The sequence below is a fragment of the Cydia strobilella genome, chromosome 4 (assembly GCF_947568885.1).
Source record: "Cydia strobilella chromosome 4, ilCydStro3.1, whole genome shotgun sequence".
NCBI classification, from domain to species: Eukaryota; Metazoa; Arthropoda; class Insecta; order Lepidoptera; family Tortricidae; genus Cydia; species Cydia strobilella.
In genome coordinates, this window is record NC_086044.1 from 2,234,336 (window position 1) to 2,378,514 (window position 144,179).

The 144,179-nt window shown below is 41.5% G+C and overlaps 4 protein-coding genes across 10 annotated transcripts in view; 1 reads left to right on the top strand and 3 right to left on the bottom strand.

Annotated features, from left to right (window-relative positions):
* Positions 1–380: 380 nt before the first annotated feature.
* On the bottom strand, positions 381–91,747 carry LOC134740475 (uncharacterized). 3 transcript variants are annotated; one of them, XM_063672950.1, is made up of 11 exons: positions 91,272–91,747; positions 30,051–30,369; positions 20,195–20,365; positions 16,606–16,935; positions 15,967–16,066; positions 14,598–14,780; positions 7,509–7,680; positions 6,122–6,309; positions 4,792–4,963; positions 1,313–2,821; positions 381–893 (listed from the first exon to the last, which is right to left on the bottom strand). In XM_063672950.1, the coding sequence occupies exons 1-11, from the start codon at positions 91,342–91,344 to the stop codon at positions 889–891; spliced, it is 3,222 nt and encodes a 1,073-aa protein (XP_063529020.1). In that variant the 5' UTR covers positions 91,345–91,747; the 3' UTR covers positions 381–888. The 3 variants fall into 3 exon arrangements, with proteins under 3 accessions (XP_063529020.1, XP_063529021.1, XP_063529022.1); XM_063672951.1 differs by lacking the exon at positions 91,272–91,747 and adding an exon at positions 59,799–60,003; XM_063672952.1 differs by lacking the exon at positions 20,195–20,365 and having other exon boundaries at positions 91,272–91,744.
* A 1,272-nt stretch (positions 91,748–93,019) lies between these two features.
* Positions 93,020–101,077, top strand: LOC134740447 (chromobox protein homolog 5-like). Of its 2 annotated transcripts, none has more exons than XM_063672882.1 (5): positions 93,020–93,220; positions 95,858–95,983; positions 97,156–97,345; positions 97,979–98,085; positions 98,474–101,077. In XM_063672882.1, the coding sequence occupies exons 1-5, from the start codon at positions 93,125–93,127 to the stop codon at positions 98,528–98,530; spliced, it is 576 nt and encodes a 191-aa protein (XP_063528952.1). In that variant the 5' UTR covers positions 93,020–93,124; the 3' UTR covers positions 98,531–101,077. The 2 variants fall into 2 exon arrangements, with proteins under 2 accessions (XP_063528952.1, XP_063528953.1); XM_063672883.1 differs by having other exon boundaries at positions 95,858–95,975; positions 97,154–97,345.
* Positions 101,078–103,704: 2,627 nt separating this feature from the next.
* On the bottom strand, positions 103,705–126,808 carry LOC134740448 (prolactin regulatory element-binding protein). 4 transcript variants are annotated; one of them, XM_063672888.1, is made up of 8 exons: positions 126,476–126,808; positions 125,959–126,311; positions 122,835–122,910; positions 121,945–122,007; positions 121,013–121,170; positions 118,920–119,163; positions 116,404–116,563; positions 103,705–103,944 (listed from the first exon to the last, which is right to left on the bottom strand). In XM_063672888.1, exons 1-8 carry the CDS (start codon positions 126,608–126,610, stop codon positions 103,859–103,861), a joined length of 1,275 nt encoding a protein of 424 aa, XP_063528958.1. In that variant the 5' UTR covers positions 126,611–126,808; the 3' UTR covers positions 103,705–103,858. The 4 variants fall into 4 exon arrangements, with proteins under 4 accessions (XP_063528958.1, XP_063528957.1, XP_063528956.1 ...); XM_063672887.1 differs by lacking the exon at positions 121,945–122,007 and adding an exon at positions 122,098–122,160; XM_063672886.1 differs by lacking the exon at positions 121,945–122,007 and adding an exon at positions 122,251–122,313.
* Positions 126,809–131,753: 4,945 nt separating this feature from the next.
* The window catches only part of LOC134740449 (uncharacterized), a 22,686-nt gene continuing 10,260 nt past the window's right edge, over positions 131,754–144,179 (bottom strand). The window contains exons 6-9 of the mRNA XM_063672889.1: positions 134,986–135,082; positions 133,740–133,939; positions 133,284–133,478; positions 131,754–132,978 (exon numbers count right to left, since the gene is read on the bottom strand). Coding sequence (XP_063528959.1) covers positions 132,817–132,978; positions 133,284–133,478; positions 133,740–133,939; positions 134,986–135,082 — 654 coding nt within the window. The 3' untranslated portion in view covers positions 131,754–132,816. The remainder of the gene's footprint in view (positions 132,979–133,283; positions 133,479–133,739; positions 133,940–134,985; positions 135,083–144,179) is intronic.

Here is a 144,179-nt window from a genome sequence, read left to right on the forward strand (position 1 = left end):
ATAAAAATCTAAAATAATTTCTTAGCTTAATATTAGACGTGTGTAAAAATGGTCAAGATTAAACTAAAATCATTTCAATTTACCAAATCAAATCGTCAATTTAAATATATTAGGATAGTTTAAAAACGCTGAAATAACATACAGTACAATACTTAATATTAAATTAACACGCGAATTACTTTCCGAGAACTCAAATAGTCGATTAGTTATTCTTTTATAATTGTAACTTTAAGTTAACGAATCCAGGTCAGTATTTTCATGTAGGTATTGTAACTTCCAACTATATTTTAATAAAAAAGCACTCCAGAATCGAAAATACTGTCCTATAACCTGTAATATCTACATTTAATAGGGCTTCATCTTTAATAACATTTCAAAGCTGCGTAAATCAATTTAATCAATCACCGATTAAATTCTCCACCTAACTTAACCATCGAACAACAAGCTTAGCAACATGATTATGTATATTCCTACACGCAATGACACTTATAAAACTAATTAATTTAATAACAACATCGATACAAAGCTATCACTATTTACATAAAATTCGAAATCATAAATTGCCTCCATCCACTCCCACCGATACTCCAAGGATTCATTTGCAATTATGTATATGTATTTTGTTGGCCCTGTAATACTGACTCACATGAAAACATAATTGACTCGTCCGCTGTTTACAAACATCCAGAAACACTCCACACACGAATATAATATTGAGAATCATTAACACTTCCAGCCATCGCAAGGAGATAGTGTCCACGTCGCTTATCCTGGCATCCATTCATCCGGTCCATTAAAAAATCACGTATAAACTGCTTTGAGCCTTTGACACGTCACTAGTATGAAATGCATAGCACTGTCTGTTCCCGACCGTCCCGGCGCCGCAGTTTAAACTGCAACAAAAACATTAGGTTAATTTTGTCAACGTAATTTTGGCACAAGTTCAAACGTACTTCCTTAAATTTAAATCGAACGGCAGCTAAAAATAGCCGCATTTTTAACCGACTTCAATTTCATAGAAGGAGGGGGTTCTGTATTCGGTTGTAGCAATTTTTTTTTTTATGTATGTTCACCGATTATTCCGAGACCGGTCCGATTTGAGTAATTCTTTTTTTGTTCGAAAGGCGCTACTTCCAAGTTGGTTCCATATTAATCTGGTTCTGATCTGATGATGGGATCCCTGAGGAATTGAGGGAACTCCTTAATTTTTAAAGGCACATACATGTATGGTGATTTTTGTCGTATAAATTCTATCGTAAGGCAGTTCGTACAGAATGATTAACAAAGTAGACCAATCAGAAGAAGAACTCACCCTGGTCGAAGGTGCTCGGGTTGATGTAGGAGAGCAGGTCGCTGTCGCTCATGTCCGTCAGCCCCTGCACGGGCGCCGTCATCTCCTGCGACACGGCCTGCGACACGGCTTGCGACACGGCCTGCGACACGGCCTGCGTGACGGCCTGCGACACGGCCTGCGACATGGCCGACAGCGGCGGGTCGGCCGCCGGCTCGCTCGGGCTCGGCTGCTCCGGCATCTGCATCGCGGCGCCGCCCGCGCTCTCCGTCGTCAGAATGTTGGCGGTGTTGATCGCCGACGTCACGAGCGCGTTCATGGTCGAGTCTGACGTCAGGATCTCCGCGGCGGCGTTCAGGATCATGGACTTGACGGCGGCGGGCGGCGTCTTCACCGACGACGTCAGCTCCGTCATCATCATGAGCTCCTCCTGCGACGGCGGCGGCGCCTGCATCACCATGCGCTGCCCGCCGTCGCACAGCATGCTCGGGGACACTTGGGGGTTTAAGATCACGTCCGGAGACATCGCCGATGGCGGGAGAGGGGCCATCAGGGTGTCGTGAGGCGACACGGAGCCGACCGCCGCCGTCGGGCTGAGCAGCACGTCGGACGCGTGCGACGTCGTCGAGGACGACGTGGACGCGCCGGAGAGGTGGTCTTCCACGCGGGAGTTGACCAGCTCGTCGAGTTTGGCCGCGTCGGCCGGCAGCATCACCGCCGTCGCTTTCATCGCGTCCTCCACCAGGGCCTCCATGTGTGCGGTCTGTTGCGCGATGCGCTGCTCTATCTGGTCGGTCTCCATCTCCATCTTGGTGATAGTGAAAGGGTTGAACGGCTCGGCCGGCCGCCGCTGCGGCTGCGACATGTGGCCGAAGGTCAGCAGGCCGGGTTCGGCGGCGGCCTGCATGCTCGCGTCGGTGATCATCAGCTCGCGGTTCAGCGCCTTCATGTCCTGCTGCATCGGCATCGCGTTGTTCTTGGCGGAGATGAGCCGCCGCATCGGGTCCATGGCCATCGGCATCGGCATCGACGCGGGGTACATCTGGCCGCCCGGGTCGTCCGAGTTGAAGATGGCGGCGGTGACGGACTCGACCATCTTGTCGGTCTGCACCTGGTTCTGGATGGCCTGCAGCTGCTGGGTGAAGGAGGCGAGGGGGGAGGGGGGCTCGCTCTGCGGGGCGGCGGGAGGGGACAGTTTGATGGCGTCGTAGGCGGCGCCGAAGGAGGAGCCGTCGCGGCTCGCCTCGGCCTTGAGGCGGAGGTCGACCACCTTCAGGTCGTCGGAGAGGCGCTCGGGCCCCTCGGGGCCGCAGGAGTCGGCGTGGTCGTGGAGGCTGTGCTGGCTGGAGTCGTCCTGCAGCTCGGCCTTGAGCCCTAGCGGCTCGTGCGGGTCGGGCAGGATGAGCGAGGGCCGGCGCGCGGGCAGCGCGGGCGGCGGCATCATGGCGCCGCCCGCGCCGCCCCACACGAGCACGGGCCGGGCGCCGGCGTCGTCCGCACCTGCACCTGCACCTGCACCTGCACCTGCACCTGGGGCGACACGGAACACGGGGTCATTACAACGGCAGGGCGGGCGGGGCCAGCCTAACTAGGTGCCTCGGGGCTGGCGGGCACTGGGCAGCTAGCTACGTGTGGGTGGAGTCTGTACCTACAGTCAGTCTGAAGTGTTCGTGAGCAGTGAGTTCGTCTCGTATACTGAGAGTGCGTGCAATACTAGTTTCGCCCACAGTCAATTAATAAATTCGAATGAAAATCATAGACTTCATTATGTGTGAATATGTTGCGTATTATATGAATAAGTGTTATTTTTAATTGTGTCGTGTGTGGAAGTCCTTTCCTAGCTGAACTAAGATTATTAAATATTTAGAGAGCTTAAACTTCTAAACGAACGACATAAAAGACTCTTGTACCTATAGCTGACCTATAACTGTAATATTTTTCACATAGCTTGGGTACGGTGACACTTTGTCATCTAAATACATATATTCAATGTTTTGCGTTTTAAGGTTATAAATTGTATGGAGATGTCTGGATTTGTCAGGTATCATTTTGTTATGAATTAAATATGTATGTGTTTGTTATAACTTATATAAGAGAAATGTTGGTAAGATACAAATATAAAAATGAAATGAACCAAATAGTAAGTGCAATTCGAATTCTGTTTATTTATATTTTTTAATAAAATTCAGAGCTAGTGAAGTAGTTAGTACCTAACGTGTTAAATATAAGGTATAAATATAACAATGCAAATTAGATACTTATATCAGGGAATTAAGATTATTCATAGTTGTAATTATGAACTTAATATCGTTTTATTGTGTCGTCGTAGGTACATACTTTTAATATTTTGACAACGCAATTAATAAAGAAAATCCCGATGGACAAAAACGGACTTCAATATTTCGTGTGCGTCTCGTGTAGTCACATAAATGTTGTTTCGTATGTTTGTCATGTTGTGTGTGGTTGTGTGTGTCAGTACCGTGCTGGAGTCGCGCGGCGGCCGGCGGCGCCCCTCTACCTAGACAGACCTAGCTTGAACAGAAGGGAAAAAAAGAAAGGAATACGCCAGTTACGCATCAGTCATTTCTTCCAAAAAGTTCATATGTTGTACTGCGAACATAATGTAGCATGCAACACTCATGGCAGCTAATGTTTGCGACATTACGGAAGCAATATCATACGGTATCACCGCCTGAGCCTCTGTCAATAATTAAAAAAAAGTTAAACCATAAACAAAAGTAGCATTGTTTTTACACTGACAGAGACTTGGGCGCAACGTGGCTACAACAATCAACATCAAAGGAAAATTCAAACAATTCAACTAAGTAATATTATCATGAAATTATTAATCATGGCCTGCTTAAGCCACAGGACAGATTAAATCAATTACTTTGTTCTTCAAACAATTAAAATAATGTATTTATTTTGAACTTAAGAATAATCTGGGAAAACCTTTACAAAGGTATTCCCATAATGTTCATTTTTTAGCCATTAGGTACATATTGATCCTGTTTCAACTTAAATACAAGTACACATATAAAAAATTATTAATTAGTACATTAGTGTACACAAAGCTACTTATAAAGCTGGTGTAATATCTAGCTTTATACAAGACGAATATATTCTATAGTTAAGTACGAACCACATTGACAGCAATTTGATAAATAAACACCAAGTTAATTTAGGAAAGCGATGTTATGCTACGTAGTTAATTTATTGTAAATTTGTAGGCGGTTTGCATTATTCGAACAAGATATTTCGTTAATGTGTTAGTTTCAATGACGCCATCTTGTTTAATTTCGACTTCACATAGTCTTTTTGTTACCTTTTAAATAAAATACTACGATATGTATTTAGTGTTGCCACTTTCATTTATCGAATCAACTAACAAACCACAAACAAGAATCCAACTTTTTTTTAAATCCGACATATATGTGTCGTTTCAAAATGGCGGCATAACCTAAAAGCGCAAGCCCAAGCTCCCTTGCGGCTGGTTTTACCTTGCGCGTGGTGTCTGGTGCAGTGCTGCGGGCCCGTGTCCAGGGCCGGGGGGGTGTACGTGAAGTTGTGGGGCTCCGACGCCTTGCCGCCCGACCGGACGAAAAGTTGTACGGGAACGGGCTCGGTGATGTCCGAGCGGATGTACGGCGGCACGCAACACACTAGGTGTGTCTACAAGGACAATTTAACTATTGCAACATAATTGATATATGTAATTCAAAACCCTTAAGTGTACAGGATGGTGTTCAGTATGGATTAAACGAGGGCCAATGATAGACCTCACAGCTTTCGACAGCTTTCGGTTTGACCCCCATGTATATGTATGTTCAATTTCGCCGAAACAATTTACAAACATTTTCTCGCCAATAACCGATCAGTTAACGTATCTTCCCAAATATAAGAACTAATCACAACTTCGATGATTCATCCGCTATTGATTATCTGTCTACATATTGTAGTTCGATTTGGTGTGGTTATTAATGTGTTTTAAAGCGTCGGTTAATATTTACGGTAGAGGCAATTTAAATTTGAGATTACGAATGATAAGCTGTTCTGAACTATTTTGTTTGACGCACTCAATTCAGGATTTAGGTATACATATGTGTCGTTTTCAAGCAAAAGGTACCACATTGTCGCTTGTCATAAGGACGCTCTGACCAATTTCGTATAAAGATACAAGCAATTTATAAATATAATGCACTAAGGCAGCTTTCGATACGTCGCCACGACGTGTTGGAATAATCTGCCACCACCTTTAAGAAACTGTACTTCGACAGCAACTTTTAAAAGCAAGATTAAAAAGTATTTAATTGATCTTCAAACTTTCAACACATGAGCTGAGGTACGGTGCTAGATGTTATTATTATAATTTTATAGTTATTAAGTTTGTTCCAAGTTTTAAGTTTACAAACAAGTACCAGTAGTTCACCTACTCTCTAATTGTTCAAAGCACAAACCCACTTTCTCCCACATGTTAGCTTAGTTTTGTTTTATTTAATTTAATTGTGTTTTCCCTGGATGCCCTGAAAACCAGCGCCATGGCTAAATATCTTAGTCATCGGCATATGCTGAGTGACATCCATTTTGGTGCTAGAATATATTAGAATAAGATGTAATAGGTTACGTTTTATGTTTTTCACCAAATAAAGTATTTCTATTTCTATTTTCGTCCATAAGGACGAAATAAAACGACAATGTGGTACCTTTTGTTTGAAAACGTCATATATATGGTAAAACATTTAAAATTTGAGTGGTTTCTGAATAGGATGGAGTTCAAACCTCCCAGCAGGACCACTAGAGAGTTGTCAGACTTGAGCACAGTAAAGTTACCTGTTGAAGGAACTCCTTGTCGGGAACGACTTCATCCTCCCATACGCTTCGTCCGTCCTGACGATGGCAGAACACGACTCTTGTCTCCTTGAGAAAATTCTTTCCTAATAGGTACAGTTCCAGCCCTCCCGTCGCCGGACTGGACACTAGAGACTTTCGACACACTTCCGGTACGCCGGGGGGTTGCGCTGCAAAAATAATTGATACCTATTAGCAACATCGATTTAAAAAGGATTTAGTTTAGAAGTAGGTAATTAATTCTGCGTCAGAATGTACATATTTTGATGGAAATGATGTGATACGATTAGCGTTAGTACTTGCTTTCAGAGTCCTGACATTTAATTACAACACTGATCACAAGTCGTGTCTTTTGGATCTTTGTCAATCTTGTTAGGCTTTTCAGTCGCACCATGGCGGTAAATGTCTGTACGGTAATATAACGCTACTCCAGTGCGATTCACTGAGACAATGCATTTTTGATTCTCAAGTGTAGGTAGAACGTAGCGGGTTCGTACTCACTGCATATGATCTGCGTGGAGCACACTTGTAGCATTTCGGTCTGTCCGTCCGTGTTGACCATTTCCGTCCGGAACACCATGCGACAGTGGACTTGTTACAGTATGGAAACTTAGGTGACACTCACTGCATATGATCTGCGTGGAGCACACTTGCAGGGTCTCGGTCTGTCCGTCCGCGTTGACGATCTCTGTCCGGAACACCATGCGACAGTGGACGTGTTACAGTATGGAACCTTAGGTGACACTCACTGCATATGATCTGCGTGGAGCACACTTGCAGGGTCTCTGTCTGTCCGTCCGCGTTGACGATCTCCGTCCGGAACACCATGCGACAGTGGACTTGTTGCAGTATGGAACCTTAGGTGACACTCACTGAATATGATCTGCGTGGAGCACACTTGCAGGGTCTCGGTCTGTCCGTCCGCGTTGACGATCTCCGTCCGGAACACCATGCGACAGTGGACATGTTACAGTATGGAACCTTAGGTGACACTCACTGCATATGATCTGCGTGGAGCACACTTGCAGGGTCTCTGTCTGTCCGTCCGCGTTGACGATCTCAGTCCGGAACACCATGCGACAGTGGACTTGTTACAGTATGGAACCTTAGGTGACACTCACTGCATATGATCTGCGTGGAGCACACTTGCAGGGTCTCGGTCTGTCGATCCGCGTTGACGATCTCTGTCCAGAACACCATGCGACAGTGGACGTGTTACAGTATGGAACCTTAGGTGACACTCACTGCATATGATCTGCGTGGAGCACACTTGCAGGGTCTCGGTCTGTCCGTCCGCGTTGACGATCTCGGTCCGGAACACCATGCGACAGTGGACTTGTTACAGTATGGAACCTTAGGTGACACTCACTGCATATGATCTGCGTGGAGCACACTTGCAGGGTCTCGGTCTGTCCGTCCGCGTTGACGATCTCGGTCCGGAACACCATCCGGCAGCGGGTGGACTTCTTCTTGCCGCGCGACACGTGCGCCGCCGGCCCGCCCAGCTCGCCGAACCGGTGCTCCACGTCCACGTTACGCTCCTGCGAGACAAACGTAGGCCACATTATTGTTACCGATTAATTAGTTATCGCTATAGGTCTAGACCACTAGGGTCTACATAGACCTCATGGTAAAGCGTCGGATACACTCTAACTGGCGCGCAACTGCGCAATCAATTTAATTGTTTAAACGATGAATAAGATAAGATAAGATAAGATAAGATACATTTATTGATAAAATTGTACAAATTTTACACGTCAATTCAGCCATACTATAATATACAATGTCAACCATATAATTATAATAAATTTATACTACGTTACAATATCTGGTTATATCATGTTGTCTGGAAGAGATCGCTCTTTAGCGATAAGGTTGCCTTTTGTTTACCTCTGTCTATGTATAGTATATGTGTTTCCTTGTAATTTGTGCAATAAAGAGGGTTTGTATTGTGCTCGTATTGTATAATATAACATACCAATCAACATTCTATTGGTTTTTCCTATGTTAAAAAATAATTATATTACTTGTTACTAGATAGTTGTATTAAATATGCTTTACCACTATCATAGTCACAGGTAAAAAAATCTTATGAAAAGTAGGTAAGGAACGATTTATGGAATGTTAAAAATCCAAAGAGTTTACAAAATTTTGTTTTAACTGTTCTTTTTGCCATCTGTATTTCCACTTCTAGAGGTATCATCACATTGTTAATAAATAAGTATTCTTTAGTTTATCAAGGTTTATTTAGAAATAATAAGTATCAAAGCAGCTTTTAATATTCTCTCCAAAACCTGTACGACGTACAATACATATAATATGATTTGCACCTGATGAACATAGCAACGTAACAATTTGTCATTGTCAACATCAGCAATAGCATACACAACAAAATTACTTTACTTAATTACTTAACACAATATTATATAAGGTATAATTTTAACGAAGAGATTAGCGACAGTTGATCATGTGTTGCGAGGGAAGCGTGTAATTGGGCGATAACGTATCACCGGCCTTCACCTCAATCTCGAAGCTTCTTAGCTCAGGTCAATGAGTATAATAATATATGTATAGTAAGCTCAGGTCACCAGTGCGAACCAAAGCTAAATTTATCCGTTAGCGGAAATATTGGCAGAAAATGCTTAGGCATAACTAACCTAAGCACTTTGCTGTAACTGCGTTATGAAAGCCTCTAAGCCACATTAACCATTTTATTCCAACCCCAGGGGGGCAAACTGAAAATTGGTCGAAACTGAAATAATGTATGGAAACTGACTTTTCGTTGCATCTGTCATCCTGCCATCCTGCCCGCCCCCCAGGTAGGCATACCTCTGGACTTATGAACAAGGAAATAATAAACGAACCTCGAAATATAACTAATTGCTTCCAAAATGACTATGATCTTACCACCACGGACCATTGTCGTAAGTATTTGCTTTGGCTATTAAGTAGGCTGTCAAGAAATCAGGCTTCGTAGATCTGTTATCCTCAACATTTATCTTCTTGCATCAAACGACGTCGCTATAAAGATTACCCCTTAAAACGTTAACATACAGGTAAAAAAGGTAATCGTCGACGTTTCACCATCTAGTAACCAACCATCACGTGTTCGAAGATAACCCAGACTCCACGATCAGCAGTGATATGGTCGGGCTGTTGCCAACCGAGCCAGCCTCGCGCCGGACTGGCCTATCTCCTGTTTATAAAACAAACACACCCCACTCACGTGAACCTTTGACGCAGATTCGTGGGTATTGTGTAATGTTTTGACGATAATGGACAGGTCAGTGGTCAGCATGGGTCGTAAATCTTATCGAAAATCTCGCTTTTGTACTAGTTCTTTAGATAGGTTGGATTAATAGTAAAAAAATTCAATGTCAAGTTCAACGAGTTATGAAACAAGTAAATTCAGTAGAATTTAGGTTACCGGTCTTTTGCGGTTTTTCAGTCCCTACTACAAATTCTGCGCATTGTAGTAAGTATAAGTGCTAACTTATACCCTTCTAACTAGATTTTGTTACTTATAAAATTCAACATGTGTCATCCCTATTCAATAAGGCCGGGTGTGAGAATGATACTTCCACAAATACTCCCAAAGAACTAATTATAACACGGACCGGTCTGGCCTAGTAGGTAGTGACCCAGTGACCCTGCCTGTGAAGCCGATGGTCCTGGGTTCGAATCTCGGTAAGGGCATTTATTTATGTGATATTTGTTTCATCGTCGCCTAGCACCCATAGTACAAGCTTTGTTTAGTTTGGGACTAGGTTGATCTGTGTAAGATGTCCTCTAATATTTATTTATTTATTTCATAGTAGTAAATATACCATAGAAGACGCAAATGCATCTACCTCGCGTGTCCTAACCCTGACCAAGCGTCGAGGTTGACCGTCGCTCTTTACAGTCCACGCGCGTCAGTTGTTGCAGCCGGACGTCCGTGAAAACTTAAATGCTTCGTTGCATGATAATTAACTGCAACAGCCCAAAAATTGCGAGCACCGAAAGGCAAAAACATATTTCCTATCACAGATAAGTAATTTTAAAATGATATTATGCGTAAATTTTGTATGAAAAAATCGGCACGCTTGGTTTCAATACAAATCGTGGTATTTGCGCCATCTAGCGTATATAGGTATATTAAATCTGTGATTTATTTACATGTACGATGAAAACTCGTTAAAACAGTCCGTGCGCGTTCACCTCGCGATAGTGTCGCTATACATCAAGACGATATTAATTGATTCCCTTTGTTGCATCTGCCAATCACACAGCGAACGACCCCGATAGCTTTAAACTATCATATTTGAATAACTTGATTTATTGTTTAGTGGAAATTTCGCAGCGATACTGATTTTAGTACCTACAAGCAAGCATACACGGAGAAAGTGGATAGGTGTCAAATTGTCGACAGGAGAGATAACGTGAATGCTTAAATACACACAGATACATAGAGTAGGTGATAATTTCAAAAAGGCCGTGAGTGAATGTGATTTAAGGCGGTTCCCTGAGCCCGAAGGCGAAAAATCTCCTTATATGATCCTGTTTTTCTAAGAGACGTTGATATTCGTAGACGTGGAAAAAATATATGTAGTTCTTGACTATATTATTTTTAATATCATTTTAATAATCTGGCAAAGCTCTCGACTGGAACACGACCGAGATAAATACAAGGAGGCAAAGAAAGATGCCAAAAGATGTGTGGCACAAACCAGGGCCGAATCACGAGAGGGATTTTACAGAGATCTTGAGAACGCCAAAACGGACGCAGATATCTTTAGGGTAGCTAAAAATAGAAACAGAGCTACATTAGACGTCAAATCCAATAAGTTTATTAAAAGTAAGAACAATACACTACTTACTTCCCATGAAGATATAAATGGCAGATGGTTCGAGTATTATAACGAACTACTCAATGAGGAGTTCCCGAGTCAGGAGTTTAATCCCTTACCACCAGTTCAAGGCCCAATTCACGAGATTACTGTACACGAAGTTAAGCAAGCCGTCAATAAAATGAAAAATCGAAAAGCGCTAGGCCCTGATGAAATTCCGGCCGACCTTTGGAAGGCTGTGGGACCATCAGCAATAGAGTGGCTCACTAAACTTTTTAACATAATACTGGAAAACAAATCTATTCCTGAGGCCTGGCGGCAAAGCTACCTTATTCCATTTTACAAGAACAAAGGGGACATAACTCACTGCTGCAACTACAGGGGGATAAAACTAACCTCACATACTCTTAAACTGTGGGAGCGCATACTAAACAAACGCCTTATGGACATCTGCGTAATTACACCGAATCAATTTGGCTTCACCCCATCAAAATCGACCACAGACGCAATACAGACCATGAGAATACTGACCGAAAAACATCGCGTAAATAAGGAAGACTTGCACTTTATATTCATAGACCTAGAAAAGGCGTTTGATCGGGTACCAAGAAGACTTGTGTGGCAATAAATGAGGGAACATCTAATACCCGAGGATTACATACGCTTGGTTCAGGACACATATTCCAACATCCGCACGAAAGTCAAAAGCCCTACCGGATTAAGCAAAGATTTCGCGGTCGAAGTGGGAGTCCACCAGGGATCAGCGCTAAGCCCCCAATTATTTAATATAGTTATGGATTATATCACAAAACCCATTCAGCAGGAACTGCCTTGGAACCCCCTATATGCCGACGACATTGCGCTTGTTTCTAAATGTGCCGAAGACCTGCAAATAACCCTAACCAAATGGATCACTACTTTAGAAAACGCGGGACTCCGAGTAAGTAGATCGAAAACCGAACACCTTGAATGCAACTATAGCAATGTGGCAAACAGATGCAATCTCTACTACCCGGATGGAACACAAGTACCAAAAGTTAGCCAATTTAAATATCTGGGTTCGGTTATAACAAATGACGCGAAGGTAGAAGTAGACGTTTCCCATAGAATCAATGTCGCATGGCAAAAATGGCGGACACTCACCGGAGTTCTTTGTGATCCACGAATGCCCATACGTACAAAGGGTAAGGTGTACAAAACAGCGGTGAGACCAGCAATGCTGTATGGTGCTGAGTGCTGGCCGGTTAAGGAAACTCACGTCAAAAAGCTACATGTGGCCGAAATGAAAATGCTTAGATGGTCAGGTGGAGTTACAAGAATAGATAAGATACGAAACGAACTTATCAGAGGCAGCTTCAAAGTCAATCCCATCTCCGAAAAACTTACGGAAACGCGACTAAGGTGGTACGGCCATGTTATGCGGAGAGACGACGGCCATGTCGTGCAAAAAGCTCTTGCTCTGCCAGAAGGCAAAACAGGTAGAGGAAGGCCCCCTCTGACGTGGTGGACGAGTATGGCCAAACTATTGGAAAAAGCCCAACTACCCAACCCGACAACTCAAGACAGATCGTCTTGGCGCCGAAGGATAAGGAGAGCCGACCCCACCTAATGTGGGATAAGGCAAAGGAAAAGAAGAAGATCATAGCGTCCGATACACGAATTATGACACTTCGCTCGATACAATTAATTCCCAAAGTAACCTCTAACTCGGACTTTTAATCAAACGTTACTCGGTTATTTATTATTGTTAACAAAAAAAGAAGAAAAAATAATCTTAACTTAAATAGTAATTTCATAGCTTTCGAATTTCGATATTGTAGGGTAACGTTTTTAAAATAAATAAAAATCGACAAAATTCGATCAAAATTGACACTTGGCGCGCATGATCTTTTCCGTTCTTTCTTGCGAAATGTGACAGAGACAGCGGCAAACCGATGGAACGTGCACGATATTTAAGCTAAACTTCTCAAAGAAGATGTTGATGAAGAAGGCGTGAAGTGAACTTCACTTCCCTTCACTTTCTGGGGTATTTTATGACCGTCTTATCTTTTCCCTATTTTAACTAATCCCGGTTGTATCCTAAAGGAGCTCTGGTTTTGGCAAGTTAATCCCAAGATTTGGTGCAGCCCGATTTTATGAAGGTGCAGACCTGACCTGATCTGACCGTATAAAACCCAGAGGAAAAAATTATTAAAGTTCCTAACTCTTATATCTTAAGAGCGTTTTCACATTGTCCGATTCGATATCGGATACGACTACAAAATAGTAAAAACCGGCCAAGTGCGAGTCGGACTCACCCACCTAGGGTTCCGTACTTTTTAGTATTTGTTGTTATAGCGGCAACATATATGCATTATCTGTGAAAATTTCAACTGTCACGGACACGTAAACGGTTCATGAGATACAGCCTGGTGACAGACAGACGGACAGTGGAGTCTTAGTAATAGGATCCCGTTTTTACCCTTTGGGTACGGAACCCTAAAAACTAAAAAGTGCCTTTTTGTATTTTTTTATACATTTAATTATTGTTTGTTGTTCAAATGAAAGCGTTAATGAAAAAAGAAAAGGAATTGATACCATAGGGCGCTTTCTAGCAGCTGCTTTTCTCCAAAGGACATCCGATATCCGATATAGGATCGGACAATGTGAAAACGCTCTAAGCCAGTCTTCACATTGTGTGATAACCGCGTAGCTCCACGGTCCCGTCCTCCTTCCTCTCTTTACTACTTTAGCTAGTTTCTTCTATTCCAAGCCCACCTTGAGAATCTCGACGCAGTCGCAGGTCACCTGCCAGTTCTGCGCCGGTTCCAGGTCGATCTCGATGACCACGGTCCCGTCTTCCTTCCTCTCTTTACAGCTAGTTTCTTCTATCCTAAGCCCACCTTGAGAATCTCGATGCAGTCGCAGGTCACCTGCCAGTTCTGCGCCGGCTCCAGGTCGATCTCGATGACCACGGTCCCGTCCTCCTTTCTCTCTTTACAGCTAGTTTCTTCTATCCTAAGCCCACCTTGAGAATCCCGACGCAGTCGCAGGTCACCTGCCAGTTCTGCGCCGGCTCCAGGTCGATCTCGATGACCACGGTCCCGTCCTCCTTCCTCTCTTTACAGCTAGTTTCTTCTATCCTAAGCCCACCTTGAGAATCTCGACGCAGTCGCAGGTCACCTGCCAGTTCTGCGCCGGTTCCAGGTCGATCTCGATGACCACGGTCCCGTCCTCCTTCCTCTCTTTAAAGCTAGTTTCTTCTATCCTAAGCCCACCTTGAGAATCTCGACGCAGTCGCAGGTCACCTGCCAGTTCTGCGCCGGCTCCAGGTCGATCTCGATGACCACGGTCCCGTCCTCCTTTCTCTCTTTACAGCTAGTTTCTTCTATCCTAAGCCCACCTTGAGAATCCCGACGCAGTCGCAGATCACCTGCCAGTTCTGCGCCGGCTCCAGGTCGATCTCGATGACCACGGTCCCGTCCTCCTTCCTCTCTTTACAGCTAGTTTCTTCTATCCTAAGCCCACCTTGAGAATCTCGACGCAGTCGCACGTCACCTGCCAGTTCTGCGCCGGCTCCAGGTTGATCTCGATGACCACGGTCCCGTCCTTCCTATCTTTACAGCTAGTTTCTTCTATCCTAAGCCCACCTTGAGAATCCCGACGCAGTCGCAGGTAACCTGCCAGTTTCGCGCCGGCTCCAGGTCGATCTCGATGACCACGGTCCCGTCTTCTTTCCTCTCTTTACAGCTAGTGGAGTTTTTGCCTGACACGCGGCATGCTTGGTAGAACATGTGGGGCGCCACCCGCCCTGTATCCGTGCCGATGAATACCTTGAAAAGAATACTCAAATGTTACTCTAGAATGTGGCCGGGTGGTCTAGTGGTCAGGACGTTAGCCGCGTTAGCTGAAGACTTCGATTCCACCGGTGGACTTGGTCACTTTTTCTTTAGTGTATGATCTCTATTTCAGTTTATAATGTTACTCTAGAATGTATGATTAAATTAAAAATAAAAATAAAACCCAATGCAATGACAACCCTTTACAAATTCGGACGATGGCTTCCTTGTAATCTATAGGAGTTGGATGTGAAATTTTAGTCTTATAGCGAGCGTGCACTGCTTGCATGAACTATAGGGGGCAGCACAGAAGCCGTCAGATTTTTGGCGCGACGCGTAAATGTGTAGTTTATGCTTCCGATGTAGCCCACGTACTATGCATTAGAAAACGAACGAGAACGGTTAGATTAGATGGTAGTACTTGCTTTGGTAATCACAGATCCTGCGCCGCGCACGGTCCATGTACTAGGGAAGTACAAGGGCATTTGTATTGTGTTTCAGTAGTAATTTCTTTGTATATAACAGTTTTGCTTCATTCACGGTTAGTTTCACTAGACTTATCACAGCAGGAGCTCAAAAACAATACAAAAGGTAATCACGGTCTATATCCCGGTCAATATAAGTCTAGTGAATTTCTTTGTATATCAGTAAACGGGAAAAATGTAATAAATGAGTAATTTTGTCATTGTTTATCAAATGGTATCTAATTATACACGAACAGCACACAACAAACTATACTACCTAAGTATATATGGGTTAATAACGGTCGGTTAAGTGTACTTGTGAGATTCGTTGCCCAAAATAGTCTGAACTAGTAAACTAGTAAACATGTTTGTGTTACAAGTTACAACCCAGGTAGCATTTATACGTCATTATGACGTCAGCGACGTCATTATGACGTAATAATGCCGTCATTATGACGTCGTTGACGTGACTTTGCTACCTGGGAAGGGCAGTCGTTTCATAGGTCTAGGGGATTTCTTATTAAAGGTAACTTTATAGGGACTGTTTTTTCAAGTATTTAATTATTTCTTAAGATAGGTAATTCAAATCAGTTGCACACAGCTTGCCTGTGGATCCTACAACCGATTCATAAGTAAACAATAACTTTTACCCGCCTCATTTAAACGATAAACCACCTATTGTATTCTTATAAATTGTAATATAAAGTAATAGTCACCTGCAGCACCGCAGGCTTGTCGTACCCCACCAACTTGACTATTGGGAACCCGTTCCCGGAGTTATCCTTCACCGCTCCTCTACTGCCCTCCGTTTGATATCTGCCAAAAGAACATTACGTAAGTAAATTAAATCTCGACCCGCTGCACAAGTACATGAGTTATTTATATTTTTATTTCTTTTTTCACCTTAAAATATCAAAATATTACAATATTAATCTTCCATAACTATTCATTTAATTTTCACTCACATAAAGTGTATTATGTTTTTGTTTTTTATATATTTATATTTTACTAATATGTAGGTATTTATATGTTACTCCCTAAGGCCTTGGCAGAATAAGCAGCGTTGGAATTTGCCTCGTTTGCGAATTGCAACAATATGCTGAGACAGGGCCTCTTCCCTACTACACACATTGCTGCACCCAAGTGTGTAATTATTTGTTTTTTAATGTGTATCACGTGTATATAATTTCATCTTGTTTTGTTGTTCTTATCATATTCTCTTTCTTATTTCCTTCATCTTATTGTCCTGTGTATGTGTGCTTTATGGAATAAATGTCTTTCTTCTTCTTCTTCATTTTCCCATACAGTCGATGTAACGTTCTATGTAGAGCGTCAGGAAATTTAACTCCACTCACCTGGCTCTGTGCTGCGTCTCCGGCTGGCACAGTATCTGCAGCTCCACCGTGCCGTCCCTCGACCGGCCTGTCAGCGGCGCGGCCAGCCCCGGCGCGCCCTGCGTCATCGCCACCAGCGCTCTTCTCCTCGCCAAGGCCTGCGCCAGTTTTCCCCCAAACTTCCCTCCCAACTTGCCCCCGAGTTTCCCCCCTAGTTTTCCCCCGGCGAGTTTCCCCCCGCCCGCGTATTTGCCCCCGCTGCCGAGCTTGCCGCACGACCGGTAGTCGGGGTAGTTTAGTCTTGTCTCTGTTTCGGTGCTGGGACTAGATATGCTGCAACTTGCTCGTATTCTGGAAGAGAGGAATCGTATTAGGTAATTCGTCAATCTTTTAAATTAAAAAACCTTATGCATCGCGAGCGGCGCCTGCGTCAAGAATGAGACAAAAAGCAATCGTTGGGCGCATAGAGCCATAGAATGTCGATTCATCGTTACGATATTCATGATTTCACGGGGCTTTGCTGCGATTTTCGATTAAGTAAATCGTTAAAGATATTACACTATCAATCGGTCGTTTTGATCAGTCTGTAAGTTCTGTAACGACGGATTGTACAGATGAATTGTACCATGACACCCTTAACATATCGGTAGTTTTTTGTAGCAAAGAATGTCAGATGGTAATTTATCATGATGATACTCGTACGTAAACAAGCAGTCATGATAGCTGCAAGCTATCGTTTGGATAATCGCAGGCGCTACATACGTGTAGATAATACTACAACAAGACGCTAGTTGCAACGTCTGTAAGTCTAAGTATAGCCGCGGAGACATAAACATACGATATATGAGTAGTTTGATAACTATGTAGCTTACATAATTTAGGCTAGTGCACTGAGTTCTCGTGTCTACGCAAGAAACGTGTACGCACATGGATTAAATAAAAAAGCTTGAACCTACTTCGCCAGGGTCACTAGGAAGATGCTAATCTAAGCCTTAGATTCTAAGGGAAATGTGTACCTAAAATTTGTGACACCTTCAAATAAAAGACTGAGTGACGAGATTTAGAAGAGATTTAAGGTTTAAGGTTTTATCGAATCATCATGACATTATGTTAATATTGTTAGCCCTTTGAGCGTCAACAACCTTAAATACGTCTTAAGTTGTCATAAACGCGTACAGGTACAGGAAAAGCAGTTATTATTTATAAATGACATAACACTTTCAAATTCTACATAAGTAATTTTAAGGTAAATCTAAGCTTTCATGGAACAGACTTTGACGGAACAAAATGTGAACGTCTTGTTTTATAAAAATAATGAGATTTATGAAGACATTCCCACACTTCGTCATTGTAAATGCCATGCAGAGTTCGCTTGGTCCGACTCTATGAAGATTTGAATGTGATTTGAATCAACGGAAATAAAAATGTGGCATTCGTTGTTCTTCGATGAGTGCATAGTGAACTAGCTACACATATGCGTTGTGAAGACAATCACATGCAGTAAACATGCATTTTTACACACATTGATAACGTTAATAATCAACTAGTTGTTATTGCACGCGGAAACGAGGCTTGATTGCGCTGTTAGCAACGATATACTGTGTTACTATCTTATGTTGTATTATACATATTATAATAATTAATAACATACAAGTCGTACAACTAAAGATGGTTCAATATGTACCAAAAGGTGTAAAGAATAAAGATGATTTTGCTTTGGTAAACCAAAAAATTATAACAAAATAAGTGTGATAAGTACACTGTTTTTTATTATTGTTTATCAAGGGACGAGGGTTAAACAAAGTTTGCCGAAATCATCATTTATAAAAGTCAATTATACCAGCCAACATGAGGATACAAAATATTGTCTTCGGTTACCGCGATAGTTACTCATGAAATAAAACTATGAAAACGGATTATATCGCGTATATTGAATTTATAATACATCCCGACGTTTCGAACTCTTTACAGCGTTCGTGGTCAACGGGTGACTACGGGGGATGTATTATAAATTCAACATACGCGATATAATCCGTTTTCATAGTTTTATTTCATGAGGATACAACTCAAAATTTTACTTTTCCATTCTTGCGGATAAAATGTATCTTTGTTTTTTTAAGTCCCCGGCAAGCTAATAGGTTCTCCATACAAACGTAGTTACGCTCTCATTTTAAAACGACTAGCTAGATTGCTTTGAAACTTTGTACTTACAATAGGATAAGGTATATCTAGGTTTGTAATTGGTTTATGTAGGTTCAGATACAATAGCTAAAAATATACAGCGAACTTAAGTTTTTCATACAAAACTTGTTTTTGCTCTATTTCGTTTGTTTTATAAACTGGAGCTGTGCAAAGTTCATTACAATCCCACACGTAGTTTTAGAATGAGAACGAAACTCCGTTTGTATGGGAAGGTGAAATTCGGCCGAGCTTGCCGGGAAAGAGAGCCTTTATATACATATAATAAATGTTTTATCGACAAACATGGCTAACAAGGCAGAATATGAATATTGGAGATATACCTAGATTTTCAATAGTCGAAATTTGTCAGAATACGGTCTCTCTTATCCTACCCTTGCATATACATGTTTATAAACACACGAATTTCCTTTCAATATAACATTCATATTTGGGTAAAAATACGATTGTTTTAGAATGATTGGTATCGTATTCATGGTCTTTTAGTCTGAAATTCGGGATTGATTGAGACACAAGACGCGCCAAGAGCGCAGATAGAAGAAACTACATTGTAGTTGACGAAATATAATTTGCATCAATTGGTCATAAAACATTATCTTTACGAATAAGTACTTACAAAAAGACAAAAGAGGTGTTTAGTGCTTTGCCGCACGTCTCCATATAGTAATAACTAGTTATGATACTTTGTGTTTCTGGGATAATATCGACACGTTATACCTAAGGTAAACGAAACTTTTTTTTTTCCGACACAAATCGTGTTTACTGTGAAATTAATCTTTCTTGACATATTATTTTTATATATAAATAGTATTTGGCTGTGGAATGAGCTCCCTGCCGAGGTTTTCCCGAGGGGCTACACTATGGGGATGGGGTTCTTCAAAAAAGGACATACGTTTTTAAAGGGTGGCAACGCGCATGTAATATCACAGTACAGGTTTTTAAAGAGTCGGCAACGCGCATGTAATATCTCTGGTGTTGCAGGCGTCCATAGGCTACGGTGACTGCTTAACATCAGGTGGGCCGTATGCTTGTTCGCCACCGTGGTATATAAAAAATCTAAGAATTAAAAAGATTGAGTACTTATTAGGAAAACTTAGAATTAAATGTAGAAAAGTTCATTGTTTCATTCAAAGTTCATCAACATTGTTTAGCTCAAGTATACCTTAAGCAAAACCGGCAGCTATGGTTGGTCAAACCAAATTGTCAGTAAATAAAAACAAAAAAAAAACTATACTCATCCTTTTCTTTTGGGTGCTAGTACTAGTGTAAAAGAGCCATTAGCGATAACATTCATCGGTGCAAATAATATTTCTTCGACTATAACTGAAATGTTTAACAAGTCCCACTTGAGAAATTCTGTACCAGTGGGCTGTTACAGAATTTCCCAAGGTATACTTAGCGTGGAACCTACACAGGGGGCATCACGGTAGCGTCGGTCGTAGCGGGCGCAGCGGGCGCGGGCGACGGCGCGTGCGCGTGCGCGGGCGCGGCCTGCATCGGTGCCGAGAACGCATACGCGTCGTTAGCGTCGTCGCACTCAATCTTAACCGCCGCCGCGCACCGCTCCCACTCCTCGGGTTCTCTGCACACACGAGTACTTCGATGTATTGATGTGCTTTGTATGGTTCGTGTGACTGATGCCCGATAGATTAAAGATTGAACGTAGTTTAGCATAAAGAATCAGTACACAGTGAGCATCGTAATCATATCGTATTCATTATCACATGAACGAGATGGTTTTAACTGAAGTCGTAGTCACAGGTCTAGGATAAAAAAATAACCCTTTGAAATTATTGGTATGGGTTCTTTTTGCTAAACTACTATAAAAGTATTTGTTTAATAGTTGTTCCAAAAAAAAATTGAAAACGATACATTACAGTGTTCGAAGACAGAAACCCAGAAAGCAAGCAACCGTATGTACATGTATTAATATACCTAATACCTACATATGTACCTACACTAAGCTCACGTACTGGGAATTGACCGCTTTTGGCGGAGCGTATAGTATTATCTGCCCATAAGAAAATACACATAACGAACTAAAATGATAGTTGTATGAAATTAACTCGTGGTTTGACTAAATATTATTTACTAACGGTTTAAGTATGTCCTATTTTTCGCTTGATAGATGTTAGATGGGTAGCGGCATTAGCCCTACAGAGAAAATGGGCGGTTTCACGATTCGTTTTAGTGTCACTCAATATTACAACATACAATACTCCTACAAATAATTTCACATTACAAAGTTGAGACTGCACTTTGTGAAAAAGAAATGTCACGTAAATATATCAGTTGCATTTCGTCAGGCGAAAACCAAAACTCACTAATTACTCGTACCACTACAAGTTCATAGCCATAGTGAACCGTATTAGTACCACAATAAGGTTGAATTTTTTTTAATTATTTTTTATAACATTTAAAACTTTCGCGTTTTGAACACATAATATTAAATCACATTTACAATCGGGTCTATCGCGAATTTATTTTGATACCTTTATTTACCGACGTTTCGACACAGGTTTCACAGGTCGTGTTCGCGGCTAACTGACGTCCCAGCAAAATGTCAAAACAGAGATCTGTGTGACTACCCGACGAAAAGTGTATTTAAAGTTTGGGGGGTAGACAACACATTTTCAAACCACCCACTACACATAAATGCTAATTATTGTCAATAGTCCGACACGCAACACTCACAACATCCGCGCACACATCCGAAGATAGATCCCATGGCTTTAACTATTTTTTAGTAATTAGTGAGTTATGGTTGTCCCCTGACGATTTGCAAAAAAGACAAGGACAGAGACGTATAAGAGATGGCGCTTTACTCATTTGTTATGAATACATTTCTGTTTAGTTATTAATGTTACAATTTAATGTATTTCTTTACACTTCTGCAAATGGCAGTGAAAACTAAATCAGTTGATAAATCATGCCTTAAAAGTAAGTAAGTAAATTAATTTTATAGATAGACATATTCGTTAAATTTCCATGCGCCTCTGTGTTCTTTTTAATAATCGTGTTTGATATGCTCGTTTTATTAAAAATACCATAATAAAAAAACAGCATGTTTAAGATTTTTACAAAGTAACATTACAACGTCATTTTATTTTGCCGAATTCCAGTAAAATGAAGTTATACCGTCATTAATTAACTGATTGAAGAAAGACTTTAACTTAAAACCTCTTGCACGTTTCAAATCTTAGAGGATATAACTAAACGGAGTAGCCATTAAAGCGGTCCACTGACTATCAGTCCGCCGGACGATGTCGGCCTGTCAGTTAGAACAAAAATTTGACAGTTCCGAACAACTGACAGGCCGATATCGTCCGGCGGACTGATAGTCAGTGGACCGCTTTAATGGCTACTCCGTTTAGTTATATCCTTTAAGATTTGATTTGATTTACCCCTTAACCCCTAAACCCCTCTGTCGAAAATAGTCGGCCAATGGATGATACACAATGTATGGACGTTTATCTGACACGGCTATTTTGACGTTACGTATACATTTGACGTTCCCCTCCCCCGCAAAAATTGGCAGACTTTTTTGGACAGCAAATTACAGACAAGGCGTCTCCGTTGGTTATATCGTCCAAGTTTCAAATTTTATTAAAAGAAAAAAAATGATATTACATACTATTACATACAAGCGGCACAACACGTAGCTACGTAGCTTAGACCGCTTTATATGAAAGGCATAAGCTATTAGTTATTCTGTGGCATAAGGCAAAACATTTAGGTATGAACCGAATCAGTATTTAAAAAAAATATATATTTTTTATAAGTTTTTAAGATGAACTTAATAACCAGTATTGTCAATCTATCAGTCCTTGGTCCATTTTAAGATAATTCGATGCAGATAACAAATTAATTCAATAATCAAGCTAAGTTTGTAACCGCAACGATAAGTGCACGTCGTTTGACGTCACCATGACGTCAATACGCGGGCTTTACCTCTAAACTAGTTCTCAAATGGGGTCAATTGGAGCAGCAAAGCGCAATGGCTATAAACAAGGGATGGAGAAAAGCCTGTTTGACACGTGATGTGACGCAGGGCCGGATTTAGAGGTCTGGAGGCCTCGGGGCAACAAAGGAGTGGAAGACCCCCTGGCCCCAAATTATTTTTCCGAAGTCTCTATTGTGGGGGCCCCTCTTTTGTGGATCCCCTCCCCTAAATCCGGCCCCTTGAGCGTTGTTACAAACTAAAATCTCGATAAAGATGGCGCCACTAAGACTATGGTGCCTGTGAGCACTTGACAGATCTGAATGTCTGCCGCGAATTTCGTAAATCGAAATTCGTGTACAGTAAATATCAAATTTAAAAAACCCACTACGCTATATGCAAAAAAAAAACAATTTTATGCCAAAAATGCCTTACATCATAAGAACCACCGTAAGGAAACTGGCTTTTGCTTTAAATAACCGCATCGAAATCGGTGCCACGATGCCACAGACAGAGAGACAGACATTGTCGTCAAATATATAACACCCCTTTTTGCGACGGGGTTAAAAAGGATATTATTACGAGAGCTTTAATCACATATGGATAAAAGGGTTGTTTTTTAAGCTAACTTTGCGGTTTCACTCACGTACCTATTTTTACGTGGTTTTGCGACGCGGCGCGCTGCAGTACGTGACGCCCGCCCGTCGTGACCGCTACTCACTTAGGCACTGTTAGTGCTTGAGAATGGAGACCTAGACTCTCCGAAACATGTCGCGAGAGTGACTAAAAATAAGTGAGTGAAACCACAAAATCAGCTTAAAGTTAATATGTCTCACGATAGTTTTAAATTCGTAAACGGTTGTTTTTACAACGAAAATAAGTTACTCGTTTATCTACGCGCAAAAACTAATATCGATTATGAACCGGATGTGACCTAACCTTATTTATACACGAAACGGTATTAAGAACATACCGCTGCAATATGTGCATAAGGCTTTATTCTTTTACACCTCACGAAAGGATCGAAGAAAACGTAAAAGCAATAAGTTTTTTATGAGCTTTTTATAGTCGTCTTTTTATAGTCGTGTCTTTTTTCAAGTGTCTAGGAATTACACGAATGTAAATTCACACTGTTATTAATAGATTTGCGCTAGTTAGGGTTCCGTAGTCAACTAAGAAGATTAGGGTTATAGTTTCGTTATGTCTGTCTGTCCGCGGCTTTGCTCGGCGGTCGTTAGAGCTAGAAAGCAGCAATTTGGCATGGATATAAATGTCAATTATGTCAACAAAGAGGTAAAAAAAAAATTATGGTACCCCCTACACTACACGTAAAGTGGGGATGTAATTTTTTTTTCGCTTCAACCCTATAGTATGGGGTATCGTTGGATAGGTCTTTCAAAACGAATAGGGGTCTTTAAAAATATTTTTTTGATAAAGTTTTATTTTCGGTCATAATAATCCCTCCGAAAGAAAAAAATGTAACTCGATAACTTTTGGGTCCAAAAAATATGAAAAAAATCGTAGAAATAGAACTGATCAGTTAAGCCTTTTTTGAGTTATCGGAACATTAAATTTTTTTTTTTTGTTATTTGGCACCATGCATATAAATAAAGTAAAATTTAATATAAGATAAAATTGCTTATTTTACTCATCCAATTGTTATTTCATATTGAAATTTTCTACAACAGTTTCAATGGCTGTATGAGTAATGCCGTTGACTCAGGTAGTTTTAGAACGAAAAAGCAAAAAAAATTCTAACGTAACAGGCAAATCGCGCTGATACTTTAATGAAGAAATTTCGAATGATCCATGCAACATGGCGGATCGTGCTCCAGACATTTATTTTTATTTTTTGCAGATCTGCTGCTAAATGTATAATTGTGATGCAGTGAATGGCAAACGTGACGGGCGCAGTTAATGAAGAATTCTTCTGGAAATGCGAATAACCAATGCTTGGACATCATTCGGCGGTTCGTGGTCGCGGCCGCCATTATGCTTTGTACTCGTACTGCTGCTCCAGCTATCATCCAGTGCATCGTTAAGGCCCATTACCGCACATCATGCATTAATACTTTGTATAGAGAAATGTTTTACTTGTAATTTACGCTTACTGTATTTTGGCAAGGGCCCACGAGGCTGCCACTTCGCCAATAAATAATAATACTTTAATGAACAAATTATTATAAAATTACTGCAGTTTGCATAAACATTGCAATCTAAATATTTTCGCTACGGGTTGATATTATTTATCTCCAGACATGCAGTCTCCGATTGCACGTGTTCTTAGAAAAAAATCAGGGCCATAGGTCTGGTACAAATTATACTGTCTTATTTGGTTTCCTCGCTTTCGATATGAAAAATGGAGTAGTTAACTCGGGCGAAAGGCCCATTTCATGCCTTGGTTAACAAATTTAACAATACTATTATACTAATAGCTCTCGTTTAGCCTATTGTAACGGAAGGGTAACTACGGAACCATACACTGAGCATGGCCCGACTTGTCTTGGCCAGTCTTATTTTAAATATAGAAAAACTTGTATGTTAATTTGACAGTAAAAATAACAACGCCATTTTACGACCATTAAACTATCAAAGAATGCATAATATTAAACTATCATTGAATACATAATGTTGGATTTAATTTTTTATTGTGCATCAACTCAACCCATTCAACGCTAATCACGACACGTTTTCGTCAAGTCAGGATTCTGTAGATAACTGTTACATATTCTGTAGATATATGCTACGGATTACAGAGTAGGTAGTGCTTAAGGTTGAGTGCATGAGACTTGTCTAACTAATGTCTATACTTGGCCTTTGAACCCATTCCAACTTTTAACTATATTTACATTTCGGTCAACTTCCGCGAAATAAACATTCACAGAATATGTATACACAAGGGCTCGTAAAACACATAGATTAGCCATAGATAAAGCAGTAGTGCCGAGTCACTGTGCTTACTATTAAAAGATCGTATGTTTGTATGAATTTCGAACTGAGATCGACTTTTTGTAGCGTCACGGTGGCAACGTGCCAAAAATACAAATTAGCACGCGTCTGACGCGCCGCCACATGCGTCTACGCAGCGTAGTAAACTAGGCAAAGCAGTAATCGACCTTATATCTTTAACATTATAGTTCATTTTGGGATGTAATGTAAATATAAGATAGAACTCAATGGAGATAGCCTTGAGATAGCGTATCTTGTTCGTGTGCCTATAGGTGCTTTTGTTTTATGTTTGTATTCATTAGGAACAATTAATTTCTCCCAGCTACGTTTGATTTTCAGTTGTGCATGTAAACAAGCAGCAAATTAACTGTTGTTATATTTTAGTAGATTCTTTAGTAGATAATTTTTGTTGTATGTTAGTTGATATGGCAACGTATTCTTTACCCCCTTGGGCACCGGCAGCAGATTGCACTTGCACCCCCGTATTTTTGATATTCTATCCTCCTAAAGGGGCCCACTAACTATCAGTCCGCCGGATATCGGCCTGTCAGTTAGAACAAAAATTTGACAGTTCCGAACAACTGACAGGCCAATATCGTCCGGCGGACTGATAGTGGGTCCCTTTAAGGCTCACGGTCCTAGCTAATAGAACTTATTCAGTTCGACGAAATTTAAATCATATTCAATTAGAACAGTTGCATTTGTTTTGTTTCGTTCAATTTACAAACAAAACAAAATCAACTTTATAGGTTCAATTTCAATTGTTATATTAACGTGAAATAAGTCAGCTTCTTAGAAGCCAGTAATAAAGATAAGACTGGGAGGTGGTGAATATTATGTGTGTACTTTACCGTCAAAACATAGATAAGCATCGGACTGTAGCCAATATGATATTAGTCGCAGTAAGTATAGCGTAACTGTAACTAGATTATGTAGTTAATGCAAGCTATGTCAGGCTATGCCACTTCAATAAAGTAAGGAAGCTAAGCAAGAAGTATTTCGTATAGTCCGACAAGAAATTGTAGAAAATAAATGAGGGCGTGACTTCTATGGAAGGTAGAGGTAAGGAAATAAATCTTCATGTATCAAAAAGTGACCGTAAAAAACAGAAAATAGGCGGCGCCACCATACACTGAAGTACCTAGACCATACACCTAGTATTTTATATAGATGTGCATCCGTGCGACCGTGAGGGACAGAACATACGCAATGCGACAAAATTAAAAACACGTTTTAACATTCCTGACAACATACCAGAAACAACCTACGTAATTTGGTCGGGTTATTTGCTGCCCCTCCCCCATATCATCTCTACATTCTTATACCTCTATTTCATGTCATAGAGTCACCTAAATATTACAATACTCTTTAGTCTCAGGGCCTAATACCTACGCCGTGGTGGAATGTTATCGATCCCACTGCGCCCTCACGAACGGCCAAGAGGTTGAAACGCCGGAGTGGGTTTAGTGGGTAGGGCCAGTTCTCCCCCCCTCTCGCCAAGAGAGGGAAAAGGAGCGGCGACTCCCACACACCGTGCGTAAGTGCATTCCCACTCCGACAAAAAAAAAAAAAAAAAAGGGCCTAATACCTAGCGCCACCGGAGAGATTAGGAACTATTATTTACAGCCGAAAGCTGGTCACTTTTGCAACAATTCTGCCATAAGAGATTGTCATCCTTTTTAAACCATCCATAGTGACTTCCTACGCAACTGTCACATTTTTGACGTAAAATGCTTAAACATGGCAACAATTTAGTATCGAAATTGTTTAGTTCCATTTTATTTAATTTCTACTTTTTTATGTCGCACTGTACATTGACCCGCCATTTCCTGCCTGTATTATGGGTGGGACAGCAACATAATTAAGCGTGCGATAGAGATAGGAAATGGCGGGTCAATGTATGAAATTATTCGTGTTTAGCGTCCTTACTTTACCAACGAAGCGTTTACTATGTACGTAATGTTGGTCAGGAACAACATAACTTTTGACCCCTTACACAGTTGAGCGCTAACGAGGGTTGAACTCACCACCTTGGCTATTTTGTGCACTTATTTATTTCAGCGAGATGGATGTGCGTGTTCGGGACTGCTGATATCATGTTATGAGTTTTAATTTGTTGTATGCTTTAACAAAAAAAAATCTATGAGTTCCCTCAAAAATAAAATTACGCATTTTTAGAAGCAACTTTCATGTTTAGCTTTTGTGCAAAAATTGTTGAGTAATTGCGGTTTTAAAATTTGGAACCATGTCAGAATGTATGGTAATTCTGTGACCGGGTCTTTTTTAACTAAAAAAAAGTTGTGTTACATATATTTTACAGTGGTAGCAAAAGACATAACTAATAGTTTATTAGGAGCTCTACATTTTGAAATGAAAATCTCATTTTCCGAAAAAAGTGACTAGACATGTTCTTTCCGTGTACTCTTCAAATAGTTAAAATGCGTTTTAGACCCATGTTCGTGATTTTTTTCTATCGAGCGAAAGTCAAAAAATCAGGATTCGAATCGATGAAGTCCCTAGAGAAAATCGCCTTACGCCATACCGCCTTACGTGACTGATACAATCTTTAAGCTAACAGAACTGTTTGGGAATCTACGGAAACCCTGCAATAAAACATTTTTTACCAGCATTATTACCTAAAAATAACTGGATTTCACCAAATCTTTTGGTATGGAATGGAATATAGCATTCACTTTACGATGTGAAACGAAACATACAAAGTTTGCTAATCAATATTTTGGCAAGCGTATTGTGATCTAAAAAAGCGGTACGATTTAGTAATAATAAATTATTAAGGAAACCAGTGCGATCCAGATCAGTAGTAGGTATCAGGTCAGCATCGAATAACAACAACATCGATAAGGAGCCCACTGATATTGGTATCAGTGATACGATTGCGTAACAAAACTACGTGTGAACCTAAATGTGTAAATTTATACGAATGTCAGGTCACTTATCTATAAAAAAATTACGTATGCAGTTACGCAACAATACAAGATTGGGGATGATGCAGTGTCCTATTAAAATTACTTTTGTGTATTTTTATATACCACATTGGTGGCAAACAAGTATACGGCCCGCCTGATGGTAAGCAGTCTCCGTAGCCTATGGACGCCTGCAACTCCAGACGTGTATGTTTTTATTGTAAATTATTCGCATAACTTTAAACAAGGTTAAATCAATGTTAACTAAAATACATATTCTGAGAAACAAATACGTTACGTCTTTGGGTAAAACCGATTTTTGTATTAAATTACAACCACCAATCTTTTAAAAATAGGCACATTTAATCTAATTTAGTTCTGTATTCGGACTTCATTCTGGCTTCATTTAATTTTGTGCAACGTTGAATAATAAACAAGATGAAATGTCGCAACTAATGTCGAGATGTAGAATATCTTTCTCTACGAAATGGAATCTTATTCTCGATATAATTAAGGTGTACTTTTCCCTAAAGAAGAGTATTAGGTATATTATGCGGTAATTGTTGCGTCTACTAATCTACTTGCAAGCTTACGAGAACGATCGTTAGCTTGTGTAGAAATTAAGGTTATGTTAAGGCCGTTCCATCGGTTTGCCGCTGTCACTGTCACATTTCGCAAGAAAGAACGGGAAAGAACATACGCGCCAAGTGTCAATTTTGAACGAATTTTGTCAATTTTTATTTATTTTAATAACGTTACCTTACAATATCGAAATTAGAAAGCTATGAAATTACTATTTAAGTTAAAATTGTTTTTCTTCTTTTTTTGTTTATAGTATCACATAATAAATAACCGAGTAAAGTAGGATTAAAAGTCCGAGTTAGAGGTTACTTTGAGAATTAATTGTATCGAGCGAAGTGTCATAATTCGTGTATCGGAAGCTATGTTGTTAAACATAATATAGTCAAGAACTACATATATTCTTTTCACGTCTACGAATATCAACGCCTCTTAGAAAAACATCATCATATAAGGAGATTTTTCGCCGTCTGGCTCAGGGAACCGCCTTAATAAAATATAATATAAACAACCGTCTCGTAGCAACACAGAAAATATAGATATAAAACACTTGAGTGTAGAAAAAGGGATACTACATACATATAACGTAGGTAAAGCGATAGGTTAAACATGTATATACAAATCAGTTAACTAATAAAGACATGGCAAAATGAACCATGAGTTAAAAAAGCTCACTGCCATCAACGCACATATGCGTTCACTAATATGCAGTATTAGGCTCGAGGCAATGAAAGTGTTAAAATGAATATTTAAGCCGCGCTTCATTATGGAAATGGAATATTTTCAATCTCATGCAAAAAATTTAGTAACTTAATTTTGGTAACTCTCCGATGCACGAATCTCCGATGGCACATCAGTATTCATGCTCACCTTACCTGTTAACTGTGTTATGTCTCTGATCGTGGTCCGGGCCGAGCCCGCTGTCGTTGCTGTTCTCGCAGGGCTCCGGCGGCCGCGCGTGCGTGTGCGAGTAATGCAGCCGCCCGAACTTGTCCAGATGCGCCAACTTGCCCGGGTGGACCTTGCCCGGGTGCACCTTGCCCGGGTGCACCATCTTGCCTGCGTGGGCCATCTTGCCCGCGTGGGCCATCTTGCCCGGCAGCTGGCGCTTGTGCGGCGCGCGTATCACCTTCCTATGGACGCGGGCGCTCATTGTGGGTGAGGATGACAATGGTGACATTGTCATTTTCATGCCTGCCGACAAACGAGAATCGTAAGCAAATTAAACATATTAAAATTTGTTGTTGATTGTTATTAAAATTTCGAATCGTAAGCGTTGGCCTTATTTATAAATTATAAGTAAGAATAGTTGAACAGGTTAGTTTCTTATTTATAAGTTGATTAGATGTTACTGCGGGCTAAGCACGGTCGCATTTTTATCGTCTGTCACCATGCCTGTCACGTTCTAACAAGTATGTAAGTGCGAAAGTGACAGGCATAGTGACAGGCGATAAAAATGCAACCATGCTGCCACCGCTGGAAACAATAATTTAGAAAATGCAGATATTCAGATCCACTTGTCAATTAAGTATATAATAAGATCCATTAATTTCTCCATCAAACGTTACCGTTTAGCGAAGTTTAATATAAAATGTTTAGTGTAAGTTGAAATAAAAAAAAATATAAAAAATGGCGTGCAATTTAGCTGCTCTACGATTAAATAAAGTACATATATTTAATTAAAGTAATTCTGTTGCGAGGAAAAAGTCAAAGTCATTGCTAATAATACATGATATAGGGAGTTTTTGTTCATTTCTAGTGGTCAAGATATTCAGCTGAGGCGGTCTAATTAGGTAGTAATTTCTTGTTATCAAACGGTTCACTTTGACAGCTCATAGTGTAATGTATATTCCGGAAATAGTTTTTTCTAAGTTGCGATTTCTGCCATTAGCAATTTTTACCACTTTAGCTTTCCTCAATAGCATATTTTCCCATTAATAGTAATCGCATAATATGTATTTTTCAATAGCTTATTTTCTTTATAGGTTTTCTAACCATTCGCATAATTTGGAAATCTTTTCTTATTACAATATACCTACGAGAGAAAAACAACTTCTTTTTCTAAATCTATATCGTACAATAAGTCGTTCTATTAACCGTATGATGTCAAGAAATTACTATCAGTATATGCCTCTAGGTATGTACTTAGTTGTCAGTACAAGCAAGCATAGAGTAACTTATACTAGAGCGGTACTGTCATAGTAAATTTTGTAACCCCAGTAAATTCACTGCCATCTGTCGACACACTTTAAAACTAAAAATAAAAAAACTATGAAAACGGATAATCCGTATATTGAATTTATAATACATCCCGACGTTTCGAACCCTTTACAGCGTTCGTGGTCAACGGGTGACTCGTTTTCATAGTTTTATTTCATGAGTAACTATCGCGGTAACCGAAGACAATATTAAAAAATAAATATTTATAAAAATACGATAAAATGTATTTAAATATGGATAAATGATTTTTTTTATTTGCATTAATTATTTTTATGATTTTACTAGACTTATATGATTTTTATGATTTTGACCCATGTTCTTTCAGTGATATGCGTTAAAATTGGTAAATAACAAACGAAACCGTCAACGCCATCTATACGACAGTAGGCCAAAACTAGTAGCGCCCTCTGAACGAGAATCAAATTTTCTTGATTTTCGAGGCACGTTTTTTCCTTAGACTGTATCCATCTATTACGGAGTTCTATCTTTGGTACAAGATACTTATTAATTCAACGCTCCAAGAACGTCATCGCATTGTAATATTTGCCAATCATACTGCTGTAGCGTGATTTCAGATAGCCATCTCCGTTTTATAGTCCGGGAGCTCGTTTATAGGCCGAAAGCTCGTTTACAGTCAGAGCGTCGTTATGTCGTAAAATGTCGCGACTGGGAATGCATAAACGGTGACTAATATTGTTTATGTTATCTTGACGACAGATCTCATAGTTTAGTAATCTGGATGTACACTTGAGTTGGCCATTTTTATTCCATCGGGAGTCATGGTCATCTAAGATTATGAAACTATAATAAGTAGGTACATATAACGTTTAGGACGCGGATAGCGTACCTATCCTAGAAATAGTAAAGTAACGTTACATCTAGACTTAAAAATTCTTGGGTCGGTTACTACAAAACTTGACAACGCCTCGTTTTGTAATGTCGACTCCCAATTAAAATAACCTTTATTATGTAACTGTTGCATAAATTTAAGTATTATACAAGTTAGGCAAGTTTTCAGTGTAAAAAAGTGCTGACCGAATCAAGGTATATCTTCAGTAACTTTGTTTGTGTAAATTAAATTAACATACAACTCGAACATAGGTTCCCTTACTTCACTTGTTTACTTGAATACAAAGAGTTTACCAGACAAGCATTCAACCTAATTGCTACGTAATAAGGAATACTTTTCACTAGCACTATATGTTTTACCATCTGCCATGCTTCTTCAAGCCGAACTATTTCATACCCAGTGCAAGTTAGTCCAACTCTTACGAAAACCAGTATACTATCTATCTTGGTCGAACGCTATGAAGAGGTCGGCTGGCGGCAGTCTGCGCCTCGCAGTCCACACTCCACAGGGCTTATGACCGCATAAAATGGGGGACAAATTACACGTGGTCACGATCCTCAGGAATGAGGGAAAGAGCAAGAAATAATTATTCTAAATATACTATTACATCTGGGGCGCGTAATACTACTTAATTTCTATATTTAACTCTCGCACACATGTCAAATATTTGAATAACAGTATCAATGGTTAGTAAGTGCCACCTAAATATGTAATTTAACTACATTACAGAAGGTTCATATATCTGCAAATCCTTTATGCAGAGTTGTTATGGTTCTGGTGTTCTTATTTCCATTGGTTGAGCCTAGACTGTGAGTGCATCGAATTGCATTGGGAATGCATTGGCTTGATAAGCACGGTTCGATGCACGCGCGACCCCTGACATCCCTGCCTTTCCGTGGCTTACACTAGGTTTTTATCTACTAGAGTAAGGGGAGGATCTTATGCACTCGCTAATATCGTCTACCTACTTTATCTGTTGGGACGTTCTAAGGTACCTTGCCTCTTGCCTAGCAATGATAACGACCTTCAGATCTCAAAAAAAGCAAGCCAAATGCTTCGCGCGGTTTGCCGAATGGGTTCCTATGGAATGCTAAGTCACTATAACCTAATACCTAGCCTCTACTAGCTAGCTAGCACGTATTTTATTTTTAGCTTAAAGGGTCTAGCAGGCTAAGCGAACAAGAAGTGCCCCCAACGACGGATTTGGTCATTCTTTCAGGTGCTGTCATCGATATTAATATTTTGAATTTTGAATTTCAATTAAGTATGAAAGGATAAAATAAAAACCATCATCACCAAAGACCAGACTAGAAAAGTAAGTACCTACCTAGAAAATATGTGCACAAACAGCTATTTCTTTTACAACCAACCAAATCACAGAACACTTAACAATTTCTCATATTTTCGTAATAACAATGTCAACTTGATGATAGTACTTCAGCACCATTGCTTATAAAACTGATTTCCCTTATGGATATTATGATCTAACAGGTGCATCCACCTATGCTAATACTCCATGCTAACAACAAATTATATAACTCATGAATGATGCATGCCGCTTTATCATTTGTTGAGGTCAAATCTACCGATGAAAGAGCTACTCTAAATACAGCCTTGGTCGATGCGCACATTTGCGCACCCCTTTTTTCAGAATAAAAAGAACGTATTAGTCTGCAATGACTTTTGTCCGTAATGGAGCTGCGATTTAAAACCATCTCAGTTGCGTCGAATGACAACCCTCGCCGGCAGCAATGTATCCGAAACAACTCTCCGCATCCTGTGGTCCAATCATCTGCCTTTGTCCGTTCAATCCGTCGTTCGCCATGAGCGATACTATTATAAAAGATATAAATCTAAACGACATAGCACTGGTCGCGGATAAAATTATAGAACGGCCACGTGAAGAAATATCCGCAATTTCGGCACAGCCATCTACAACTGTCAGTAAAGCCCCACCACCGCAGAAAACGCTTAAAGACAAGCTGGACTATCTTGGTAGTGAAGTCGCAGAGATCAAGATTCAACAGAAACAGTACCGCCGAAATTTACATTCAGCTCCGCAATTTAACTCGCACGCACAAATTTTCAAAACCTCGATCATACTTTGAGTGGCTTTTGTTTTTCCACCGACCTTTTGGAGAATCAGCGTATGAGTGCACCCATCCCTTGTAATTTCAAGAAGAGCAATAATAATGAAAGATAGTGCCTGCGTTAGCTGAGGCGGAAACTAGCTATTTCCGCTTTCCGTGGCCAACCGACCTCTTTCAATTTTTATGCAGCGAATGACACCCACTTTCATGTTGGACTTAGTTTTTAATTTAAAGCGTTCATTTCCATGGAAGTTTATTATCCCAGCTAAGCCAATCATCGGCGCAGGTGATGCTGAACACGTACTGACCTCGTCGGTCCTTTCTGTACTTCATCAGCTGGACACCGGTATTTGCTCACAATTATAGACAAGACAAGCATACACTATCTAGTAGCGTCAGTGATCTATAGTAACCAGACGTAGGCGCAGCGTGGCCGGACACGTGACACGAAAGAGCCCCGTTTCGGGCGCATAGGAAACTAGTTCACACCGGTAAGTTGGTGCCACCGCGTTCAAGTATATCGTTTCGTTGGTAAAGGTAAACTAGACATCTTGGTACACTTCCTTTTTGCCGACGCGACGGTCGTGTCGTGCTTAGCTTATCCTATACATGTGGAAAAATTAATAGGCCCTTGAGGGAAAGTGCCTTTAAACCTTAAGTTAACTCATATTACTTAAAGGAAACATTTTTTTATTAAAAAAAATAAACAACTGCATTCACAGTTTTTTTTATTCGCTTGTATCGCCTGGAAATCGAACCGACTAATAATAAAAACTTTTTCTATTTTATTCTACTAGTCGATACAGTTCATGTTAATGTTAAAAAATTTCCAAGAAACATTTGGTCTTGCATTCGTTTAATTTGGCTGATTTGTAGAGCTCATTCTCGGCGGAATAAATACGAAATCAAAACTTGTCCCGATTAAATTGATGTAATTTTCGGTTGAGTTACGAAACGTATGGCAAGCGATATTCTGGGGAAAATCGTTACATATTCATCGACAGTCATTACTCCGAGCAGACATATAATATCCTACACGTGTATTGTATACAAGCCAAAAACTGTAACAGGGTATCTCTTTCCGGTCAGCATATCTCTTTCCCGCTCTCACTTATAGCTGGCTCCTTAATGGACGTATGGCAGACCACCTTCTACTCGATAGAACAGGCCACGGACCAGACCGGGTACGCCGGTCTGTTACAACTTTAAGAGAGATCCCTCTAATCTAAGTATCAAAACATTTGAACATATTTATCAAATAGCTAATGAGTACAGAATGAACAATGTAGTACCTTATACTACACATATATACCTAAAGTTAAATTATTAGATACAAGGAAATAACATGAATAATTCTGCAAAAAACTTTAAACTGCAATTGATTCGAATGATTCAAAACAATAAAGCATCGTGTTATGTCAATAAAAGAATCATGCTTCCCATTCGGTAAACACATTGAACAATATTATTGTGAAAACTGGTTTGTAATCCATTCATACAAGATAAGGGTACAGCGGCATAACATACTCGTAACAACCGACATATTTATTTATTGCTGATAAAGACAAACTCTTCTTCCTGATAACTCTGATATGACGGGGCTGAAGCTTCAAAAACTAACACTTCATTTTACATTAGAATAACACTTACATACTTTAAACGGATCTCTATTGTTTGACATAATTATTGAAAGTCATAATGTAATGATTGTCATATTATCATTAGTCATAATTTGGTTTTTCTCAGAAACGCGTAACTTTTCAGGATTGCCGTAAAACAAACCTAACCTAGGCCTTGTCTTCACTTTCCATCAGGTGTGACTAAGGGCCAATCGCCGATCAGTTTATAATAAATAAATAAATAAAAAAACAAAAAAAAATGACAATAATTATATAAAACTAAGGAACCCCACTTTAAACTCCCAACTATCAGTTCAAAAGTTACTCGTATTTCAAAATTAACTCGTGTGTCGGTGTAACTGTTATTTATTATCGATAAAGCATTTAGTTAAATGTGAGTTGAATATACCTTATCCGACCCGACTTTTGGGGAAAACTAATTCCGATGAAGGAATCCATGAAAATTCATTCATTTCGCTCGTTTCGTTCGTCAGTGGCCGATGCGAAGACAGTAGCAACACTAGCAACTAGCCACACATCCTGTCGCATCAAAACACGGCGAGTAAACATTGACCTCAATAGCGCCACGAATATGATAACAAATGTTTCGAAAGCGCATGAGGAAAACTTTAATTTTATTGTAAGTTCTAGTAGGCCATAAACAAACTGAAGAAGAAGTAATTCAAAATTGTAATTTTATTATTTAAGAACTTTATTTATTAGCGCTTCATAAATGTAATTACCTACTTATTAGGTGCGAGATAAAACAAGTTTTTTTAACGTATTTTTTCGCATGTCTAGTGTGCCATAAAACGCCTTAAATAAGTACGGACGGAGACAAATTATTTTTCAGTTAATCTTTCCGAGAATGTACAGTTTTGCATGCGGGTTAGATTGTTTATTATTGAAGAATAAATAATTGAGACATTTTCATGAGAGGACGATTGAATTGCTTCTGGCATTTTAAGATTTAGCAAACGTTGCTCTTCACGTTCGTCAAGGTGAAAGCATTTGGGCAGGTTACCCTAAAAGTTAAAAAAACTTTCCAACTGCCCCATGAAAGTCTCACAATTTCCAAAAAAAAAGATTACTACACAACTAATACAACTGTGTTCAATTAAAATATAAAAGACATTTAAAATTTAAGCAAAACAAAGTACACATAAAGGTATTAATTGAGACAAACAAACAACTCGATCGTATATATTTTATTCTAAATGTTAATTTCCCAAGAGTAAGCACTTTGTACTTTTTACAAGCTTATATTTAACTTGCCCTGTTAGTATGTATGTACCTATAGGTGTAGGTATGTTAGTTAGTTAGTGTGGGTCAAATCTTGGAAGCTAAATTTGACCCACTTCCCGATTTCCGATTGAGCTGAAATTTTGCATACATGTGTAAATCGGATGACAATGCAATATTATGATGACATGGAGCTGATCTGATGATGGAGACAGGAAGTGGCCATGGCCTGGCCTCACTGGTCTGTGATAAAAAAACGCAAACTATTTAAATACTGAGTTTGGGGTTGTCAGAATTGTCTCGATGTATTAGTTGCCTGTGGAAAAAAAATTACTGTCAGCGATAAATGCTTGTACCAAAAATGAAGTTTTTGTCAAAAACTTATTTATCATTTTCATTCCAATTTAGCAGTTGTTCCGTCCACAAGAACAGAAGCCATGCACGGCATGAAATTAGTTGTATCGATAACGTCCACGTTTTTAGTAAAGAACATAAATAAAGAGGGTGATCGATAGGAGTGTCGGCGACCTTGTTTGGCCAGACATGTGACATGTTTTTGACCTGCGTCCGTCTGACTTACGCGGGCGTCTTACATAAGCGAACAACTCGCGAACGCGAAGCCAAGCGGCGCGGCGCGGCGCGGCGGGGCCACGGCGTTCGCGTTCCCAAGTGATCGCCCACGTAGGGCACTTCTATAGGTATCAAAGGAATGATTCACCCCGCGCCGCATCACTTCGCTTCGCGTTCGCGTGTTGTTCGCCTACGTTTCCTCATATAAAACTTAATTGGTTGTATCGACAACTACTACGGCTGCAGTGGAGATCGTAAATGTTGTGATTCGTGAGGGATTGTGGGAAGGACTCCCGGCGATTACCTCTGGCCAATGGGACATGGGGGTTACCGCAACCATATCTTACGTAGCTCCCAAGACATAAATGTGTCGCTTAACTTCATCGGGTAAATCCATTTGACCATGAAAATCTGACAGTTGGATTTACCCGAGTTTGAAGTTGAGCGACTCAAATTTGACCTTTCTGTCTGTCTCGAGCTTGACGGGGTACAAGCTGTAGGCCGATAAGATAATCCGCCCGTATCGTTCGTTCTGCGTTATCGCTGCGTTCTCCGTGACACAGTTATATGTTTACGTAACTAGTCGGTTTGGGCTGTTTACCTTTGCTCTATTGCTTATCACTCACGATTGAGGTTTATATTGACTTCAATTTTAAATTTAAGGGTTCCATCTTTTTGTTGTATTACCTATAGTTTTCTATTTCTAGTGAGTAGATAGTATAAGTACTGTAAAATTTTAAGGGTAAGGGTATTTTGCATCACACACCTCGTCAATAAGAATAAATGTGAAGAACTCAGACAAAAGCTACAAAAAACAGAATGCGAAAGGGAACTGAGAACATAACAACGTTGAGTGCGAAGTTGCGAACACTGTGAAGGCAACCTTAGATGCACAACTCCTACCAAATGGATTCAAAATCTTACTCGGTTCTACGGAACGCCATGGACAAGGCGATGGAAACGTACCATACATGCGAAGTGTCCAGTGACGACCACGATCCTAAGTCATGAGGGAACGACCAAAGAGATTGAGATACTTACCCCCCTATCCCTACCCCACAATGCATAAATACAACCCAATTCAAAAAAATTACGTGCCATAGGGTTGCTGACGTTGTTGTTCTTATGCGTGGTTGGGCAGAGAAACAATTGTTTTTTTTTTATTAAATTAAACAAATGCAAGGCAAAATATAATAAAACTATCGAGAAATTCGTACTACAAGTTTGATACTCCGGAAACACAGTCGGTGAGGTAGAGTCAATAGCCGCGTGTGACTTTCGTCGTGGATTCAAAAGAGCTTTTTTGCATTCATTTCTCAATTCCTTCATTTGAAATAACATGTGTTGGCAGAGAACGACACTAATAGTCAGCGGCTGTAATAAGTGTAATAACACTAGATATAAAGGATATAGTAGTGTAATATCCGGCTCCTCGGCGATAGACTAACGACTTGTGTAATCAAATCGATAGCCACGAGTTCGCCGCGTGGTCAGATGACGCTCCAAGACGTATATGTCGTTTACCACCACATGTTTCTTACAATTCTTAATTACTTTACTACGGTCTGACCAATCTTACTGTGACTCCAATGTTAGTATGGAAGTGTCACGTGTCAAATCACTATGAAAATTTGACGTTTATCATGGCACTTGTACACTCAAGTCGGTGCAAAGTTTGCTTAGTTAGACGGACTCTTAAAGATAGATACCTCGGTTTTTGACATGTTATCCTTTAGATTGGATAGGATTCAGTAGGTTTTTTATAGCATCAGTTTTCGAAAATGTCTTTAAGAAAACGATTTTGTTAGGTATTATTTGCACGTTCGTTTTCGTACCTTTTCATGCAAAGCACCCCTATAATTTGAATTTTCAACACCCGCCATTGTCAGTAAACTAGACGTTAAACATACTCATCTGATCAAGTTCCTTTTGTGAGAATACCACAAGCTCAAACAGCAGGTGCGTCGTTGAACTCGTTGACCTACAACGATTACGAAGTGATTTGGGCCTCACAGATAGTGGACACATTAAAATTGTATTAATGCGATAGCGGCCATCTTGTGGCCACTGACACTTCCGCTCGATGCACTGCGGCATTACTGGGCATTACACTTTACATTTGATCTTATTTTGATGTCACCCGCAGTACATTACGCTTGTGATAGTCGAACGAGCGAGCGAAGCGAAGTTCTTACATTCAACTTGGAACACACGGCTGAACACAGACAGACGGACAGTGGAGTCTTAGTAATAGGGTCCCGTTTTTACCCTTTGGGTACGGAGCCCTAAAAACAAGTTCGTTTAAAGAGAGTAAAATCGCACTGAAACATGCCTCACAGTAGGTAGTAACGATCGATATGACAATAAAGCATGTTTAACGATAACGACGAACGTTGCGCCTCATTAAATGAACGAGCGGCGATTGTTTAGATTTGTACGAGTGTGCCTCATCAACGTGTTGACGCGACTATTAGGCGAGTATCGTAGTTGGAATTTAGTTGTGGACATGTTCATTTAACTTGTTAATATCTGGGAGACAAGGCGTTTTCCCAGATATAAGACCTTGCTAGATGGATTTTTCGGCCCCGAAAATCTTGGCACACAGGACACAGGACATTCCTTAATTGGTATGTATCCCTCCTCTGTCCTGACTATAATTTAGAGTTTTATGTATGTTTATTTATGGACAATTTCCATTATTCACATTAAGTGTATTTTGTACCCAAAACGAACAATGTAAAATATTCTGTAACAAGGTAAAACAATTCATTCTGCTAAATGGACTAGATCCCGAGGACAAGAAACGGGCCATCTTATTGACTCATCATCATATTGACGAAGTCTATCTTTTGCTCCGTAATTTAGTTCATCCTAAGGTGGTAGAAAATTCGAAATTTAATCAGTAAATACTGTTAATAGAAGTAATAAATAACCATCTGACCCCAAGGCTTCTCGAAGGTTCTATTCCCGGGCCTTTCCTGTTTTAATTTTCTTATAGCTCATGTCGCATATTACTTTCATTTAGCTAAACACTGTTAACAAATATAGGACTTACAGAAATAGGCATACTATAGCCATAAGCATAGCCGTACATTTGCAAGCCGAAGGAGGGGAGTGCGTCTTGTCGTGCATTAACCAAACAGCTGTGCGGTCAAGCCGTCTCTGCAATAGTGAGTATTATATTCTTTGCTGCAATTGCTCAGAGCTCCTGTGCAGTTTATTCGTGCAACATTATTTATTCTGTAGTATCCACGTAGTATCTATACACATTCCGAAAATAACCGCCACATACGCAAGCGTAAGATAACGTTACTATAATAGCGACACACAGCGTTTTGTAAAATAACGTATGGCATAAAATTTTCAAAAGCTTTAAGACTTTTCTGATCTGCGTACGGGGCCAAGACATTACGCGTAGTTATTCCTAAACTCTTATTTTAACGAGAATAAAGTTGAATTTCGTTAAGTTCAGTCACATTCTTGGGATATTTTTTTGTCTATGTTTGCATAGAACCGATTCTTGTCTGGTTTAAACTGGATCGTCCCTCTCGACTTGCGCGTTTTACATTAATATTTATGTTTTTATGACATAAACATAACCTTTGAGGTAAGCTTTAAATCAGGCACCGACAAAATCACAACATTATTTGTAAAGACCTAAAGACCATAAAATTGCTGATGATAATTTTCACAATTAAGCCCATCAGATATCATAGACCTAAGCACTATCTATGTATTTATATACGCCAATGGTGATAAAACAGACATCATCAATCAATAAGCCTTTGCATTGGAGCAGCCCACCGAGTGAATTTTCACGTGATGCCTCTGCGATCTATTTTTCTCGTTCTTATCTGTAATAAAGGACCCATCTTTAGTCCGTTGGACTTGTACGTATATCACAAAGATATACATAACGTAGATATATGAAATAGATACGAAAGGTGGCCTTGGAAGATGTCCTGCTACTTGCAGTCCAAAATGACCTGAAAACACTAAATATATTGAAGCCGAAACTGCACAAAATCGTCCTGTGTGGAGAAAGAGGACAAGGAGAGCCGACCCCAAATAATGAGAAAAATGTGGAAGAAGATATGAAATAAAAGATCAAAGACATTAATAGGGTTAGTGACGTTAGTGTCTTTTTCGAATGGACGAAAACTGCCTTGTGAATCTCAATGGACATATTTTTGTGCTTCATAAATGTGGGACCTTCAGCTGAACCACCAGAAAATGTGAGAGTAACTGGACCACCACAATTGCCAGCAGACGCTCCTGAGAGACTAACATGACCAGCGACTGGCCCGGATCTGAGACGGTCTACGAGAATCAGGAAAGCACCTGAAAGATTAGATTTGTAAATTAGATAATAAGGTACATTCCCTTAAAAAGGGGGACGAGTAACGTGTATCCATGTAACTTAAATAGCGCTGAGTGCGCATAGATAATGATAAGACGAGGTTGATTGTATGGTATGGATGGTAAAGAAAGGATGCCAATCTCTTATGGCAGAATTGTTGCAAAAGTGACCGCTTTCAGCTTTAAATAATAGTTCCTAATCTCTCCGGTGGCGCTAGTTAGGCTCCGGGACATGAGTATAACTTGAACCATATAAGGCAACAAATAACCCGACCAAATTACGTAGGTTGTTTTTGATAGTATTTCGGTGTATGGTGGCGCCGCCTAATTACTGTTTTTTGATGGACACTTTTCATACATAGATATTTGGCTCCTTTATATAGTCTCCATGTTGTATGGTTTAATGGCGGATCTCAAGTTTGAATAATTAAATAGTAAAATTACATTAAGCAGTGTTTTATTGGTGTAAGAATATTATAATAAAATGCATGGAAATCTAGCCCTGCTGCAAGACAGCGTGTCGAGATGGCGACGACCGCGTAATGGCGGCCGGAAAGTCCGGATCAGGTGAAAGGGGCGCTTCCGGCTGGGAAACTCGATTGACATCTATAATAGCCACCACGCCTCGGACATGATTGTCAGATTTATGAAAGCAACATGTTTTTACAAGCGTTTTATTAACTTGCAATGTACCTAACTATGTATCCGTAGACAACATGCCAATCGCTAACGCTCCGTAGCGAACGAAACGCAACTGTCACTGTCACACTAATCTGGAAGAGTGATAGAGAGACACAAAGCGATCCGATGGCGAAGCGATCACCTTGACTAGGCAGCCTGAACAGAAATAATATAAATTGCTCTGATAATTAGCTTAAGATAATATATATGTACATATTATTCACCATTCATAAGTGCTTATTGGTAGGCCTAAATGAATAAAGACCATGACACACCTGACAGGGTGTCATGGAAGCTTCCTGTATAACTTTTATAACATCCCATGTACATGACTTTACAAATAAACATCTTATCTTATCTTAAAGTATATTTAAACTTGAACTTTGAAAGCTCCCAAAAAAAAAATGTAGTAGTCCATGGGGCTCTTTGGAGGTACGATTATTCTACAGCGGGTGGCTCATCTTCTTCTTCTCAAAAGTTTGCCGACTTTGAAGTACTTTGAACCAAAGATAGATATAACTCCGTTATAGATGGATACAGTCTAAGGAAAAAACGTGCCTCGAAAATCAAGAAAATTTGATTCTCGTTCAGAGGGCGCTACTAGCTTTGGCCAACTGTCGTATAGATGGCGTTGACGGCTTCGTTTGTTATTTAACAATTTTAACGCATATCAGTGAAAGAACATGGGTCAAAATCATAAAAATAATTAATGCAAATAAAAAAAATCATTTATCCATATCTAAATACATTTTATCGTATTTTTAAAAATATTTATTTTTAGTTTTAAAGTGTGTCGACAGATGGCAGTGAATTAACTGGGGTTACAAAATTTACTATGACAGTACCGCTCTAGTATAAGTTACTCTATGTTTGAACTAAGCCTACACCGTGCGTCACTCCTCTCTTAAAAAGCTTTATCTTTAATTATTTTATAATACTTATTAGTAATTCAAATTAGTAGTCTGCTCCATCTATTATGTTAAGACTTAACTTTTACTTTAATACCCGAACCGAAGTAAAAGGCGTAGGCGCGTTCTTGTGGCCTTACAAGACAAATATACAAGTTACTACCATGTTTGCGCACCCCCACTCACCCCACCTGTTGCTGGGAGCCGATCGCCAAGCAAATTCCAACTTAAACATCTTCGGCTTAAAGCTCAAAATAGTATTTGAAGTTGGTTATTTCTGGAAGCCCGTTAAGTTACAGGCTACAAATTTGTTTACAATTTAACGGACGTTAAGTTCATATATATAGGTAGGTATTGAGACTAGTGAGTTCAATGGTCTGCTATTAAGAGGAAAGCGGACGACCGCTATTCCATACAAACGTAGTGTAGTCCTTATTTTTAGGGTTCCGTACCCAAGAATAAAAACGGAACCATATTAGACTCTGTCCGTCTGTCTGTCACCAGGCTGTATCTCACCAACCGTGACAGCTGAAATTTTCACAGATGATGTATTTCTGTTGCCGCTATAACAGCAAATACTAAAAAGTACGGAACCCTCGGTGGGCGAGTCCGACTCGTACTTGTCCGGTTTTTTTCTCGGGAACATTATGAAACATATTTTTACACAATTTGATGTATATTATCTATAGCTATGCCCCTTCGTACTTTTTAATTTTTTCTATTACTTATTATAAGAATCAGGGGCGAAAATCAATTTTCATGCAAATTATTTAACGCTCCTAATTCTATAATAATTAAAATTTCGAAAACAATCAAAAGAAGGGTTGATATTGATATACATCAAATGGTGTCAAAATAATTTCAATAAGTAATATTAAAAAATTAAATCCAACGAGGGAAATACGTTTGTATGAAAGGCGGTTTCGGGGCGGACCTCCACTTTCGTCTTAAACTTGATATTTAAACCTGATATAGCTTTCAAATAGAGATTTTGAGAAAACGTGACTATACGCTACTCGTATGTTGCAAAATTCTTTGTTAAGAATCGGTTCGAAGTTCGAAGGTTAAGGTATTCAGTTCAGTTGCGGCTTAGAATGGGCAAAGATAGATATAACTCCGTAATAGATGGATACAGTCTAAGGAAAAAACGTGCCTCGAAAATCAAGAAGATTTGATTCTCGTTCAGAGGGCGCTACTAGTTTTGGCCTACAGTCGTATAGATGGCGTTGACGGTTTCGTTTGTTATTTAACAATTTTAACGCATATCAGTGAAAGAACATCGGTCAAAATCATAAAAATAATTAATGCAAATAAAAAAAATCATTTATCTATATTTAAATACATTCTATCGTATTTTTATAAATCTTCATTTTTAGTTTTAAAGTGTGTCGACAGATGGCAGTGAATTTACTGGGGTTACAAAATTTACTATGACAGTACCGCTCTAGTATAAGTTACTCTATGGAATGGGTTTGTGATTAACTCTTTTAATTTTGCGAAACACTGAAGTCATAAAGACAATAGGTACAATACAATAAATGTGTTGTATAATATTCTATAATAAACAATTCCTGAATAATTACACAAAAAATACAAAAACACCGTTTTTAATGATATGCCCCCAATTTCCAAGTAAGCGACTATACTACTCGGAATGGGCAATGTCAGAGACAGATCTATTCTCATCATTCACAGTCAGAGATTAACGTCCAAGTCCACAAAACAGTCTAATATATAATAATCAAAACAAACAACGTTCCAAATTTAAACTTTCAAATGAAGTAAAATTCGAATCGCGAACGTCCATATAGTACGGTGCGGTGCCGTCGCTCGGGCGGCGGGCGCCATTCGATGCAAGCTCGTTTACTTTAATCGATTCAATCGCGACAAGTGGGTGCAATGAACCGAGTGACGCGCGTCGGCGTCACAGAAATCCCAACAGTAATTAAGTTATTTTTTTTCTCGGAAAATACTTCCGCAGGCTTAATTTATCTGGACGCTTCCCGTGATTAGTATCCGCATGTCCGTGATTCGATTGCGATAGTCAATACGGAATAGCGACCATTTTTTCCTTGTACCTAATATTATTGTTTCGTTTAGTTCGATAGTAAACTACCTACGTTTTGTTTTTTTAGGGTTCCGTACCAAAAGGGTGAAAACGAGACCCTATTACTAAAACTCCGCTGTCCGTCTGTCTGTCTGTCACCAGGCTGTATCTCATGAACCGTGATAGCTAGGCAGTTGAAATATTCACAGATGATGTATTTCTGTTGCCGCTATAACAACAAATACTAAAAAGTACGGAACCCTCGGTGGGCGAGTCCGACTCGCACTTTTAATGATAATAATAATAACTAAAGACTAAAATAAAAACATTAGGTAACAATGGTAACATTAGCTGCTAACAATGCTAACTTTTGTCGGAAGTGTTAAAATGTGTAGCAAATAAGTATTTTATCGCCATGAATTATAGTTTGTCAAAGGACTGTCTCATATCAAACATAGGCAGAGAGAATCATACTATCTTTGTCTTACACTAGTACTAGCACCCAAAAGAAAAGGATAAGTATAGTTTTTTTTTTGTTCTTATTTAATGCCAATTTCGTTTGACCAACTGTATAAATATATGAACGAAACGAATCAATTGCCTTCATCAGTCATAAAGTTTAAAATATTTACGGCGCTTGTACGCTCTTGTTTTCATTGCACAAAGTGTCCAAACAACTATCTCCAAGATCAATTTAATATTGTAATCGACAAAAAGGAACCTTAGCATGTAAAACACAAAGTTCACTATTATTCTCAGTATTCGCAACCGCCCAAAACTGGTTTTGAGAGTATAATTAGGTTTTTTTCGTCCCAAAAATAACTGAATCTGATACACGAATGTCGAATATCTGCGCCGCACTAGCACGCGAAGCGTTGCCTTGCTGATGGATTTTACCTCTTATGACTTGCAAATAAGTTTGCATGTCTAATAAAATTCTATTACCTTTTCATTTTAGCTTTTTTTGGATAGTCTGAGGTTATAAATAGCTTGTTTTTTAATAACAGTCCCGGTAGGTTTTTTGCGTATTTTTGTTGATCACGTGCGTCACTGGCGAGTTCAAGGACATCTATGTAAACAGAAACCGATTGGTGTGAATTAAGTTTGTATGCATGCCTTTTTTTGGGTTCCGTACCCAAAGGGTAAAAACGGGACACTTATGACTCCGCTGTCCGTCTGTCTGTCAGCAGGCTGTAGATACAGCCGTGATAGCTAGACAGTTGAAATTTTCACAGATGATGTATTTCTGTTGCCTTTATAACAACAAATACTAAAAAGTACGGAACCCTCGGTGGGCGAGTTCGACTCGCACTTGTCCGGTTTTTTTATTTGCTGCTATGGTTGACCAGCACATAACCGATTTTGATAAATAAGTACATTTAGACAGCGCAACCGCATCCAGACTGAAACGATGATTTTGATTAATAAAATAAGGGGTCATCCATTATAATGACATCTCACGTTTAGGGGGGGGGTCAAGAAAATGTGACATGTTGTGACAAAGGGGGGGGGGGGGGGGGGTCACAAACTTTGTGACGTCATATTAACTTATTTAAATTATTTTATTCGCTGTACAGTTAAATAACAAGTGATAACAAGTTTTTGGAACGATAATCGTTTAATTTTCTTAAAAAAATGTGACGTCACACCAGGGGGAAAGGGTTTGCCAAATGTGACCAAGTGTGACAAGGAGGGGGGGGGGGTGTCAAAAAACCTCGAAATTCGTGTGACGTAATTAATGGGAATGGGGAAGGAAACGTATGACCCCCCTTGTCACAACTTCTTGCCCCCCCCCCCCCCACCCTAATCGTGTGATGTAATTAATGGATGATCCCTTACGAATATAAAGTTACCTAAAAGCGTTCTTAACATGTAGTAACAACTCATTAATCACACACTCACTCATAACAGATACGCTATTTACAAATCCGTATTATTTTACATATCTAAACGGTTATATTAAACCATAGAGTAACTTATACTAGAGCGGTACTGTCATAGTAAATTTTGTAACCCCAGTAAATTCACTGCCATCTGTCGACACACTTTAAAACTAAAAATGAAGATTTATAAAATATGATAAAATGTAGTTAAATATGGATAAATGATTTTTTTATTTGCATTAATTATTTTTATGTTTTTGACCCATGTTCTTTCACTAATATGCGTTTAAATTGTTAAATAACAAACAAAACCGTCAACGCCATCTATACGACAGTAAGCCAAAGCTAGTAGCGCCCTCTGAACGAGAATCAAATTTTCTTGATTTTCGAGGCACGTTTTTTCCTTAGACTGTATCCATCTATTACGGAGTTATATCTATCTTTGATTAAGCCTAGTCAATATAAATAATGCATCTAGGTACTTTACTTCATACGCAGATAAGATATATAGAAGGTAGAAGGTACCTATGCGATATGCTATGTACATTTTACAACAAACTTGTGTCTAACGATTTTAACCTTTATATCAACAGAATAAGATGCAATATAATTAGCCATTGATATGACCATGAGACTGTTGAGTCACGGGCCTAGATTAACTTGTTACACACGACCACATTGAAAAGACACACGGGTCAAATAAAAATAACGTTAAAGGATTTGCCACACTGGATGCGTTCTGCGGTCAGCGGTCAGGTCAAACCCGCATTATGTATGAACAACATTGACAGCAACCTTTAAAGTTGAAGTTTGACCTGACCGCTGCCCGCAGAACGCATCCAGTGTGGCAAATCCTTAAGGGGATCCCATGCCCCAAATGACCTTCGATCTGAATACCTTAGTTTTCTAATGTTTTTTGTAGCTTATCATATTAACAGCAACGGCTTTAAATATATACTTTAAAGATCATTATTATCGAGATATTTGGCATCAAAGTTGAACAATTTTAGGCCAAAAAACTGGTTTTCTGGCCATAACTTTTGTGTTAATTAATTTAAAACTAAAACCTTAGACAATTTTTTTAACGTCAAAGACGAAAGATGCCAGACATAATGTAGGTTTCGTATATGTAAGATCTTTCACAGCAATCGAGATACAAAAAAAAAGTGTTTTTTTAGGTAGATAAGAGTTTTGAATGATTGACGGTTAGTTTCACTAGACTTATATTGACCGGGATATAGACCGTGATTACCTCCCGGTGATTATCCCGGTAAATATAAGTCTAGTGACTACCTAGATTGCTCTGAAACTTTGTACTTACAATAGGATAAGGTAGATTTTTGTCTGTAATTAGTTTATGCTACAGATACCATAGTTAAAAAAATATTAAGTACCCCAATTTAAGTTTTTCATACAAAACTTGTTTTTGCTCTATTTCGTTTATTTTATAAACTGGAGCTATATAAACTAATTACAGACCTAGATATACTTCATGTCTTTGTACGTGCAAAGTTTTATTACAATCCAACACGTAGGTTTAAAATGAGAGCGGAACTACGTTTGTATGGGAAGGTGCAATTCGGCCGAGCTCGCCGGGGACTCTTACTCGTAAGTAACACCGCGTGGCAAGAAGGCAAGATGCACGATCAACAATAGGTAAGTAATTTAATGTAGTTGTCATATAACTTGCTTATGTTATGGCACGCAATGATAATCTGTTCCGTTTGAAAAACATCTAGAATGTGTCTGCATGGTGAGAGTAACATACGATCATACATCCGGTTGATAAAACACATTGTATTATAGAAAAGAGTACCGTCAACCGGGGTGAATAGGGATGGCTGGCGTGAATAGGGATAATTTAACTTAAAATTCGATTTACCTGATAATTTCTTAAAAAATACCCACCATGGGCGTAGCCACGGTGGGGCAAGGTGGGGCAGTTGCCCCACCCTGATCTCTGACCGCTATTGGTCTCTGACCGGAAAATTAAATATTAATTTAGGTAATTTAAAAATTACTCCGCGAATCGAGCGCGCATGCACAGAGATCGTGTCTTTTATAGTTTATAGTTTTTTGTCTATTAGAGTTATTTGCGATTTCCGGACAAAGTTAAGGCCAGTCCAGACGGGAGCAATTTTTCGCCAATCTGATGAAATCAGGTGGTGCGGACGCAAACGCCAATATGGCTCGCTGATTTCAACCACCGATTATGACCGATATTACTGAAAAAATTGAGGTGCATACACAAGAATACCAATTTATGACGCTAGTATTCGCGTTTGGGGGCATTTGTTCAATTTAGAACGCTCAAATATTTAAAAAATAAAAAATATTTAAACGATTAAAAAATGCCCCCCAAATACTAGCGTCACAAATTGGTTTTCCTGCATCTGCACCCCATTTTATCGGTAATATCGGTCATAATCGGCAAGCCAAATTGGCGTTTGCAAGGCCTGATTTGACCGGACAATTTCAAAAAAATACAAAAAATACAAAATTCTTTATTTTATAATAATTTACATTTTTGTGATACAGGGGATCCGCCGGGGGCCGCCCGGTAAGCAAAACAATGCTTGTGTTGGGAGGCACCGCTCTTCCCTAGGTTTATAAATATGGCGGCGACGTGGTACGCCACCCGTCACGTCTCGTTTCTCGCGGGGGCGACAAGCGGCTCACGGAGAGCCGCTTTGCTACGCTGAATGTTGGAGGAGGAATGGAAGAGAAATTAAATGAGGTTTTGCAGATGATGGATGAGAGAAAAATTGATATTTTGTGTGTTAATGAGACGAAACGGAAAGGATGCGATACCACCTTGCATGGAACCTACACGGCGTATTGGTCTGGGGTACCTAGTTCGGATCGCGCCTGTCAGGGAGTTGGTGTTGTACTTTCCGCAAGAATGGCTGAGTGTGTGAGAGAATTTGAATGTGTGAATTCCAGACTGATGTGGATTAGACTGAAAGTGGGAATGATGCGTATATTTTTGGTAGGAGTTTACGCTCCAGTAGACCGGGGTGCGAGTATCTCACAGCGCGTTCGGGATGAAAGGCAGATATTTTGGGATGAACTAAGAGAGGTTTTGAAAGTATGTAAGAGTAATGAAAGATTAGTTTTGTTAGGTGACTTCAATGGCTGGGTAGGAATAAAAAGGGACGGATTTGAAAAGGTTCTTGGAATGTACGGTGACGAGAGAGTGAATGATAATGGGAGGAGCGTGTTAGAAATTTGCCAAGAGTGGAACCTTTGTGTAACAAACACGATGTTTGACCACAAAAGGATACACTTATACACTCGAGAGGCGGAGAATGTTAGGAAAAGTATGATTGACTTTGTGATAGTGGATGAAAGAATTAGGAAGAATGTTATCGACTCCAGGGTGTATCGAGGGTCGGGTATCCATTCTGACCACTTCCTGGTAATGTGCCGATTAAGTGGCTTGTTTAAAGGATGGAGACAACGACCCTGTACAGTTACTGTCGAGTTAAAAAGAATAAAAGTGGAAAATTTGCAAGAAGAAGGAGTAAATGATGAGTATAGGAGTAGATTAAAAACCGAATTCAATGGTATGGATGAGATTAGTGAGACTGAACAATTGTGGAATAGTTTTAAAAATAAAGTAGTAAGTGTGGCAAGTGAAGTATGTGGAGTAAGGAAGAGGCACAAAGGAAAAAAGGAGAAGAATGTTTGGTGGGATAAAGAAGTGCAAGAAGCAGTGTGTAAGAAGAAAAAGTTGTGGTTGGATTGGTTAGCCACAAGAGCTAACCAAAGAAATCACACGGCTTCATTTGACGAAGTCAGTGAAGCGAAAAAGGATTATAGAAGAATGAAAGTGTTAGTAAAGGAGTTAGTAGACAGAAAGAAAGACGAACAGAAAGATAAAATGGAAGAAAGGCTCTCTCAAGATTTCCAAACAAATATAAAGTTTTTCTGGAAGTCCGTTCGTTTAGCCAGGGGTAACACCCAGAATTCTGAGCTAAAGTCAATAAAAGACAAGAATGGAAGATTAGTGAATGAGGAAGAATGCATCTTAGAAAGATGGAAAGAGTATTTTGAAAGTTTGTTTGATAAAGAGGAGGCAAGTACGTCAATTTCGGAGTTGAAAGAAAGCATTGAAAACGTGTCGGAGAACGAAGATAGTATTAGCATGGATGAAATTGTGAAAGCGTTGAAAGGAATGAAATCAGGGAAGGCTGCAGGGTATGATAGAGTTTCTGTCGAGATGCTGAAAGCTGGACAAGGCATTGTAGCAAGTCAGTTGTACCGCCTTTTCAATATGTGCTTCAGAACCGGTCAAGTGCCCAGGGACTGGTGCAAGGCCATCATTGTACCTCTTTACAAAGGAAAGGGATCACAACTGGATTGCAAAAACTACAGAGGCATTAGCTTACTCAGCGTCGTCGGCAAATTGTATGCAAAGATATTGATTGAAAGAGTAGTGAAAGAAACCGATGAGAAAGTATGGGATGCACAAGCGGGATTCCGAAAGGGTATGGGATGTACGGATCAAGTCTTTTCCTTGCGATGCATAGCCGAAAAGTATTTGGCCAAAGGTCAGAAGGTCTATTGCGCTTTCGTGGATTTGGAAAAGGCTTATGACAGAGTGGTAAGGAATGAACTTTGGTCGGTACTGTCGGTGTATGGATTGAGCGGCCGTCTCATTCAGGCACTGAAATCGCTCTATGAGGATTCCAGTGCTTGTGTGAGGGTAAACGGGTCGTACACTGAGTGGTTTAGCATCGAAAAGGGTGTTAGGCAGGGGTGTGTAGCGTCACCGTGGCTGTTTAATCTGTTCATGGACAGTAGTTTGCATGATTTGAGAAATGATGAATGTGGGCTGAGAATGAGTGGGTTACCCGTCAAATGTCTTCTTTACGCTGATGACCTGGTATTGCTAGCGTCATCGGGTGAAGAGTTGCAGGAGATGGTAACTAGAATGCATGGATCTTTTGAAAGGAAAGGAATGAAAATAAATGTAAGTAAGACGAAAGTTATGGTATTTGAAAAGGAGGAATATATGACAAACTGTGAAATTTTGATTGGTCAAGAAAGAGTAGAACAAGTGAAAGAGTTTGTGTATCTGGGAACATTATTCACTAGGAACGGTAAGCATGATAAAGATATTGAAAGGAGAGTGAGTGCTGGAAATCGCGTGAATGGGGCACTTAACGCTTTTATGAGCAGCCAGAAGGTGTCGCAAAAGGCACGGTTGGCTGTGCATAGAGGGGTGCTGGTGCCTACACTTATGTATGGTAGCGAAAGTTGGGTATGGCAGAAGAGGCATCAGAGCCAAGTGAATGCAGTAGAAATGAGAGCGTTGAGAAGTGTGTGTGGTGTGAGATTACAAGATAGAATTAGGAACAGTGTGATAAGGGAAAAGTGTGGACTGAGCGAAGATGTAGTGACAAAAATTGAGAAAGGTATGTTGAGATGGTTTGGACACGTGGAAAGAATGAGTGAAAGAAGGCTAACAAAGAGAGTGTATAAGGGAGAGGTAGAAACGGGAGTTGGAAGGGGCAGACCTCGGCGGACTTTCTCTGATCAGATCGGGGAAATCCTGAAGAAAGGCCAGGTCAAGAGCACCCTAAACCGGCGAGCGTGTATGAGGAATGTTATGAAAGTGAAGGAAGCGAAAGAGGTATGTCAGGATCGTAGCAAGTGGAAATCCGTGGTCTCTGCCTACCCCTCCGGGAAATAGGCGTGATTATATGTATGTATGTATGTATGTACATTTTTTTTTTTTTTTTTACAGTTTTTATAAGCTTGAGGTACCAATGGTACCATAACTAATAACTAAGAAATAGTGGTGATTATACATCCGAGTTTTTTTTTACTTTAATTAGAATTTAGTCAGATTAGGGAAAAATTGTCTTCGTCTGGACAGGCCTGAAGTTAGATTATTTACAGGCTTTTTTTCTTCCTTGTTAGTACCTATTAATTATTAAATCTACCCTAGTCTTGTGCTATTCTCACAACTACAAGATAGTAAGGAAAAAAAATGTTTCTGTTACTACTGCACTCAACCCCTGGTTTACCAATAAAAATAAACCAGGGTTCGAAACAAAACAGCCTACGTACACTAAAACTAATAATTGAAATACTCCGTAAAAGTATCGACTCGAAAAAAATCTTTGAATCGTAATATGATTTGCCTTATGGTAATATAGTTCAGATCCGGAAACCGCTTTCAACTTTTAGTATGTTATTTAGTATTGGGTTTCCAAAATTGCCGGGAGACAGCGGTACCGGCCATCTACTTCAGCGGAATGACTCCCGCCTCTTTGCGAATATTCCATATTGCTCCCAAACTGCATTGCACATACACATGCGGGGTATTAAATGAAAGCCAATTAAATATTCTATATTTAATTTCTACACTTTAGTAGTTTAAGAGCAATTTACAAAATAAATGAAAATGACGTAAAAAAAAATCGATTATTTGGGTTTTACAACCAAACCAAAAGTCGGACGTTAAAGCGATGTACTACAATAATATTAAAGATGATGTCTCAAGCCATACACAGATATCAAAAAATCAAAATCAGACCAAAAATGAAAAAAAAATTGTACCAAAATATAGGTATTTGCCAGAACAACTGCATTAAAGTATAAAAAAATCTAAATTGGTCATTTTCAAGTTTTGGAGACCCAATACTATGCCCAACAACATACTAAAAGTTGATGGCGGTTTCCGGATCTGAACTATCTCTTCGACCGTTTCCCATAAGGCATAGTACTATTTATCCGCTCCTCTTTCCCCTAACATGTATTTAAATATGGATTAATGATTTTTTTATTTGCATTAATTATTTTTATGATTTTGACCCATGTTCTTTCACTGATATGCGTTAAAATTGTTAAATAACAAACGAAATCGTCAATGCCATCTATACGACAGTAGGCCAATGCTAGTAGCGCCCTCTGAGCGAGAATCAAACTTTCTTGATTTTCGAGGCACGTTTTTTCCTTAGACTGTATCCATCTATTACGGAGTTATATCTATCTTTGCCCTAACCCTCACTCTCCTGTAGATCGAAAATATTCGAGCGGTTTAACCGTACCCTGTATGGTAACAGGGTACGGTTGAAACAGCCTCCCCTACTTCTGCCCCACCCCTTAAAGAATGCTGGCTACGCCCATGATACCCACACAAATTATATCATTTGCAATAAACAGCTGAAAATAGCAGTATTATCAAACATTTGTACTTTTGTATTCGTAAAATAACTCGAAAATAAATTTGTATGTAGTTTTAGTCCCAAAACTAAACTATCTTCTACTACAAAAAAGTAAATAACCGCGTAACTTATTCACCAACCGCCCGAGATAAATTGTACAGTCGACATCAGATATATCGGAGCGGCCGAGGTTATCACAATATCTGAACACGCACTCTAACGTCTTGACAATAAGGGCTACCGCGTTTAATTTCGCCGCTAGGGGCGCTAGTGTAGATGGAAGTCTTTCAATATGTCAAATGCATAGAAGTTTTGGGGGTTTCAAGCTTTTTTATTGGGAATTTTCACTCCCTATTTATAATTGTGGTAAATCTTTGTCCATCTTTGATTAATCATGATAAACAATAGATATAGCTCAATAAATGTTAGTGGTTTAAAAAAAGTGCCAACTAAATTATATGCAAAATTAAACAGGTTAAAAAAATGGCACATTTAGACGTTAAAATACCTTTTGTGTATTAACGTACTTATTGATTTTATAAAAATAAGCATAGAAGAATTTTGAGATCTGTTTTTCTGGACCTACATCTACAGTGGCGCCAACTGGTGAGCACAAAAACGGTAGCCCTCATTGAGGCGTGTTCAGATATTGATATATGCACCTTGGCCGCTCCGATATATCTGATGGCGCTGGCGACTGTTCACTTATAGCGCAGCAGAAGCTAGTAAACAAGATTAAACATGTACGTCGGTTATATTACGTGAACATTTGTGCCATTCTCAATTAAAAGGGTACTTATTGTCGGTTGTCAATAAGGCGCTATTTCCATTTTCCATAGATTCAATTTGAAATCAACCTTATTGACAACCGACAATGTGGTACCTTTTGGTTGTAGTACAATTTTGTATTGTATTTCATCAAGGCGCTATTTCCATTTTCCATATACATAGATTCAATTTGAAATCAACCTTATCGACAACCGACAATGTGGTACCTTTTGGTTGTAGTACAATTTTGTATTGTATTTCATCAAGGCGCTATTTCCATTTTCCATATACATAGATTCAATTTGAAATCAACCTTATCGACAACCGACAATGTGGTACCTTTTGGTTGTAGTACAATTTTGTATTGTATTTCATCAAGGCGCTATTTCCATTTTCCATATACATAGATTCAATTTGAAATCAACCTTATCGACAACCGACAATGTGGTACCTTTTGGTTGTGGTACAATTTTGTATTGTATTTCATCAAGGCGCTATTTCCATTTTCCATATACATAGATTCAATTTGAAATCAACCTTATCGACAACCGACAATGTGGTACCTTTTGGTTGTGGTACAATTTTGTATTGTATTTCATCAAGGCGCTATTTCCATTTTCCATATACATAGATTCAATTTGAAATCAACCTTATCGACAACCGACAATGTGGTACCTTTTGGTTGTGGTACAATTTTGTATTGTATTTGTCCTGTTACGAGTTGTATCAAACAAAACAAACGGCAATCTTTTACCTTGCTTGTTTACAACGTAAGGATTCATTGAACCTTTTACACCTTGTTTTTCATTTGTTTTATTTAATTTATTTTCAATGAAGCAGTTTCATTCTAGGTATAATAAGTAATTTTATTTTTTATTTTATTTATTTAAGGTTTACCAACAATTGTTGACATCGATACATTAATAATTAACGTACTAAGCTAATACATGTAAGGAGTGGTGTCACAATTACTTACAGGTAAACACCGCATGCATAACAAATATAGAAAAACCTAAATTTAAACTTATTTTCTAATTATTTGTGTTTTAAGAAATATTTTCGGACAGATTATTAACAATCCTGTGATAACTTGCGGAGTCGGGGGCACATTCTAGGGATTTGATATCTATAAAAAAGATGTCGATATATATTTTGCATCCGTCAGCCGCCCATTAGTCATTATATTGTCAAAGTAGTTTTGATAAAGAACTCCTTTCAGCCGGGCTAGCACATGATTGGCGCGACAGTATCTCGCGGCGAGATAGACTACCCGTCTTTTTCTAACTATGTTAATTAAATAGGGACGGGTAGTCTATCTCGCCGCGAGATACTGTCGCGCCAATCATGTGCTAGGCCTACAGGTAAAGAAATTTAGATTTTCGTTTTTCGCGGTAGGGCCTCTAGGATTGCGTTAGTAATACTAACATCCTGGCAACGACATTGCGCGACTGGCATCGGCTAAGGCGAAAACCATAGGTGGGAACGAAAGGTCCGATCGCTGTTCGCTCCAGGACGTTATGGTGGCCATACACCATGCTTCCTATCGTCCAATCGGCATGACGCTGCATCAGGCTTGATTCAATCTGCACCTGCAGTTCGTCTAACACCACACACGATCAGTTTAATTGTCCAATCGGCAGCGACGTTCAGTTGTGTTAGCCATACACCATCCTTCCTATCGTCCAATCGGCAGGACGCTACCGATCACGGTGCCCTGATCACCGACATAAATCTTGACTAATGGAATTGACGATCGCCGACCGCCATACACGGTCCAATCGCCATGATCAAGCAAAAATAATCGAAAATAGATTGTGCCGTCAAGTATAACTGTCATGCCAATCCGCTCCCACACACGGTCAGATCTAACTGATCCAATCGGTAGCGTCATGCCGATTGGACGATAGTAAGGATGGTGTTAGTTAGTTAGTTAGTTTTGCTGGGCATTTTCCGCAACTCGACATCCAATGTGCCTATTTTGCGTGAAACGAGGTAGCGCTACTCTAACCACCCCAGCTCCTCCACGAAGCCTAGCAAAGTCTTCAGGTTGCGGAAGGATGGTGTATGGCCACCATTAGTGAGCCGTGGCAAAAAGCCGAGACAACGCTTACGCTAATACGATGATCGTAATCAACGCTGATGATTCAGGCTCGCGCACGACAATGCTATTTGTTTACTAGAATTTAATTGGTGCTATTATTAATATATATGTAGTCCAGCCAGTCGGTACTCGGTAGTAAACATTGCCTTGTGGCGTCCATTACCTCTGTCCTCGAAACTGTGCTAGAAAGTAATCGCTACATATCTTTTGTTTAAATGCTGTCGTTTTTTGGGATCCAAGCCTAGCCTCGTAAGACCCAGGGCATTTTTTGGGCTTCTGAATTTGGAAATTTCTTTTATTTCTAAGAGTTCAAAACTCGAATTTAATTTGTACAAGTACACGGGGACTCACGAGGATAACCTTTGCTGTAAGGACGAAAAACCGACACCGTGGCCATCCCATCGCCACCCCGCCGTGCCATAAGCCATCCGACACCACTACCCTCTCTACACGCTGGCCCATCTCAGTGGGTCAGTATGGACAGGCCTCCTTCACTCGCTCAAAGCCACGCGCTATATGCCTACCGCTCGGCGTATCGTCGACGATATAATCGACAGAGGGCCGCCGAACGCCCGCCTGAGCGCTCGCACCACACGTTTCCCGCGCTTACGCTTCGAAATGCCGAAACCACGTAATTATTGTGCAGTAGATGGGTGTAAAAGTCAAAAAACAAAAGAAAATTTGTCGTTTTTTTAGGGTTCCTTACCCAAAGGGTAAAAACGGCACCCTATTACCAAAGATAGATATAACTCCGTAATAGATGGATACAGTCTAAGGAAAAAACGTGCCTCGAAAATCAAGAAAATTTGATTCTCGTTCAGAGGGCGCTACTAGTTTTGGCCTACAGTCGTATAGATGGCGTTGACGGTTTCGTTTGTTGTTATTTAACAATTTTAACGCATATCAGTGAAAGAACATGGGTCAAAATAATAAAAATAATTAATGCAAATAAAAAAGATCATTTATCTATATTTAAATACATTCTATCGTATTTTTATAAATCTTCATTTTTAGTTTTAAAGTGTGTCGACAGATGGCAGTGAATTTACTGGGGTTACAAAATTTACTATGACAATACCGCTCTAGTATAAGTTACTCTATGCTATTACTAAGACTCCGCTGCCGCTGTCCGTCTGTCACCAGGCTGTATCTCATGAACCGTGATAGCTAGACAGTTGAAATTTTCACAGATGATGTATTTCTGTTGCCGCTATAACAACAAATACTAAAAAGTACGGAACCCTCGGTGGGCGAGTCCGACTCGCACTTGGCCGGTTTTTTCATTTCCGACTTTTCCGAGAGACGAAGAAAGGTGAGTAGTATTTTAAATCTATCTTTATGAATTTTGTCACTATTTATTTCTTTGAACATAAGTAGATAAATCGTAAATTAAGGAGTTTTTTGAGTCAGGTATTATGAGTGTTGTTTTTAAATATTTGATTGACTAATATAAAATATGGTTGATTCGCAACATTCGTTTTATTACAATAATAACATAAGTAACAGTACAACCCTAGCGCATTCTTACGATGACGCGTTGGCACGTGGCTCGCACGGCGAGCAAGGCAGTCTCGACTCTTTGTGCGCATACTTATGGTACATTTCTTCTCGTCCTGAGCAGCAGGTATTATTATTAAGATTTTGTAGGCTATTATAGAGTAGGTATTTTCGCTTTTGTATGGGAATGATGTATCTGTTACGTAGTAACTATTTATTAATCTGTGGTATGGAGGCCCATCGTGTAGAGGAGCCATCAAACCTACTCATAACTCAAGTACAAGATCAATGACAAGATCTACTCATAAATAATGACAATTTCGGAGATTTTTTCCAGGTCATTCGGATATGAAGGATAAATTACCGGCTGGTAATGTATACTTTTGATTTTCGCAACAAACCCATTATCGCAAAGCACCAATCGTTTCCTAGGCTATAACCGCGAAAATCGAAGTTCGTAAATTTCGAGCAAATCTCTGCCACTCTAATTACGGCCTTAATTGGAGTAAAAGAGTAATTTTACGAATTTCGGTGTTCGCGGTGGGCTTTCTGCTTGCTTGGTAACCTTTTAAAGAGGAATCACCCGTCTGCTTAACAATCTAACACTTACACTGTTCAGTATTCACGTTCTCACACATTCACAACAGTTCCATGGACTCCAGGACACATGCGAGCGACCAGTTCGCGTCACGTCGCGGCTCAAACTGAACCAACAACATGCTCAAGTAAACAGACATTATATAAATTTAATTGGAAATAATTACGCTAAAACCGCACAGTGACGTATTTTCCTCGAACGGGCACGGCTGCCATTCATCTCAATTACGACTAAGTAAAGCCATTGCTGCCGAGTGTAGACGGAAGACCTTGCACTTGTACTTGTACTGTACATCACTCCCTGAAGGTTATATAAACTTTTTCTCATTTTTTGTCACAATGGTTGCAAATGAGGGTTTTTTTTAATACTACGTCAGTGGCAAACAAGCATACGGCCCGCCTGATGCTAAGCAGTCTCCGTTGCCTATGTACGCCTGCAACTCCAGAGGAGTTACATGCGTTGCCGACCCTAACACTCCGCACCCTCGTTGAGCTCTGGCAATCTTACTCACCGGCAGGAACACAACACTATGAGTAGGGTCTAGTGTTATTTGGCTGCGCTTTTCTGTAAGGTGGAGGTACTTCCCCAGTCGGGCTCTGCTCTAGATCTGGAATGACATCCGCTGTGCTGTGCCCTACCACACAAAGCGAGATGACATTCAGTGCCCATACCTTTTGAGCGTAGTTTAAGGACATACCCGGGTGGGTAAGTATGGCCTACCTGGTGGTAAGCGGTATCCGTAGCCTTGAACGATTCATCACACAAATTTACGTATTAATTCGTTTTAGTTTGAATGCGAAATCTTATCATTTGATCTGTCATATCTAAATTATAAGTATACGCTCCCGTGAGACTCAAACATATTAGATTGTTTTAAATTGGGTCACTCGGGTCGGGTCTATTCGACTTAATAATACGTGAGTGACCCGATTTAAAATAATCTAATAAATTATAAGTGTTTAATTTAAGCTGCTCTTATACAGTATACTTATACGAACCTACAAAGATATTGCATTCCAATCTTTCGTGGCGTACTTACCGAGTACCGACCTACGTCAATATTCAACAACCTTGTACAAATAAGATTATACAAATTTCGCCCTTAAAACATGCAATGACGGTATTACCACCTATTTTTGCTTTTAAGGAAAACTTATCCAGTTTATAAGTGAGTCATCAAGCAAAAAATAAAATAAAAACTGAGTAGGTTTACATTAAATAAGTTAGCGCCCGCCTGTTGTTTAACATTTTCTTTTCCGTATTATTTGTATTGTTTTCTGTAATGAGGTGTGCAATAAAGAGTATTTGTATTGTATTATTATTGAATTAATTGATGACGTCAATGTCCCAGGGAAACCCAGGTATAGTCTGGCTGTGACGTTTGTGGCCCGTCTGTTCCTTGAAACCATAGAGTAACTTATACTAGAGCGGTACTGTCATAGTAAATTTTGTAACCCCAGTAAATTCACTGCCATCTGTCGACACACTTTAAAACTAAAAATGAAGATTTATAAAAATACGATAGAATGTATTTAAATATAGATAAATGATTTTTTTTATTTGCATTAATTATTTTTATGATTTTGACCCATGTTCTTTCACTGTGATATGCGTTAAAATTGTTAAATAACAAACGAAACCGTCAACGCCATCTATACGACTGTAGGCCAAAACTAGTAGCGCCCTCTGAACGAGAATCAAATTTTCTTGATTTTCGAGGCACGTTTTTTCCTTAGACTGTATCCATCTATTACGGAGTTATATCTATCTTTGCTTGAAACTGAGCGACCTTTGGTTCAATGACTCACAAACCATATTACTGCAACCACTGTGCTTAAACTTTTAAAATTTTTCGACATCCTGGATTGTAGATCCAACACTCGAATAAGTCATTTTTTGGATTTCAATGAATGGGTACAAACGTAACTGCTCTTAAAAAATATCAAGCTTATATTCCGTTTCTGGTCGCTTGAACATTGATGATCCCAAATTCACAATTAAGTTATATTATAAGTTAAAATTTAATTTATTGTAACTTGATGTATGTAACTGTATCTTTTTGTTGTATCGAATAATGTGTGATTTATGTTATAATAATAATAAAATAAAACAAACTTGAACTTGGCAAACGAGAACTGGCACAAACCTGTGGTACAAAGTGCTGCGGGCCGCAAGGCGGTATGGGAGAGTAAGGTGCTACACGGGCGGTTCTACAAGGCCCTCACGGGACCCGATGTAGACCTGCTCGCGTCGGTGAACTGGTTACGATTCGGGGACCTCTTCGGAGAAACCGAGGGTTTTGCTTGTGCAATTGCGGACGAAGTTATGATGACGAACAACTATCGGAAATATATCCTGAAGGACGGTACGGTCGACATTTGTCGGGCATGCCGCCGTCCCGGAGAGTCACTCAGGCATATCATTTCCGGTTGTTCTCATCTTGCTAACGGCGAGTACTTGCACAGACATAATCTCGTAGCCAGGATTATTCACCAGCAGCTTGCTCTTCTATACGGCCTTGTGGACTGCGAAGTACCGTACTACAAGTATTTACCTGTGCCAGTTCTCGAAAATGGTCGTGCCACGCTCTATTGGGATCGATCTATCATCACTGACAGGACTATTGTAGCCAATAAGCCTGACATTGTGATAATAGATCGATCGCAGCGCCGGGCCGTGCTCGTCGACATCACCATCCCCCATGATGAGAATCTCGTGAAAGCCGAGAAGGACAAGTCCAGTAAGTACCTAGACTTGGCTCACGAGATAACCGCCATGTGGGATGTTGATTCGACGATCATTGTCCCGATAGTCGTTTCAGCGAACGGTCTCATAGCGAAGAGTCTCGACCAACACCTTGAGAGACTCTCACTAGGTGGTTGGATCAAGGGTCAGATGCAGAAGGCGGTGATCTTGGACACGGCGCGGATAGTCCGCCGGTTCCTCTCTCTGCGGCCCTGACCACCGGCAGCTTGGGCCCTGCCCCGCTGCTGGCGGCACCCTAGGTTAGGTTTTTTATAATTTGTTTATATGTATTTTGTATTGTTTTGTAAGTGTTTTTATATTTTACTTTTATATGCATATTATAAAAAACCTAACATAAGAAAAATAATAAATAAAGAGAATAAAATAATAAAATATATGGTATTTGTTTTTTTGCCACTGATCGTGCTGGTGAATAGCAAAAACTTTCTCTTGTGTCTATGCATATAAATAACTTGAATCATTAATGCATGAGAGATATAATACAAATTACATCTATAAATAAATAATAAATAAAAGGAACATCTATAAATAAATAATAAATAAAAGGAACATCTATAAATAAATAATAAATAAACGGAACATCTATAAATACAGTGATATAATTCACAACAAACACAACATACCATTGTATTCATGTTTACTCTAATGCGTACGCGTTAATAAAAGTTAAGAATTTGTCCCAACCCTCATGAGGTTCATGTGAGATATAAAGTTTGGGAGAGAAAAAAAGATAGAAATTGTATGAAGTGAAGCCCGGCCCTCAGGTTATCACAACATTCACAACAGATACCTATCGCGTTAACAATCGAGTCTCGAATTGCACCTGTTGGAAAACAGCCATTAAAACCTTATTGTAGCAGTACTTCACAATCAAGTCGGTTTATATTGAACAGCCGAGGCAACCCGCTTAAATGAAGAAGCGCCCAGCTCTGCTGGACTTCAGAGTACCTTGGTTACTTCTAAATTGACTAGTATTTCTTGCTCAGGTATTCTACAAGCAATGTCGCCCCTCCATGGCCAATAATTAAGTGATTGAGGCCGGGCTTCCCAATCTTTTTCAGTCCGCGGCGAACTTGCAAGTTTAAAATTTCGGCGGCGGCGCCCTAATCTAGGCTATTCGAAATAGATAGGTAACATGTTGAGGAGGATTGCGTCACGGCAGTCACGGCGTCCCTCTCTACTGTTTACGGCGCCCTAGGGCGCCGCGGCGCAGTTTGGAAAAATCTAGTTGTTATTGTAAGGATAATGGTAATCATTTTGAAGTATCACATACGTTATGTGTTAAGTAAGTCTAATTAAATTACAGTAGTATTGTTTGATCCGCCCGATGTATAAAGTATGTACAACTTACACACATACTTGGACAGATTTTTGAATTTGTTATTGTTGTTTCGTTATGAATCGTAGTTATCTAGAATAACAAGAGATACGATAACCTATGTTAACATCAGTCAGTAGGTAGGGGTATTATTATTATTATTGGCGTGTTGTGGGCCTTTGAGTGTCACGTCGACCATGCGGTGATCTATTGTGACGGCCCTTTAAAGTTTATTACAATCATTACTAATGCCCGTTGAGTCCAGAAAATTCCAGATTCTTTGGGCCGTAATGTTAGGGGAAGACAAAGGCATAGGGGTGTGGTAGAGTCAGATCAATAGAATTGGTGAATGCTGTAGAAGCTCAAAAAGCCGTTACAACTAATTTGGTTTAATGTTAAATTTCAAAACCTACCCTACACCTATATTCAGAGCCTCTTATTTATCATAAACACACAGACATACAGACAGACGCGGCGAGGGACTTTGTTTTATAATATGTATAGATAGAACAATTAAACGTTCTTCAAGTAAAGTATAGCGTGTAATAGTCACAATACTCAGAATGAATAATTGGATTTTTACTTCTATCGCTTTCGCAAATTCCAATGCATTTACTATTTACCTATCAAGTGTGAATCATACTTTAATCTGCTAATAGATAATAAAGCAGCTTAATTATAAAACGATTAAACCACACTCTGTAACAGAGTAACAGTGTATGTGAACTTTTTTATTGTAACAGTGAAGTCATTTATGGCAAAGGTCAGCTGGACGGAGAAGAAAACAAATGAAGAGGTTTTACGCATGGTAGGAGAGAAGTGGAGTTTGTTGAGAACCATAGCAAAAAGAAGAGGAAAGATTCTTGGACACCTGCTACGATACGACGAATTTATCAAAAACATAATTGAAGGGAGAGTTGAGGTAAGGAGACGGAGGGGGAGACCAAGGAGAATGTACATAGATCAAGTAAAGGAAAAACTCAACGTCGTGTCGTATCAGGCTGTCAAGGAGAGGACCGACACATATCGAAATCGCTCCACCGACAAGAGTCTAACTGGCAAACTGACCTTTGCCATAAATGACTTCCACCGCTCTTTTCCTTCCATCTTTAATGAGCGATGCTGGTGAGCGTACATTCTCATACTATTAGTTACATATTAACTCCCAAAAAAAATTGTGGCTCAAGATAATTAACAATACCTACGCGGACTAATACGCGGTATAGTGCTGCACGTTTTCCCCATAGTTAAATTATTATGCATGCATGTGGTCAGTGTCTTAGTCACAGAAAATCAGTCGTAGAGGAGATATACTTACAACTACTAGTCAACAAATTATACACTTCCTCAAGAATCACTCTATCGATAGGTTGAAACAGTATGAAAATCCGAGAATGTCCCTTACGAAATGCTTTTGCCTTGTATGGAAGCATTGGAAGCTAATCCAATCAAATCCGTAAAGCTCGAAAATACCAGACCCAATGTCATTTTCTTAGAACTATTAGAAGAACGGCGTTTCGAAAGGGACATTCTCGTAGAATGCACCTGTAGTGATATAAACCGACGCACCAACGCAACTAAGATCTAATAGCAACGATCGATTCAAATCATAAATGCACAATATTTGGCAGAAGCAAAATTGGATCATAACGCTCTGGAATGCATATTACTAATTAAATCTATAATTAAGGGCACGAGGGCAGCTATTAGGGAACCTGAATGGTCTGGTTCTAATGTTACGGTAATGCAATCATGTTCTGGTCACATAGTCATTAATTATACACCAAATGTTGTTTTAAGAAACACCGGGCCAAAAGGTGAAATAAGTAAATGAAAACTTTAAGGTGATCAAGATGACCCAAGGTACTAAACGTATAGCAGGCAAATACCACCGGCTCGATGGTATCTACTACCGAACGGCAGTCGAATTGCATGACAAATTAGGAGTACCTAGATGAGGATAGCACAGGTTCGAAGATAGTGGCGATGGCGTGGGGGGTTAAAGGGGGTTACACTCGGCGGCATGTGGACTTGTAATAAAGAGTTAAAGAGATATACCCTTTATAAACTTTATATATAGTTAAAGTTTCTGATTGGGAACCACTTTATAGGAAAGGCGACGGCCGCTTAGAACTTAAGGTTTTAATTTAAGTCCTTAGATTAGAAACAATACAGATGGAATCCATAAAGCTGCAGTAGGGATAGTACACAATATACATTCGTTTGCAGTGGACCAAACTAAATCTCGGTGAATAATATAGTTCGTTCCGTAATGCTTACAACGCTGAAGATGAGAAGTCATCACAAGTGAAAATGGAGTATAAAAAGTCTACGTTGCGGTTGTACGATTGAAAGCAAAATTCCACTTAAAATTATTTTCGTGCCCACATTGATTTTTCAAGACAATCAACCACATCAACATTGTCATTTGTCCTTATTATCAAGACACAATCGCAAGTTGCAACTCGACAACCTTAGATAAGTTTACTGCGTTATTAATTATTAAATTGTAAAACGGGACTTAATCGCATATTTAAGTTTTAAGATTTGCCTCCGTTTCCAGGACGGCGTTGTCCCCTTGGTCTTGGATTTTACTGCGTTTTTCCCGCGACCGCACAGATGCACTTTGTAAACAATGCGCGCTGTGGTTTATCGCATATCGCATTAGATCGATTCGCCTGCGTACGCGCACTTGGCGGCCTTGGCGTTAATTTGTGGCACATGTTAATGAACTTGGTCTTACGAGTTACACATTAGCAGAGACGTTGGCTACTAATAGAAAACCGGTTTAAAGGACAATGGTTAAAATAATTAAATAATCGACCTAAAGCAACAACTTTCTAAAGCAGTCTTATATAACCCTAGACTTTACTGATATAAAAAAAACTACTTAATTAGTATTCGCCAATATCATTCTAAAATATCAAATTAATTGCTGATCATAAATTTAGATTCCAATTGAAATAATTTCACTTACGGTACGGTACGGTCTTACGGTAGATGTCGCTTTACGCCACCCCAAAGGCGTGTATACATAAGGGAAGGAATGGAAAGATTTGCAAGGCTCTGGTAGGCTTCCGTAGCTCAATTGGTTAAGAGCAACGCACGGATTGCGGAGGTTGCGGGTTCAAATCCTGCCGGAAGTGTAACTTTTTCTATTTTTTCATCTAATATAAAATTTGGAGTATCGCTCGCAGACGTATCTGCATGTTAAAAAATTAATTTTAATTTCACTTAATAATAATTCATTGCAATTGTACCTAATGCTTATGCCACGCATAAGACGTGACGAATCCCGATAAAATGATATTAACGTTAATGCAGTTTCGATGCAATTGTTGCCAAGTGCGTTTCTAAGACAATGTTGCTAAGAAGTAAGTGGCCAAGCCCACTGTGAGTTTTGGCTCTAACCCTACTAATTTGAATAATGTTAAATAGGTACAAACATTATTATCTCTAATTCTCTTATTTTACATTACCACTAAAGTTAATAATTAACCATGATTTTCTTTTTGGTTAGTTTTTATAAACCATTTGACATCATGTTTACGGGCACTTTAAGGCGGTTCCCTGAGCCAGAAGGCGAAAAATCTCCTTATATGATCATGTTTTTCTAAGAGGCGTTGATATTCGTAGACGTGGAAAAAATATATGTAGTTCTTGACTATATTATCTTTAACAACATAGCTTCCGATACACGAATTATGACACTTCGCTCGATACAATTAATTCCCAAAGTAACCTCTAACTCGGACTTTTAATCCTACTTTACTCGGTTATTTATTATGTGATACTATAAACAAAAAAAGAAGAAAAAACAATCTTAACTTTAATAGTAATTTCATAGCTTTCTAATTTCGATATTGTAACGTTTTTAAAATAAATAAAAATCGACAAAATTCGATCAAAATTGACACTTGGCGCGTATGATTCGATTAGATAATAATAGACGCCAAATATATAATGCTCTATTAAACTTTACACAACTTAAAAAAATGTGATAAACGGTTCCCAAATAACTAGATAACGTGTAATCGTAACACAAAAAAAAACAATAACAATGATGATAAATCAAGCGATAATGAGGACTCCACGTGAAATTGATTGTTTCTGTCACTGTTTTGAAAATGAACAAAATCTCAATCAAAATAAAGATGCAGACGGAAGAGAGCGATCTTGCAATTGACTGGTTACTTTTTACTGAAAACAGGAAAGGAAAAATGAATCAACATTCCCTTCGGTCAATTTTTAAATCTGTTTTGCAGGGGATGATGGGGAATAGAGGCAAATAGAGGAAGACCTCCAAGTGCAGGTATATGGTTCTTGTGAAGAAATAAATAAATAATAGAAGTCGTGTATGACGCAAGAAAAAGTTAAGATGAAGTTTTTAGAAATGGTGAAGTATTAAATAAAAACCATAAAAATGAGTAAGATAATTAATTGCGTATCTAATTAGGTGCTTGACAAACAAACTTTATCACCGGTCGGTCGCCTGAAAGACAGGTCGACGACCTGAACGACCAAACACACGATAGCTGCACAAATATACGGAAATTATTTCATTAAGGTCAGAGTGTTGATAAATATTGTGAAAAATATACACCGTAGCCCAGATCCAAAGGCGTGCTGCTGCAGTCGGCGGCCAATGGGAATGCAGCGTCTATAACTTGGGCTATCAGCTTTCTGATTGGTGGATTAACTTGAATAGAGGAACTGGATATTGCAGGCTTTGTAGGGATATTTTATAATATATTTTATTAGGGTAGGGAGATTATAACCGACTTCAATCTTAAGAAGGAGGAGGATCTGTGTTCGTTTGTGTTATTTTTCTGTTGAATATGAATATGTTATGACGTTTTGACCGTGTTTCAAAAGTAACATCTCCAAAATTATAATTTCATCCAGTAAGTATACGGTATGGTAAGGTTATACCTAAATGGTATGTTTGGAATATGTGCACACAACTGACTGTGGTGTTACATCTATAAAACCACATGAAAGAATTCCACCGTCAGATTTAACCGTAAACTCTTTAACCGCGACTTATAAACAGTTAACGATTTAACTGCAGAGTTACTCAACGTTAATGTAAGGCAACCGTCAAGACAAGAGCCCGTGAAGCTACCAATTAGATGCTTCCTGTCCTTATTTAGAAACCTGATAACACCAATGCGGTTGTTATCAAAATATGTGAGATAATAACTATTAATAACGACATGGAGGAAAACTAACAAAAACTTATTATACGAAATAATATAAACTCGAAAGAGTGCGATATTCAGCACTAGTTCATTCCTGTGGCAGGTCTGTGGGTGTTATTTCCCAATTTCTTATAAAAAGTGCGGAAACCAATGCTACATGAGGATAGCCGTAATGGCGGAAAGAACTACAATAGAACCCGCTTTCGGCGATTCTAAGGGGACCTAGCAAAAAAAGGGTCTTAAAACGGGAAATCGTATTAATACATGAAACATTTAAACATGAAAAATAAAACTTTTTCTAGTACTTAATTTGTTTATTTAGAATGGAAGACACAACAAAGATTATAAATCAACATTAGGGTACTCAACATATTTTTACCTACATAATTGTAGTATTTTGGTGAGATAAATAAATTATGTTTATGTTGGTATTTGTATTTAATAACAATATAATTTTTGTTCTAAAATAATAATTTATTTTAGTTAGCTTTTAATATGGTTACTTTTTCTTGCAGTGTGCTTTTCTTTTAATTTTTGACATATCTGAACTAACGCTAACACGAATCAAAGATAGATATAACTCCGTAATAGATGGACACAGTCTAAGGAAAAAACGTGCCTCGAAAATCAAGAAAATTTGATTCTCGATCAGAGGGCGCTACTAGCTTTGGCCTACTGTCGTATAGATGGCGTTGGCGGTTTCGTTTGTTATTTAACAATTTTTACGCATATCAGTGAAAGAACATGGGTCAAAATCATAAAAATAATTAATGCAAATAAAAAAAATAACATTTATCCATATTTAAATACATTTTATCGTATTTTTATAAATATTTATTTTTAGTTTTAAAGTGTGTCGACAGATGGCAGTGAATTTACTGGGGTCCGTTACCGGTTACCGCTCTAGTATAATTTACTCTTAAGGTAAAAAATTAAATTTTAATAACCCAACAATTAAAACTTAAACAAATCAAAACACCGCAGCGGTGATAAATGTGATAATGGGCGAATGAAATCTAATGGGAGCCATTCACACTATCGGCGATGATAGACGATGACTTGCGGGCAGCATGCGGGCATGAAAGTGTCACAGGGCGGACACGCTATACATCAAAAATCATTTGCGTTTCTATGTGCGAACGGCACGTCTGTACACGCGTCATGCATCATAGTGTAAGTTGCTTAAAAAGAGTACTGAGCGGCCGGCAAACGGCCGTCAATCTGCTGTCGCGGGGGCGAGGTAACTCGAGTCGGGGCGGGGCGGTGCGTGGCCGTTCTATATGATAATACTATTACTTATTCTGTGACAGTGGGTAAATCAAAAGAGGACACCAATTAAGTTACAAAAAAATAGAGGGAATAATTAAAGTAGTAAATGAAGACGCGTAGTAACTATAGTTTTGCGTAATACACATCGCCGGTGTGTGCATACTTGCATAGACTGTGGGGGCGTCAAGGCCCCGATAATTTACGATAAGATAGCGAGATCCACCGCAAGATAACTTTGGAATCATATCTGTCGCGGAATTTGTTGCTTCTTTGTTATTTCAAATCAAATATTCCGAAAATTGTCTGTCGAACAGGTAGTTAGTTGATGATTTGGAAACTCCATGACGATTGCAAATTGCAAACAAACGATGGACCCGCCTGAGAGTAAATAAACGCCGCAAACTATGGGCGTACGTCGCAAGAGCGCTGCCGAACCATATTAAGTTTATGTAGCTTGTTCTACTCTCAATACGAAACAAACACTACGTTATGTAGTCGTCTATGTTAAACTTAAGAGTCCCCGGCAAGCTCGGCCGAATTTCACCTTCCCATATAAACGGAGTTTCGTTCTCATTATAAAACTACGTGTTGGATTGTAATGAAATTTTGCACATACAATGACATGAGGTATATCTAGGTCTGTAATTAGTTTATATAGCTCCAGTTTATAAAACAAACGTAATAGAGCAAAAATAAGTTTTGTATGAAAAACAAATTCGTTTTATTTTTTTAACTATGGTATCTGAAGCTACATAAACTAATTACAGACACATATATACCTTATCCTATTGTAAGTACAAAGTTTCAGAGCAATCTAGCTAGACGTTTTAAAATGAGAGCATTAAGTTTATATGGAAAACCGAACTTGCCCGGGGACCCTTAAACGTCGTTTGCTTTTGCTTGTCTATAAAAGTTATTTCCAAAACTTTGCACTAGATGTGACCGATTTATGTATGCAATTAGGTAATTACCAAATTGACGCAAAATATAAACGCAGTTTGTAGAGCCGTTGACAAAGTGGTTGCATTTAGGTACGATCTCGATGGACTGAATACAATAAGACGGTTTCAATTGATTCTATATTTGTGCCATTCTCAATCAAAAGGGTACTTATTGTCGGTTGGCAATAAGGCGCTATTTCCATATAGTTTCAATTTGAAATCAACCTTATTGACAAGCGACAATGTCGTACCTTTTGGTTGAAAATGTCACATTTATATAAATTGACTGACCTAGGTTCGACTTATGTTGTTAAGCATAAGTTGAAGGGTCCTGAATATGAGATGACAGAACTAGGCAGGAGATAGGTATCATGTTGAACATATTCAGTTTAAAATGTTGTAATTTGTCAGATTTTTGTTATTCCTATCCTCCGTTTTTTTATTAGAAAGAAAGCGCAGCTTAGTAAATACCTGCATCAAATTTCACATCAAATACCGGAGATAAAATGTTCACACACTATGACTGTAGTCACGTCATAAAACATAACGTTTAAAAACTAAAAATATTTTTATAAATGATTCGACTCGACCCATCCACCTCTCACGCGAAGGAAAGGCCGTTACATTACCAAATAGAATGTCTTATCTATCCGAATCTAATGGTTAATTAAGTTTCTATCTTTAGCCAGCTACTTTCTCCGTGTTATGCGAGTTTTATTTTCGTCAGGTAGAATATGCATGCATGCAAATGACTAAAATAGCTTTGGCCGCATTCCGGCCCTCCGTAGGTCTAATCTAATGATTAGGACATGGGCATGCCACGGTGGCCATCCGCCATAGACACCGGAATGTGGTTGGCGACGTCTTTGTAACTGTATATAACGACAAAGATCTTGTTGCAACAATAATAACATTTCTTATTAACGAATAATTTAAACTTACTTTCTTAAGTTTTAAAAATGTGTGTTGGTCCAAAAAATTATACTTGAGTTCTCCACTTGAGTTGAGTGGACTATACAATTATTAAATTCACTCCTATTTCACTTCAATCTCGCTTCAATATTCAAGTATAATTCAAATACAAAACCTAACAAGTAAATTACAATTTTCAAATAGACCAGAACCGTCCTGAAAGTCTATGAAGAAACAATAAGCCCAAATCAAATTAGAAATAACGAAATAATGATTTGCATTACGCAAGCTTGAACTATGGAGGTGTGTCACGCGCGACGTATCAAGTGCTTACTACATTATTTACTCTACAAAATTGCTAAAAATAAATAGTTGGTGAGATAAGGCGAGTGACGCTGTTCGTCGGCCTGTTACCCCGACTTCTGCAATTATAGGTATAGGTGAATCAATCACTCACTCCCCTCGTGAAGGCGATATGTATCTGTTCACTGTTCAGTTCACCCACGCTTTTACAAGATGAGATGCATATTCGATCGTAGTTTATCGTAATTAGAACTTTGCTGGATGCAATAGATACTAGGTTAGTTTAAATTATTGTTAATTAGACGCAGTAAGCTATCACAGTTATGATTTCCTAGAAAATGAAAACAATATGTTTATTTAAATTATACGCAGTATTGAAAAGATTAGCCGATTTATTGGAAAAGGGTTACTGATGAATGTAAACCTCAGCAATGAGCGATTAGATTTAATCCCAGCCTTCCCAGACGTGAGGGTTTACTCCCAAATCGAAATGATGATCCTGATTACGTGGAATAAAATAAAGGCAAATGAAGCTTGGACAGATTGACTAGAAAAAAAATGGGCTTTATTTACCGTTAACCGGATTGTATGATTTGTATTATGGTCATCATTCGCTTGCCCTTGTTCCATTCACTTGGGGTCGGCGCAGCATGTCTTTTTTTTCCATACCTCTCTGTCGCCTCATCATTCACTTGCGTTCGTTTAATATCATCTCTCAGACAGTCCATCCACCTTTTCCTCGGTTTTCCTCTCCTCGTACCTTCCTCCGCATTCATTCGTAATACCTTTCTCGTCACATTACTTTCATCCCTCCGGACCGGAATAACCGGATTGTATGGTAAATAATGGTTATTGTATGTAAGCTTTGACAGTTGTGTTGTGTGACATATGTATTGAGATTATCCAAATTCCTGAGCCGTTTAAAAACATGATATAATTTAATCTATGATCCGCAAACAATTGAGAAGTTGGTTGTCAAGTAGTGTGGTTTGCGTCACAAAGATAAATTTAGCAAAACACATATAGGTAAAGCCTGACCAGGAATATATGATCACGCGCCATGTTGCGGAATTTCATTGGAACTAAATTGTTCATACTAAACTGAACTGTCACCTCATACATGAGAGTAACAGCGCCCTCTTGACAATGATCATATATTTCTGGTCGGGCTTTAATTAATCTGATACTTAGCCATTTACAAAAATTATAAGAATATTTATTATTTGAAGTAACAATATCTTGCTTACGTAATATTTAATACTTACCTATTTAATTCAAGATTTTAAAAAAATCATTCCTTGTTTCATGAAGGTTGAAATGATATCAGTTCAACGAACGTACTCGTCTATACGAAAAGAGAAAATGTTTTTACACTTCTGAATATTTACCAAAACTAGGTTTATAGGTTTTCCTTTTTTTTTTAAATTTGCAATACAAAAACAAAATAAATACCTAATTTAAAAAAAAGCGAAATTTATAAACTTAGAATACCTATATATGCTAAAGCGATCGACATCAAAATCAAACTGATTTGTAAAGATTTAGTGGAAAGGAAACCGTTTTCAATTGCTTCAACGCAGTAGCGCAGTACACAACACAATTAATTAGCTCAAATTACTGTCGTAGAAACATATTGCGGACAGCAAATTCTTTTTGTTTTGTTTTTTGTTAAATACTTTAGATAGGTACGAGACTACGAGTATTTAGAGAAAGTTTGGAAAGGGACACAGCCCTTTCTATGATCATTTTCGAAATTCATATTGCGGTTGCGTTGAAATACCAACATTTTACATTTTTTATAGTTTAGTTACGGCAATTACACTGCAACAATATTTAGAATGGCGGAATAGTGTAAACTTAAATAATGGTAACTTTTACCATCTTGTTATTATTTATTTATTTATTCAAACCTTTGGGAAACAAACAGGCAAATACAACACACATAGTAAAATCAGAATACACATTCACAAGCCACACAGTTTCCACGAATTAATAAATACATCTCTGTTGCTCAGAATTAACATTATACATTAAGTAACATTTTAAATATGCTTTTTAACTTTTAATTTTAAGTTGACGTAGGGAAAGAGAGAATATGATTAGGTACAGTACAGTTTACATTGTCGTTATGTATATTATTGTATATATTTATTTTTTCTTATTTTATTTTTTATTGCAGAAAAATACAGATTTAAAGACAAATGAAATATATCAATGTCGCCAAATTATTCATTATAAATTTTACATGCTCTAGGTAAGAACTTATTTCTTGCATACGTATAGTTCGCCCAAAATTAATTGCAAACAAAGATAGATATAACTCCGTAATAGATGGATACAGTCTAAGGAAAAAACGTGCCTCAAAAATCAAGAAAATTTGATTCTCGTTCAGAGGGCGCTACTAGTTTTGGCCTACAGTCGTATGGATGGCGTTGACGGATTCGTTTGTTATTTAACAATTTTAACGCATATCAGTGAAAGAACATGGGTCAAAATCATAAAAATAATTAATGCAAATAAAAAAAATCATTTATCTATATTTAAATACATTCTATGAATTCTATCGTATTTTTATAAATCTTCATTTTTAGTTTTAAAGTGTGTCGACACTCGACAGATGGCAGTGAATTTACTGGGGTTACAAAATTTACTATGACAGTACCGCTCTAGTATAAGTTACTCTATGTTGCAAATAAAGTTTGTGGAGCGAGTTCGCCGACCGGGACATCTAATAAATATTTTTGACAGTAGATTGGAAGAATCAATAAGATCATGTAAAATCTTAAATAAAAATATCTGGTCACGAATTTCTCGGCGTATTTAAAGAGTCTCCATGTCATTAGTGTCATAATTATTTAATTTATATTTCATACTTCTAATAAATTTGTTTGGTATTTTATCTATATCATTATTTTTGTAATATGGAACCCTAACTATTGTTATGTCATAATTTTAAACTAATCGCGTAAAAACTTACGGTTATTTATGGCCTGACGTTTCGAACGTGACGTAATCATGTAACGTCATGTGTGAAAATCGTGTTAGTTTAGATCAATATATTGTTATGTCGTTGTCACTGTTGTTATCTGTAGACGGCCGACCCACGTGAAGTCAGGATACTTAGTAATTATCATTGGATACACTTAATTATTGATAGGTACTTGATTAAAAGATTGGAATGAAGGAAAATATATGATTATAAAACGCTTCCCTACATAGTATAAAACAAAGTCGCTTCCTACTGTCTGTCCCTATGTATGCTTAGATCTTTAAAACTATGCAACGGATTTTGATGCGGTTTTTTTAAATAGATAGAGTGATTCAAGAGGAATGTATAATACATCAGAATTGCACCCGTGCGAAGCCAGGGCGGGTCGCTAGTTATCTAATAATCGCAAAAAAATGAGAGGTTATTCAATAACGGTTATTAGGTACATAAGAGACAGTTCTAGTAGTGGTAGAAAAGACCTAACACCATAAAAGGTATGAATCAAGTATCGTGTCAACATTGCAAATTGTTCAAGAACGCTAAGCTTGATAGCTCGATCACAAGGTCAAGGTTGATGTGCGCGAGAGCGCGAAATGATAAAACAATAGTCGTCTCTCTCTCTCCTACGCGGTATGCCTAAACTAGAGATAGGCAGAAACCTTACGTGTGCACAAAACAGATCCATCACAAGACTTCAAAAGCGTCCGGACTGAAATAAATCATGAAATTAGATCTGGAACTAGAAATACGTCACCGATGATAAAGTGATTATATTAACAACATTAATTTTGTTTTCTGTTGAAACCGAAACAATTATGAGATTGGGCTTCGTTTTACTTTGTTTCTTTTCGGATTTTCGCTTTGTTTTTACATAAAAAGGAAAGTGGCAAGGAAAATTAAGGTATCACACTTAAAACGCGTGTAGAACTTGGGCAACGGCCACTGTTATTATATGTGCCATTTTCAATCAAAAGGGTACTTATTGTCGGTTGTCAATAAGGCGCTATTTCCATACAGCTTCAATTCGAAATCAACCTTATTGACAAGCGACGATGTGGTACCTTTTGGTTGAAAATGTCACATATTGTTCGCTAATTTCGTTATTATTTGTAAAATAGAAGCATTATTAGAAAATCATTATCAATTAAATAATGGAGAGTCGGGAGTTGACAAACACGGACTATATATACATTTCAGTTCAGTAGTTAAATAATCTGAATAATTTAATTACATTACCTAATTGGCTGTACTTATATCTTATTGACGATATGATAATTCCTATCTTGAGATAACTGAAATTTAAACTCGTGACGTACATATGTAGATAAAATAATACACAATAATTGATAATCTCAAATTTAGATGTGTATTCACAGTAGACGAAATCCATATTAAAGTCTGTCTGTCTGTCTGTGTGTTCCCTCTTGACGCTTAAACCGCTGAACCGATTTAGATGAAATTTGGCATAGAGATAGGTTGAGTCCCTGAGAAGGACATAGGATAATTTTTATCCCGAAAATCATCCCTTAAGAAAGTAAAAAGCGGGGTGGAATTGAGATAATTAACGAAGTGCCTGCTAATTTGTGTGCATAATATGCTGAAATTTAGATTGCTATGAAATTTTTTCCAGGCGCTATACTTACTTTAGCTGCTGTTACTAAGTCCGCGCAGACGAAGTCTCGGGCAAAAGCTAGTATGAAATACAAATGTATCTTTATCTTTACGTGTTTCAATATAATTATCTAGACAAAATCTTTGGAAATTCTTAAATTGGAAACAACAAATAGACGTAGTTTCCACTAAAATCAATAAATTTATTTATGCCATAAAAAAACTGAAGCGTATCACTTCTAACAAAACCGCGCTACTTGTTTATCATAGCTATGTTGCTTCTGCATTGCGCTATGGAATAGTATTATGGGGAAATGGCACAAATGTAAAACAAGCTTTCATAGCACAAAAAAAATGCGTGAGGGCTATAGCGGGAGTCAGGTGGTCAGAGTCATGCAGGCCGTTGTTTAAAAAGTATGGAATCTTGACAGTTCCGAGCTTATACATCTTAGAAATGTGTAAATTCGTTAAATGCAATTTGGAATTATTTGATCAGAAATGTAACATTGGAAAGCGCACAGTCACACATAAAGCTTTGATTGTCCCAAAAAGTAGATTAGAAGTGTATAAGAAAAATTGCTACCACATGGCTGTCCGCATTTACAATGCACTTCCTATGTCATGGACAGAGTTACCAAGCAACAAATTTTTCTCTAAGTTAAAAACCTTTCTATTAACTGAATGTTTTTACAATCTCGATGATTTTTTTCTCAGAACAGAACAAAATCGATCGCTTGACATGTAAATTATAATGTATATTGACTTGAATTGTAATGTAAACTATACTAATATTGAATTGACTCTGTCTTTGGAATGTAATTTATCTAGCTATTATATATATATATATATTACTATTGTATTTTAGGAATAAGTCTATTGTATACCCTAAACCGGTTGATTGTGACACTTACTATTATAAGATACTATTGTAACATCTGTATACTGACATGCACAATCTGACAATAAATGATTACTTACTTACTTACTTACTTACTTTGATTATTCAAGAATCTATTTTATATTTAGGCTCGAATCTATTAACGTTATCAATTTTTTTTGTAAAACGTTATTTCTTATAGACCTTTCCTGTTCCTGTTGCGATGTAAAAATAAAATAGATACAATGTAGTGTATTACTAGTAGTGTTCGTAGTTCTTGATGTAATATTGATGTTTAAGTTTTTCTTCGTAGCATATTTCCTTATTTGCAGCATCAGGAAGTGAGTGAAGTGGCCTAGTGGTTCAGTTCAGTTTTTTACGCGGAACGTTTAATGACCATAATTGACGTTTTTTTAATATTCACTAAACGAAACTGCCCTTTTAAATTTTAGTAGTAACGGTTGAAGGTTAACTTATGACGTTTTCCTCGACTTTTTAAAATTATGAAATAAAACTATGAAAACGGATTATATAGCGTATATTGAATTTATAATACATCCCGACGTTTCGGACCCTTTACAGCGTTCGTGGTCACCGGGTGATTGAGAAAAAACTACAAAGTGCAAAAATACCCACATACAAAAAATGGGGCATTTTCTATGAAAAGGGACCTTATTGTCGATGGCGCTTACGCCGCACAGCGTCGCGCGGCATTGTATTAATATCGGAGCGTCTTTTATAATGCCGTAAGCGCCATCGACAATAAGGTCCCTTTTTATAGAAAATACCACAAATAATGAACCATCATAGACTATAAACTTTAAGGCTGGTTGTACATGCAAAATCGGTTCATAAAACTAGTTATACAAAATTAAAATTAAAATTAGTTAATAATACAAAATACTAGACTAGTAAGGCAGTGGATTGTCGAACACAATCAGGTAAACGTACCGAAAAGTCGCATTACATTAGCCCTGGAGGGTAACTTTTGCCATTGGGATTGCAGTGCAGATTTTTATTGATTGAAATTTGCACATTGACGTCTGGTTGGATTTAGCTAACCGTCCACTTGTAAAAAAAATTATTGAACTGATCTGTTCGTTCATGTAATAGATAGGTCAAAGTTACCCTCTGTTAAGTTAAAGTAACCCGACTTTATGGTACAAACAGCAACACTAACTGTCCATCAGTGGACCTTATGCCTATGCCAGTTATGCCTTTTGCAATAAGGTTTACAACCTGTCAGACATCAAAAATCACTTGCGTTTCTATGTGTGAACGGCACTTCTGTACACGCGTCATGCGTCATAGTGTAAGTTGCTTAAAAATTGTACTGAGCGGCCGGCAAACAGCCGTCAATCTGCTGTCGCGGGGCGAGGTAATTCGAGTCGGGGCGGGGCGGTGCGTGGCCGTTCTGTATGATAATACTATTACCTTATTCTGTGTTAACAGTGTGGGCGGTTGTACTACATGAGCAGAAGTTGTATGTCTGCCAAGAAATATGTTATCATTTGGTAATAATAACCTTGATTTTGTACCAAATTATATTTAAAGTAGGTAGGTACCTAGAGCCATTACTAATTACATAATATTAATATTGTCTTCGGTTACCGCCATAGTTACATGTGTTGGATGTTGTTGGACATTCTGTGTATAATAAGTTTTGAAAAGATGTGTCCCGCCGAGTTTCTTGCCGGTCCCATATTGGGATACCCTCCTACAATTTAGGAGGGAATTAAATCACCTCGGGTCAGAGGTGTAGGGTTAGAGCCGGCGTAGCTTTGTCGCGTATATCTTTACTTGGAAATAGTTGTATTGTATTGTATAACCAGTCTTATGAACCCATTTTGCATGTACAACCAGCCTTAAAGTTTATTATGGTTCATTATTTTTGCACATTGTAGCTTTTCTTCAGTCACCCGTTGACCACGGTCCACGAACACTGTAAAGGGTCCGAAACGTCGGGATGTATTATAAATTCAATATACGCGATATAATCAATTTTCATAGTTTTATTTCATACTTAATATACCTATATCGAATATTTGACAAAGCGGCGATACCTAAAAAATGGAAGTGTCACTTCAACAAATATCGTATCAAGGTTTAAAAGCTAGCTACCAGTTATTGATTCATATTTATGTAAAACATGTCGATGCCAGTCACGCCGAAGGCCGTTACCGCGAGCCCTTTTTATTTATGTAACTGCTTTATGCCTTTATAAGGCAGAGGGAAATATATCTCCCACATGAATTCGAACTTTGTTTCAATGTGATAGGGTTAAATTTTGCATAATTTTTGACGCCCTTATGCCTTATAAAGGTGTTGAATTGAATACCTATATAGGTAGTAGATGTAATGTTCTGAAATAATACATTTACGTTGCACTCATTAATTACAGTGCAAGCTTGTTTCCAGAGACAGTTACAAAATAAAAATAAATAAATAAAATAAATTGTTTTTTTTTTCAGGCAAGCACCCATATAAAACAAAGTGATACACAAAGAATTACCTATAAAATATAAAAATGACACAAAAGTTAATAACGTAAAATAACTGTTAAAATAACAATTAAATTAAAAAAATAAATTACAATTTAAAATAAAATAAAATGAAAAAAATAACAATTAAATTAAAAAAAAATACAATTTAAAATAAAATAAAATAAAACTACTTTCGGTTCGCATCTTGATGCAGAGACAGCCAAACGCCGGTTAAACGTATTTAGTACAATTTGATGTGTAGTATTTGCTATTGAGTAGGTGTAGGTGTACTCAATGTACTCATCAACAATTAGTATATTATCAACATTACTACGATCTACGATCCATAAATTTTCATTAAGTATAACCTAAGCTAAACAAGAATATCTAAAAAAAATTTTTTTAAATAAAACCTTAGAAAATAAAAAATCTTTTGTTTAGTGACAATACAATAATTAAGTCATTAAGATTACAAACCAACAATAAATTACATCAATTCTTACTACGGGGAACATATAATTATAGAGTGAACCTAAACTTATTCCACAGAATAAGTAATAGTATTAGAATACAGAACGGCCACGCACCGCCCCGCCCCGACTCGAATTACCTCGCCCCGCGACAGAAATCTGGCGGACTTCTGGCATATTCTCTTACTCTCAGTACTCAACTTACTCACACTATGACGCATGACGCGTGTACAGACATGCCGTTCACACATAGAAACGAAAGTGATTTTTGATGTATAGCGTGTCCGCCCTGTGCTTGTGCATAAAACGTAACCTATAACCTATTATAGTATAGTCTTCATCTTCTCAAATGACTTTTTCGTCTAAGATGGTAATCTGTTAAACAAAAGCCATTGTCTCTTTTGTACGAGCGTTCGGCCATTGTGTGTAAGCGCCGCACGCGCCGTGGCACGCGCCAACACACAATGGCACACAAAGGCCGACAGCTCGCATAAAAGAGACAATGGCTTTTGTTTAACAGATGACCGTCTTAGACTAAAAAGTCATTTGTAATTATGCAGACTATACATTGCCACCATTAGAAGTTTTCGTAATGACTAATGAGGCAAGATGTAGATAATGGTTATCGTAGCAATAAGAGTGTCTTCGTCAATATACAAGACTTGAAAGGATTGTCAGGATTTGATCAGATCAGTGATCGAACCACGTGATGATATAATAAATGCTGTTAAAGTCTATAATGAAATAAAACTATGAAAACGGATTATATAAGGGATTGTATCAGTCACCCGTTGACCACGAACGCTGTAAAGGGTTCGAAACGTCGGGATGTATTATAAATTCAATATACGCGATCCGAATCCGTTTTCATAGTTTTATTTCATGAGTAACTATCGCGGTAACCGAAGACAATATTAAAGTCTATAATGATAAGTGATATAGTTGAATTACCTATATTATCGGTGATCCATCGCAGGCGGCGCAATTATCAGGCGTACGCTAATATAACAAATTATCGCGAGCTCAGATACGGCCGTAAGTGATAATATACTGATACAGCACGTAGCGAGGCTGGCGCACGCATTCTGCTCAAATAGAAACGGTCAAAATTCTCGTATTTCATAATCTTTTGGTTTGTTGATTGTAGTATTTAACATGATCGCAGTTTATAACCGGTTCTTATTAAGATCATGGAATAGGTATTGACCTACGTACCGAATTCAGAGTCTGACAAAACCTATTTGATTGCGGAAGGTCACAAATCATGTTAAAAAAACCGGCCAAGTGCGAGTCGGACTCACACACGAAGAGTACCATTAACTATAAAAACGGTCACCCATCCAAGTACTGACCCCGCCCGACGTTGCTTAACTTCGGTCAAAAATCACGTTTATTGTATGGGAGCCCCACTTAAATCTCTATTTTATTCTGTTTTTAGTATTTGTAGTTATAGCGGCAACCGAAATACATCATCTGTGAAAATTTCAGCTGTCTAGCTATCACAGATCACGAGATACAGCCTGGTGACAGACAGACAGACGGACAGACGGACGGACAGACGGACAGCGGAGTCTTAGTAATAGGGTCCCGTTTTTACCCTTTGGGTACGGAACCCTAAAAATGAAATGAAAAATGTTTATTTTTTTCTGTTAAAAAAAATATTCAGGTTATTTGAAAAATGTTTATTTATGTTAAAACATACAGGTTATTTTACAATGGTAGAGATCTCCTAGTAGGTATACATTACCTGTATATATGTTGCCTTTCCCTTATGCATAACATAATTTTTTTCTCGCTCTCCGCTAAAATTTTATACCTACATATATCCTTGACAATAAGGATGGGATATGTTTATGACCGTTTGTTTGTTCCAATTGGGAGGACTTCCTAGTCTTGATCGATTTTGGTTTCCAGTCGGGATTGGTTACCCTTTTTGTTATGTTGGTAGACTGTGTAAAAAATTATACACTCGTTGCCTTACTTTGTAATGTCATCTGTTGAATTGTATCTCATCGGGCAAACTACATGTATTTGTTTTTAATATGAGAATTCCTATCTTGAGATAACTGAACATGGGTTTATGACCGTTTGTTTGTTCCAATGAGGGCTAACGCGTATGAATTCGCCGCTAGGGGCGCTAGTGTGGATGGTGGTCTTCGCAAAGTTCGAAATGTCAAATGTCACTTGTCACTTCAATGACTGACAGCTGTTCTTTAGTCTTTTGGACCACCATCAACAGAGGCGCCAACTGGTGAGCAAAAAAAACGATAGCCCTCATTGGGAGGACTTCCTAGTCTTGATCGATTTTGGTTTCCAGTCGGGATTGGTTACCTCTTTGTTATGTTGGTAGACTGTGTAAAAAACTATACACTCATTGCCTTACTTTGTAATATCATCTGTTGAATTGAATCTCATCGGGCAAACTACATGTATATTTTTTTTTTTTTTTTCAATATAGATTTTCCGATTTTTCTTATAAGTAACACCTATTAGGAACCTAATTTCAACTCACAAACCTATGGGCGAACCATTTATCTATTTATTAATTGACTAACTTACATTAACAGGTATACCAAACATGTAAATTATAGCTAGGTTACTAATTATTATACATTGAACTTAATTTAACAAGACAAGACAAAACGGATAAACTGTAGAAACAACATATTGTATTACTATTATACTATATACGTGACTAAATAATACTAAATTATGACGGTATAGTCGTGGGTGTGGAGATCGACTCCAAATCCCGAGTTGCAGTGGCTAGGAGTCTCGGTTCCTTCTGTGAGAATATGTCTGTCAGGGGGTCGAATAGAAGAATATTATTTATGTGATTAAGTGCTACACATAAGAGAGCTAGTAACTAAAGTTACTGTGTTGGTGCTGGGAATTATGGGAACCAGAGTTACCTGCCATTGTTTACGCTTCATGTGGACATGTCAGGTCACAGTCATAACGTGTATAACGTCATAACGTCAACTGTAAACATGGCCTGAATCGATCACATCGGTCGGTACAAGATTTACAAAATAATTTTAACTGCATATTTCTTTATCTGTCTTGTTGTTGTCAATATTGAGTCACTAGCTTTTGCCCGCGACTTCGTCTGCGTGGAATTAGTTCCAGCAGTTCGAGAGTAAGTATAGCGCCTGGATAAAATCTAATGGCAATAATATTGAGCATAATATGATTAATTGCTTACACCAATTAACAGGCAATTTATTAATTTTCTCATTTCCACCCCCCTTTTCACCCTCTTTAGGGATGACTTCCGACATAAAAACTATCCTGTCCTTTCCCGAGACTCGAACTATTTCAATGCCAAATTTAATCTAAATCCGTTCAGCGGTTTAAACGTGAAGAGGTAACAGGCAGACAGAAAGAGAGATAGACAGGCAGACAGACAGACACACTTTCGCATTTATAATATTAGTATGGATATGGATTTATTTATATCAAAAAAAATGTTATGTTTATTGTTAATATTAAGAAACCAATCACTATTATATGATTAAATTCTCAAGAATTTTAATCAGTTGTTTATATCTTGATGATCCACTAACAATTTTTTTGCATTACAACTTTGAAGCAGCTTTGAATAATGAGTCATTAGTAACTGGATATCACACATACATCGTCAAAATATATACCTATCCACCACTGCAGTGAGCGTATAGAACTTATAGAAGGCCACACTGCAATCTACTTTTACATGTAGACAACAAGTTTTTATAACAAACCAGGTTTCTTTCTAGAATAAATCCAGATCCGCTGTACAGTTTTTGTGTCGGAGAAAGCCTTGACCGGTATTTTATCTGTAGATCTGTCGGGCATTTAATCTATGATTAGTGATGCACAGATCACTTCGTAAACCTACATTTTAACATTACTCGTTTCGTCTTAACATCTGCCTACTTTTCGCAACTAAAAATCTAATTACAGTCAATCAAGTTAAGCATCTGAATAGATTGGAAAGAAAGAAGCAAAAACCGTTTAATGTAATAATAAAACCAGTTGCAATAATGAAACCTACGGCATCATCGAAACGAAAAGGTAAACAAACATATTCAAACGTTCATAAAAACAAGTCGGCACTATATGCTTATTGCTTATGCAAATACGGCACAGTACATATGCAACATGTCTGACTGAATCGATTATCATTCGTAGAGCGCTGGCTGACCGATTTAGCCGGTCAACGACTTTTCTTATTCAAACCTTCATTGGCTATCTTATCACTGGCTTCCCTTTTGTATCTCTACTGCAGCACTAAATGTCATTGACTTGACTCAGAACAGTTTTATAAATAGGTACATACTCTGTTTGTGCACCGGGTAATGACTTTATATTTTTTATCAAGCAATACACTTCGCAAACACCTCTAGTAAAATCGTTTTCAGTGAATATATTTAAAAACTAAATGGATTTCTGAATCAAATCAAAAACTATCAATGTAACGTTGCATTTAACAAAGTTTTGCTGCCAAATAAGGGACTCCAACAACAAATATAACATATCCGCTTGACTTTGTTTTAAAACAACACTATCGCGGCCAGAATTGGACAAGACACTATACAACTGCCAATCTCCGCTACTAATATTTTGTCTGACAAGCACAAGTCTTAAGACACGAGTAATCAAGCATCAGGTGAGAGACTGGTGCGATTCAACCGAGTCATCTGCTCGACGCGTGCCCGTAGCTCGGTAAACAGGCCGGGTATTCTCATCGCTTGTCAAGCCTAGGCAAGACAAACACTCAATTCAACCAGTGTAACGGCCAGTTTGAGATTTATTTAGACACTATATATGATCAGAGAGCGCATTTATACTGGTTTGTTCGGGCGTTCGACTCGCATATGCCTGGTAAGTGGCTAAAATAAAAGCCAGAACGAAGTACGCGGGCGCTTCTGACCCACGCGATAACACCTAGATAACATATGGGTCGCTCAGCCGAGCGAATTGGAAGGACCCCGACTAATTGTACAACTATAAACATCATATGATCAATTTGAATCGGACGCATAATTGGAATTACGGTTACCAATTGCCGTTAGATGGCGTTATGTAACGTGCCTTTGTCCCTCTAATTATTGGTTCCAGGAATGGCATCTATTAATGAAATAATACATTAGTTACATAGGCGGCTACTTCAACAGATTGCTGCTAGCTGTCTTTAATATTTTGAGGTTGGTTTAGATTTAATAACGAAGTGCCTGTGTTAAGTACGGCTTATGCCTGTAACAGACGGAGCAATAATATACAATGTAGACTCCATATAACGTCAATCGATATAACGATTCACTTTGTTTTTTCTCTATAGCGCCAAAAAACGTCCGGTCCCTTGAGTGTCGCTAAATAGAGTTTACACTATATATTAATTTATACCGGAGGATACATAGGATACCGAAGGATACGGACAGATATCTTATAGTATAATAGACACTCAGAAATAAAATTCTTTGATTTGAATGAACAATTGTTTCAAAATAATAATATGAAACTTCTGCCTTGTTAGTTGTTAGTGTTGTTACTACAGTTTTATCATGTTATTTCATTACAAGCTGACGACTGTAAATTGTTATATAACATTAACATGCTTCATGTTATTTTTAGCATTGTATTACACACCTTATTCATATTTGCTACTTCTGGTTCTTTGTGTTTATTATTACAATATTTAGAGCCCGTTATCGATTTTAGTCGCAAAAATATAAAATTGATAGATTTAGTCGCAGAAATTGTACACCTTTTGATACTTAATAGAAATAACAAGTACTGGTTTCTATTAGCACGTCTTCACATCTTGCCGTTTTACAGAATTTTTTTTTTGAAAACAGACACTAAATTAGTAATGTTTTTTTTTTCTGATGGACGTTTAGGTAAACGCGCGTAAAGCACTGATTTTGTCGCTCTTATTTGTAAATTTGGTAAAGTTTGGACGGCTAAAAATGGTAATTTTGTATTACAAATATCCTGTACTCATCCATTTAAATACTACATTTTTAATATCATGACTTTGAAGTAGTGTAAATGAAAGTTAGACGAAATCAACTTTTTCCAGAAATTACTTCAAAATAAATGTCAATTTCTCTGAAAATCGACTTAATTTCAACGTAATTTTGATACGAGTACTTAAACAATCTACAACATTTGCTGAAACTGTTCTTATACATGAATTTTTATAATTTACCACCATAATTTTTTGATGAATTTTTAAAAATTGCCCTTTATCTTCATATATTACCGGTGACGCACGCTCGCGACCTCATTATTAGAAGGCAAGATGAGAAGATGTGCTAATAGAAACCTATACTTGTTATTTAGATATTACGTAACAAAACGTGTATAATTTCAACGACTAAATCTATCAATTTTACATTTTTGCTCCAAAGTCGTTACCGGGCTCTTAAATCGCATTTACAATCGGGCCTATCACGAATTTATTTGTTAATAAAGAGATAAATACATTAAATAGATAAATGAATTAAATAAATAATCAAAGCTAAAGTTGTTAGTTTGTAACGCGGTTAAACCGTTAACCCAGTGTCAAATTGTACTGGTAACCATGGTAACTCGGGTTAGTGGAATGGTACAAGTCAAAATGAAAACCGTGTAGTTAAACACTCAAAATGTTAAATTTTACTTTATTCGGTACGTACCGAATGTACTGTTTTCAAGCAATAGGTAAAAATGTCGTTTGCAATAAAGCATTACAGCCATAAGGTTTTAACCAATAATAGCCCTTTTGAATCAACTACATAGTGTCACGTTTTGCCTAAAACGAACTCGTAAATCACAACCGCAGTAAGCATTCGAAGTTATACATAATCACAGAATAAGAATAAGTAACAGTATTATCATACAGAACGGCCACGCACCGCCCCGCCCCGACTCGAATTACCTCGCCACGCGACAGCAGATTGACGGCCGTTTGCCGGCCGTACACTATGCAACTTATTTATATTGTAATTTAATATTATGAAATAAATGAATCTAAATCTAATCTATGACGCATGACGCGTGTACAGAGTACAGACGTGCCGTTCACACATAGAAACGCAAGTGATTTTTGATGTATAGCGTGTCCGCCCTGTGACATAATGCACTTAGCTATTAACCGGCCCTAATTAGATAAGTAATTAAGTAAATAACATTCAATATTTTCTCGCTCCTCGGGGAAGATACAGATATAAGTTTGTTTATAATAAATTAAAAGTGAAAAAATTCACTGTATTGGATGGGACTCGAACCCAGCGAATATTTCCACCATATATGAGCCCTCGGGAGGCTCTAGCGCAGCGGTTCCAAACCTGGGGGTAATTACACCCGTGAGGGTAAAACTGGCATTTTACGGGGGTACCTATCTATAAGAAAAAATATTAATGATTATGGAGGAGGGGTAAAATCGAGTTCCCTAGTTAGTCAAAGGGGTCACAGTACTAAAAAGGTTAGGAACCACTGCTCTAGCGAGAGTGAGTGGGTTCAAGTCCCACCCAAGACAGTTTTTTCCACTTTTAATTTATTTCTAAGCTTAATACGCTTCTGCTTGATACAAAATTAAGTTTATTTGTTATGTCGGAGCCTTGGAGCCGGAACTGAGTATCTGGAGCGCTTTGATCTACGTATCAATAATATTGACCGCCATCGCCATCAATATGTCAACGGCAGTTTGTTTTTCTATAATTATTTGTGCCTTGACGTATGACGCTCGAGTTTCAAGCATAATAATTACTATTAATAATTTGTGGGCCGTTAGCATCATATATGCTCTCTGGAAAGGTCATTTTTATTAGGGTTCCGTACCCAAAGGGTAAAAACGGGACCCTATTACCAAGACTCCGCTGTCCGTCCGTCTGTCACCAGGCTGTATCTCATGAACCGTGATAGCTAGACAGTAGAAATTTTCACAGATGATGTATTTCTGTTGCCGCTATAAATAGGAACAAGAACCGGGAATGACATTTACCTGATAATTTAAAAGAAAATAGCTATCACAAATTGTATCTTGCGATTGAAAATAACAGTAGATTGTGTTATTTTGGTAATAGAAAGACTGGAAATGCGTGAAAGTCGTGATATATTATTAAACTAACAGTTTATGGACCCGGGTATGTCCATAAACTACGTCCGGACCCGGGTATGTCCTTAAACTATGTCCAAAAGAGAGGTATGGGCACTGCGAATGACATCTCGCTTTTTGTGGTAGGGCACAGGACAGCGGATGTTATCCCAGAGCCCAACTGGAGAGGTACCTCCACCTTACAGAAAACCGCAGCCAAGTAACACTAGACCCTACTAATAGTGTTGTGTTCCTGCCAGTGAGTAAGGGTTGCCAGAGCTCGAGGGAGAGGAGTGTTAGGGTCGGCAACGCGCATGTAACTCCTCTGGAGTTGCAGGCGTACATAGGCTACGGAAACTGCTTAACATCAGGCGGGCCGTATGTTTGTTTGCTACCGACGTAGTATAAAAAAAAAATATTGAGTCTGTCAACGAATGGTTGATATAAGCTCCAAAACTTCCTTTAAAAGTAAAGGTTTTAGTTGTTTGTTACACTTCTGATAGTGAAAAATTGGTTTGGCATTTATTTGAGAACCTATTATAATACATGGTAACTACAAATAATCTCTGTTTTGTTAGCAATAAGTGTAAAAATAGAGATCCATGAAAATTTCGAAAAATAACAGGGTTGAATAGGTATGACTGAGGGGTGGAGCGGGACGCCTCTGGTAGTTAATCTGGTAATAAGTGGGAATAGGGACGCTAAAGGGTCAATAGGGACAGTACTACGTAAATTGAGCGTTGCCCAGCGGGCGTTAGAGAGAAAACTGGTGGGGATCACATTGAGAGACCGTAAAACAAATGAATGGCTGAGACAACAGAGCAAGGTCAATGATGTTATAAAACGCGTAGCCAATTTAAAGTGGGAATGGGCTGGTCATATAGCACGAACGACCGATTCGTGGAGCAAACCATGGGGGGAAGAGCGTCCTCAAAGTAGACCCCAGATGCATTGGGACGACGACATCAAGAAGACAGCGGGGAAGCAGTGGCTCCAAGTCGCACAGAACCGTGACGAATGGCGCAAAATGAAGGAGGCCTACACCCAAAGGGTAGGAAAAGACTAAAGAGAGAGAGAGAGAGAGAGAGCAGGACAAAAACTGTTTTTAAAATTTACTTTGTTTAGTGTTTTTTGGTAGATTAGTACTAGGCACTTACACCAACTTAAAACAGGCGGAATTTTTGAATGGGATATATGTAGGAATATAAATATATTAAGGAACTGTTTTGAATTATTTTGACTTTTTGTCACTTTCTTTCCTATAATAAGCCCTGCTTAATTATAAAATAACAAGAAATGGTATATATATATTTATGATTACAACAACTAATATAAAGTTTATTTTTTAATCATAGTTTTATTCGGGTATTAACTTATAATGTTTACCTAATTATTTTAAAGTACCTAAGCACAATAAACTATCTAGACCAGGTACTTACCTGTCAACTTGTTATGTATTTGACAACCCTGATCACTTGTCCCTATTCGTACCTCAGTCGTCTCTATTCACCCCTGATCCAGTATGAATAAAAAGTGTTTTTTTTTTTTAAAAAAGAAATAAAATACGAAATTATTAAGAAATACATTTTTATAAATCGATTCTCAAACATAAGACAAAAGTTTATAAAAAACGTTTGTGGCCATTGAATAAAAATTCCTTTAAAATTTACCCAAAGTTCAAAATTGTCAGGGGCGTAGCTAAAGGATATGACGCCCGGGGCAGTCACCAAATTTGCGCCCCCTGACGACTGACAAAAGTTTCCCTGCTGCTGGCTTTTGCCCATTTTGGCGCCCCCTCTTGGATGGCGCCCGGGGCACTTGCCACCCCCTAGCCTCCCCCTTAGCTACGCCACTGAAAATTGTCCCTAATCACCCCCTTTGACGGTATCTTATAATTATTTTTTATTTTATTTTATTTTATTATTTTAAAAATAGTTAATACCTACTCAAACATTTTTTAATCTAATAAACTACTAAACTGCTACCTAGCTTAGTCTACATTACCTACTGCTGAATGTATTGAGTTACCAACGTATAATAATACTAGGTAATTTGAGTTAGTATCAAAACTATCAAATAATATTATTTAAATTGTACAGAGTAGGTAGGTAATGCAGTTATATAGATATGTTTCAAAGGTAAATATAATGCAAACATTGCAAACTATATGGCTAAGTAGGTTTTATAGATATATACCTACTGAAAATATTAAATCAACTAGAAGGAGAGCAATACATTTGTAATCATTGTAAATATAAACAAAGATAAAATGGCAAAACTTACCTCTCGCGACATTTCCCTGGCCTGGTCCATTCACTTTGATCCGTCTCCCGTCCGCGGTGCATTTCAGAAGCATAGTTCAGCGCGGATACATGAACATCTGATTGTGATTACAGTCAACGAAGTGTCAAAATCAAAACCACTTCTCAACAGCCTGTTGCCGTCCACGGCGGCGGACGATTGGCCGGCTGCTGTGACGTAAGTCGCAGAAACCACTCAAATCAACACAATACTAATATGTGTACCTATTAAAGTAGCTCTACTTGTCCCTTCACAATTAAACTTATCTTGAACAAAACCGTTCACACCACACTAAAACACTTTCTCGTTGAGAATAATAGTTGAATTAACACGAAATATATTTTGTATACCGAAATACTAGACCACAAATCCGACAACACCACCTCTGGCAGATAGCAAGAAAACTGCGCGCTGCGATAGCGCGATGTTTTGATACGAAAATCTGAATGAAACATGCGTGAAGTTCCGGCGGTTGATTATCGCTCTATCTTCTTCCCGCACGTCTCGTAGTCTCGTCTATAAACTATAATACTAGTTCACACAACTGACACAACAAAACAATACTGTAAAAACCAGCCAAGTGCGAGTCGGACTCGCGGACGAAAAAACGGCAAAAAAATCACGTTTGTTGTATGGGAGCCCCACTTAAATATTTATTTTATTCTGTTTTTAGTATTTGTTATTATAGCGGCAACAGAAATACCTACATCATCTGTGAAAATTTCAACTGTCTAGCTATCACGGTTCATGAGATACCTGGTGACAGACAGACAGACGGACGGACAGCGGAGTCAGGGTCCATTTTTTACCCTTTGGGTACGGAACCCTAACAATAGCTTAATCAAACATACACAACAAACGTCATACTACTTCTGCAAAATGTATTAATAAATTAAAAAAAAATAAACGATTAATAACAACCTTTCTGTCCTCAAATTCTTTAATTAATGTTTTGAAAAAGAAAAAAGTATGGATGGTTTAGAATTAGAATTGGTATTATATAGTCTCCATCAAGTCTCCATGGAAGAAAGGTATCTTGATCTTGAGTGTGAAATTAGCTACACAGCCAATACACAGCACACATGACATGTCTGTCAATAGTGTCAATCAAGTCAAATCAAATTTTTAAGGGCCCTCCACACTCATGCGCGTATCGCGGCACGAAGCCGCGAACGCGAGTGTGGAGTCTTGTTCGCTAATCAGCGAAATCGACTCAATACTTGCGTTCGCGGCTTCGCGCCGCGTAGTCTGGAGCGCGCTTTAGGTCGTAGATCGGTCGTAGCATGGTCGTAGCTGAGGGCCGTAGGAAGAATGCAGACCTATATGAAGAAGTAGTAATAAAATTCCTCGCGGCATTCCTTTCCTTGGGTTAAATTTATTCAGTGTTTGCCGACTTCGCCGACTACAACCAATGCTTACAACTACAAAAACCATTTTTTTTTGCGACGACTAGAATGCACCTAGAATGTGATTTTGATGGTTCTTTGCTTCGTTTTATTATCTATCTGTGGATATCGGTGTTGCCATGGATAAGAAATGTATGTACGATATTATACAATTGAGCAATAAGTTTTTTCTTAACTAAACTATTTTTAGTGATATTTATTCACGCATCTAATCTAAAAGAAACGCTAGAATCGATTAAAATTCATAAAATTTAACTTGTTAATTGAATTTTTCATGGCAACTTTTCATACGCCACAGCGTCTTTCAGACTTGACTTCCGTTTTTACTATTCCGTACGTTAGCGCCATTTTGTCTTAACAGACGCCGTGCCGGCTTGTAAGACATATTACCATATTAAACTTTCCTTATTTGTAGAAATTCAGATCAAAATGGGCAAGAAAAAGAGTGGCGACAGCAGTGACCAGTCCAGCGAGGAAGAATATGTAGTGGAGAAAGTTCTCGACAGACGCGTAGTTAAAGGCAAGGTTGGTCATCTGGATTTACATTTATTATTTTATGCAATATTCGGAGCAGATGTTCATGGCTGGGATTGTCATTCTGGGAGCTCCACTTATGCCTCTCAGTTCAAAATATCCTTTCGTGCTATCTCTTAGTTGTTTTACGATGGCAGAGCCCGGCTTGTCGATTATTCAAATTTTTAGGCCTCCTTCTTATCAGTCTTGCCTCAACCCTTACTCGTGTTATTTATTATAAACATTTATACGAAGGGGAGGGAAACCGATAATGGGTACTCTGTCAAAATTCTTAGGCATGCCTATTTATGAAAAGGGCCGGCCGTCGGCCTTGACCGTTGAGGCGAAAGTGGAGAATCAACTCAGTTTGAGAAAGTGATGATCAGAAAAAGTGTTCAAATTGAAAGGGGGTGTTGTAAACAATGTAATAAGGTTGTATATGTTCTATGTGAGATAGGTATATTAGCTTCTCACTCTATTACTCTGTGTGTCATGGCGCTGCTAGGCAGCATGTTATGTTCTGTGTTCGTTAACAATAAAGTATATTAATTCATTTAAACCTACATTTCATTCTTATTTTATCTGAACGAACAACAAAACTTGGTCTATTAGACCTTGTGAAAAAGTCTGTTCTTCATTGTTAATGAGTATTTAAAATAAAGAATATATAGTTGGTCAAACCAAATTGTCAGTAAATAACAACAAAAAAAACTATACTCATCCTTTTCTTTTGGGTGCTAGTGGAGTACTAGTGTAAGACAAAGATAGTATTATTCTGAATGAATGTCTGAGGTTTTGTGAGAGGATGGATGACAGGTGCTCACCTGTAGTAATTTAGTGTTGTAAATATATCATAGTACTAGTTGTAATTTAAATGTAATTAACTTTCATGGCGCATTAGTTTTACACTGTAATGTCATGTAAATGTGTTTTCAATAAATAATTATCTCTGTCTATGTTTGAAATGGGACAGTCCTTTGACAAACTATAGGATAAAGTTGTAGGCACAAGACGTAAGGGGGGACGTCCTTCCGATAGATGGTGTATCCACAGTGGCGGATTTGCAGTTTTGGCCGCCCTAGGCCCTTGGCCCCTTATTAAGTACTAGCCGCCCTTTTCTCATCACCTTTCTACATATATAGACTGCCGCCTCTAATATCTAGCCACCCTAGGCCCGGGCCACCTTAGGGCAAATCCGCCACTGTGTATCCAAATTGCTGCACCAATGCTATTGAAATTAAAATTGACATGGTCAGTAGCTTGGCCAAGAACAGAAGCCCTTTTAGAAACCTACTCATATTTTTCTAAGAGATGTTGATATTCGTAGACGCGGAAAAAATATATGTAGTTCTTGATTATGTAACTTTAATTTATAAGCTTACGATACACGAATTATGACACTTTGCTTGATACAATTAATTCCCAAAGTAACCTCTAACTAGGACTTTTAATCCAACTTCACTCTGTTATTCATTATGTGACACCATAAACAAAGAAAAGAAGAAAAACAATCTTAACTTAAATAGTAATTTAACCGCTTTCGAATTTCGATATTGTATGGCAACGTTTTTAAAATAAATAAAAATCGACAAAATTCGATTCGATTCTTATGAAATGTAACAGTGATAGTGGCAAATCGATGGAATGGCCTTATCGGAATTATTATTATTATATCTCCTTGGATATCACGGGCCTATAAATCCCGGTCTTTTTAAGGGCTTGCGTGGGGATATAGATCCAACACGTAGAGGCCCCTTGGAGAGCTTTAATGTCATGTAGATCGCCTGCTGAAACCCGTTCACAGGCGCAACAATAGACACCCATGAACCGGTCGCAGCAGGCATTGGGACTATTGCAGAAAAAGTGAACAGTATACCGGTCTATGGATTGAAGTTTGGGTGGACAATGAGACTGGGCTATTATAAAGAAGTCCGGACACCTGCCATAACAATGTTAAAACACGTTATCGAGGCAGGTGGTGACTTGCCGCTGACTAGATGGGCCCCTGAAACTGCCGTCGTGAAGACGACCAGGAGCAACATCGGTGTGAGCGGCTCAGGGGTGTCGAGAGGTGTGCGCCGCTTTCTACCCAGTGGCTGTTAGCAGCCACTGTGCCAACTCGCGTCTTATGCATCTTTCACTTCCACCCCTGGAGCATATAGCTCTTACGACTCCCCTCTGGACGGCCAATGAAGGCAAGCCAGAGCTGAGAGTCCTGCGGGTCCCCTTGGGGTCCACTCCGACCGACGAAGACACGCCGGAGACGGAGACCCTGACCGACTCTCTGGAGCACTCGGGTCCGTGGGGTCGTCACTCCCCAACAGCTCGCCACAAGCTGCCCTGCGGGCTTATTATTATTATTATTATTATTTCATTTTAGACAGGCAGCTGATGCTGGTACGTCTAAATCATAGTTCACTTAGCACAGTTAGCATAGTTTGTCTAGTCTATTTTTAAATTGATTAACACTTGCAGAGTTCACAACTTCTGAGGGTAATTTGTTCCAAGCCAATGACTGAAGATCAGATAAAGATCTTTTGCCTTGTACTCTTTCCAATATTTACTTGATGGTCAGCTATTAGCGCTAGGCATCTGTTGGTAAAGATGTTGACATTGTTGATAATATTCATATACATTTGTCTGTGACAGGTCCAATACCTGCTGAAGTGGAAGGGCTACAAAGAGGAGGAGAGCACATGGGAGCCGGAGGACAACCTTGACTGTGCGGCGCTCATCAAAACCTTTGAGGATGCCCGCAAGGAAAAGGAAAAGGAGGTAAGAGAGGAATAAAAAAACCTTTGTGAACATAATTTCTTTGCACACCTATCTGATGGGACTTTATTTCTTGTACATATTGTATAATATGACAAGTTGCACCAAAGTAGAAGTAATGAGGGTTACCATTTTTGTGCTCACCAGTTGGCGCCACTGTAGATGTAGGTCCAGAAAAACAGATCTTAAAATTCTACTATGCTTATTTTTATAAAATCAATATGTTCTGATATACACAAAGGTATTTAAACGCCATACGCCAACGTATGTGCCATTTTTTCTACCTGTTTAATTTTGCATATATTTTAGTTGGCCCTTTTTTTAAACCACTAACATTTATTGAGCTATATCTATTGTTTACCATGATTAATCAAGGATGGGCAAAGATTTACCACAATTATGAATAAGGGAGTTAAAATTCCCGATAAAAAACCTTGAAACCCCCAAAACTTCTATGCATTTCACATTTTGAAAGACCTCCATCTACACTAGCGCCCCTAGCGGAAAAATTAAACACGGTAGCCCTCATTGTAGCTTGTTAAAATATGTATGTCGAATTTTTCATCGAGCATGCTCGTGTCGCCGCCAGTACAAAGTTACACCACGCTTTGTCTTATTTATCAGCTGACTGCGGCGAAATGAGGTAGATTTTTTTTTAATGCCATCGGCATATTACTAACGCATGTTCTTTCACTGATATGTGTTAAAATTGTTAAATATTAAACGGTGTCGCCAACGCTGTCTACAGGAGTATAGGCCAGAGGTGTGGCGCCATCTATTCAAGCATAACTTTTTCTTGATTTCTGAGGGACGTTTTTTCTTTATCTTATATGGAGTTACATGGTTTCTTTGAGTGTACTATTAACGGCCGGTTAGCAATCATCACAAAACTGACGGTCGATGTCTTCTTCTTCCTTGTCGTAACCTCATGGCTGAGGGACGTGACGAGTGTGGACACTTCACCAGAGCTCTCCAGGCCGCTCTGTCTTGGGCCCGGTGCATGCCAGCCTGCAGTGTGGCGTTTGTCTCTGACGTTATTCTGTCCGCCCAACGCGTGGCCATACGTCCATCCCTACGCTTATGTGCCATGCGGCCAGTAATTATGAGCTTTTCCAGGCTATTTGGCCCTGTCCTGTCCTGCCCCTTGAGTACTGTAACTTGCACAAAATCTACAGAAATCAAAGAAGCCCGAGGAGCGAGCCAAGAAACGCGTTCGCGAGTCCAGCGAGGACACACGCAAGTCCCGCGGCGCCTCCGTGTCGTCCGCGGACGGCACCGGCACCGGCACCGACGCCAAGCGCAGCAAGGACAAGGACGACAAGAAGTCCGGCTTCGAGAAGGGGCTCAAGGCTGAGAAGATTATCGGTAAGCAAATACACATATTAAACATACATATGATTATTAAATATATTTATACCCGGGTCTATCGCGATTTTATTTTTTTACCTTTATTTCGGACATTATAAAGCAAACACCAGTTACGCGCGACCAGTGGTATGTCACTCAATCAGTTCGCGACTGCTTCAAGTAGTAATTGTGTGAGAAAGAGATGTTCGAATAGGAAGGGACAACAAACAACATAATTTGTGACGTCACAGTGAGAACTATTTATCTACTTTTTGCCGTGACTTACTGAGAGCATACTAAATAGTAACTCCATGATGCAAATTGTAAGCAAAATTTTTTTTTTCTCTAAATGGAAATCTCAACATTGTGTCTAATCATTTTTGCTCAATTTAACATTAGTTCCAGTACATTTTGTTGAAAAATATGTGAACTGTGTTTGGTTTTCTTGTAAATGTATAAATAGCCGAGTCCACACAGAGCGAGCATACGCGCGAGGCAATTTCCTCGCGGACAAAACGGTCAGTGTAGACGTGCCTCGGCCGAGGCGGCGCGCGCGGCTCGTCCACACTGGCCGTTTTGTGCTCGCGCGTATGCTCGCTCCGTGTGGACCCAGTTAATGAGTGTTTACGATTAACATGATTACTGTTCCAGGTGCGAGCGATGCAACGGGGCAGCTGATGTTCCTCATAAAGTGGGCCGACTCGGACGAGGCCGAGCTCGTGCCCGCCAAGATCGCCAACGTCAAGTGTCCGCAGGAGGTGAGACTATTTCTTTTTCAACTTCATATGTCCCTCGTCAATTAGGCAGGTGCTGGTGGAGGACAATAATTTATTTACTAGTAGTCGTGAGCTGTAGATTTTGCGATAAGCAAAAATTAAATGCCTCGCACTGTCAAAACCTAGTTTATTTTTCAATGACTTTCTAGGTCCAGCCCAGGGAGGAGTTCTGGTTGTTTTCTGATCAGAATATCAATTAATAAAAAATAAAAATCATTTATTGCAGACTAAAAGGTCTATACATGGGTTAGCAAATAATAATCAGCATATTAAAACTTTTGACTACAGTTCAGATTCTCAATTTGAGACGTCGTTACCCATAATGTGTTATACTATACAGGAGCATTGCAAGTGATGTGTCTGGTTGCAGGTGATCACATTCTACGAGGAGCGGCTCACCTGGCACACGCCGGCCGAGTCCGAGTGAGATGCGGCCTCCCCCTGCGCGCGACACTTACTAGCGCATCTACCCGACACACCGCCCACCGCCTGAGCCTGACCACCATCACTACCATCCACACCGACACTGACTAACTTAACTTTATTTTAAACACATAACACTTTCTTGCATCTATCTGGTCACCAAACACTTTCTGCTTAGAGCCGACAGACAAATCTCGGTCGGTCGGGATCTTTCTCGGTCCTTCTCAGCAGAAAGTGTCCGGTGATCGATTGATGGTCAGTTCAAAGCGTTGCTGTTGTTAGGACTCTATCGAGGCCTCGGTCTCCAGTTTTGATCTCGGATGGAAAATTCCATTTAAAATCGGAGATCACGGTCTAAAAAGTGACAAGGGGCACTTTTAACTATTCCCATTTGAACGTTTAAACTGTCACTATTACCTCGTAATACTGGCATAATTGAGTATATCAGATCCAAATAATTTTAAATCCACGGTACTAATGACAATTAACATTCCCAGTATCACGATAATACCTAGTAATTTTTATCCGTACCCATAAAACGGTTCAGTTCTGTGCAAATATTAGGAAGTACACAGTCATGTCACAAGGCAAAAACATCTGAGCACGACTCTATTGTCAACATATTAAATATTTTTAGGCATCCCGTTTTAGTAAAGTGTTAGTAATTTGTTTTGATTGTAACCATCAACGTAAGCAACGCAATGTTAGTCTTCAGGCCGGTGCAATACTGTCAGTATACCTGAATACGGCAAGTAAAACTTGTCTACAGTATGTTTTCCGATGTTCCAAAATAAGATGAGCTTGTAAATGATGCGGGGGGAAAATACGGTGTTAGCGTGCGTTAATAGACATACAGTGTACAATAACTATTTTAAAATCATGATTTTTAACAATGTGGTATGTAATTTTTCAACTTAAAAAAAATATCTTTTATAATTGTCACACTTGGGAAATATCAGGGTTTTGCTTAAAAAAAGGTTCAAGGGTTTTGGTCAAATAGACCAGATCACAGACCTCCAACAAGATGGGAGGATGATATTAAAAAGATTGCAGGCCCACTCTGGAGAAGCAGCAAATCGGGCTGCTTGGAGGAGTTTTAGAGAGGCGTATGCCCAACAGTGGGCACATACTCGCTGAGAAAGAAGAAGAGAGAAGAGTTTTGCTTTATAACCACCGTATTTGTTAGTGACTCCTTTGTAAAACGCAACCCTGTACCTCATAAAAGTACGTTAATATTTTACAGCTAAAATTATAAACTAGCAACGTAGATGCAATTGACATTTGCTTGACTGATGCATTGCTCATGTCAATCAATCAATCAAATGTTTTATTCGTGATAAACTCACTCATGTAGACTTAAAGTTTATTGTAGTTATGTAAAATCGGACAGTGTGACAACGATAGACGATCCGCTACTAGGTGTTGTACATTATAACCAAGAACGCACGCTAGCATCTTTTAACATTATTATAATCATTGGTTTTATTTGCCAGGTACTAAAATTACAGTTTGCCTCAATTTAAACTTCTTGTTATTTTGGGTAGTAAGTTGGCCAGTCAAACCGTAATTTTACTATCTGGGATGTAAATACACAGTTTAGTGTAAGTACGATTGTGATGCGGCGAGATTCGTTTGCGATTTTGGGATTGTTATCGAATTTCAACAGATATACTGTCGCGCGGATACATATCTCAAGTCACATGAGACGTTCCATCTTTTGCAAAGCATGGTGTGATGTGCTGTAGGATTTGGTCAATAGCCGGCGGCGCTGTCGAAACACTTAGGTCGGGTTGCACCAAACCGTCTATCACCGTTTTAGCATTCGCAAAATTTTATTGTATGGGAAGTTTCATAGTTCTCTGCTGCTTGATGTTGATCAGTCTGTTAATTATGGTTGGTGCAACTGGCCCTTAGTGTGGTCCTAATTGTATTACAGTCGTCAACGGATATATATTAAGAGCGGCCAAAGTGCTTAAAATTATCTCAATACTTGCTTAACAATAACTTAACAGCTTGAGAGCACTTTGGCCGCTCCGTATTACAATGGATCGGTCTTGTATTGAAGCAATCTGTAGCTAGCCGCGCTGAAATTTGGTTGGTTTAGAGGTCTGTGCACAACGATGAGTGCACGTGACCTTTGTAATGTATCAATTCTCATAAGAGACATCACATAGCTTGCGTGCGGTGCGCGTCCGATGTGCAACGACCTTTAAAGCTTATGACGTTTGATATTCCACATATGTATGGACTTAGGTAAGGTTTAGGTTAGTATTACGCATTCGAGTGTAAGATATTATAACGTCACCGCTGTAATGACGGTTTCTGTGCAACTTTGGTTTTAATTTAGGACATAACTTGTCACAAGTATATACCTAACAAAAATAAATTAAATACTTTTGGTATATATTTCTGAGAGTTAAATATACATTATCCATGTTTGATAGACAAGAACCACTCATAAAAGTCTCTTAACAGGTACGTCAGGTACCTAAAATTGATTTCAGATAAGGAGGATGTTCTCAGTTCTGAATTAAATATTAATTATAAAACAGCTGTGTTATTTTATTTATTTTTGCCCACTACTGCAAATCAAATTTTAGGTCTCCCCAGATATATCGACGCGGAATCGGCAAAAGCCGATAGAAAAAGCTTTGTCTGCCCACAGTGCCGGGTTAACCAATAAGCAAAATAAGCACGTGCTTAGGGCACCAAAATGCCAGGTTGAAAAAGGTGAACAAATTTTAAAATTAGGTACTATAAGTTTTTACAGATTTTTTTTACTGACCAAAGGTTAATTGACTCATATTCTTGCTCCTCCCTCATTACTTCTAAATTTTATAATAGCTCCTTCCGGGCTGTTCGACTGTGGAATGCTTTACCAGTAGAATTAAGATTAGCTAAATCTCTCCCCATATTCAAAAATCAGCTAAAACTATACTTTCTATTTCATATATTGTATATACGCTTGTATAAATATATATTATATATGTATTGTATATTTATTTGTGTGTTAGGTTTTGTTTTAATACTTATATGTATAAGTAGGAATTGTAGTATGTGTGTTTGTGTTTAATAGTCTCCATATTTAGCTCTTTGCACTATCTGTTGACTTTTGTATGAGTTCTACATTTCCTGCTACCCAAAGGTTGTCTGGAAGAGATCGCTTTTTAGCGATAAGACCGCCTGTTGTTACCTGGTTCTATTTTTTCTTTAAATATTTCTTTGTAGTTTTACATGAATGTAAAATGTATAATTTTGGTGCAATAAAGAATATTTACTTAATTGCTTAAATAATGGCGCGTAATTCTTTGAGAAATAATCCGAAATTCACAACGCTTTAATAACAAGTACCTAACAACCCGTCTCGCTGGGCCCGAGTTAAACTCCCACTAAGTCTGAGCTCCAATTATTACGCCAACGCTACCAATGTTGCATCCACGCTAAATGCACAGTTTGTATGAATCTCGAGGTCATGTTATAATGGATAAATGAAATGCGAGTAGAAAAGGTAGGCTTATGAATAGCGTGGTTTAGTGGCTTGATAAGCGCAGGCGCGAAAAGAGAAATAATAAGTACTTACGAGCGCACCAGTGCAGTGCGAAAGAGAACCTCGCAGTTGTCGTTGCAAGTATGGATTTGTCATTACGACAGCATTCATCATCATCATCCTGTCCTGGCCGGTTTCCGCCACGGCGACTGGGTTTGTACTGGCTAGTGAGAGCGTGGCTGACGTAGCCTATTTTTGCAGTGAATGTACGGCCACACTCACCGCAGGTCAGCACCCCTCCGACAAAATTGTAGTTGATGACCGCAGGTGGTCGGGCCTTTAACTCGTCACGCCTCGCGTCGAGTTCCACTCGTCTCTGCTCTTCGAAGGCCTGCACTTTTGTACTCACTGTATGCCTCCACTTCGGTCGATCTTGTGCCGAAGTCTGCCAGTGCAATGGTTCAATGTCACATCTCCGCATGTGGCGCTTCAGTACATCTTTGTATCGCAAAAGTTGGCCGCCCTGTTTCCGCTTCCCACTCTGCAACTCTGAGTAAAAGCACTAGTAATAGTAGGGTTAGTAAGTAATTGGCACGATTGTTCCTTAGGTCAAACAAAGCCGATCCCCCAGCCACAAGATCGTACCGTGCATCCCCCCCAAAGAGGGGGGGAGGGGGGGGGGTTGTGAAAGGGTCGCTCCCCAGGTCCAATCTCTGCAATGTTTCTTCCTGTTCTTAGCATTTACGGCAAGTTATATATCAGTTTCTTATAATTTAGGGACGAGGAATTCATTTCTAAAATAATTATTACTTTCCATACTAAAAAAAACTCGACAGAATCTCGTGGCGCAAGATAATTAGCAGAGCCGATCCCACCTGAAGTGGGATGGAGCAAGGAAGAAGAAGGAGAAGACTTTCCATACTAAAAAAAAAAAGATTTTTGTACATAAAATAAAAATGTTATGTAATTTTTTGTGACAATTTTGGCTGTTACAATCACAGTGTGGCGATTTGCACTAAATAAAAATTGGATAATGTAGCACATTTATTTTTTATTCTGGAACATAACCAACATAACACACTAAAGTAGGCATTCATGGCAATCGTTCCGTTCAATTTCGACTTCAGATTCGTATATCGATTTGCATCAAGATTGGGTCGAAAATAAAGAAAATCAGGATGGCGACCGTTCCTATCAATTTCGACTTCATCGGATCCACAGATATCGATTTTCATCAAGATCGGGTCGAAAATAAAGAAAATCAAGATGGCGACTGTTCCGTTTAATTACGACTTCAAATTTGTGTTAAGGGACCTCTCGGATCCTCAGACAACGACTTACATCAAGATTATCAAGATCGGGTATAAAATAAAGAAAATCAAGATGGCGACCGTTCCTATGTTCCTATCAATTTCGACTTCAGATTCGTGTTAAGGGGCCTCTTGGATCCACAGATATTGATTTTCATCAAGATCGGGTCAAAAATAAAGAAATTCAAGATGGCGACTCTAAAAGGAGCGCGCTCTTACATACTGGGCGCCCCCGGCTCCCATTACACTAAAAGGTCGGGCGAAGCCCGACATTCAGCGCGCTCTGCGCGCTCTTACATACATTTGGTAAGTAAGCTGACAATCATAGTAACCAGAGTACGATTTATAGTTATGATAAATAAAAGTAACCAATGATACACATTTGTTTGGTGTTGCAAGATTGCACTTCATTTAATTCAATTGATCCTATTAAATAGATACATTTTACTATGTATATTATGAGCTTGTAACGTAAATTAAATACTAACATAACCCCAATACTAACTTACAATACTTAATTGAAATAATATAATTATTAAATACCTAGATACGAACATAATGTAAACGTACAGAACAGGATGAAAACTATTAGAATGATGGCAACCCAGGCGGGCATAGTACCTGAAAAAGAAAAATGATGTTTTAGATTGAAATAAAAATCATGTTTCGGCCGAAGGTAGGTTTCGTACTAAACTAGAATGGAACATGACTTTTATGCCTAGACTTGCCAAAACTAAAACTAACCGGACACCACCGAAAAGACAATTTCGGCACGGGCAAAAGTTTCGGTTAATGTCGACGGAGATGGACAGCAGCGCGGCCTCGGAGCCGCTGGTGACGGGCAGGGACTGCAGCCAGGCTGTATACTCACTCGGGTAGGGCAGGCTGTGCACGGCGAGGCAGTTGTCGACGGAGATGGACAGCAGCGCGGCCTCGGAGCCGCTGGTGACGGGCAGGGACTGCAGCCAGGCTGTATACTCACTCGGGTAGGGCAGGCTGTGCACGGCGAGGCAGTTGTCGACGGAGATGGACAGCAGCGCGGCCTCGGAGCCGCTGGTGACGGGCAGGGACTGCAGCCAGGCTGTATACTCACTCGGGTAGGGCAGGCTGTGCACGGCGAGGCAGTTGTCGACGGAGATGGACAGCAGCGCGGCCTCGGAGCCGCTGGTGACGGGCAGGGACTGCAGCCAGGCTGTATACTCACTCGGGTAGGGCAGGCTGTGCACGGCGAGGCAGTTGTCGACGGAGATGGACAGCAGCGCGGCCTCGGAGCCGCTGGTGACGGGCAGGGACTGCAGCCAGGCTGTATACTCACTCGGGTAGGGCAGGCTGTGCACGGCGAGGCAGTTGTCGACGGAGATGGACAGCAGCGCGGCCTCGGAGCCGCTGGTGACGGGCAGGGACTGCAGCCAGGCTGTATACTCACTCGGGTAGGGCAGGCTGTGCACGGCGAGGCAGTTGTCGACGGAGATGGACAGCAGCGCGGCCTCGGAGCCGCTGGTGACGGGCAGGGACTGCAGCCAGGCTGTATACTCACTCGGGTAGGGCAGGCTGTGCACGGCGAGGCAGTTGTCGACGGAGATGGACAGCAGCGCGGCCTCGGAGCCGCTGGTGACGGGCAGGGACTGCAGCCAGGCTGTATACTCACTCGGGTAGGGCAGGCTGTGCACGGCGAGGCAGTTGTCGACGGAGATGGACAGCAGCGCGGCCTCGGAGCCGCTGGTGACGGGCAGGGACTGCAGCCAGGCTGTATACTCACTCGGGTAGGGCAGGCTGTGCACGGCGAGGCAGTTGTCGACGGAGATGGACAGCAGCGCGGCCTCGGAGCCGCTGGTGACGGGCAGGGACTGCAGCCAGGCTGTATACTCACTCGGGTAGGGCAGGCTGTGCACGGCGAGGCAGTTGTCGACGGAGATGGACAGCAGCGCGGCCTCGGAGCCGCTGGTGACGGGCAGGGACTGCAGCCAGGCTGTATACTCACTCGGGTAGGGCAGGCTGTGCACGGCGAGGCAGTTGTCGACGGAGATGGACAGCAGCGCGGCCTCGGAGCCGCTGGTGACGGGCAGGGACTGCAGCCAGGCTGTATACTCACTCGGGTAGGGCAGGCTGTGCACGGCGAGGCAGTTGTCGACGGAGATGGACAGCAGCGCGGCCTCGGAGCCGCTGGTGACGGGCAGGGACTGCAGCCAGGCTGTATACTCACTCGGGTAGGGCAGGCTGTGCACGGCGAGGCAGTTGTCGACGGAGATGGACAGCAGCGCGGCCTCGGAGCCGCTGGTGACGGGCAGGGACTGCAGCCAGGCTGTATACTCACTCGGGTAGGGCAGGCTGTGCACGGCGAGGCAGTTGTCGACGGAGATGGACAGCAGCGCGGCCTCGGAGCCGCTGGTGACGGGCAGGGACTGCAGCCAGGCTGTATACTCACTCGGGTAGGGCAGGCTGTGCACGGCGAGGCAGTTGTCGACGGAGATGGACAGCAGCGCGGCCTCGGAGCCGCTGGTGACGGGCAGGGACTGCAGCCAGGCTGTATACTCACTCGGGTAGGGCAGGCTGTGCACGGCGAGGCAGTTGTCGACGGAGATGGACAGCAGCGCGGCCTCGGAGCCGCTGGTGACGGGCAGGGACTGCAGCCAGGCTGTATACTCACTCGGGTAGGGCAGGCTGTGCACGGCGAGGCAGTTGTCGACGGAGATGGACAGCAGCGCGGCCTCGGAGCCGCTGGTGACGGGCAGGGACTGCAGCCAGGCTGTATACTCACTCGGGTAGGGCAGGCTGTGCACGGCGAGGCAGTTGTCGACGGAGATGGACAGCAGCGCGGCCTCGGAGCCGCTGGTGACGGGCAGGGACTGCAGCCAGGCTGTATACTCACTCGGGTAGGGCAGGCTGTGCACGGCGAGGCAGTTGTCGACGGAGATGGACAGCAGCGCGGCCTCGGAGCCGCTGGTGACGGGCAGGGACTGCAGCCAGGCTGTATACTCACTCGGGTAGGGCAGGCTGTGCACGGCGAGGCAGTTGTCGACGGAGATGGACAGCAGCGCGGCCTCGGAGCCGCTGGTGACGGGCAGGGACTGCAGCCAGGCTGTATACTCACTCGGGTAGGGCAGGCTGTGCACGGCGAGGCAGTTGTCGACGGAGATGGACAGCAGCGCGGCCTCGGAGCCGCTGGTGACGGGCAGGGACTGCAGCCAGGCTGTATACTCACTCGGGTAGGGCAGGCTGTGCACGGCGAGGCAGTTGTCGACGGAGATGGACAGCAGCGCGGCCTCGGAGCCGCTGGTGACGGGCAGGGACTGCAGCCAGGCTGTATACTCACTCGGGTAGGGCAGGCTGTGCACGGCGAGGCAGTTGTCGACGGAGATGGACAGCAGCGCGGCCTCGGAGCCGCTGGTGACGGGCAGGGACTGCAGCCAGGCTGTATACTCACTCGGGTAGGGCAGGCTGTGCACGGCGAGGCAGTTGTCGACGGAGATGGACAGCAGCGCGGCCTCGGAGCCGCTGGTGACGGGCAGGGACTGCAGCCAGGCTGTATACTCACTCGGGTAGGGCAGGCTGTGCACGGCGAGGCAGTTGTCGACGGAGATGGACAGCAGCGCGGCCTCGGAGCCGCTGGTGACGGGCGGGGACTGCAGCCAGGCTGTATACTCACTCGGGTAGGGCAGGCTGTGCACGGCGAGGCAGTTGTCGACGGAGATGGACAGCAGCGCGGCCTCGGAGCCGCTGGTGACGGGCGGGGACTGCAGCCAGGCTGTATACTCACTCGGGTAGGGCAGGCTGTGCACGGCGAGGCAGTTGTCGACGGAGATGGACAGCAGCGCGGCCTCGGAGCCGCTGGTGACGGGCAGGGACTGCAGCCAGGCTGTATACTCACTCGGGTAGGGCAGGCTGTGCACGGCGAGGCAGTTGTCGACGGAGATGGACAGCAGCGCGGCCTCGGAGCCGCTGGTGACGGGCAGGGACTGCAGCCAGGCTGTATACTCACTCGGGTAGGGCAGGCTGTGCACGGCGAGGCAGTTGTCGACGGAGATGGACAGCAGCGCGGCCTCGGAGCCGCTGGTGACGGGCAGGGACTGCAGCCAGGCTGTATACTCACTCGGGTAGGGCAGGCTGTGCACGGCGAGGCAGTTGTCGACGGAGATGGACAGCAGCGCGGCCTCGGAGCCGCTGGTGACGGGCAGGGACTGCAGCCAGGCTGTATACTCACTCGGGTAGGGCAGGCTGTGCACGGCGAGGCAGTTGTCGACGGAGATGGACAGCAGCGCGGCCTCGGAGCCGCTGGTGACGGGCAGGGACTGCAGCCAGGCTGTATACTCACTCGGGTAGGGCAGGCTGTGCACGGCGAGGCAGTTGTCGACGGAGATGGACAGCAGCGCGGCCTCGGAGCCGCTGGTGACGGGCAGGGACTGCAGCCAGGCTGTATACTCACTCGGGTAGGGCAGGCTGTGCACGGCGAGGCAGTTGTCGACGGAGATGGACAGCAGCGCGGCCTCGGAGCCGCTGGTGACGGGCAGGGACTGCAGCCAGGCTGTATACTCACTCGGGTAGGGCAGGCTGTGCACGGCGAGGCAGTTGTCGACGGAGATGGACAGCAGCGCGGCCTCGGAGCCGCTGGTGACGGGCAGGGACTGCAGCCAGGCTGTATACTCACTCGGGTAGGGCAGGCTGTGCACGGCGAGGCAGTTGTCGACGGAGATGGACAGCAGCGCGGCCTCGGAGCCGCTGGTGACGGGCAGGGACTGCAGCCAGGCTGTATACTCACTCGGGTAGGGCAGGCTGTGCACGGCGAGGCAGTTGTCGACGGAGATGGACAGCAGCGCGGCCTCGGAGCCGCTGGTGACGGGCAGGGACTGCAGCCAGGCTGTATACTCACTCGGGTAGGGCAGGCTGTGCACGGCGAGGCAGTTGTCGACGGAGATGGACAGCAGCGCGGCCTCGGAGCCGCTGGTGACGGGCAGGGACTGCAGCCAGGCTGTATACTCACTCGGGTAGGGCAGGCTGTGCACGGCGAGGCAGTTGTCGACGGAGATGGACAGCAGCGCGGCCTCGGAGCCGCTGGTGACGGGCAGGGACTGCAGCCAGGCTGTATACTCACTCGGGTAGGGCAGGCTGTGCACGGCGAGGCAGTTGTCGACGGAGATGGACAGCAGCGCGGCCTCGGAGCCGCTGGTGACGGGCAGGGACTGCAGCCAGGCTGTATACTCACTCGGGTAGGGCAGGCTGTGCACGGCGAGGCAGTTGTCGACGGAGATGGACAGCAGCGCGGCCTCGGAGCCGCTGGTGACGGGCAGGGACTGCAGCCAGGCTGTATACTCACTCGGGTAGGGCAGGCTGTGCACGGCGAGGCAGTTGTCGACGGAGATGGACAGCAGCGCGGCCTCGGAGCCGCTGGTGACGGGCAGGGACTGCAGCCAGGCTGTATACTCACTCGGGTAGGGCAGGCTGTGCACGGCGAGGCAGTTGTCGACGGAGATGGACAGCAGCGCGGCCTCGGAGCCGCTGGTGACGGGCAGGGACTGCAGCCAGGCTGTATACTCACTCGGGTAGGGCAGGCTGTGCACGGCGAGGCAGTTGTCGACGGAGATGGACAGCAGCGCGGCCTCGGAGCCGCTGGTGACGGGCAGGGACTGCAGCCAGGCTGTATACTCACTCGGGTAGGGCAGGCTGTGCACGGCGAGGCAGTTGTCGACGGAGATGGACAGCAGCGCGGCCTCGGAGCCGCTGGTGACGGGCAGGGACTGCAGCCAGGCTGTATACTCACTCGGGTAGGGCAGGCTGTGCACGGCGAGGCAGTTGTCGACGGAGATGGACAGCAGCGCGGCCTCGGAGCCGCTGGTGACGGGCAGGGACTGCAGCCAGGCTGTATACTCACTCGGGTAGGGCAGGCTGTGCACGGCGAGGCAGTTGTCGACGGAGATGGACAGCAGCGCGGCCTCGGAGCCGCTGGTGACGGGCAGGGACTGCAGCCAGGCTGTATACTCACTCGGGTAGGGCAGGCTGTGCACGGCGAGGCAGTTGTCGACGGAGATGGACAGCAGCGCGGCCTCGGAGCCGCTGGTGACGGGCAGGGACTGCAGCCAGGCTGTATACTCACTCGGGTAGGGCAGGCTGTGCACGGCGAGGCAGTTGTCGACGGAGATGGACAGCAGCGCGGCCTCGGAGCCGCTGGTGACGGGCAGGGACTGCAGCCAGGCTGTATACTCACTCGGGTAGGGCAGGCTGTGCACGGCGAGGCAGTTGTCGACGGAGATGGACAGCAGCGCGGCCTCGGAGCCGCTGGTGACGGGCAGGGACTGCAGCCAGGCTGTATACTCACTCGGGTAGGGCAGGCTGTGCACGGCGAGGCAGTTGTCGACGGAGATGGACAGCAGCGCGGCCTCGGAGCCGCTGGTGACGGGCAGGGACTGCAGCCAGGCTGTATACTCACTCGGGTAGGGCAGGCTGTGCACGGCGAGGCAGTTGTCGACGGAGATGGACAGCAGCGCGGCCTCGGAGCCGCTGGTGACGGGCAGGGACTGCAGCCAGGCTGTATACTCACTCGGGTAGGGCAGGCTGTGCACGGCGAGGCAGTTGTCGACGGAGATGGACAGCAGCGCGGCCTCGGAGCCGCTGGTGACGGGCAGGGACTGCAGCCAGGCTGTATACTCACTCGGGTAGGGCAGGCTGTGCACGGCGAGGCAGTTGTCGACGGAGATGGACAGCAGCGCGGCCTCGGAGCCGCTGGTGACGGGCAGGGACTGCAGCCAGGCTGTATACTCACTCGGGTAGGGCAGGCTGTGCACGGCGAGGCAGTTGTCGACGGAGATGGACAGCAGCGCGGCCTCGGAGCCGCTGGTGACGGGCAGGGACTGCAGCCAGGCTGTATACTCACTCGGGTAGGGCAGGCTGTGCACGGCGAGGCAGTTGTCGACGGAGATGGACAGCAGCGCGGCCTCGGAGCCGCTGGTGACGGGCAGGGACTGCAGCCAGGCTGTATACTCACTCGGGTAGGGCAGGCTGTGCACGGCGAGGCAGTTGTCGACGGAGATGGACAGCAGCGCGGCCTCGGAGCCGCTGGTGACGGGCAGGGACTGCAGCCAGGCTGTATACTCACTCGGGTAGGGCAGGCTGTGCACGGCGAGGCAGTTGTCGACGGAGATGGACAGCAGCGCGGCCTCGGAGCCGCTGGTGACGGGCAGGGACTGCAGCCAGGCTGTATACTCACTCGGGTAGGGCAGGCTGTGCACGGCGAGGCAGTTGTCGACGGAGATGGACAGCAGCGCGGCCTCGGAGCCGCTGGTGACGGGCAGGGACTGCAGCCAGGCTGTATACTCACTCGGGTAGGGCAGGCTGTGCACGGCGAGGCAGTTGTCGACGGAGATGGACAGCAGCGCGGCCTCGGAGCCGCTGGTGACGGGCAGGGACTGCAGCCAGGCTGTATACTCACTCGGGTAGGGCAGGCTGTGCACGGCGAGGCAGTTGTCGACGGAGATGGACAGCAGCGCGGCCTCGGAGCCGCTGGTGACGGGCAGGGACTGCAGCCAGGCTGTATACTCACTCGGGTAGGGCAGGCTGTGCACGGCGAGGCAGTTGTCGACGGAGATGGACAGCAGCGCGGCCTCGGAGCCGCTGGTGACGGGCAGGGACTGCAGCCAGGCTGTATACTCACTCGGGTAGGGCAGGCTGTGCACGGCGAGGCAGTTGTCGACGGAGATGGACAGCAGCGCGGCCTCGGAGCCGCTGGTGACGGGCAGGGACTGCAGCCAGGCTGTATACTCACTCGGGTAGGGCAGGCTGTGCACGGCGAGGCAGTTGTCGACGGAGATGGACAGCAGCGCGGCCTCGGAGCCGCTGGTGACGGGCAGGGACTGCAGCCAGGCTGTATACTCACTCGGGTAGGGCAGGCTGTGCACGGCGAGGCAGTTGTCGACGGAGATGGACAGCAGCGCGGCCTCGGAGCCGCTGGTGACGGGCAGGGACTGCAGCCAGGCTGTATACTCACTCGGGTAGGGCAGGCTGTGCACGGCGAGGCAGTTGTCGACGGAGATGGACAGCAGCGCGGCCTCGGAGCCGCTGGTGACGGGCAGGGACTGCAGCCAGGCTGTATACTCACTCGGGTAGGGCAGGCTGTGCACGGCGAGGCAGTTGTCGACGGAGATGGACAGCAGCGCGGCCTCGGAGCCGCTGGTGACGGGCAGGGACTGCAGCCAGGCTGTATACTCACTCGGGTAGGGCAGGCTGTGCACGGCGAGGCAGTTGTCGACGGAGATGGACAGCAGCGCGGCCTCGGAGCCGCTGGTGACGGGCAGGGACTGCAGCCAGGCTGTATACTCACTCGGGTAGGGCAGGCTGTGCACGGCGAGGCAGTTGTCGACGGAGATGGACAGCAGCGCGGCCTCGGAGCCGCTGGTGACGGGCAGGGACTGCAGCCAGGCTGTATACTCACTCGGGTAGGGCAGGCTGTGCACGGCGAGGCAGTTGTCGACGGAGATGGACAGCAGCGCGGCCTCGGAGCCGCTGGTGACGGGCAGGGACTGCAGCCAGGCTGTATACTCACTCGGGTAGGGCAGGCTGTGCACGGCGAGGCAGTTGTCGACGGAGATGGACAGCAGCGCGGCCTCGGAGCCGCTGGTGACGGGCAGGGACTGCAGCCAGGCTGTATACTCACTCGGGTAGGGCAGGCTGTGCACGGCGAGGCAGTTGTCGACGGAGATGGACAGCAGCGCGGCCTCGGAGCCGCTGGTGACGGGCAGGGACTGCAGCCAGGCTGTATACTCACTCGGGTAGGGCAGGCTGTGCACGGCGAGGCAGTTGTCGACGGAGATGGACAGCAGCGCGGCCTCGGAGCCGCTGGTGACGGGCAGGGACTGCAGCCAGGCTGTATACTCACTCGGGTAGGGCAGGCTGTGCACGGCGAGGCAGTTGTCGACGGAGATGGACAGCAGCGCGGCCTCGGAGCCGCTGGTGACGGGCAGGGACTGCAGCCAGGCTGTATACTCACTCGGGTAGGGCAGGCTGTGCACGGCGAGGCAGTTGTCGACGGAGATGGACAGCAGCGCGGCCTCGGAGCCGCTGGTGACGGGCAGGGACTGCAGCCAGGCTGTATACTCACTCGGGTAGGGCAGGCTGTGCACGGCGAGGCAGTTGTCGACGGAGATGGACAGCAGCGCGGCCTCGGAGCCGCTGGTGACGGGCGGGGACTGCAGCCAGGCTGTATACTCACTCGGGTAGGGCAGGCTGTGCACGGCGAGGCAGTTGTCGACGGAGATGGACAGCAGCGCGGCCTCGGAGCCGCTGGTGACGGGCGGGACTGCAGCCAGGCTGTATACTCACTCGGGTAGGGCAGGCTGTGCACGGCGAGGCAGTTGTCGACGGAGATGGACAGCAGCGCGGCCTCGGAGCCGCTGGTGACGGGCGGGGACTGCAGCCAGGCTGTATACTCACTCGGGTAGGGCAGGCTGTGCACGGCGAGGCAGTTGTCGACGGAGATGGACAGCAGCGCGGCCTCGGAGCCGCTGGTGACGGGCGGGGACTGCAGCCAGGCTGTATACTCACTCGGGTAGGGCAGGCTGTGCACGGCGAGGCAGTTGTCGACGGAGATGGACAGCAGCGCGGCCTCGGAGCCGCTGGTGACGGGCAGGGACTGCAGCCAGGCTGTATACTCACTCGGGTAGGGCAGGCTGTGCACGGCGAGGCAGTTGTCGACGGAGATGGACAGCAGCGCGGCCTCGGAGCCGCTGGTGACGGGCAGGGACTGCAGCCAGGCTGTATACTCACTCGGGTAGGGCAGGCTGTGCACGGCGAGGCAGTTGTCGACGGAGATGGACAGCAGCGCGGCCTCGGAGCCGCTGGTGACGGGCAGGGACTGCAGCCAGGCTGTATACTCACTCGGGTAGGGCAGGCTGTGCACGGCGAGGCAGTTGTCGACGGAGATGGACAGCAGCGCGGCCTCGGAGCCGCTGGTGACGGGCAGGGACTGCAGCCAGGCTGTATACTCACTCGGGTAGGGCAGGCTGTGCACGGCGAGGCAGTTGTCGACGGAGATGGACAGCAGCGCGGCCTCGGAGCCGCTGGTGACGGGCAGGGACTGCAGCCAGGCTGTATACTCACTCGGGTAGGGCAGGCTGTGCACGGCGAGGCAGTTGTCGACGGAGATGGACAGCAGCGCGGCCTCGGAGCCGCTGGTGACGGGCAGGGACTGCAGCCAGGCTGTATACTCACTCGGGTAGGGCAGGCTGTGCACGGCGAGGCAGTTGTCGACGGAGATGGACAGCAGCGCGGCCTCGGAGCCGCTGGTGACGGGCGGGGACTGCAGCCAGGCTGTATACTCACTCGGGTAGGGCAGGCTGTGCACGGCGAGGCAGTTGTCGACGGAGATGGACAGCAGCGCGGCCTCGGAGCCGCTGGTGACGGGCAGGGACTGCAGCCAGGCTGTATACTCACTCGGGTAGGGCAGGCTGTGCACGGCGAGGCAGTTGTCGACGGAGATGGACAGCAGCGCGGCCTCGGAGCCGCTGGTGACGGGCAGGGACTGCAGCCAGGCTGTATACTCACTCGGGTAGGGCAGGCTGTGCACGGCGAGGCAGTTGTCGACGGAGATGGACAGCAGCGCGGCCTCGGAGCCGCTGGTGACGGGCAGGGACTGCAGCCAGGCTGTATACTCACTCGGGTAGGGCAGGCTGTGCACGGCGAGGCAGTTGTCGACGGAGATGGACAGCAGCGCGGCCTCGGAGCCGCTGGTGACGGGCAGGGACTGCAGCCAGGCTGTATACTCACTCGGGTAGGGCAGGCTGTGCACGGCGAGGCAGTTGTCGACGGAGATGGACAGCAGCGCGGCCTCGGAGCCGCTGGTGACGGGCAGGGACTGCAGCCAGGCTGTATACTCACTCGGGTAGGGCAGGCTGTGCACGGCGAGGCAGTTGTCGACGGAGATGGATAGCAGCGCGGCCTCGGAGCCGCTGGTGACGGGCAGGGACTGCAGCCAGGCTGTATACTCACTCGGGTAGGGCAGGCTGTGCACGGCGAGGCAGTTGTCGACGGAGATGGATAGCAGCGCGGCCTCGGAGCCGCTGGTGACGGGCAGGGACTGCAGCCAGGCTGTATACTCACTCGGGTAGGGCAGGCTGTGCACGGCGAGGCAGTTGTCGACGGAGATGGACAGCAGCGCGGCCTCGGAGCCGCTGGTGACGGGCAGGGACTGCAGCCAGGCTGTATACTCACTCGGGTAGGGCAGGCTGTGCACGGCGAGGCAGTTGTCGACGGAGATGGACAGCAGCGCGGCCTCGGAGCCGCTGGTGACGGGCAGGGACTGCAGCCAGGCTGTATACTCACTCGGGTAGGGCAGGCTGTGCACGGCGAGGCAGTTGTCGACGGAGATGGACAGCAGCGCGGCCTCGGAGCCGCTGGTGACGGGCAGGGACTGCAGCCAGGCTGTATACTCACTCGGGTAGGGCAGGCTGTGCACGGCGAGGCAGTTGTCGACGGAGATGGACAGCAGCGCGGCCTCGGAGCCGCTGGTGACGGGCAGGGACTGCAGCCAGGCTGTATACTCACTCGGGTAGGGCAGGCTGTGCACGGCGAGGCAGTTGTCGACGGAGATGGACAGCAGCGCGGCCTCGGAGCCGCTGGTGACGGGCAGGGACTGTAGCCAGGCTGTATACTCACTCGGGTAGGGCAGGCTGTGCACGGCGAGGCAGTTGTCGACGGAGATGGACAGCAGCGCGGCCTCGGAGCCGCTGGTGACGGGCAGGGACTGCAGCCAGGCTGTATACTCACTCGGGTAGGGCAGGCTGTGCACGGCGAGGCAGTTGTCGACGGAGATGGACAGCAGCGCGGCCTCGGAGCCGCTGGTGACGGGCAGGGACTGCAGCCAGGCTGTATACTCACTCGGGTAGGGCAGGCTGTGCACGGCGAGGCAGTTGTCGACGGAGATGGACAGCAGCGCGGCCTCGGAGCCGCTGGTGACGGGCAGGGACTGTAGCCAGGCTGTATACTCACTCGGGTAGGGCAGGCTGTGCACGGCGAGGCAGTTGTCGACGGAGATGGACAGCAGCGCGGCCTCGGAGCCGCTGGTGACGGGCAGGGACTGCAGCCAGGCTGTATACTCACTCGGGTAGGGCAGGCTGTGCACGGCGAGGCAGTTGTCGACGGAGATGGACAGCAGCGCGGCCTCGGAGCCGCTGGTGACGGGCAGGGACTGCAGCCAGGCTGTATACTCACTCGGGTAGGGCAGGCTGTGCACGGCGAGGCAGTTGTCGACGGAGATGGACAGCAGCGCGGCCTCGGAGCCGCTGGTGACGGGCAGGGACTGCAGCCAGGCTGTATACTCACTCGGGTAGGGCAGGCTGTGCACGGCGAGGCAGTTGTCGACGGAGATGGACAGCAGCGCGGCCTCGGAGCCGCTGGTGACGGGCAGGGACTGCAGCCAGGCTGTATACTCACTCGGGTAGGGCAGGCTGTGCACGGCGAGGCAGTTGTCGACGGAGATGGACAGCAGCGCGGCCTCGGAGCCGCTGGTGACGGGCAGGGACTGCAGCCAGGCTGTATACTCACTCGGGTAGGGCAGGCTGTGCACGGCGAGGCAGTTGTCGACGGAGATGGACAGCAGCGCGGCCTCGGAGCCGCTGGTGACGGGCAGGGACTGCAGCCAGGCTGTATACTCACTCGGGTAGGGCAGGCTGTGCACGGCGAGGCAGTTGTCGACGGAGATGGACAGCAGCGCGGCCTCGGAGCCGCTGGTGACGGGCAGGGACTGCAGCCAGGCTGTATACTCACTCGGGTAGGGCAGGCTGTGCACGGCGAGGCAGTTGTCGACGGAGATGGACAGCAGCGCGGCCTCGGAGCCGCTGGTGACGGGCAGGGACTGCAGCCAGGCTGTATACTCACTCGGGTAGGGCAGGCTGTGCACGGCGAGGCAGTTGTCGACGGAGATGGACAGCAGCGCGGCCTCGGAGCCGCTGGTGACGGGCAGGGACTGCAGCCAGGCTGTATACTCACTCGGGTAGGGCAGGCTGTGCACGGCGAGGCAGTTGTCGACGGAGATGGACAGCAGCGCGGCCTCGGAGCCGCTGGTGACGGGCAGGGACTGCAGCCAGGCTGTATACTCACTCGGGTAGGGCAGGCTGTGCACGGCGAGGCAGTTGTCGACGGAGATGGACAGCAGCGCGGCCTCGGAGCCGCTGGTGACGGGCGGGCCGAAGGCGCGCGTGGGGAGGAACTCCAGCCCCGTCACGAACATGCGGTGCGCGCGCGGCACGTGCAGGACTCGCTGGAATTATAAACAAACACTTCAGTACTGCAATGACCAGAAAGTAACCAACATAGCATCTGTGCGGTGGCGTAGTTATGCGCGGGTGTGAGATACGTATTATTAACAACGATCACACTTACATTTTCACGAAAAAGTTCACTTTTGCTAAGGTAATCCGTATATCGATATAAATTATAATAATTTAGCACAGCCAATAACACAACTACCCTTCATGTATATTTCGTGACCATAACTGTCAGAACATAAGTAACGTAAACTATTAATAATAATTAGCCACGATTAAATGTGTATTAGTTTGCGTTAATTATTCTATAATAAATTAAAATTAAATGTAGCAAATACATTTGTTAAATTCAATTATTACGCTAACCGGATGTGCGGTAGTCTTAGATGACAATTTTATTATTCCGTCTTAAGCTAATAATAAATTAATCTATTTATTATGAGCCTTCCTAAATTACTATCGGTTTATTTTCATATAAATTGTATTTGCTACATTTGATTATTACGATAACCGGATGTGCCGGAAACATCGTACTTTGTTTCTCCTACCAAGAAGTGGTGGAAGGGGTAAAGCCTGATGTAATATAAGCGGGTGTCTGACAATTGTGAGGCACTTCTCGGTTGGAGAGCTAACGACGAGGAACCAAGTTAAGTGTCAATTTTATATTTCTATTATTTGTGATTTTTATGACTTGTTATATCTTTCTGTGTGATTTGCTTTTATTATAGTCTGATGGTATGTACGTTACAATCTTCAATGTGACCTATGATGACCTAATAAGCGTGATTTTAAATGAGTTTTTAGTAATTACTACGTAACGTATATTCCAACTGATTACAGTGTAATATATGATATACCAGCCCTTGCTAGTTTTACTACTGCTTTAAATTATGTCAAGTATGTACGTTAGGGTATCCAGTACTAATAATAAGCCACCAATATATTGCGCAGCGTACTTACTTGACTAATTTAACAATACAATATTAAGATTTTTGGTAATGGAGCGGATTATGTAAATCAATTATATGTTTAGTAAGTCTACGATATACTTTTACTTATATCCGCTATCACAAATATATTACTTCATAATTAAATAATATTTACACTTTTCATGTTTTCATATTCAAACCTTGTAGATAACTAGGTATCCCTTAAATACATACATTACCTTGAGCAGTAACTAACTGGTCTTAATTAAATACTGCATTACCTTCTTATTGCCTATTTCATTAATCTTAATTAATTAAATAAAGTATATTACTATATCTTTAATCAATAAATCTGACACGGGCGAAGCGAACCCTCGCCCCCGGCCTCGCAATTAACCCTTTTTTATTACCTTGGGAATACACATTGAAAGAAAAGGGCCTCGCAGATGCGACTTCGCTCCCGGCTCGATTAGTTCACGCTACGCCACTGTCTATGTAAGTATAAGCGTCGGTTGCACCAAACCGTTTGTCACCGTTAAAGCGTTCGCAAATTTTTATTGTATGGGAAATTTTATAGATCTCTGTTAACTGTGGTTGGATCCACGAACGAAATACATCAAGATCTGTAGAATGCGCCACTGGTGCGTCTTTCGCGATAGCCGCATCGAGGTATGGCCGAAGAGTGTGGTATTTCTACGGTTCCGTGGTATCTGCCGAATCAACACCGGAACTGATGACGCAGGAGAAAATTGTTGTGTTGTGGCGAAAATGATTTTTGTGATTATTATTTTTTATGTATGTTATTATATCAAAATATTTAGATCAGTACGGTTTTTACTCACTATTATTATCACTCACAACCGCCGCGGACACGCGCCTGAGGAAGGATTCCAAAGAATCCGAAACATGTCGCCAAAAGCGACTAAAAATAATAGTGAGTATATAAAAACCGTACTGATCTAAATATTTTGAAATATGTCTCACGATAGTTTAAGTTCGCTGTTATTATATCTTATGGACCTTAGCAGTCTGGAAATAAATGATATTTGATTTGATGAATCCCGAGAAACCCGAGAAATGAGCGAGCCTTTCGCATACAGGCATTCGTGGTGCATTCGCCTTGGACCTTTTCATACGAAGTGCATAGTAGGGTTACTAAAACATATGATGGCGTTCGAAGCCGTAAAAATATCCGTTTACGTATGCACACTTTGTGACAACGTAGTCGTATGACGTTATATCAATTAATCTGCAAACTGAATGCCACATAGATATCCACTGAGCCACTAAACATGGTCACGACCCCCACAAATCGTCCATCATCTCTCACAGCCAACGCGCTCAGTGATTCGTTCACGATGACAGTCTTCCGCAGCTCCCCATTGGTGGCATCCTAGACTTGTATCATACGCATACTAACCTGCAAGCTAAACGCCACATAGATATCCACTGAGCCACTAAACATGGTCCCGACCCCCACAAATCGTCCATCATCCCTCACAGCCAACGCGCTCAGTGATTCGTTCACGATGACAGTCTTCCGCAGCTCCCCATTGGTGGGATCCCAGAGCTGGATCAGCCCCTTTTGTTTGCCGGAACGCGCGAGGGGGTTTGCGATCGTAAACATGCGATATTCGTTTTTCTTGTCTTCTATAGAGCCGAATCTGTAAAGAATTTAGTATTTTTAGTATCTTGGGGAATTGAAGTAACATTTTTACTACTTTTTGACTCTAACGTAAAACACGTCAAAGGTGCATAGTACAAGACTAAACGGCCCCAACGATTTGGGCGCCATAAAAAAATGATTATGGCACTCCCCTATGCGTCACTGCTAATTTAAGGGAATATTATAATGTCCCGAAAAGAGGATTATGTACTCGTATCGTATGCTAGGCTTAGCATGCAAAATTAAGGTATTTGGTGCCTTTGGGCGGGTATTAAATGACTGTAATCGGAGCAGCAGCAGATTACTGGGCAGTGGATGATTGCGTTCGGCTGTATAGAGAGTCCTAACAGAGTCAAGTAATCATGTTAAAGAACCCAATACACAGTGGTCAAGGATGGTCCATGACAAGCCATCGCCATTGTGTACAGGTAATGGTATACAATGGCGGACGGCTGGCCATCAGTTGTCTATCGTGGTGCGCAATTGGGAAGTTGTCGGGTTTTTTGACATTTCAAAGGAATCGTGGCCTGTAGTGTTCATACAGTCGCCCATGGCAGCGGCTTGGCCTATCGTCAGCCACTGCCTTTATACCGCAGATTTAATATATACTCTAGATGACGCAAATACCACGATTTGTATTGAAACCAAGCGTGTCGACTTTTTCATACAAAATTTACGCCTAATATAATTTTAAAATTACTTATCTGTGACAGGAAATATGTTTTTGCCTTTGGGTGCTCGCAGTTAATTATCATGCAACAAAGCATTTTTTAAGTTTTCACGGACGTCCGGCTGCAACAACTGACGCGCGTGGTCTGTACTCTATAAAGAGCGACGGTCAACCTCGACGCTTGGGGTATATTTATTAGTGTGGTGTATACTGTACTGACCGGCACCGGCGGAACAGGTACTTGCTGCCGTTGGGCGGCCGGCACGCGACGGAGAGTTCCATAGGCCTGCCTGTAGTGTATACTGACCGGCACCGGCGGAACAGGTACTTGCTGCCGTTGGGCGGCCGGCACGCGACGGAGAGTTCCATAGGCCTGCCTGTAGTGTATACTGACCGGCACCGGCGGAACAGGTACTTGCTGCCGTTGGGCGGCCGGCACGCGACGGAGAGTTCCATAGGCCTGCCTGTAGTGTATACTGACCGGCACCGGCGGAACAGGTACTTGCTGCCGTTGGGCGGCCGGCACGCGACGGAGAGTTCCATAGGCCTGCCTGTAGTGTATACTGACCGGCACCGGCGGAACAGGTACTTGCTGCCGTTGGGCGGCCGGCACGCGACGGAGAGTTCCATAGGCCTGCCTGTAGTGTATACTGACCGGCACCGGCGGAACAGGTACTTGCTGCCGTTGGGCGGCCGGCACGCGACGGAGAGTTCCATAGGCCTGCCTGTAGTGTATACTGACCGGCACCGGCGGAACAGGTACTTGCTGCCGTTGGGCGGCCGGCACGCGACGGAGAGTTCCATAGGCCTGCCTGTAGTGTATACTGACCGGCACCGGCGGAACAGGTACTTGCTGCCGTTGGGCGGCCGGCACGCGACGGAGAGTTCCATAGGCCTGCCTGTAGTGTATACTGACCGGCACCGGCGGAACAGGTACTTGCTGCCGTTGGGCGGCCGGCACGCGACGGAGAGTTCCATAGGCCTGCCTGTAGTGTATACTGACCGGCACCGGCGGAACAGGTACTTGCTGCCGTTGGGCGGCCGGCACGCGACGGAGAGTTCCATAGGCCTGCCTGTAGTGTATACTGACCGGCACCGGCGGAACAGGTACTTGCTGCCGTTGGGCGGCCGGCACGCGACGGAGAGTTCCATAGGCCTGCCTGTAGTGTATACTGACCGGCACCGGCGGAACAGGTACTTGCTGCCGTTGGGCGGCCGGCACGCGACGGAGAGGCGCGGCGGCGCGCGGCGCGCCGTGTGCCACAGGTGCGCCAGCCCGTCCTTGCCGATGCTCGCCACTGTCGAGTCGCAAGGGCTGAAGTCTAGGTCGTCCAACTGAAAATTCAATTATCTTATTTTTGTTTAATAAATAAATATTATAGGGACATTCTTACACAAATTGACTGAGTCCCACGGTAAGCCCAAGGAGGCTTGTGTTGTGTTGTGGGTACTCAGACAACGATATACTCGTATATAATATATAAATACTTAAATACATAGAAAAACACCCACGACTAAGGAACAAACATCTGTGCTCATCACACAAATAAATGCCCTTAACAGAATTCGAACCCAGGACCATCGGCTTCACAGGCAAGGTCGCTACCCACTAGGCAAGACCGGTCGTCGGTCGTCGGAAAAAAAAAATGTTATTTTTGTTTAAACAGCGCAAAATCTAGTTTTGATAGCTCGAAACTAATTATCTAACTAAAAAAACCGGACAAGTGCGAGCCGGACTCGCCCACCGAGGGTTCCGTACTTTTTAGTATTTTGTTGTTATAGCAGCAACATAAATACATCATCTGTGAAACTGTCATATTAGCTATCACGGTTCATGAGATACAGCCTGGTGACACAGACGGACAGTGGAATCTTAGTCATAGGGTCCCATTTACCCTTTTGATACGGAACCCTAAAAATAACATAACGGCGCAGTGGCCCACACTTGAGTCTCGGCTTTCGACACAAGTACACGTCAGTTGTCCCGCAATCTCCCGCCAGTTATCGGCTCGGAGATCCAGCACTTACAGCCCGATTCAACAGAAAAGTATATGTAGTCTAAAAACCTCCGCAGAGGTCTTTACAGGGGTATATAAAAACTACAGGCACCTCTTTAGTGTGCGCATCCAACACGATGAACAGCTGCATGGCGGGGAAGCTCCAGACTCGCACCTTGCAGTCAGCGCCCGTTGCCAGAAGCACCTTTGTGGCTACACTCTTTGCCAGTCCTAACAGTGGTATATATAGGTACAAACTAGTCACCTCTTTAGTGTGTGCATCCAGTACGAATAGTAACTGCATGGCGGGGAAGCTCCAGACTCGCACCTTGCAGTCAGCGCCCGTTGCCAGAAGCACCTTTGTGGCTACACTCTTTGCCAGTCCTAACAGTGGTATATATAGGTACAAACTAGTCACCTCTTTAGTGTGTGCATCCAGTACGAATAGTAACTGCATGGCGGGGAAGCTCCAGACTCGCACCTTGCAGTCAGCGCCCGTTGCCAGAAGCACCTTTGTGGCTACACTCTTTGCCAGTCCTAACAGTGGTATATACAAACTAGTCACCTCTTTAGTGTGTGCATCCAGTACGAATAGTAACTGCATGGCGGGGAAGCTCCAGACTCGCACCTTGCAGTCAGCGCCCGTTGCCAGAAGTACCTTTGTGCAGTGCCGGCCCGAGGCCTTGATCAGGGTAGAGCGAAATCGGGTTTTGACGCCCTTCGTTGAAGCTTTTTACCCAAAAGCAAAACGAACCGTATTTTGGGCCCGCGTCACACTCGCGTCTTTTAAAACTTTTTTTTTCTCATTTGCCATTTTGGCGCCCTCCTTGCCATCTGGCGCCTAGAGCTGCCGCTCCACTCGCTCTACCCTAGATCCGGCCCTGCCTTTGTGGCTACACCCTCTGCCGGTACTTACAGTGGTGTATACAAACTACTCACCTCTTTAGTGTGTGCATCCAGTACGAATAGTAACTGCATGGCTGGAAAGCTCCAGACTCGCACCTTGCAGTCGGCGCCGCCCGTCGCCAGCAGTTTACCGTTGTGGCTGATACGGACCACCCTCTGCAGTGGGTCCGGGCTACAACAAGCAGTCAGTAATGTTACCATACACAAATTATAACTATGAGTAAAGTTTAAAGTTGAAAACTTCCTATTGTTACCTATAATGATGTATTTGGACATTTAATACCTAAAATCACCCCTAAAACTAAATATTGATGTAAAACCAGTCAAGAGGTATTGTTTAAAAACCTAAACAAATAAACTATAATCGAATTTAAACTGTCGTGAACAGTGGCGTATCGTAAACTAATCTAGCCGTGGGCGAAATCGCATCTGCGAGGCCCTTTTCTTTCACTGTGCCCGAAGGGGCCTCGCGCATGGCCCTCCTTGGGACGCGAGGCCGTGGGCGACGGCCCACTTCGCCCACGCCTAGCTACGCCACTGGTCGTGAATCATACTAAGATTAATTAAACTATTACTATTTAAAGGTGATCAAAGACAGAAAATTTTGGTTCCAAAATAACTTATTATGCATGCATTGTTATATCAAAGGTATATTGCTATCAGTTTATTTATAGCTTGCTCACTTTTTTACTCGAATAATAAGTAAAGGTAACTATGGCATGCTCCAATGGAATGCAAAACAGTTGAAATGCACATTGCATTAGCATGACTTCAGAATTTCTAATATTTCTTCTTTGTTTGCTTCAATAAGTAGCTTGTAGGTATGTAACTATGAGTTGGGACTTCCGGTTCGAACGCCATCTTGATAGTAGCCTCGTGATTAATTCCTTTGTTTTTTGCTCATTAATATTGTTTAAAGTGTAATATCGATAGCTTTATTATACAATAATGTAATGTGGTAGTGTGCAGTGAATGGAGAATTAATCTCAAAGCGTGTTTAACCACCATTTTGGAGTCAACGGCCGGTAGTCCACGTGCTTCTCGTAAAATCCAGCTATCGGTTTTACGAGACAACTACAACAACCACCGAACAGCGTCGTGCTCTAAGAGCATTTATTTTGTTCTTACCCTTTTACGTGACATAGGCTACGGGCAACACCGCCCTCAAGTCCATCAAGAAAAAGAAAGAAGAACTATGAGTCGTTTCTTTTTAAGTTAACATGATCACATTTGTCTGACAAGGTACAGTCACACCCCCATAAGATTCTGAAAGGACCGCACCGAAAACGCGTCTAAAGCGGGAAAGCATGTCGACCCTGATAAAATGTATGAAAACAAGTTATAGGAACTAGTATAAAATAGCATATTTATTATGCGGGAAATCGTATTTAACGTGGTCACATTAGGCAAGTTCTAATGTAGTATATTCTACCCTTACTGGCAAATAGTAAGTGTGAGAGTTTTTGCTACTGATAATACTGATATATGAAAAATGGCCGACAAATTTGAGCACCTAGTAACTGTCTTAAAATGACATCAATACTAGACTAGACATGAATTCTTAAGTACTTAGGCAGGGCCGGATTTAGGGGAGGGCAACCGGGGCAGTTGCCCCGGGCCTCCACAAAAAAAGGGGCCCCAACAATAGAGATTTAGGAAAAATAATTTGGGGCCAGGGGACTCCACTCCTTTGTTGCCCGGAGCCTACACACCTCTAAATCCAGGCCTGTACTTAGGTGTAAATGTTTACTATATATGCTTGTGTATACAGGTGTTTAACCATTATACTTGGAAATTATTGTGAACAGACATAACTGACTATACTGATGATATTAATTTATTTTGAATTCTGTTTTTAAATTGTAATTCGATTGTATGTATGTATGTATAAACTCTTTATTGTACAAAGACATAGAACACAAATATGGCACAGAAATAGGCAGTACAAAGGCGAACTTATCCCTTTAAGGGATTTCTTCCAGTTAACCTTTGAGTAGATGAGAATTGATGAAGAACGGTAGACAAATATAGCACTGCGTACAATAGACTAGAGGAAAGTCAATAAATTTATAAAAGAGGGCGAAAATAAATAAAATAAGATAAAAATTTGAGATTGTGTTGCTTTGTTTTTTTTTTTTTTTTACTAATAATTTAACTAAATGACTAGTTGCAGTATCTCTAAAGAATTTTAGTATTTGTCTGTTGTTTGTATTTTTTTTATTAGTTTTATTTTGTGTAATTCAACAATTAGACTGTATAGGTATACATCTCTAATAAAGTATCTAATATTTCATTAATTCCATATTTGTATTTTGTTGAGATGGTTTGGACACGTGGAAAGAATGAGTGAAAGGAGACTAACAAAGAGAGTGTATAAGGGAGAGGTAGAAACGGGAGTTGGAAGGGGCAGACCTCGGCGGACTTTCTCTGATCAGATCGGGGAAATCCTGAAGAAAGGCCAGGTCAAGAGCACCCTAAACCGGCGAGCGTGTATGAGGAATGTTAAGAAAGTGAAGGAAGCGGAAGAGGTATGTCAGGATCATAGCAAGTGGAAATCCGTGGTCTCTGCCTACCCCTCCGGGAAATAGGCATGATTATATGTATGTATGTATTTTGTAATTTTTGGTTATTTTTATTGCTTGTAAAAATTTGACATGTAAAAGTGCCCCTGTGGCCTATTTGCTGAATAAATGTTTGAGTACCTTTACTAGGCTTGAAGAAAGTAGGCTCGTTAAATGCTCATTTGGGTACTGTGAAATAACTAGTGTGGTCACACTCTGATAGATGTGGCAGCTGCTGTATACTAAACATGTTCACTCATGCAACTCATAATGCATGTTGTTCCATTATTCGACTATTGAAGACATTTATTGATTTGTGTGATTCTCATTCATGATAGAGATAGAAGGAAGCCATATTAAAGCAGGAAAAAGCTGATGTTTTTAGGAATTGTTGAGGAAAAACTGTTGAGTTTAATAACATTGTTATCTTATTTCTGTAATTGATAATAAGTATCAGGTAAACAAGGTATCAAGCTGCATATTTATGTTTAGGTGGCTAGAGTTCCCATAATAGTTGATGGTGTAAATGACTAGAAGAAACCATATGACAAATCTGATGTTCAATACTATATGTCTTGTCTGTAATGTCTTGTTTGTTTGTGCTTATGAATAAAATCTCATTCTATTCTATTCTATTCTCTATAGAATAAAAGTATTACCCGAAATCTGTCTGGACACTGTCACTGGGCCTTATTTCAAATGACATTCTCTTCTCCATTGTATTGCTGTTCTTGTCTGTTTTGGAAATGTTCTCATTCTCCGACACAGTCCGCCTTCTCCGCCGTACGAGTCCATTCTCCGCGCGGAAGCTGCCCCGCCGCATCTCCGCAGCGTCCACCATGCGTATGTTGACCCGGTAGAGCTGGCAGTGGCTCTCTTGGCCCGCAGTGAGGAAGGTGCGGTTGTCGGCCGTCCGCACCGCGCACGTCATCACCACGTTAGGCCCTGTCTCGTGTCTCATCACCTCCTCTGCTACGAACCTGGTCCCATTATGCGACAACTCGAATATTTCCTACAAAAACACATGAAAACTCATCAACATCAAAGTGAACGTACGGCCACTACAAGAAACATGTAATTACACAGACCCAGTTCAAGGATAACAGCGTTGACACGTAGTATCAGTCGATTTATCACAATTCGTTCAAATTTCGTAAACAAAGGGATAATACTTACGAATCCATTCGCAACGCCGGTGTTCGAGGCTCCACCGCCTCCGGCTACCAGGACATGTCGATTCGTCAATGTCTGAAGCGTGTAAAGTGGAAAATCCACTCGCGCAAGCAGACCGTCGCATCGATTCCGAGGCATTTTAGCTTATAACATTTATCTATCACAAATAACACAGCCGTGGGTTATAAATAACACTGTCTAAAACACGAACAAAGCCGCATGAGTTCGCTTTTATTTATAACAATACGGAAACTAATTGTAATATGGAAAAAACAACGCGAATTCCTCCACTAAACTTGATGAAATCCGCTTAGTTCCAACATGACAAAAGTCAAAATTGACAGAACGCGTTTACGGGTGTAGCTACACCAGAGAGTAGTATAATATGAATTATCTAGTAAATAATTAATTTTGGTTATTAATATTACTTAAATAATTAGGGAAGAATGCTTGTTGGGCTTATTTGAATTTACACTATGAAACTGAATATATTTTGGTGTTTAAGCTAGCTATTCATTTTTTAATGTTTAAGGTAAGATAGGCCACGTCATGTTTGACGTACACTTTACCGTGATGCAACGAAACGTAGCCGGCCTGATTACGGTGTAGTGCACGTGCATGAAAGTTTTCCTTCGTATTTTATCGGAAACGTTCGTAATTGTCATGCTACTTCAATCAACCTCAGTACTTTTTGTACCGAGACTGACTGAAATAGCAAGACACGTTCGTAGGTGAAAATACGAAGGAAAATTACCTATGCACTACATCGTACCCACTTTCGCAATGAGGCCGATTTTAAAAATGTACTTACTTGGCTTATTATAACATAACTTACAATTAGTCATCTGGTTGAGTAACAGGGTTTAAATTTAATATTATTGTATTGTAAATGGAACTTAATTTTAATAGGCTAATTACTTAATTAATTAATGGGCTAATTTAACACACACAATAACTCAAATTTTATATTTTATATTTATATTTATATTTTAGTTCAGTCAATTTCAGCTTTGTGTCGGAGTGTTTAAGGTTTTCAATTTGGGAAAATCTTTTGTTGTACTGTATCTAATATTATATACATATATGATATGAACCAAACCATCTAATCGACTGTACTGCAATAAAAATATTATAGGAACAGTAAACAACATAGGTAACCTGGTGAGGTGCTCAAAAAACCCTCTACGCGCTTAGGTATTTTGGTAAATCTGGTAAATCACAGTAAAACATTACTGCCAAACTCTTCCTTCACAACTCCTTCCAACTTCCTTTCTTACTGCACAACAGTGCCAAATTCTTTTTGAACACCTCTCTTATCTTCTATAGTTGGTCAAACCAAATGAACAAAAAAAACTATACTCATTCTTATCTTTTGGGTGCTAGTACTAGTTTAAAATAAGACAATCCTTTGACAAACTATATACAGTCAGCGACAAAATATTCATGACTTCCTTTCCTGCCGGCAAGTCCGGCAACTATACGTAAAGCCTATATTTATAACGTAGTGGTTATATTCTCCTTGCCTATATTATCAAAATATATTTCAGGTCTTCAGGAAAAAACAAAACGTAAAAGTTGCAAACAATTTTATTTCATACACATTATGGGCCCTCCACACTCATGCGCGAATCACGGCGCGAAGCCGCGAACGCGACCGTGGAGTCTAGTTCGCTAATCAGCGAAATCGACTTCACAGTCCACACTCGCGTTCGCGGCTTCGCGCCGCGTAGTCTGGAGCGTGCTTTACATTTTAATTCATTTCAGTACATAATATATAGTTTGGTGTATTGAAATTGATAATAGGACACATGTAATACACACTGGCTGCTTTCAGGTCTAGTTCTACATCTAATAATTCATATTCGGCCTTTATAAGGCTTACTGAGGTTATAAACATTGTTTTACTTAAATCTACATACAACAATTGCTATTATAGATAACACGAAAACACACCAACCATAATAGACCTTACTGTCATAATATTAAGGTCTACAGTTATGTTAATCTTAACTCACACCAAAGATAGATATAACTGTAATACATGGATACAGTCTAAGGAAAAAACGTGCCTCGAAAATCAAGAAAATTTTATTCTGGATCAGATGGCGCCACCACCTTTAGCCTACTCTCGGATAGATGGCGTTGACAGTTTCGTTCGTTATTTAACAATTTTAACGCATATAAGTTACATACATACATACATACATACATACATACATAAGTGAAAGAACATGGGTCAAAATCATATAAAAAATATTAATGCAAATAAAAAAATCATTTATCCATATATAAATACATTTTATCGTATTTTTATCTTCATTTTTAACTTTAATCGCGTGTCGATAGATGGCAGTGAATTTACTGGGGCTACAAAATTTACTATGACAGTACCGCTCTATCCTATTATATCCTCTTTGCTGGGGTCACCAACCACCGACCATTTTTTTCTTTTTGCTTATTTAATAAACTCAAGGAGAAACGGACCGCGATGGTCATTTTATTTTAAGAACCGGGCCCCTGAAGAAACTAAATGGTGACCCCTGCACTAAAAGGTCTACACTTGGATTACCCGTAGATGTGTGTGTGTGTGTGTGTGTGTGTTATGGCGTAGGTATTTAATATTTTCACTAGGCTTGGGTAATACATGGACTAAAGTCAAAAAGACACGATTCCCCCCACTACACCGAACTACAGTCTGGCAAAAAAGAGTAGAAATTAAAAAGTGGCAACACTGTAGTGTCGTCCCGTTTTTCTTAGATTGATTTTAATTTCTGCTCTTTTTTGCCAGACTGTATTCCCTAATGATTCTGCTCTTAGTACATTTTAGTAGACTACACGCGAAACGGAAAGGGAGCTAGGAGTTACATTGACCGAACTAACGCCGAGCACGTGCAAAGACGACCGAGGGGCTCTAGGCTAATATGAGCGAGAAAGCACATAGCCGTCACTCCGTTACAACTGCGCGGGAGTAAGCGAGATAACAAAATTTGAATGGTACTATTTTACAAAACGTCCGCACAAACCATTCCGTTGCATTATTATGCTGTTTCTCTCGGTGTACTACTGTACTAAATGTTGGTACTTGGTACTAGTACATTTGTGAGATTGTACTACTTCGGAGCGATCTTTTCAGAGAACGAGCACGCACAACTCTAATGGGGTTGGCAACTGTCAAAGGTTTGCAGAGATGGCGCCATCATAGCTTGCCCCTTTTTCTATGAGATTTGGCTTAACCCTTAAATGCATAATGATGTATATATGCATCGTATATTTGATGGTCCGTGGCTCAATATGCAGCTATCCAAAATCACATTTATTACTTTTATACAGCATGACACATCTATTTCAATTTATTAAAAAGTTATACAAAAAATCATGCATTTAAGGGTTAAAGGGCTGGCATCCAGGGCATTAAAAAACTAAAATTTGACAGAATTCTAGGGATTGACAGGGCAAGCTATGCTGGCGCCATCTGCTAATTATTTCGACCGGCCAACCCCATTTCCACCATACGCGCCGTAAGCGGGATATACATTACGAAATTAGTGGCGTGAAATTAATGTCGTGACAGTAGTTTCACCAACAGATTCACGTGCAATTTATAACTTTCGTAACGTTTCGTTGGTAGAACTACTGTCACGACATTAATTTCACGCCACTAATTTCGTAATGTAAATCCCGCTTTAGGGAGCCGCCTAGCGACATCTACCGTAAGAGTATTACACTTCTTAAACTGGCACCGAAGTTCCAAGTCATATTGGATATTTACCAGTAACGATGCGCCACCCCCTACTAAATTATTTTAAGTAAAAACATAGAGTAACTTATACTAGAGCGGTACTGTCATAGTAAATTTTGTAACCCCAGTAAATTCACTGCCATCTGTCGACACACTTTAAAACTAAAAATGAAGATTTATAAAAATACGATAAAACGTATTTAAATATGGATAAATGATTTTTTTTATTTGCATTAATTATTTTTATGATTTTGACCCATGTTCTTTCACTGATATGCGTTAAAATTGTTAAATAACAAACGAAACCGTCAACGCCATCTATACGACAGTAGGCCAAAGCTAGTAGCGCCCTCTGAACGAGAATCAAATTTTCTTGATTTTCGAGGCACGTTTTTCCTTAGACTGTATCCATCTATTATGGAGTTATGTCTATCTTTGGTAAAAACGTCTGCAAACCACCAAAAAGCTTAGAAATTAATAAAGTGGAAAATTCACTGTCCCTGGCGAGACTAGAACTCGTGACTCTGCATCACTACTATCACTAGCCCATAGGCACAGGGCGGACACGCTATACATCAAAAATCACTTGCGTTTCTATGTGCGAACGGCACGTCTGTACACGCGTCATGCGTCATAGTGTGAGTAAGTTGAATACTGAGAGTACGCCAGAAGTCCGCCAGATTTCTGTCGCGGGGCGAGGTAATTCGAGTCGGGGCGGGGCGGTGCGGTGTATGATAATACTATTACTTATTCTGTGCCATAGGTCTGCCAACTGAGCTACCGCGACTTCATTTGATGACAGCGAATATTTCCACCATATCACTCATATTAAATGCGTGAAACAGTGCTTCAAAAAGTAATGCTATATCACATTACTTTTTCGAAAACGTAATATTACTACATCGCCGTAGCGTGAACAGCGCTCGGGCGCGCGCGAAATGGCACCAACTGAGTGCGAGTGGGATAACAAAGTAATGATGGCATGGCGAACAAACATGGCACTATCCGTGGCATTATACATTACGCGCACTGTGTATGTCGAGCACGTTCTTTTATAGTCTTAGGTCCAGTTGCACCAACCACATTTAACAGACCGATTAACGACAAACAATAGTAAAGTATGACATTTCCCATGCAATAAAATTTAGCGAACGCTTTAACGGTGACAGACGGTTTGGTGCAACCGGCCCTTATTCTGCTAAATGTAATTGTGATCTTAATTCTCGTCTATCTAATGTTATTGTGATATTTGTGATTATTCTATTTTACCTAATTGTAAGTAGCTAATTTGGATTATTTATTATTATTATTGATACATTATAATTTTAAAATCGTTGACATTAATCATTGAAATGAAATGAAACGAAATGAAATATTTATTTGCTTAAACATGGTAATTACATACAGATGTTATAAATTAATTGATTTAGTATCACGTTTAGCCAAAAAATGGTATGCAAATTTAAAAGTAAATAAGAATTTTTATTACAATTTCAAAATTAATATTGAAATACTTTATTAAAATGATTAATATAACATGCAAGTCACATTTTTTTTAAATAACAAGTCTCATAAAGTTTAATAGTACATACATTGAAATATATTATTTATAATCCATTAAGTATTATAATTATATCTAGTCTATCATTATGGGAAATGGAATAATTTATTGAAATATGTATTTTAATTTATGATAATTTTGTAATTAATTATTATTATGTAACTTAATGTAACGGACGGTATATGATTAATACCAAATAAAAATCTATTGTGAATCTATAAAATAAGTGTATTGAATCGCTCGGTCGTTCGCGCTCGCGTAATGAGTGATGTTTGAAGTAATGTTTGATTTCTCGGAGTGATACGTAATGCCATATTACGCATTCGAGAGATATCTCATTTGTGATATTACCAGCATTACCTACATATGTTTTTGACGTTTAGCTAATCCTGCACCGACCAAGAACAAAGTGAGGGTGTAACGACATATTTTCATAGAAATTTGGCATTAATGATAAGATTGCCACCCTTTGGCATTGCAAATGCCGTGTCGAGTTAGCTTGGTCCGCTTCTAACCCTAGATGATGTCGACGTATCCACCCTGTGTGTGCTGGTAGGTTAATATGATAAAACGTATGAGCCCATCGAGGACCTAGTCTGGACTGGTATAGATAGAGTGAGACAGACATATTGCGTGCGACTGTTTGTTCCACTTCCAGGTGTCTCCAGAATAGATCTCAGGCCGTGGAGACGCGTTCTTTAAGCTGTGCCGGCTACGCGAACTGTGTCGCGAAGGAAATCGCCACTGCCGCGCGCTCTCTCTCTACTTAATGCGCTCTTGGCGTCAGCACCGGAATGCGATCTGATTGCATGGCGATGGGTGGCTGTGAGAAACGAATGCTTGAGGTTCTGTGAGGTGATGATAGGCCCTCGAGTGTAACGTAATGTTTGTTATCCGTGTGTGAAATGTAATGTTATACTTAGTGTAATGATTCTATGTTGTTGTGTTAGTCTCATTACGTATTGGTTTACTGTAAAGTCGTGTAAACGTATTTATAGATAAATAAATATTCTAGGTGATGTGGACGTATCCACCGTGTGTGTGCTAGTAGGTGAATATGATGGACCGTATGAGTCCGTCGCGGACCGAGTCGCTCGACTGCCCAATCCCAAAGTTGAAGAAGACGGACTCGGCGGCCACCTGCTGGGCGCAGGAGCCCATCGGGTACCAGCCCACTTTGTTGAACACTATGCCCACCTTGTATACCTGGAACATGGATGAAATTACAAGAATTACCAATCGTGTAATCATCTTGGGTCATATAAGTTAAACAATATCAAAAACAACTATATAAAAAAAATAGTTGTGGCGACTGGCAGCTATAATAACAAGTAAGTTTAACATGGTATGGAATTTTTTAAATTTAATTACTGTTTTAACAGTTATTTTACTTTCTACACTTTTGTGTCATTTTTATATTTTATAGGTAATTCTCTGTGTATCACTTTGTTTTATATGGGTGCTTGCCTGAAATAAAATCAATTTAATTATTTATTTTTAAAACATTTTACCTTGTTCCGCTGTATATAGACTGGTCTGTTAAACATGATATCCAGTAGATGTCTGTAAGGCACCCGGTTGGTGTAGTGTGTGTACGTGAGCCGTGCGCCGTCGGCGTCGAGCAGATGCGCGTACAGCAGCTCGGAGTAGCCGGTCCCGCCGAGCGCGGACACGGCGCTCTCCTCGCTTGGCGCTTGCGTTGGAACCTGAAATGTATTAGAAAAAAAAAAACACGGAGAAACAGATAGGTATGTATATAGGAAAGAGTCGCTCGTCAGTGAAGCATAGGCTGAGAGAATCACAATGTCTGTCTCAATGATGTCTTTTTCATATTACAACACCAAAAAGGGCTGAGCTTCGTTTGTCAATGCTGGTGTTAAACAATCATTTTGCTTTTGTCTGTTGTCGTTGGATCTTTTTAAAGACTAGCGCGTCACTAGAGGAATATGTATAAGCAATATTCTCACCTGAACCCCGAGTAGACAGATGTTCTTATCCACCATAAAGGTCACAGAGCAGTCTAGAACGCTGGTGTTCAAACAGTCGGTGTGCTGTATGATGGGCCGCTGACAGTAGATCTTGTTGAAGTCGTTGCTGTGTCGCTCCAGGTGCTCGGGGCCGAGCGCTGAGAGCGTGTGGATGGAAGAGGACATTCGGACACCTGGAACTGATGAAAAAATCGTTTCTTTAGATAGATCTAACATCTTTACATATCACCCTAAAAGTAATCCGTTCTACGTAAATATTTACGCAATTTCTCGCTGTCAAAAGTTGTAATTGGGATTACAACTATGGATGGTATAGAAAGGATTTCAATCTCTTATGGCAGAATTGTTTCAAAAGTGACCAGCTTTCAGCTCGTTCCTAATCTCTCCGGTGGCGCTAGGTAGGCTCTGAGACCAAAGAGTATTGTAATATATAGGAGACTCTATGACATGAACCATAGAGGTATAATAATGTAGAGATGAAATGGGGGAGGGGCAGTAAATAACCCAACCAAATTACGTAGGTTGTTTCTGGTATGTTGTCAGGAATGTTAAAACGTGTTTTTAATTTTGTCGCATTGTGTATGTTCTGTCCCTCACGGTCGCACGGGTGCACATCTATATAAAATACTAGGTGTATGGTTTAGGTAGCTCAGAGTATGGTGGCGCCGCCCATTTACTGTTTTTTGATGGAAACTTTTCATATATAGAGATTGACATCCTTTCAATACCATCCATAATGAGAATATTTGGAGTTGTCAAACCGTGCCTTGTACAACAGTTGATTCGCTCGCGGCACATTACCCGTGGGGCCATTTGAAAGAAAGAAAGAAAGAAAATACATTTATTTGACGCCACAACATAGTACATAAAATAGAAAAGCATGCAGACAAAAAAACATTTGGACGCCAAAACGGATCCCCACTCAGCATAGTGCCGCGGCAAACCGTGGCCTGGCGCTGGTTTTCTGTGGGGACCTAGGTTAATCTAAAAATAATGGCGACACGTACGCCAACGACACACAAATAAATTTACATTGACATAAAAAAATACAAACATCATTAAACAGAAAATTAAGACAAACAAAATATTAATTACCGCCTTTTTTAAATATATTTATAACGAAAAGTTACAGAAAAAACCAACACCAGAACGAAATAAACTTAAGATTTGAGTTTTAGTCAGGCTTCTATATTTATTGTAGTTCGTTTGTAACACTTTGTCATACCGTCGTGCCGAGGCCTTGGATAGGGCAGCGCGGGCAGCGGGCGCTCCGGGTGCTCCACCATCACGGGCGACGGCGTGTCCACCGTGAACGTCGGCATCTGGACATACACAACATATTTTAAGTTTCAGTTAACCTTTTGGACGCGAATGAGCGATATATACGCACCGTAGGTTCAACGCCAAAGACCGATTAATCGGTCATAGACCACAGAGCAACATAGACCTATTTTACGTGCATATGCATAAAGTTTAATTTAAGTTTTGACACTTCGGTGACGTGGCGTCTGTATGACACATAGACATAGTACATACAAGTAGTTATAGACGCGCTACCGAGCGACCGGGGGTAAGAGAAAGAATAATCATATAAAATTTGGGCAGCATAGGATTTTTTCTCTTTCACTTTTATAAATTTCGGTATTTCGCCATCGCCTACGCAACGCAACGCAAGTATTTTTCTAAGCATACAACTTTCAGGGTTCATAATGTATTGTATAGTTAACACACACAACAGCCACGCGCTCAGGCACAAAGGTCACGCGCTCACACAAAAGCAATATTGGCTTTTGTTTAACAGAATGCCATTGTTAGTACAGGTAAGTGAACGAGCTCAGTAGAGATAGCGTTAACTATATATAGGTACGTTGCGTACGTGGGATAAGTGTGTCCCTGCCTTTAAACAAATGCAAACGTATAGGAGCGGCCTTAGTGCACGCAGCTCACATCACTTGTGAGCCCGACGCCACGCTGCACATCCCGCCAATCGCTCCGCTTCGAGCGTCCACTCAGGCCTTACACTTTGCCTTACACTTACAGTAAGCATGACTGTTGGCATGACTGTCAAATAACGTCGTTACGTTAATACCGTTATTAAAACAATCAGATCAAGATGCAATCCTCTTCTTTATCGGTCTACTGTTTGCTTGTAGAGTGAAGACTAGAGCTCAATAGGCTTTACCAAGCTTTACCTACATATCTAATTATCGTTCTGTGAGATCCATATCGTGATATCCATATTCTGCTTCTTTTTTCCAAAAGATAGATAGATAGATAAACTGTTTATTTGTTTGCCACAATACACACAAAATATTCAAATACAGAAATGACATAGGTACACAGAACAATCCAGAAAATAAACAAAAATTACAACAACAAATAAGTCACACCGATTTTTACATAATATGTAGAGAAAAAGGAAAAAAATACATAAAAATACTGTTTTATACAAATAAAAATCCTGTGTGCGTCGCAGCAAAACAAAAAGGTTCTGGCTCAGTATTACGCTTCACCCATTAGGAAAAGCACTGATTTTCTGCCAGGACCTGATCACGTCAACAAAAAACAGTGGAAAATAATGAAATAGTCGAAAGTTAGTACTTACCTAATTAATTATTAATAAATAACTAGTAACACAGTTTAAACTATAGAGACATTTAATGCTTGCACATTTTTTAGGTTAGCATGTATGTACCTAGTCGGCTCATAAGTTCTGTCATATACATAGTATCAAATAAAATCAAAAGTTTAAGTTTATTCCGTATAATTTGTACAGCGTTTGAAAGCTTATAAACTAGAGAATCTTAATGTATAACATTTATTCAAAATGACCGCCATAATTATCTACACAGGCTTGAAGTCTTCGTGGCCAGTCGTCAATGGATTCACGCACCACTTTCATGTCGATATTGGCCACTGCCGTAGCAAGAGATTTTTTCAGCGAGTCTAGATTTGCATGAGGTTTTGAGTACACCTTTTCCTCTAAATACTGCCATATTTTATAGTCTAAAGGATTAAGATCTGGGTTAGAGGAGGGCCAATCTTCATGCCGTATAAAGTCGATTTTATTGGAGGCGAGCCAGGCTTGTGTAGACTTTGCCTTATGGGCTGGAGCAGAGTCCTGCTGGAAAACCCAATGCTGGTTTAGAAACATCGTATGGGATAGTGGTTTCACAATATTAGTCAACACCGTGTCTTGGTACACTTTGGCACTAGTTTTTACTCTTTTCTCACAAAAATGCATACTAGTGACGCCCGCATAAGAAACTCCCAGCCAAACCATCACAGATGAAGGGTGATGACCTCTTTGAATACGGGGAATGCTATTAGACGCTTCTTTACTATTGCGAGCGTACACTCTATCGTTTTGTTTATTACAGTTTTCTTCTATGTCAAAAATTTTCTCGTCCGAAAACAGTATACAACGGTGCTTATTTTTAGCGTACTTCTTCAATAAAGCTTTAGATCTTTTAAGCCTTAAAGCTTTAAGCCGACCATTGAGAAGATGGCCAGTTTTTCGTTTATAAGCACGAAGTCTCAGGTCTTGATTAAGCACTCTTTTCACCGTGTTTTTGCTCAAACCCATCTGGAGGGCCATAACTTTTTGTTTCCTAGCGGGATTTCTGGCAATGCGTGCCCTAATTGCTTGTACAACCGCTGGAGTCCTAGCTGTACGCGGACGACCGCTTCTTTTCTTGTCATTTAAACTAGAGACCTCACTGTATCTTTCTATGGTACGATACACAAATCTTAGAGAGAATTTTAAATTTTCAAGTAGCTTAAAAATTTTAGTCGGCGAGTGACCACAACGATATAGTGCAATTATTGCGGTACGGCTATCTTTAAGCGTCCACTCCATGTTGAAGAAAACAGAAAATTGCAAAATTATACTACTGAAATATTTAATAAAGATTCGAAATTCAAATGCAGAACGGTTTTTGTTTTAGGAGTTCCAAATTTAAATTTTAAAGGCCAGTGACAGAACTTATGAGCCGACTAGATAGTGTCAAATGTGATTTAGAGAAAATCTTTATTTTTAAGCAGGATTACTAAGACTAAATTCGGTAATCAGCAACCAGGTAACCGTGAGGAATTCCCAAACTTTGCTTTTCTAAAAGGCATTTTTTGAAATGAAATTTGAAACTACGCTTAGTTTTCATAACACGAATAGGTGGAGGAATATTGTTCCAACACCTGGTTGCGAGATACCGAAAGCAGCCTGTAAAAGCAACGGTTTTGTGAGGATGTGCTTCTAGGAGACATCGTCTGGTGGAACGAGTACCGTGTCGTTTATGGAAAGAGGATATACGAATTTTGGTAAACAGGTATTCGGGCTTTTTGTCATTCAAAACGCCAAATAACAGACTCGCAAGATGTAGGTGTCTACGAGAGGACATGTTTAATATGGACGCTTTGTTTAAGTAAGGTGTGATATGACTTCTCGGCGAGATTGAACAACAAAAACGGAAACAAGCATTTTGGACTCTTTGGATAAGACGGTGAGTTTTTTCCAGCAGTCGTGGCCCATACACAATATCTGCGTAGTTTAACTTGGAGAGAACCAGCGATTCGCACAGCAACTTACGTATTTCCTCGCTTAGAAGGTTTCGAATTTGGTACAAAACCTTCAAGCGATAAAAACACGACTTCACCAATTCTCCTATATGCTTCTCAAACCTTAGCTGGCTGTCCATCACTAACCCCAGGTTTCTTGCCTCATCTACGCGTTCGATCAGTGATCCGTATGCTGATCCTTGGCTCATTATTTAAAATCCTAGATATGTGCACCTTGGATCCCAATATCATAAACTTTGATTTGAGTGGATTCAATAGTAGCCCGTTATTATCTGCCCAAGTGGAGATATTTTCCAGATCTTCACTTATTTTAACTAGTGCTTCGTCAAACTCACTTGGTCGGGCTGAGCAGTAAAGTTGGACGTCATCTGCGTATAGGTGGTAATTGCAGTGCTTGATAATTTGTGTAATGTCTGCAGCATATATAATAAACAATAAAGGGCCAAGTATAGAGCCTTGAGGCACTCCTCGAGTTATTAGTCTAGAGTCGGATACCATTACAGTACCATCGTCTTTCGCTATTTTAACAGATTGCTTGCGTCCATCTAGATAGTTGCTAAACCAGGCCAGTGAATTTGAGTCTATTCCGTAGAAACGCAATTTAGAAAGAAGCAATGCAGTATTTATGCAGTCAAATGCGCGGGAAAAGTCCAATAGCACTAAGCAGGTGCCAGTGTCTTGTTCGGAAAGAATATTATCTACTACATCCATTAATGCGGTTACCGTCCCCATTCCTTTGCGGAATCCTGACTGCACCCTAGGTAAGATATTGTTCTCCTCTACATATTTATAAAGCTGCTCATAAACCGCCCTTTCCAAGATTTTAGACAAAAAAGGAAGTATACTTATTGGTCTGAGGTCTTTGAGATCATATGGATTTTCCACCTTAGGCAGAGGAGTAACCAAAGCAGACTTCCATATAGCTGGCACCTTGCCAGACAATATTGACTTATTAATGATAGCCGTAATCACAGAAAGTGTGCACGGAAGTGTAAGTAAAACCATATCTCTATTAATGGAGTCTACACCGATTGCATTAGTAGTTATAGTCAAAATAAATTTACCTTCCTGATGTTCGTCGACCGGCTTAAGCTTAAACAGGGAATTTTCAAATTGATTACTTTCTAAGTCCAGAATCGTGGACAGCGGCACCCTATCACATCCAGGAACATTCAAAAAATTGTCGTTGATCAGGTTTGGATCATTAAAACGATCTGGAAGACGTTCTCGGCTGTTCGTGTCGGATAAAACAGTTTGTTTAAGGTTCCTCCATAGTGACTTTGAGTCTTTGTATTGTGAATTTATGTGGTTATTATAATAGACTCGCTTTTCATTATAAATGCTTTGTACTACAAGTTTTTTTAGGTCATTATAGTATTGTTTGCTATTCTCTGACTTGGACTTCCTATACTTTAAATGAGCCTCATTGCGTTTTTCAATCATGAGCTTAATAGTGCTAGTAATCCAGGGTAAGCTATGTTTGTCTTTAATTTTTACGGATTTTAATGGTGCATGCCTATCAAACAGAGATAGCAATAGTTGGTTGAAAATATCCACCATGCCCTCGACCGAATCGACATTTAATATCGATTCCCAATTTATAGACTGGAGATCCTTATCAAATGCAGCAATATCCATATCTTTAATTGGCCTGTACGTAATAGTTTTCGACACTGTTTTGGGTCGTTTAATTGGAAAGGTCACTGTTAGCATACAGTGCCCGAGTGAACCTGTTATATTTGTAACGCACACTTCGCTGACAGGAGCGCTGGTACATAATAATAAATAATAATAAATAAAAAAGCCTTTTATTTCTCGCAGATATAAGAAAAAGTACACTCATAGAATTAAATTTATAGTCAAAGGTGCTTCGTAAAAAGTTACAGTACATTTCTATATCTCCCTATTCTGTCATGCAAATTTTTGATAAATTCCTTAGTAGGCATTAATTAAATTTGAAAATTGGGGTAAAATACAATACAAAAGGTATTAATAATAAATAACAATAATTAAAACTAATAATAAACTAAAATAACAATAATTAAAACTAATAATAAACTAAACTAATATGCGCCTCCACCCTGCATCGTACCCGGCTCAAAAGTTCCCATGATGCCTGCAGCATTGCCTCGCTGCACTGCAATTGAGATCTGTTGAACCAGGTACGATCCAGAGCGGGGGTCGCAGCCCCTCTCCCGTAGACGCCTCCCCAGTTCACCAATCAGACGCCGAGCCTCAGAGCCCCAGGGCCCCGCGGTTTCTATTGCCACCGGCACGAAGTCATAGCTTGATTCCAGGGCGGAGTATTTGGTGTGGTGCGGATTCCGCCGCCGAGCCAGCACACCGTGAGGTTTGCCTCAGGTGGGACGCGGCAAAGGTGCTTACACAAGTCGCGTCCCACAAGAGACAACGCCCCCTCCGCCATGGAATCAAGGTCAGTCCGTCCGGCCTTTTCCCGTCCGTACGGCTCAAATTAATTAATTTTAATTAAATTGAATATTTTCATGCCTTATAATTAATAGAATAATAGAGTCAACAAAATGCAGCTTGATAGTTTAAATGTCAATAGTCAATAGTAATATAATATTAAAGTATAAATAGCAATGTCAAGCTAGAACCCCTCTCAGCTGAGGGTAAAGGCCTCCTCCAGAGATGACCAGCGGTCTCTATCTTTGGCTTGTGTCATCCATTGTTTGCCAGCCGTATGTGTGATGTCGTCTTCCCATCTGGCTCTTGGTTTTCCTCGTTTTCGCGCTGGTACATACAAGATCGATAAGCGTTTCGTTGTCGACAGAATAATGAGTAGGTAGTGTTACCACCTGCTCCATACCTAGATGATATAGAAAGCTATTAATCTTTCTGACATTACAATTAGCGGTATCAAGCATATTGATATTGAAATCTCCCAATAAGACTACATAATCATGTTTGGAGAAGTGTGATATAGATTCAGTTAGTGCATCAAAAAACAAGTCCACATTAATCCAACTTGGTCGGTACGCTGTACCTATAATAAAACTACGGTGATTAAGGGATAAAGATATCCAGAGTTGTTCAATATTAGCAGCGGGGTGGGTAGATCGGCGCGCGCACCGTGGATTTAATGTAAAACGCGACCCCACCGCCACGGCCGCCGCCGCCGCGCATCGTAGTGGGGCGTGGAATATTTATTAATTTATGTTTAGCAATTTTCCTAGAAATTAATATAATTAAAATTTAATACATAACAAATAGTTTAACTGCTTCATGTATGTGTATTAACGAAGAACTAACTAGACTAATATTTGTAACACAACTAATCAATAACATTGACCATTGTCCTTTCAGCCCAGATCTGAGTTATAATCGTTGCACATTTTTTTTTTTTTGTTGATATTGACGTGAAGCTGGCAGGAATGTCTAAAGACGATTGCCATAATAAAAAATAAAATAAAAAAATATCCAGGGACGCGCGGTGCGAGTCGTTCTTGGCCCTGCCTAATCCACGTTTCGTTAATAGCGACTATATCGGCATCAAATTTGTTCATTGCGATTAAAAAGTCATTATGTCCTGTTGCCAATGAACCCGCGTTATAAAAACCTAACTAAGTATTTAGTTTTCGTGAAAATTAAAATATGTTAAAAGTTTGTTATTAAAGAGACTCAGGAAAAGACAACGCGATGGTGTAACCTCAAAACCTGTTTCAATTCTCTCCGATTTATAAGTGTATATTAATGTTAAATTGTTTAAATGCGTTTTTGTGAGGTTATTTGTGTATTCTGTGGAGTGCATAGTAAGTGCAAAATATTATTAATTTCCAATAAATGGCTAATCTGCGTTGTTAAAAATTTTATTGTTAAATATTCGGGAAGATATACGTAACCTAGCTAACTCTGCATCATGCCCTTGTCCCGTTCACTTGGGGTCGGCGCAGCATGCCTTTTTTATCCATACCTCTGTCTGCTTTCATATTGGTAGTGCCATTATGAACATCAAATTCGTTAAGTTACACCAATAAAAAGTCCGTTTTCGTGTCATTTTGTATGCGTAAAAATTATAATAGGAGCAGATTAAAAGCTAACTGAAAATAGTAGGTACATTACGATACGAGTGCGAAAAGTAGAAAGTTCGCAACGAGTCGCGATAGATTAATACACGACCGAAGGGAGTGTTTTAAATCGACACAAGTTGCGAATTACCTATTCGCAAGTATTTAGTACAACATTTTACAGTAAACATGGCCCTTTAAATTATCGGCATAGGCCCGTAAAGTGCTAATTACAGTAATTACCGCATTAGTAGTTACGGTAATTACTGTAATTTACACTTACGTGACTATGCCGAGAATTTAAAGGGCCAAGAACTGTAAAATAACCTTCTTCACTCTTTAATTAATTATTACAACAAAAGATATGAAGCAATACACCATTGGGTGTGTAAGATTAAACCCACAGAAATAAATATACCATAGAATAAATATGCCTCGCTTACTGTGAGAATATGAACGAGTGAATGATGAATAATTTCTGCACTGTTACTTTTGTATAAGTGTGTTAATATTACGTAAATTGCAAGTGTAATTGGTGTAAACCGTTCTTGTAAATAAATAAAATAATAATAAATAAAATAGAACCATCCACTACAACAGGCCTGATATTACCCTCCATGACAAAACCGCAAAAAATGTATATCTGATCGACGTTCCTATTCCTAACACCTACAACCTTACCTCTACACACACCGAAAAGATAAGTAAATATACAGACCTGTCTATAGAGATTAAAACCCAATGGCGAGTGAACACAGTTAAAACCATTCCGATTATCATTTCATCCACAGGTGTTATCCCCCGTACTCTGCATTTCAGCCTCAAGACTTTGGACATTCACCCACTCACGTACATAATCCTACAAAAAGCTGCCGTTATGAACACATGTAGAATAGTTCGGAAATTTCTAGCCCTAGAACAATAGTCTAAAATATATTTCTATATTCGTTTGGCCAAAAGCCCGCGAATATGGAAACAAAACTTCCTCCAATTGGAGAGAAAAATAAAGAAATACCAATAATAATAATAATAGAAGACGCAAATACATCTACTTCGCGTGTCCGAACCCCGACCAAGCGTCGAGGTTGACCGTCGCTCTTTACAGTCCACGGGCGTCAGTTGTTGCAGCCGGACGACCGTGAAAACTTAAAAAATGCTTCGTTGCATGATAAATGATAATCAACTGCAACAGCCCAAAAATTGCGAGCACTCAAAGGCAAGAACATATTTCCTATCACAGATAAGTAATTTTAAAATTATATTATGCGTAAATTTTGTATGAAAAAGTCGGCACGCTTGGTTTCAATACAAATCGTGGTATTACATATGGTATATTAAAACTGTAAACTGTTACTCCTTGTTAAGCCAGCAACAACACATAAATATAAAAGCAAATCAGAAACTATGTATAAAACAATCGTATATTTTCCTTAAAAAATAATAAAAAAACAAAGTAAAGCAATAAAAAACAACAATAAAAAAAATACAAAAATATCATTCTTCAGATTTGTGATAAATATACAGTTGTGAAAATTATAAAGCGGACGAGTGGTTGTAAAATATATTTTGTAAGAGACATCTCACATCATGCATGAAGAACTAGCACTTGTGATTGAAAAACAAAACAACAAAACATTTGTAAATGTATTGTTTAAAATATATGAAAATGTTGTGTGGTGTAAAATTAAATGTCTGAAATATCAGTCTTTGCTAAACGGCTTTGATGAATGATAAATTTTATGAAGGTAGGACTCCGAAAAAGAGGCTTTTCATAAAATGCACATAACATGTATTTTACTTTCCTCGTATTCGAAAT

Bases quoted from the DNA above. Each gene is read 5' to 3' on its own strand.
- LOC134740475 (XM_063672950.1), bottom strand. From the start codon at position 91,344: ATGCTTCTGAAATGCACCGCGGACGGGAGACGGATCAAAGTGAATGGA. The intron at 7,681-14,597 runs GTGGGCTTAGGA...TTTGTCTCGCAG, and splicing joins ACTGCGTCGGGATTCTCAAG to GAGCGTAACGTGGACGTGGA. The intron at 2,822-4,791 runs GTAAAACCAGCC...GTGTCGCCCCAG, and splicing joins CACCAGACACCACGCGCAAG to GTGCAGGTGCAGGTGCAGGT.
- LOC134740447 (XM_063672882.1), top strand. From the start codon at position 93,125: ATGGGCAAGAAAAAGAGTGGCGACAGCAGTGACCAGTCCAGCGAGGAA. The intron at 93,221-95,857 runs GTTGGTCATCTG...TGTCTGTGACAG, and splicing joins GACGCGTAGTTAAAGGCAAG to GTCCAATACCTGCTGAAGTG. The intron at 98,086-98,473 runs GTGAGACTATTT...GTCTGGTTGCAG, and splicing joins ACGTCAAGTGTCCGCAGGAG to GTGATCACATTCTACGAGGA.
- LOC134740448 (XM_063672888.1), bottom strand. From the start codon at position 126,610: ATGCCTCGGAATCGATGCGACGGTCTGCTTGCGCGAGTGGATTTTCCA. The intron at 126,312-126,475 runs GTAAGTATTATC...GTGTTTTTGTAG, and splicing joins CCGGCGTTGCGAATGGATTC to GAAATATTCGAGTTGTCGCA. The intron at 119,164-121,012 runs GTCAGTATACAC...AATTCTTTACAG, and splicing joins TACCTGTTCCGCCGGTGCCG to ATTCGGCTCTATAGAAGACA.